At 40.3% G+C, this 121896-nt stretch overlaps 9 protein-coding genes across 12 annotated transcripts; 5 read left to right on the plus strand and 4 right to left on the minus strand.

Annotated features, from left to right (window-relative positions):
• Positions 1 to 7156: 7156 nt before the first annotated feature.
• dusp10 (dual specificity phosphatase 10) lies at positions 7157 to 17956 on the minus strand. Its single transcript, XM_083898976.1, has 4 exons — positions 17790 to 17956; positions 15915 to 16780; positions 9627 to 9995; positions 7157 to 8712 (listed from the first exon to the last, which is right to left on the minus strand). Exons 2-4 carry the CDS (start codon positions 16732 to 16734, stop codon positions 8447 to 8449), a joined length of 1455 nt encoding a protein of 484 aa, XP_083755102.1. The 5' UTR covers positions 16735 to 16780; positions 17790 to 17956; the 3' UTR covers positions 7157 to 8446.
• A 22512-nt stretch (positions 17957 to 40468) lies between these two features.
• taf1a (TATA box binding protein (TBP)-associated factor, RNA polymerase I, A) lies at positions 40469 to 44808 on the minus strand. Its single transcript, XM_083898596.1, has 11 exons — positions 44678 to 44808; positions 43861 to 44021; positions 43511 to 43674; positions 43323 to 43436; positions 43045 to 43243; positions 42659 to 42780; positions 41797 to 41955; positions 41617 to 41683; positions 41381 to 41507; positions 41133 to 41287; positions 40469 to 40590 (listed from the first exon to the last, which is right to left on the minus strand). The coding sequence occupies exons 2-11, from the start codon at positions 43982 to 43984 to the stop codon at positions 40538 to 40540; spliced, it is 1284 nt and encodes a 427-aa protein (XP_083754722.1). The 5' UTR covers positions 43985 to 44021; positions 44678 to 44808; the 3' UTR covers positions 40469 to 40537.
• Positions 44809 to 45714: 906 nt separating this feature from the next.
• Positions 45715 to 62136, plus strand: mia3 (MIA SH3 domain ER export factor 3). Of its 3 annotated transcripts, XM_083898416.1 has the most exons (28): positions 45715 to 45843; positions 47060 to 47193; positions 47300 to 47386; positions 47481 to 50259; positions 51149 to 51484; positions 51572 to 51702; positions 54242 to 54373; positions 54606 to 54627; positions 54724 to 54812; positions 54905 to 54982; positions 55080 to 55190; positions 55269 to 55340; positions 55442 to 55546; positions 55683 to 55805; positions 55897 to 55978; positions 56060 to 56112; positions 56217 to 56307; positions 56401 to 56539; positions 56652 to 56814; positions 56913 to 56948; positions 57062 to 57129; positions 57231 to 57316; positions 57501 to 57614; positions 58207 to 58269; positions 58361 to 58407; positions 58522 to 58590; positions 59381 to 59753; positions 60845 to 62136. In XM_083898416.1, exons 1-28 carry the CDS (start codon positions 45723 to 45725, stop codon positions 61102 to 61104), a joined length of 5964 nt encoding a protein of 1987 aa, XP_083754542.1. In that variant the 5' UTR covers positions 45715 to 45722; the 3' UTR covers positions 61105 to 62136. The 3 variants fall into 3 exon arrangements, with proteins under 3 accessions (XP_083754542.1, XP_083754543.1, XP_083754544.1); XM_083898417.1 differs by lacking the exon at positions 58522 to 58590; XM_083898418.1 differs by lacking the exon at positions 57501 to 57614.
• A 1380-nt stretch (positions 62137 to 63516) lies between these two features.
• On the minus strand, positions 63517 to 70941 carry aida (axin interactor, dorsalization associated). Its single transcript, XM_083898902.1, has 10 exons — positions 70642 to 70941; positions 69773 to 69839; positions 69619 to 69672; positions 68607 to 68661; positions 68456 to 68519; positions 67473 to 67576; positions 66619 to 66741; positions 66009 to 66131; positions 64633 to 64750; positions 63517 to 64539 (listed from the first exon to the last, which is right to left on the minus strand). The coding sequence occupies exons 1-10, from the start codon at positions 70746 to 70748 to the stop codon at positions 64440 to 64442; spliced, it is 915 nt and encodes a 304-aa protein (XP_083755028.1). The 5' UTR covers positions 70749 to 70941; the 3' UTR covers positions 63517 to 64439.
• Positions 70942 to 71499: 558 nt separating this feature from the next.
• rnf8 (ring finger protein 8, E3 ubiquitin protein ligase) lies at positions 71500 to 78032 on the plus strand. 2 transcript variants are annotated; one of them, XM_083898259.1, is made up of 9 exons: positions 71500 to 71709; positions 71960 to 72088; positions 72811 to 73247; positions 73349 to 73556; positions 73879 to 73941; positions 74069 to 74158; positions 74253 to 74360; positions 74450 to 74654; positions 77550 to 78032. In XM_083898259.1, the coding sequence occupies exons 1-9, from the start codon at positions 71584 to 71586 to the stop codon at positions 77780 to 77782; spliced, it is 1599 nt and encodes a 532-aa protein (XP_083754385.1). In that variant the 5' UTR covers positions 71500 to 71583; the 3' UTR covers positions 77783 to 78032. The 2 variants fall into 2 exon arrangements, with proteins under 2 accessions (XP_083754385.1, XP_083754386.1); XM_083898260.1 differs by having other exon boundaries at positions 74450 to 74661; positions 77550 to 77688.
• A 3734-nt stretch (positions 78033 to 81766) lies between these two features.
• Positions 81767 to 85565, plus strand: drc5 (dynein regulatory complex subunit 5; the record flags this gene model as incomplete). Its single annotated transcript, XM_083898597.1, has 4 exons — positions 81767 to 81923; positions 82018 to 82583; positions 83102 to 83551; positions 85395 to 85565. The coding sequence occupies 4 exons, from the start codon at positions 81767 to 81769 to the stop codon at positions 85563 to 85565; spliced, it is 1344 nt and encodes a 447-aa protein (XP_083754723.1).
• Positions 85566 to 90909: 5344 nt separating this feature from the next.
• Positions 90910 to 97033, minus strand: tmem151ba (transmembrane protein 151Ba; the record flags this gene model as incomplete). Its single annotated transcript, XM_083898600.1, has 2 exons — positions 90910 to 92343; positions 96860 to 97033. The coding sequence occupies 2 exons, from the start codon at positions 97031 to 97033 to the stop codon at positions 90910 to 90912; spliced, it is 1608 nt and encodes a 535-aa protein (XP_083754726.1).
• A 3670-nt stretch (positions 97034 to 100703) lies between these two features.
• Positions 100704 to 112380, plus strand: nfkbie (nuclear factor of kappa light polypeptide gene enhancer in B-cells inhibitor, epsilon). Its single transcript, XM_083898900.1, has 6 exons — positions 100704 to 101448; positions 107136 to 107238; positions 108645 to 108855; positions 109051 to 109139; positions 110300 to 110548; positions 111541 to 112380. Exons 1-6 carry the CDS (start codon positions 101144 to 101146, stop codon positions 111607 to 111609), a joined length of 1026 nt encoding a protein of 341 aa, XP_083755026.1. The 5' UTR covers positions 100704 to 101143; the 3' UTR covers positions 111610 to 112380.
• Positions 112381 to 114518: 2138 nt separating this feature from the next.
• On the plus strand, positions 114519 to 121322 carry slc35b2 (solute carrier family 35 member B2). The gene is made up of 4 exons (XM_083898812.1): positions 114519 to 114730; positions 117802 to 117995; positions 118099 to 118259; positions 120033 to 121322. Exons 1-4 carry the CDS (start codon positions 114711 to 114713, stop codon positions 120960 to 120962), a joined length of 1305 nt encoding a protein of 434 aa, XP_083754938.1. The 5' UTR covers positions 114519 to 114710; the 3' UTR covers positions 120963 to 121322.
• Positions 121323 to 121896: the final 574 nt, after the last annotated feature.

A 121896-nucleotide genomic window follows, 5' to 3' on the forward strand; every position in this document is an offset into this window, starting at 1 on the left:
TATCCCTTTAGGTCCACCTTAAAGGTCCACCTTAAAAAAAAAAAAGTTAAACGAAACTTAAGGTACAGGAAATTACATCAGCCACAGAGGCTACTGGGAGCTAACAGCAGTTAGCATTTGGAAAAGTGATCATTTGCTGATCATTGCCGTCATGTATAACATGTATCCACTGGACAGATAAATCCTCTGAGGCTTGGAGTTTGTGTAGAACTCTGTGCTGCACTGTGGAGCCAAGAATAGAACTTTTAGCGGACTTCCAGTTTTCGGATACCGTTGCCCTCACCAGCACTCTCACATGTTTTTAACAAAATATTTGTACTCCTTTACCTCACAACACTGCATTTAACTGAGAGAAAAAGCTGTAAACATGTTCTAAAAATGAGCAGATCTATATTTGCACGGTCAGTATCAGTAGCATGTCAATACCGCATCCACCCCCACTTCGCAAGAACTTGAACTGTCCCTTTAAAACATCACAACACGTGGTGTAATTGAAACTAACTTCGGCTGAAAAACGTCACACAGGCCGTTATTCACAAACACATGGTGAGATACACTGACCTCTGACGCATTCATCATCCAAAAGAGATTCTACATTCTGACGTTCTAAAGTTCTGGAACTCTCCAAACCTCAGTATATCACAACTTCTACTGGCCAAATGTGAAGATACGAGGCTGGACATCTAATATATTGTGACCCCTCATCCATCACAGTCAGGATTATGTGATGTACGCTGTGAACAAAATATGTCCCGATAAGAAAGTAGTGCAACTCACCCCCCTGACCTATTTTACATCACATTTATTTATGTAAAAATATCATGCGTTTCATTCCATTAAATCATTTTCCTCCGGACAGATTTATTGACCCTAAACCCCAAGGGCTTTGAGCGGTGTCACGTCATGAAAAGCTCGGGCCTACACGAAGAAACTCAAAGACCCCGAAATAGCGATGAAATTCCCCATCACACGAGTGGCATAATCAGCTTAGCTCGTCCGTACTCGTGCTTGTCTAATTTTCCCTCCCATTAACCTACATCCTTTTTGCATTGTCTGTGCTAACGTTGTGTTATTTCATCCACGAGTTGGAAGAAGAAGAAGTGTTGCTATAGAAGGTATAGGCTGTCGTGCGATGTTGATGTTATCCAGTGCAGCAGTTCTGCAAACTCACAGATCCTCTGCTTTCTTTCACCGCCTCCTCGTCACAGTGTGCGTGTACCTGTTTGTGCATATGTGTGTGTGTGTGTTGAAAAGGTAGTTCCCCCCCCACCACCTCCTCTATCAGTGCTGCTTTGCCTATTACGTCCATGCAAGGTTTGCCGGCGTGCGGCAGGCACAAAGATCACGGCTATTCTGGTGCTCCCCGCCTGCTCCGGTGCTGATAGGAAGGGATTAATGAGGCAGGGCACTCATCACTCGTAATTAGAAACAACGCTAAAAGACTATTTCTGGGCCTTGTTCCTATGGAGAGATCTTGACCCCCGGGCCAACACACACACACATCTCCTCCCTCCTCCTACCGCCTCCCTGCTTTGCCGTGAGGAGGTAGACGTCTGCAAAGTTGGAGTAAATATAAACCCATAACTCCTGCAGCTATGTGACACATGGTTCAATGGAGGGGAGCAAAGATAATTCACAACTCTGGCCGTGTACGCCGCTGCATTCTCAAATGTCAAGCGTCTTGTCTCTTAAAATACACGTCGCAGAGGCTTGTTTTTGTTGTTATTGATCCCGATAATCAGGCGCTGGAGTTTCCCTGAGCCCTTGGTCACGAGGGAAGTTTCCTTTTCCTGTTTATCCCTCAGGTTTAACACATATTGTCCTACCTCCTTTATAGCTGAAGCAGGGATACTAACCAAATGACATGACTGGTGTTATTTTGCTGTCAAACTAGTGCCTCATTTGGCTTTTCTCCAGCTGCTCTCTCCCGTTTTATGTCATTAACAGTTGAGTATTTTCATCAGACAAAACAAACAATTTGTAACGATGACCTTTGAGGAATTGTGCAAAGCCTTTCTTAGTAATTATTTTCTTTACAGACTAAACAATCACTGGGAAGTCCAGCATTATCACCATGTTTACTCTTGTTTTTTGTATTTAGCGGTTTCTGCTAAATTCACCAGTCTGATATGTGTGAAAGTTCTCTGCAAGAGTGTTGATTGTGGACCAGTTTACTATGAAATAAGTCCTTTTTTGTCCCCTCTTTACTCAAATAAATGTAATCTGGAGCCGCAAAACCTATTTGACCCATAAAATTAAGATAATATACTGTATACTGTATGTTGTTGCATTTATGACATTTAAGGATCACAAAAAGAAAACGGTTGACATTTCATTGCTTTTTATACCCAAACTTTTATAAACTGGAGAAAAAAACGACTTTGAAATACAAGATAGGATTATGTAGACCTCGTCTTTCCATTGTTTGTGGAAAATTAATAAAAGTTAAAGTTAAATTTGTATTGTATACTGTTCATGCTTGAGAAAACCTGCTTGGCATAAGTTTGTGGATCCAAAGATGGGACAGGACTCCAAATGAGTTCTCCTTATACTACAAATACTTAATTTAAGTGTCAGGATTGACTTTTAATGGTCTTTTAATCTCGCCTTTGACGTAGACGTTGGACGCGACACACAAAATCTACAAGAGCGACAACTGCCCATCACCCTATACCTGCCGAACACAGAATACCAGGTCCTTTGTGCATAGTGTATTGAACTGACACCTTCCTGCAGCATCCGCAGGGAGTCGGCTCCCCGATACCTACTGTAGACAAAGAGATGTGAAAACACAGCCTGGAAAGGCAGACTCTTTGTCTTTTGGAGGAATGCAAAAGGGGAGTTGCTCAGGTATAAATGTGGAGGGCTCACTTTGCTCTGGGTCTTTCTCCAGCTGGGATCACTCCTATGAAGATTGACCTTTTTCTTTGCAACGAAAATAAAAACTTGTCGGCCGGCAGAATTTCTCTATTTCATTCTTCACCAGCAGCAGAGAATTTCCACAACAGAGCCACTGCAGAGGGGGCTCCAGAGCCACATGTGGCCCCCTGTTGTAGACCAGTATCACCTCTGAAATGTCATCAGATTTGATAATGTGAATTGGCACTGGAGTGGAAAAAAATAAAGAAATCAGCCTTTCTTTCACATCTGGAGTCAAATAGTAGAACATAACAGGAGGAGAATGCTTGTATCTGTCTGTTACGGACTGGTTTCAAAGCGCAATACCATCCAAATACTGTCCAAACCGAAGCTGTGGGCCGTACAAAATCTGACCTAGGGCCGTGATTAGCTCGCGTGCCAGACTTTGGACAACCCAGAGTTACCAAATAGTCGCTTACTTTTTAATTTTTTACCGTTTTGATGCTGCGCTGGAACCTTTGTCTTTATTGAAAACAGCCGCTAGAAACGACCTCAGTGAAAGAAGTGAGTGAAGTTTTAAGCTAGGGGTGAAAAACACCAAACAACAATTAGCCTGAAAGACGATTAAAGGTCCCGCAGAGCTGAGGGCAACTTTATAGTTGAGTGATAATCGTTTTTCAGCTTTAAACACTTACTTACAACATAAAAAAAAAAAACATCTGGGCCATTTTTTTTTGTACATCTAAATATTTTTCACCGAATGTCAGAACACTGAAACAAACGAGAAACACATTTCCCTTTTATTCTTTAAGTGGCTAAAAAAGCAAAAAAAAAAGGAGCAGGACGCCAGGACAAACTTGAAGCCTCCCCTGTTTATTTCAAAGCTCACAAGTTAGGGATTACAAAATTACAGTGCTTCAATTTGCAATAGTTTGTAAGGAGTAGTAGGAGAAGAAGAGTAGGAGAGAGATGACAGACCAGTCGAGGACTTCTGAGCAAAGTCATGCAAAAAAAAAAAAAGGTGTGTGTGGGAGAAGGCCTCCGTTATAATAGCACCCTTTTTGTGGAAAAAATAAATCCATCTGTCCGTAGGTCAGTGCAAAAATAGTAATGAATATATGTATACAAAGAAAATAGATATATATTTATATACTGTATATACTTGACTGTTGAAGAGAGAGATTTGTAGAGCGAAAAAAAGCCTCCGAGGAAGAGAGAGACTCTGAAACAAGTCTTGCTCGTGAAAGAGTGCACGTCAAACGTCCTAATACAGGACCGCGTGTGTGTGTGTGTTGTTTTATTTTTCTAAATAAAAGGGTGGGTGGTGGGGGGGGGGGGGAACGTCGACGGAAAAGGGATGGACAGCACCGTTGTGACTCTGCGAGAGTGTGTTTTTCCCCACACACACACACACACACACACAGCATGCTTCTTCTTTTTATCCGACGTACGGCACGACGACACGTTACATTGTTCAGTCAAACAGGTTATTGTTACGTAGAAAAAGCCATCGTGTGCCGCTGCGGACGATAAAGATACGTCTGTTTTTTTATATATATATTTGTCTGTATATATAACACTGGCTCAGATGAAAAGCACTCTTTCTTTTCTAAAACGGTCACTGAAAACAAAAGCACAAGCTACAAAGGTAAATGATTACAGTATATACCCTTTACTTTTTCTGTTGTTTCATATATATTGTGGAGCACCAGTCGACGCCAATGACAGCCGCAACAGAAATAACAAGTGAGGGCACGTCACCGCGATGAAGTCATCGACTTGTGATTTAATGACCGTCCGGTTAAAAATAACAACCTGTTCAGTTTTGTTCTTTGCATAGCTGATGGTTTCTTTTCACATTGTTTTTTTTTGAAGCTTATTGTTTGAATGTCTGTGTTGTGAGTGTAACCGTGTGTCACTTTGGGTTCAGCGCTGAAATTAGGAAAGAAACTGATGGATTTTTTAAATATGTATATACCTGTGCTTGGTTTTTACGCCTTTTATTCTAATGCAAACAGACGACGAGAGCCCAACAGAAACAAAGAGAACAGGAACTGTCGTTTGTGAGGAAGCTGCTAAATGTCATCTTTTGAAACTGTCACGTTTAAAAACTTGAATCAAAGGACCACTCGCATCTTTTACATCTCCGGAAAATCTTAATCAGCCCCTCTGGGGTGAATCCAGTCAAAGTGAATTTTGGGCACAACGACAAACTATTCTTAGTTCAAAGAGAAAGATTTGGGGGACGCTTGAGGCTCTCAGACAACACGAGGCTAAAGCGTGGCCGAGGTGTTCCTGTGTGCTCCGCTGTATTCAGGTAGTTGAAAAGACGAGTAAACTACGCTTTAAAACACATGCATCCCACCTGGGTACTTAAAAATGTCCCCCCCCCCCTTTTTTTTATAAATAAGTATAAAGTTTGATTCTTTTCACGAGTAATTCAAAAATCAATGATTGAATGTGTGAAAATGTGTGTAATCCAATGCTACAGGATGAACTTTTTATGTGTGCATATACTTTTTCTTTGCTTACGCTGATTTACAATTCACGTAAGGATTTTTCAGCGACCAACAAAAATGCACGTACAATTATATCAGGATATGGTGAAAATCATGGTTTATGTTACACACAGCTTTTGTCTTTCGACCTCGGCGTGATCGGCGGTTCCTCCTCACAGGCTCAGGCCCGCACTGGTGTCACATGAATTAAGGCATTGATAGAGGCACTGGAACTGCACGTGACCACGGCTCTTATAGAGAAGAGCTCGCATTACTGTAGCTCAGTGTCAGTGACGGGCGTGACGGAGAAAACAAAGGGCCGTGTCGCTCAAACTAAACTGTGACCCACGCGAGGAGGAGGTGTGTGTTTTGTTATTTTGATGTGTGTTTGTGTGTTCCTTACGACGGAGTGATAGGGCCAAACTGATGAGGGAAAAACAGATTGAATCTTTCGAGAATAAAAAAAAAGTCATAATATATTGAGAATAAAGTTGTAATTTCACGTGAATAAAGTTGTAATTTTGCAAGATTAAAGTTGGAATATTACAAAAATAAAGTCATAATATTATGGGGATAAAGTCGTAATATTATGACAAAGTTCTAATTTTTACTACAATAAAGTCATAACTTTACAGGAATACTCATCATTTTACAAGAATAAAGTCCTAATTTTACGAGAATAGTCAAAATTTTACAAGAATAAAGTCGTAATTTTTCGAGAATAGTCATAATTTTACGAGAATAAAGTTGTAATTTTTACAAGAATAAAGTCATAACTTTACAAGAATACTCATAATTTTACAAGAATAAAGTTGTAATATTATGAGCATAAAGTTGTAATTTACCGAGAATAAAGTTGCAATTTTACAAGAATATTTTTTAATTCATTTTAATTTTTACGAGAATATTCATAATTTTACATGAATAAAGTCGGAATTGTACGAGAATAAAGTCAGAATTTTACGAGAATGAAGTCGGAATTTTACGAGAATAAAGTCGAAATTTTACGAGAATAAAGTCGGAATTTTACGAGGATAAAGTCTTAATTTTCAAGGATAAAGTTGTAATAGAATAAACTCGTCATTCTTTTTTTTATCATTATCTAATGTATTATTATTATTAAATCAATAGAAGGCAGATGTGACCAAATAAATTCTTCAGTTTGGCTCTAATACTCCGTCGTAGTACGTCTACTCTGCTACGTGAGAATGAACTAAATCATAGTTGAAAATGCAGCATAATGGCAACAACAAAAAAGAGCATGCAGCTACAATAGACGGGAATGGTTGGGGTCAGAGTTTGCACGTTGTGCATCTGCGTAGACACTTCATATTCTCTCCTTTCATATTCAAACTCAGCCTAGCCTTCCACGCGTGCGTAAATCTTATTCTTAATACCGTCATATTTTGTTGTCTCTCTTTTGACCACCAATTCGAGCAGAAAGTTCGCGTAAACTATGCGCGGAATCAAGGCCCTGGTATACTGTACTTCCCGCTATACTTTTGCTGTAGCATCGTTCTCTTCTTCTTTGGTAGGAATGCGCCCTATTCCCTTGCGTACAGACTTGCACCGCCACCCGATGGTGAAGCAGGGCTACTACGGGACCCTGACGCGCGAGTATAGCGGGGTCCACGATATGTGACACGTGCGCGGTAGTATATTAGAGCCTTCAAACTTAAGATGTCGTGTGTATTCAACATCAGAAAAATGTACACTCCCGTTCAAAAGTTTGGGGTCACTTAGAAATTTCCTTATTTTTTAAGGAAAAACACTTTTTTTTCAATCAATATAACATTAAATGAATCAGAAATCCAAATGCATTTTTAATGGAATATGTACATAGGTGTATAGAGGCCCATTTCCTAATGTTCTGTTCTAATGGCACATTGTGTTTGCTAATCGCGTTAGAAGGCTATTGGATGATTAGAAAACCCTTGAAAACCTACATTTTTATTCATTTTGCATGAATAAAAGTGTGACTTTTAATGGAAAAATTGTATAGGTGACCCCAAACTTTTGAACAGTAGTGTACAAGCTTGCACAGAAAGAGAAACTTTGACCCCCGACCCCCCCGCCCTAAAACATTACATGACAACAAAGGTGGCTTTAGTATGAAGTGGAGCAAAAAAACAAACAATAAGAATAGAACACAGGAGGCAGAAGCAGGCAGTGAAATTCGTGCCCCTGTTCCATCAAACATCACCAGTAGCCCTGTTTTATAATATTCACTGTATAAAGTCTTTTTTGTTTTTTTTTCCCAGCCATGCATAAAAAACACACATGGCTACATGGCTCTGCAGACACTTATAACAAATGCTTCTGTGGGGAATGGGCAAAAAAAAAAAAAAAGAAAACACATGAACATGAAATTGTGGTTGGACTGACAAAAGTAATTACAAACAAAACACATCGAGAATGACGTTTCAGCAAAGCGCTGGAAACGTTTTTTTGTAATCATTACCCATATATACACATAAGATCAAGGTCTCGGTTGCATTCCGTTCTGAAATTATTGCACAGTGAGCCGCCAACGGGCTCGTCATGGTCACCCCCATAAACCCCTGTATAAAAATAGAACAACAACATTAACACACCAAACATGTCTTCTTCTTTTTTTTCTTCTCAGGCACTGCTGTGGCCAACCCTGCCTGAGTCGCCAAACAAAAACTGTGCCACAGTGTGAGCTTTAGTCGGAGTTTCTTTTCTTCAGTAATGACCCTTAAGCACAGAGTATATGTTTCCCAAACTGATTTTCTTCTCCCTAAGTATTCGCTCCGCCTCTGCGATCACAAATGGAAATCTATCCCACTGACCGCTTCCTCCCCTTCCTCTCTCTCTCTCCGCCTCTCTAACTCGTCTTCTCTTCCCCGGAACGTCGGCCAGGTCCAAACAGCAGGGATTTTTGGCATTTTTCATCACCACTGACCCACAGCTTTGGCAAACTCCAGAGAGTCCAAGATGAGCATGAGGAGATTTTTCGAGAAGAACACGGCGTCTTTCTCTCTCTCTCTCATGCTGCAAAAAAAACCAAGCTGGTCTCTCTTGGAAAAACAACAGTACAATTCAGAAGAGAGGGGCGGGGCTTAGTTTTACACAACAGTCTCCACACCGATTAACTTTGGCGTGAGGATTCGCGGTGTTATTCCGTTGTTCAGGTCCTCCTCGAACTCCAACAGCTGTCCCATGAAGTTGAGGTTGGGGGAGATGATGGGCCTCCTGGTTTTGACAAACTTGTAGGCGTCCGTCATTGTCATCCAGGTGTGCTTCATCAGGTAGGCGATGACGATGGTGGCGGAACGGGACACGCCGGCCTGGCAGTGGATCAGGAGGCCCATACCTGCTTGATGTGCTTCCTCTGCAAAGAGGAACCAAAGACAAATCATTAAAGGCAAATGTCATCGACAGGGAAGTTCAAGTTCCTACATAAACAAAGAAAAATGAAGATTGATTGTTTGATAAAAGCACTGCAGTTCAACTTCTTTTTTTTATATCAATAATACTCAAGAACCATCACTGCACTACAGTAAATACTGCTTGTTTTAAAGGGACGATGTGTGTATGAACAGATCATGTCCATTAGATCATTATATGCTTCCATACTAACCCTATTTATTAGTTATCAAACATACACTTAGCCTCATATGACTTTAAATGTCAACAATTGACAAAATTTCCTTTTTATACTCTACAGTCAGGGTGGAAGTTACAGTTACAAAGCAGGCGACATGCTAAAACTACACTATGACACACTGGAACTACATGCTAAAACTACACTAGAACTACATGCTAAAACTACACTATGACACACTGGAACTACATGCTAAAACTACATGCTAAAACTACACTAGAACTGCATGCTAAAAGTATACTATAACACACTGGAACTACATGCTAAAACTACACTGTAACACACTAGAACTATACAGTTGCTATAGCACTAAAAAAGGACAGAACTATGTACAAGAGTTGTTCTTTTTACAGAACACTGTCTTTGTCTCAAAAACTTCAGTCTCCACAGATTCAGTGTTTGTTCAAAAGATAACTCAGGGTGGATTCAGGGGATGTAAAAGAGTAAAGACTGACACAGTTCCTTTTTAAAATGATGATGAAGTGTCACAATATGATAATTCTTCTTCAGTGGTTCCCGAACAAAAATGTATAAAACATAACGCTGTAGTGCAAACAATTATTTCTATTTTTCTCTCATTATCTTTCCTCAGAAACAATAAATGTTGGACATCACAGGTTTAACGTCACAGGTTTCCATACCGATGAATTCAAACGCCTCCTCGAAGTACTGTCGCAGGTTCTGCTTGTTGCTGTCGGTGGCAGGGAGGCGCTTGTAGATGAAGAGGCCCGTGTCATAGTGGTAGAGCGGCAGGTGCGTGGTCACGTTGAGGACGTAGCCGATGCTCAGGCGCTGCAGCAGGTTGGCGTCCTGAGCGTCGTGCTCGTTCCCCAGGTAGAGGAAGGGCAGGATCGGCGTCAGCTCCGCGTTCTCGATGTCCGGGGTGGAGGGCAGCGAGTGAGGTAGCGCCCCCGTCAGGCCGGAGGCCGCGCCCATGTCCAGGCCCTCGTGGAGGTGCAGCGAGTGCTCGCACAGGTTCTCGTGGCTCTGCCTGAAGCTGCCTAGGCCTCCTGTGAACACAACGCAAGAGCGTGTAAGGTCATCATGTCATCGCAATTGTACGTATGTTACATATAACCCCTTCAAATTTAAACAATTAACCTGTAGAACATTGTTTAATGTTTCCTTTCTAAACCATGACCTTGCTATAAAATGCAAATTGGCCTCCTGAAGCGTGAAACTAGTAATGTCAGGGGTTTAGAGTTCAATTCCCAACGGCGGCTTAGAATACACTCACTTGAGCTTGTGTCTACAACACGACACGCATTACGGCTAAGTCGAGCTAAATGTTGCATACACATCTTATCCAGGTCAACTGTAAGGACACTTTCCACCCGTGAAATAACATGAGAGAAATATCCCCCCTTGTTACGCTGCAGGTAAATGGATGTAATAAATGTTTAATCTCTCCTCACTGGACTTCTGCACTTCCCCAAATAACTGCTTTGCACCTGTTGCCAGTGATGCCATCAGCCAAAGTTTCCCTTCAGTTGTGTGTGTGGGGGGGGTGGAAAGTGTTACACCATCTCTCTCACACACACACACACACAAACACACGTTTGTGAATATATTCTTCTTAACACATTTCGGTGATTTCTATTCATTTAGGCAGCCTAAACAAACCCTTATTTTTATCCTTCACCATAACCAGGTAGTGACTAACAGTGTTGTGATATAACAAAGTACAAATACTTTTACTCCATTAAATTTCCTTAAGAACTACCTGCTTAAACTACACTATAACACACTGAAACCTCATGCTAAAGCTACACTATATCACACTGGAACTACATGCTAAAACTACTCTAGAACACACTAGAACTACATGCTTAAACTACTCTAGAACACACTGGAACTACATGCTAAAACTACTCTAGAACACACTAGAACTACATGCTTAAACTACTCTAGAACACACTGGAACTACATGCTAAAACTACTCTAGAACACACTAGAACTACATGCTTAAACTACTCTAGAACACACTGGAACTACATGCTTAAACTACTCTAGAACACACAATAACTACATGCTCAAACTACAATATAACGCAATGGAACTACATGCTAAAACTACTCTAGAACTCACAAGAACTACATGCTAAAACTACACTAGCACTACATGCTACTACATTATAACACACTGGAACTACATGCTAATACTACAGTAGAACCACATGCTAAAACTACACTGTAACACACTACAACTACACACTGGAACTACATGCTAAAACTACACTATAACACACTACAACTCCATGCTAAAACTACACTATAACACACTACTACTACATGCTAAAACTACACTAGAACCACATGCTAAAACTACACTATAACACACTACAACTCCATGCTAAAACTACACTATAACACACTACTTCTACATGCTAAAACTACACAAGAACCACATCCTAAAACTACACTATAACACACAACTACATGCTAAAACTACACTATAACACACTACGACTACATGCTAAAACTATACTAGAACCACATGCTAAAACTACACTATAACAAACTACTACTACATGCTAAAACTACACTAGAACTACATGCTAAAAAATACACTATATCACACTAGCTTTCCTAGTCATTAGGACCAGGTTTTAGTGGACTGGTCCTGACCATGTCAGTGTTTATGCCAAAAAAGGTCCTAAAGAGGTAACAACACACACACTTTCTCTTTCATGGTAAAAGTTGACATCACAGAACGTGAGGTCATCACACAAATTCCCCCACAGTGACCAGACACATGGAGATCACCTAACTGTTCATCTATGACCACAGACCATAAACTGGTGTGATACTGGCTCAGCCTGCAGGGGCTTGTAGTAATAATTATACTCCAAAGGGAAGTACTAAACATGGAGGGACATTCCAGTGATGATGATATTTCTCTTTTATTTTTAGTTTCCATTACAGTCTTAAGTGTGGATGATGCGCCACATTTAACTGAAGCCAAACCAGGAAATGGGTAACCACATATTCACTGCATGTACAATAATATATATTTAGCGACGTAATATTATTATTTTTGGTGAGCAGAACATCTAAAAAGAAACGGTACCATTTTGGTTGTGACATGTACATGAACTCAGATTGAGGAACAACTGTTCATTTTGTGAAATAAGGAACTTTTTGACATTTAATAACCATGCAACTAGTCATTTTTTGATTCCATAGTGTCACATTGTGCATGTTTTGTTGAAAGTGTGAAGTGCAGGCAGGTCTTTGCCACAAAAACGAACAACAAACAACTCTCTGCCGGTTATCTGTGTCATATAACATTTGTTTTTAGCCACATCCACTTCATATTATGTCAATATGTCAAAGCTTATGATTCGTGGTTCCAGAAATACCGAAAGCTGCTCTCTGTTGTACAAATAAACACATGATGTAATGGAATGGAGACGGTGACTGTTGCACGCTGCACCAGCAATCCGACTGTTGACCTTATTGTGATAATAAAGCTAATTTGACCACGATGTTTACGTGAGTTGCTATGAGACTCTTGCATCGACGTCTTCCTGTTTACGCATTTCTGAGCAAAGTCCGACGATGACTCATGATGACTTTATGTATACACCTCTGAAAAATGCAAATAGGACATTATTATTTGATTCAAAACACCTCTCAAACACTGACTGGCTATTATTATATTTTTATTTATTTATGGGGGCTTTTTTTTGCCTTTAATGGATGAAAAGAGGGTGGAAGCAAATTCGAGTGACTGCAATGGAAACTTTGTTGTGATATCTATTTTGTGGTTTTGCTGCGTGTATATCACCTTTGAATAGAGATGAAACAATTAATCATCAACTATCGTCAACTAAAAACGAGATTTCTGAGTGTTTCAGCTTCTTAAATGTGAATATTTTCTTCGTTTCTTTGCTCCACATAACAAAGAAATCATAAAAACTGAATCATTTTGGTTTGTGGACAAAAACAAGACATTTAATGTAGTTCTAGTGTAGTTTTAGCATGATGTTCGAGTGTAATTTTAGCATGTAGTTGTAGTGTATTATAGTGTAGTTTTAGCATGTAGTTCCAGTGTGTTATAGTGTAGTTTTAGCATGTAGTGCTAGTGTAATTTTAGCATGTAGTTGTAGTGTATTATAGTGTAGTTTTAGCATGTAGTTCTAGTGTAGTTTTAGCATGTAGTTGTAGTGTATTATAGTGTAGTTCTAGCATGTCGTTGTAGTTTTAGTGTGTAGTTGTAGTGTGTTATAGTGTAGTTTTAGCATGTATTGTAGTATGTTATAGTGTAGTTTTAGCATGTAGTTGTAGTGTATTATAGTGTAGTTTTAGCAGGTAGTGACTTTTGTACCGTATGTTGATAGATATTGACAAACTGACAGTTGATTCATCTCGGTTTATTGTTGTTAAACATTTATCAAGAACTAACTGTTTAAAAACCACTTCCTGTTTTGGCTCATCTTTGTTTTCAAGTCAGAAAAAAAAAAACACCATCTTTTCACAGTTAACTGGGAATAACAGAAGCTCCAGAAGCAGCATGTCGCTGTCAGACAGAATCTGTCGAGTGTGACCGTCTGTCATTATTTTCGACTAAAGAAGAAAAAAGAAAAAAAACATGAATCGCGTGTGTCTCTATCACTTTCACAAAGCCCGCGGCTCAGTTCCTGCTTCTGAAATGACTGCTTCTGCCTAGCTGGGCCCCCTCTCTCTCTCTCTCTCTCTCTCTCTCTCTCACGCCACAGAAACCCGCCGTTTTCCCCGACTCTTACCCCTAAACCCGGCTGCGACACAGCTGACACGTTGTTTATGGCAGTTCTGACAGGTTACATACATAACGTATCGCCGCTCCGTGCTGCTGCTGCTGCTGCTGCTGCAGATCCTGAACGGAAACTCGCGTGTTTCCACTCCAACATATTTACAATAAATCATGACCTGCTGGTAACGGCAAATAATGGAGTCAATTATTCAGCGTCATTCATGTCAACATGTTTGAGATATTATCACTATCGCTGTGCTTACTCGTGATAATAACAATCTCTGCCAACTTCCCCCCTTGTTAAAACACCCTAAGTTATTATAAGGAAGTGAATATTTAACCACCATTACATTATAGAGAGACATAAAGGTTTAGTAGCAAAAAAATCATTATGATTCAAGTGAGGCTCAAATGTTGTGCTTAGGGCTGTGGTTTTTTTACGAACTATACCATAGCACATGCAGTCAAATGAAAATTAAAAGTCATTTGATGTTTTATTAACAGAGATGGGGCGGACGTCTGGTTCCTCCCACTGACGCGAGCTTCAGACGGACCTCGCCTCGTCCATCAAAGCGACGAGATCAAGGTGCTGTGATCTCACGGTGAGACGGTGACTGGGAGTCCAGCCTCCTACGCTCGCTCCTCCAGCTCCTTATACTCGCTGCCAAATGTGTCAAAACAAAGACACCTGGTCGTTAAACAGCCACTTTATTAGGTACGCTATTGAACGCAAAGATCTAATCGGCCGATCGCACGGGCACTGCTTCACGTGGTCAAAATGACCCGTACGAGTTCAAACTGACCAAATGGTGATTTAAATGAATTTAAATGTGGGGCATAATTGGTGCCAGATGGGCTGTTGTCAGTGTGTCAGAAGATGCTGGTCAACTGGGATGTTTCACAAACACACACAAACATTACCAGGGTTTACAGATAGGGCTCCAAAAACAAAGAGAGAGAGATGATTGGTGGTTGGAGGCAGAGGCGATTCTAGAGTCTGTAGGGGCCCTAAGCAAAAATTCCCAGGGGGCCCTTCCTTCCAACCAGTGCTCATCACCATTATGTTATAAATAATCTGACACCAATGAAAAATGTATGAGTTAAAAAAATATATATATTTTTTTCAAAATGAATGAAATAACATGGAAAAACCATATATATATATATATATAAACCATATATAAACAGTAAAAAACAGAAACGATAACTTCACACACAGGTTAACATGAGGTGGGGCCCCCCAAATCGCCCATTGTTGTTTAAGGGGGACGGGGAGGCGGCTGGTCATTGCACATTTCAGTAAAAACTTCCCTCGGGCTCCGAGTGTCGGGGGCCCCTTATCAGCTCGGGGGCCCCAAGCAGTTGCCTGCCTTGCCTGTTCACAAGCTGCGCCTCTGGTTGGAGGCAACAGTAGCTCAAACAACTACAACCAGGGTGTGAAGATCTCTGAACTGAAGCAGCAGAAGATCACAAAGGACACCATTGTGTGTCATGTGTGCCTAACAAAGTGGTCAGTGTGTGTGTGTTTATGCACGAGTGTTGATGTAGACGCAGTGTAACCAGTGTCAAAGGTTTGTTGAAGCAAAGTAAAGGTCAAAGTTTAGAAACTTTAGAAGCTTTTACTCGCACCACTGCTCTCGCTTCCACACTGTTTTACATACAGTATCAGTTTGTTTTCCACTTCAACCTCTGCAACGGCTCAATCACGCGATTGTTTTCACGTTTCTTACACTGAAGTCACTCCTGCCAGAGTCAACAAAGGCCTGTGAAAATGTCGCTTCAGAACTTTTTTCAATATCAACAGAAGCGCGTTACATTTGAACCTTTGTTAAATGAGTTCTTTTTTGGCGCCACATGTCTCTCTCTCTGTGTTTAGATCTGGTGTCGCCCCGCCACATTCCTGCACTGCACACAGGAAGTGATTTGTTTTATGTCAAAGACGGAAGGAGCCAACAGCAACACTGCATTAGTAAAGCGAGACGGCGGCAAACGGGTTGGAGTACGACTGAAAACACAAAGAGAGGTGAATTCTACTGCTCGGAAAACCTTGATCACTCAGCTCTTTTTCTCTGCTGCTGCTGCTGCTGTATACACACAAAAGCTCCCTCGGTCAGGTCTGATAGTAGTGCTTGGCGGAGCCTGTTTTCAGATGATAAAACAAATGTTCCTCAACAAAACTCGTCATCAACCCTTACCTTTGAGGATGATGGGGTCCTTGCCCTCCCTCCTCAGCGACTCCAGGACCACGTGCAGCGGCTGGGACGAGGTGAGCCGGTTGGGGTCGGCCGTGTTCTCGTCGTAAACCACTATCTCTTTGGAGAAGATGCCCCTGTAGGAGTCCTTGCCCTCGCGGCACGAGATGAGGTCCAGCACGGTGATCTTGCCCTGCTGCAGCCGCCGCCGGCTGATCTTGTCGGAGCAGTTGATGTGCACGGCGCCGCGGATGTGCCTCTTGTTGTACTCCATGAAGGGCCGACAGTCGATGATGACCGGCACCGGCCCTATGGGGTGCCCCATGGGGCAGCAGGTCATGCGCTTGGCCAGCTCGTTGGCGTGGATGACCCTCACGGCGGACATGGCCTTCGGGGTCGCCGAGGTGAGGCTGGGGGTGCTTCGCGCCTCGTGGTTGCCGACCATCGGCGTGGGTGGCGCGGCATAGCTGAGGTTGGGGCTGCTGGCGCTCACCGGGCTGTGGCTGAGGCTCTGGCTGTCCTTCTCATAGGTAGTCACAGAGCAGCAGCTGGCACTGCTGCATCCACACGACAATGAGCGCGTGGAGCCCTTGGATGAGGGCATATACGTCACAAGATTGGCCGTCGCTCGGATCGTCACCACGGTGGTGCTGATGACCGTCTCGCCGCACTCGCTGCTGCTGCTGCACTCGCTGCTGCTGCACTCGCTGCTGCTGGCGATGGAGTCCAGGTAGCCGGTGTCCAGGCGCAGTTGGAGTTCCTGAGGTCGGATCGGCCTTGGCAGCGCCACCACAATTCTGTCGTCGAGAGGAGATGGAGGCATGGGGAGGCCGAGGGCTGGACGACTATGGAGAACTCGACAAGCCGCTCTGGAAAAAGGCGGGGACGACAAGAAAGACGAGTGAACACGGCGTTGATCTACTGTGTGTTTGATCAACGTGCAGATAAGAAAACGGCTGCTGGAGCTGGATGTTAGCAGTGTCAACACCTGCAGGGCAACACCCAAGTTATGAGAGGACTTGTGACAAACTGGTCACTGATGATAATAATAATAATAATAATAATCCACAGTCTAATCTGTGTTGCTGTGTTTGATGTGAACAAGCCTCCAGCTCTGTGCTGTACATGTGTGTGTGTGTGTGATGTGTGATGTTAGGTTTTATTCACTCCAAACCCTGGACTCTGTGATCCAAAGCTTTGCAGAGAGAAAGAGAGAGAGAGTGAGGAAATAAAATACTGCATCAGCCACGCCGCAGTTTGGTCTCTCTCTCTCTCTCTCCTCTGATGGAAAAGTCTGAGTACATGAAAAAAAAAGAAAGAAGAAGAAGAAGAAATAAATGGGGTGGCATTTTGCTTTTGATCTGCAGCCTGAGCGTTTGTTTAATAAGAAAAAAAAGCATGTCATCGTACATTACGTAAAAAAAGACACCCGCCGAGCTTCTCTTCTCTTTTATTTATATATATATATTTATTTATTATTTTTTTGCCTGTCCCGGCCATAGCTGCAGGTTCAGCCTCAGCACAAATCATTCATGGCCAAAAAATTCATTGAAGAAACCGGCATGAGAACGTGCCGAGAATGTGTGATCTGGCTTCTGAGGACGAGCTGAGCTGGAGCACTGGAGGAAATCCAGCAAAAACATTCACCACAACCAGCATATATAATAATAAAAAAAAATATATAGAGAGAAATAATTTTTAAAATAAATAAATAAAACGAGCGGTTTAACTTTTATCCTAATATTGGGCTACAGTTAAGAATAAGAGCGGTTGCAGCACTGTTTAAAATTCCTCTTCATTAATAATAGAAATGTCTATGACTGTGCATTTCAACACCAACTTGTGCCTCGGATTATATTTAATCTCTCAAACTCTTACCGGAGAGTCTCGCGCTGCGCCGCTGTGGATGGATGAACGACTGTTGATGCTCGCGCTCTTCTCGCTCGCGGACAACGCTGCCTCCATTCAGTCCATCCCCGTGTTGTGGATCGGCAGCATTTTCTCTTTTCTTTTTTTTTTTTTTAGTACTTTAACCCCGCTGCTCCCCCCGCAGAAATAACGTCTGCCACAGCCTCCACGCGCGGATTGACGCCGCTCTGAGCCAATGCGAGACTTCATTAATATTACATCTGCGCCGTTTACGGTACAGTAAAGGTCTGGCCACGCCCCCGCGGTGGGCGTGGCCTCACCGAGCCGCCTTGCCCTCCGCTCTGTGGATGGAAGGGGGAGGAGAAAGGGGGAGGGGCCTAAGCCGCCGTCAGTCCCACATACAGGGAGGAGGATGATGTCACTGTCAGCCAATCACGAGTGTCCCCGGGAGGCTCGAGGAAGAAGCCACGGTGCCTTCACGTGCTGCTCGTAAAAAGAACACAACAGAGCTGCCCTGTGTTGTAGTAGATGACGAGTTAAACACCATTGATGTATTTAGATAATTTTATATATATATATGTACACACAAATGTATATGTGCGTATATATATATGTACATGTATATATGTGTGTGTATATATATGTGTATATACATGTATGTACATGTATATATATGTACATGTATATATATATGTGTGTATATATATGTACATGTATATATATATATATATGTGTATATACATGTATGTACATGTATATATATGTACATGTATATATATATGTGTGTATATATATGTACATGTATATATATATGTGTATATATGCATATGTGTGTATATATGTGTATATGAATATATGTGTGTATATGTATATGTGTGTATAAATATATGTACACGTATATATGTGTGTATATATATGTACACGTATACATGTGTATGTGTATATATGTGTGTGTACATATACACGTAATGTATATGTACATGTGTATATATATGCTTAAATAAATTAATATTATTAATTTTTTGGGGGAAACAATTTTTTTTCAGCCAGAAGTCTGAGGAAAACGGCAGAATTTTGAGGATTTGTCGCTGATCCTCTTCCGTAGTTTTGTTGTTGTTAAATGTTTATATTTCACCTGTTATAAGAGAAGCGGTTAGCCAGCAGGGGGCGACTCCTCTGGTTGCTAAGTCTGTGGGATAACGAGGCGACTTCTCACTTGATTTATAACATTATTAATTAACATTTTCCCGTGGAGTTAATGTCCCTGTTACTAGTTTTAGGCCTTTTTCACTGGAACGTCATGTTTATTGTGTAAATGACGCTCCCATTGCGAGGCAAATAGATGACAAAAGCACGGCACAGTGGACACCACTGTGATTGACAGCTGGTGGAATCCAACAGACGCTCGGTTGCAGGCAACATCTGTGAATGTGTGGTTGTACAAACTGCTGTGGTGCTGTCAAATGAAATGTGAGTTTTGTTGTGTTTTTTTACAACCAGAAAAAATGCGTACATTTTCATATAATAAAATGTACACCTGCCTACAAGTCCACTGTGTAAGAAATAGTGACATCTAATGGTGAGATTGCGGATTGCAACAAATGGAGGACTTCCCCACTCACACTTCCCTTTGCAAAAGCATGTGATGGAAATGTTGTATTTATGTTTGACATCATGGCACACAGGAATCCACTTCTGCCTCCATCATAAATTCAAATATGTGATCTTTCTGTGTGTGTCTGAAAGCTTTGGGCATTCAGGAACGAGCGATTAAAAACACACCACCAGGGATAGTCTTAACTGCAAGTGCAATAAATAAATGAATAAAGTAAAATAAGTCCAAATGAGGTTGATATTGTGATAACCCAGTGTCTGTAAAACTGCATAATTTGCTCCTCGCATACATCTTTTTTTTCCAGGTACTTGGCAGGAAGGCCAAGTACCTGGATCTTCCAACATCTTGAGATTCTGCCTCAGTGTCTTCGTCTTCCTCGTCTAATCCTAGATTGACTCCGCGTTGCTGACTTCATGGATCCGTGGGGGCCACACCATCTGCTGCAGGACCCCTCGTCTCGTCTCTGAAGGTAGGTTTTTATGATACTGGCTGTATGTGCTGATTGTGGTTGTTGTCGGGTGTTGCAGAATGATTTTGGGGGACGGATCAGACGCCTCACTGATGCATCTGAGCCTATAGATCTAATGTATAGTTTTCTGCATGAGAGTTTTTAACGGAATAGATTAGATAAACAGCTTAACTTCATTTCATAGCCCTGTCACAGATGAAAATGAATATTATGACACAAAAAACTAAGCCCTATAACAGATATTAATAGCGTAATAAGTGCCGGAGCCAAACTCCCCCTCATTGTCTAAAAACTACCATGTGCACGTGAACACACAAAAAATATCAGAAATACAAATTAAACTAAAGGTTTTTTAGCTCCTACGACTATAACAATTTAAAATAAAACGTACATTATAGATAGTCATATTTACAGTAAATGTACACACTGAGTTACATATTGTTGCCAAAAATACACTGTATATGCATGTTCAAAACAAACTTCTTAATATATGTAAACTATTCCATTGTCCATTCATTCAGTATTTATCACAGCACCCTTTGAACTCTGCTCTCTCTCAAACTGTACTGTTTACTATTCACACACACACACACACACACACATGGTCTGACCTGTGTGTAAACCTTAAATAATGTCTCTCTCTGCTGTTTAGATGCAAATCTATTTGTAGAATTTTAAATGTTTTGAGGGAAAACACAAAGCAGCAGCCTCACCTGCACGGCACGCGTCATCAATTTTGCATTTCCTCGTATGAAAGCACCTACGTTTCTTATCAATTCACTGTTTTCTTTTTCTCTCCAGATGACTCACTTTAGAGCCGTTTCTCAGGGTCACACTCACCGCTTCAGTCGCTTGGTGAAACAATCCGGACCCGCAGCAAAACGTTGATAGTGCGTCAGGACGCCGTCCGGATTATAATAGCAGGGACATTAATACATCGCACCTCTCTTAAAGGCAATGTGAGCGCAGTTTACCCTAATTATGACTCACACTAACTTAAATATTAACCAGTGCTGTGTGACACAGCTGTTAAACTCACCTGACAGCACACACACACACACACACACACACTTTGTGTTATTGTTACTGTTAAAACCAAGCTGAGGTCATTCCCAGTTAATGTTAAATGACATTTGCTTTGACTCACACACACATTGAAGACAGACACTTCATTTCCTGCGTTACTCATCTTATACACTACTGTTCAAAAGTTTGTGTGTATATATGTTTGTCTATGTATGTGTATATATGTATATGTGTGTGTATATGTATATATATATATATACACACACATATATATGTATATGTGTGTGTATGTTTGTATATATTTATGTGTGTATAAGTGTATTTATGTATATGTGAGTATATATGTGTATATGTATATGTGTGTATATATATATACACATATATATGTATATGTGTGTATATGTTTTTATATATGTATATGTGTATTTATGTATATGTGTATATGTATGTGTATATATACATATATGTATATGTATGTATATATGTGTGTGTATATATATATATATATATATACACATATATATGTATATGTATGTATACATGTGTGTGTATATATACACATATATGTATGTATGTGTGTATAGATATATACAGACATATATATGTATATGTATGTATATATATGTGTGTATATATTTATACACACATATGTATATGTATCTATATATGTGTGTATATCTATACACACATATGTATATGTGTGTGTATATGTATATATATATATGTATATGTATGTATATATGTGTGTATATAATATATACACACATATATACACATATATATGTGTGTATACACTGTGTTTACTAATGGCGTTAGAATGTTATTGGATGATTAGAAAACCCTTGAAATCCCTTGTGCAAGGATTGTAAAATGGTATAAATGACCCCAAACTTTTGAACGGTAGTGTATACCGAACACTATTTAAGGCGAGTTTCTTGCTTGTGTGACACAACACAAGTTGTCCTGTATGTTTTGGAGGAGGTGACACATTATTTGGGGGGGTAATAAGTATGTGTCTTTGGCAGGAGCTGCTGTTATTAACCAAGTGCCCAGTTGGCTGACTGTAAACACTCTCTTATGACAGGACCCATGCTGCGGTGGACGGGTCTCTCGCTCTGGCTTCCGACCACAATCGCAGCTTTATTTATCCTCCACTGAAACAAACCTGAAACAATGCGGGGCATGTATTATTGCTCCTATTATTAGGCCCCGGTACAGTTATTTATACACGGACACAGCTGATCAAAGCCTGCTCAGATTGGATTCCCAGTGCCTCTGGTTTCACTCTGTGATAAAGGCTACGAGTGAACTCACTGTCTGTGGTGTGTCCTGTCCTGTACACGACCACAAAAGGAATATTTCTCACTTTACTGCTCAGTGTCAGCATTTATTCCTGTAAAATAATTAATATAGAATAGGATTTTTTTTTTTTGGGAGTTTATATTATGGGTTGTAAAAGTTGGAAAAAAAGTAAAAATTAAAAATGTTCTGGCTGGGCTAAAGGAAAACTTTATTTAAACCTTTATGCTACGCACCAAGAAAAAAATTATTTCTTTGCATTTTTTATTATTTTATTATTTTATTTTATTTTATCTTATTTACTTATGATAACAATAACGACAATCCTTTTTTTTTTTTTTTTTTTTTTTTTTAAATTAGACCCTACAGTATTTCAGATACATGCCTCTACCAAACGGTTTGCATCTTTCATAAAGTACAACATTCAGAACAAGTCACATTAAGTGTTAGTGAGTTCAGCTTGATGCATTTTTCAATGACATATAGTGACTTAAAATGTGGTCGACCAAACGGTTGAGTCGTACCTTAAAGGGTTAAAGATGAAAAGTTAAAATATTTGTATATTGTATAATATTTGTTCGCAGACAAATCAAATATACAGATATACAAATATTTAGAGGAAACCTGTTGCTTCGCTTCATTTACGGAGTCTTTTCAGCGGAATTATAATTAGTGTTAAACGTGGGAGCTTTTATTAACGTTCTTTATTACCAGTGTCAGCACTTATTCCTGTAAAAGACAAGAAGAGAGAGAAACTTTAAAAACTTCCTTTAGAGATGAAAAGTGACTCACCCACATATTCTCAGACATTTCAAATTCACAGATATACAAATATTCAGAGGAAACTTGTTGCTCCGCTTCATTTTCGGAGTAGTTGTTGCAACACGGGGGAACTTTATTCGTGTTTAACGTTCTATTTTAAGTTGCCGTAATCGCGGGTTTCACTCGAGAAACGGTGTTCATCGGACCGTTGACCACGGATTGAAAAATGTACATTTAATTTAGTTAGTTGGTTTATTTTAGACCTTTAAAGTGAAGAAATTAGTTCCAATTGTCCATCCAATGTATTCATAAAATAGTGTCCATTTAAAACACAAAAATAACACCAACATTTACATCAAAATTTCTGTCTACTTATTCTTAATTTTAATGCCGTGTGAATCATTTCCCCGCCCACTTTAAAAGAAGCCTGACCTCAAACCACAAACGACCTTCACACTAACTCCACCGTCAAATGTCAAGCGCAGCACAATTTACACATTGTTGCATCAATATTAACACTTTGATAGTATAAAAGAGTTATTTTTATAAGGTAAACAACAAATATATTCATCGGGGTTATACATTTTAATCAAGACTGGGGCTATCTGGAATGATGTAACAATATAAATACTGTATAGATGTTATGATGGAGTATATCAAGGATGTAAATATGAAGAACTCAGACGTAGCAGAAACATTTAAAGGATCCGTTGAGGATTCAAACAGCGGATGTGAGCGTGACCTGAGCACTTATGTAAATTCAAACCGGTCGTGCCTGTGCGGCAGGTTTTCATCCGTCCAAACGTTCTGTGTTTGTCAAACAGACACCGCAGTGTTTTCTTTTCTCACTGACGGTTTCCGGATCTGCTGTAATAATAAGCTGCTTTTTTTTTTTTTTTAAAGATTACCCAAGAACACTGTGAGAATGATGATGTGACTGATGATGATGATGATGATCAGGAGCAATGAAGCAGAATTACCTTGAAATGCAGCTCGGTTCCCAGAAGTCACTCGACACTTGTTACTGTAGCCTCTGAGAGAGAGAGAGAGTGTGTTCATACGCCGTGTGACCACGTCACTTTATAAATATGTCATCAAGAAAACACATTACAGCGTCACTGATGTCGCTCATATCTGGACTTCAGTGTGGTTTTGGTGTTATTGGTAACACAGCTGGGCGGATTTCTCCAAATTTCAACCATAACTGTGTGATTTTTACAGGAATTCTGTTTCCATGAAGAACCTCAGAGTAGAAAAGTCATATTTCCACTGCTACAAGTGGTCAGTTAGCATGAGAATGTCATAAATCTTATCAATATTTGGCCACGGATGGAAAAAAAACAAAATGAATACATTCAATTATTGATGTAATAGTGGAGGCTAAAAAGTCATAATACTTTTGTCTCTTTTACACCCACCTGCTGCTTACCATATATATTATATTATTATTCTGCTACACGATGAAGTACGTCTATTCTATCTATTCTGTTTTATTCTTGTGTTTTTCCTCAGTGGTAGAGCGAGTTGGCCTTCAACACGAAAGGTTGTGGGTTCGATTCCCGGCTCTGCTAGTCTACAACATGCCCTTGGGCAAGACTCTTAATGGGTATGAAAGACATGTGATAGAAAATGTGGTCATAAAAACTCGAAAAGTGCTTCATAAATAGACAAATAATAGACAATAAAGTCATGAACAAGCTTTATAACATCACTTTAGCTTAATAAAAACACATTATTTCACTGTTGTCGTGCAAATATTGTCTTAATTACCCGCAATATCTATCTAATATTCCAATATGCCTTATGTCCACATATAACTGTGTAATTTATCTAACAATAAAACTCACATAATTCCATCAGTACCAGTCATCTGTGAGCAGGTAAATGTCAAAATGATTAAATGTTTGCAGACGTTTTTTTTTTTTGGTGGGTTTATTATTATTCATCTTGATCCATAATACAACAAAAGAAAGAAAGAAAGAAACTGAAGTCAAGCGTCTGCCTTTTATAAATGTCAGCGCGTGGAAAAGATGACGAGTTGTGGCGTCGGGTATCTGTGCAGAGATCATTAACATGTAAGTGAGATTGTCACGGCATGTAAAACACAGCCAGAGCGGTTAACCCCCTTCTTTCTTATTTTTTTTCTTTTTTTTTTTCTGCTCAGAATGGAAAATGTGAGCGATGGTGTCGCGATATTCGCTGCCTCAGAGCGAACATCCGAACCACTTCCTGTCTCGAGCAAGGTGCAGCGCAGACTCAGGCGCACAGGAAGAGCCTTAACCTTGTGTAACCATAGAAACTCACTGTCATACATACACACACTCAGGGGGACTGGGTTTGAATTACAGATTAGATTAACTAATTGTTTTTTTTTTAAAGTCTTAAATATGCACTTCATCCCATCTGGCCTTTAACTTCACCTTTTTCCTGGTTCTATCGGTGCCGAGTATTAAAAGAGGCGATGCTGCTGAGGGTTTTCTGAGCGAGAACGGCACAGATGGGCTCGCTGCAGACTGAACAGCTTGAGAAGCAACATGTCCAGCATGTCCAACTGACAAAAGACTCCACAGCCTGTCAACCTATGGCGGCTTTACTTTCTGCATGTTTTCTCCATTATTCTGCACAGCGCAGACCAAACGCGCGGCGTCGAAGAAGCCTCTCGCTGTAATCTGCAGCAGTTTAATCACGGGTTTCCTCGACTAACGCACACGCATCGTTAAAGTTTGTGACTGTCACTGTACAAAAAAAAAACACAACACAAGAAGGAAGAAACTGTCAGTCCAGTCAGACGATGCGTTATTATGGTTCCTCCCTCAGAAACACTGTCACACCATGACTGCCTTTGTTTACTTTTTGATTTACCGAGTGGAAAAAAAAAAGATGATTTCTCGTCTCTGTGCAAACTGTCAGAAGAAAACAAACTTTGAGTTTGATAGTTTGATAGTAGAGAGAGAGAGAAAAACAAACATGTAGTCAATATCTGAAGATCTGAGGAGTGTCCCCATGTGTGGTTAACACTTTTCTCACAGGAGAAGTTATTGGTTATTTTTAGAAGTATAATAGCGTGTGAAATTATCGGAAATCTGATATAGAATCAAGGTTTTTTTTTTTTTTTTATCAGATTTCTGTAACAAAATGTGTCGTAAAAGGAAACCAGGAATTGAACCAATGAACCCATGTGTTAAGGCCACATTAGGCATATGATTTATAACATGGTATGTCCATTTTAGCAGTTTTAACACAGGTGACACTTAAAGGCGCCATATGTAAGAATGTGGCCAAAAACAGTTACTACACTCCAATTCAAAATTCCGAGGTCTTTTAGGTTTCGTTTTTTGACGTAACTGGCAACCCGTGGTTGCTTGGCAGCTGAGACTCTACTGACTGCAATGACTGGTAGACGGCGGTAGGTGGCGCCACATGCCAAAACATGATTTCAAAACATAAACATGATTTGCAGTCTGCAAAATGTTTTTTTTAATGCAAATATTTTGTCTGTACTGTTGTTGTTGGTGAGTTCAGTTTGTTATATGAACATTATTCCTGAGTCTCTGTGACATATTAGGAGGATTTGATTTATTACACGATGCACCTTTAATGGTTGTACCAAAATGGACAACTCACTTTCGCAAATGCATCAGGGAACTATGAAAGGTTGTCATGCACTCTATATGTTTTAAACACGTCAAACGCAGCAGTCATTTTAACGAACAAAGAAATACGAGCACGCTTGGCGAGGATGCTTTCCGTGATGCAGTTAAGTGAAATATGATGTGGTGTCAACACGGGATGTTTTATTGTGAAAAGTAAACCGGATGTTTTATTTTCCTACTTCCTAGAAAGGATGCGTGTCTACCGTTCCACAACAAGTGCATTTTAGCAGTTATACAAACATACTGCACTCTGAGAAATAAGGGTTCCAAAAGGGTTCTTCTACAAGGGCTGAGGTTCTACCTGGAACCATTTGCTTCTGAAAAACCCTTTCCAGAAGAAAGGGTTTTTCAAGGGTTCTTGGTAACACTAATGGTTCCAGTAAGAACCATTCTGATCCGGAGAACCCTTTAAAAGCCCTTTCCTGAATAAAGGGTTTTAAAAGGGTTCTTTTCTAAAGGTGGAACCTTTAGAAAAAGTTTCTACCTGGAGCCAAAAAGGGTTCTCCTATGAGGACAAGCTGAAGAACCTTATATGGTTCTGCTTAGCACTTTTATTTCGAAGAGTGTAAAGGGTTGTAAATCCATTTATTTGCTGCCAGATCCTTCTAAATGTTACACACTGGACCTTGAAAACTACTGACTTTAGCTTGTGCTAGGTTTAAAAAAAAAAAGGGAAAAGCTGGTCTCTTTAAAGTGTGGCCTGTGAGCAGTCGGTCGGTCACTGTGACAGATTAGCGAGCGCGGTATGGTTTACACCTAACAATAACAGCTCCATCACTGAACTCATAACAACCCTATTTTCTCTGAGTTGGGTTCGTCTGGCCAGTATTATTCATTCGAGCTGGCATGTCCCTTTTGTGGGGAGGGGTGACTCATCCTCACGGTCACTTAGCAACAACCAAATATTGTCTAGTTAATGACGAAAAAGTCCAAACATTCGCTCACACTCGCTCCCGTATGCACATCGCTGAGAGGATCCTGTGGTCTCGCTTTAATGAAATCTAAGGTTATTATCAATCAACGACGGCAAATTCTGCCCCGTGGCGTCGGCCCCAAATAAATGATGACCCTCTTCTAGAATGGAAGCGTATCACACACGCGGATGGTTTTACATGATGAAGTCCACTAATATTTACACCCATCGCCCACGGAGAGTGTCTGTTTATTAAACGTTATTGCGGGGGGGTTATAAACCAAACCTCTTCAGACGTGACCCTGCGGCGCGGCAACTCAACAAAAGCACTTGCTGCCCTCGACCTCTGAAACAAACACAGGGATAACACAATATAAATAACGGTGACTCTTTCTTTGCACCCGTCGCTAATCACGTTCTAAATAGCAACGGTTTCTAGGACAGAGGGGTCACCTGCTGCACGGAGCTCAGGGGCCTTTCAGCCCCGTGTGGCTGATCCAGAGGCTGAGGTTTACCCTCCGCTGGCAGCCGTCTCCAAATATGGGAATCAACTGCTCGTCACTTTATCCGCGGTAACGATAATACTGTAAATTAACAAGAGAGACGTACATATTTATGGTCACTTTATTAGGTACACGGGACACCTTATATAGTGTCAGGAGTGGCAACCGGTGTGGTCTCTTACTGCTGTAGCTCACTTACTTTGAGATGGTGTTATTGATATTCAAAATCACTTAGATCACCTTCCTGATGCTCAGTCTTCACCTTGTCTATGTGACTAAATGCACTGAAATGATGGAATGTGACTGGCTGGTTAAAGGTGCATTATGTAATAAATCTAAAGCAACTGGCCATAAAATCCTCCTAATATGTCACAGAGACTCAGGAATAATGTTCATATAACAAACTGAACTCACCAACAACAACAGTACAGACAAAATATTTTCATTTAAAAAAAAAAAAAAACATTTTGCAGACTGCAAATCATGTTTATGTTTTGAAATCATGTTTTTGGCATGTGGCGCCACCTACCGCCGTCTACCAATCATTGCAGGCAGTAGAGTCTCAGCTGCCGAGCAACCACGGGTTGCCAGTTACGTCAGAAAACGAAACCTCAAAGACCTCAGTATTTTGAATTTGAATGTAGTAACTGATTTTGGCCACATTCTTACATATGGCACCTGTGGCTGTGTAGTGTTTGCAACACTAGTGTCATATTACAGCACTTCTCGTTGCACCAGCATTAAAACATTATTCAACACAGTGGGGTTTTTTGTCTTCAGGGCCACAGACACAGTCACTACTAGGGCTCAGTATCAACTCCTTCTTTTATTATTCTCCACAAGCTGCCGGGGTTGTCACAAAAAGTGTCACCGCACACTGCGAGTGCTCAGAATAGCAAATGTAAAAATGTACCTCGGGCTGGCTGCTTAATAACAGATCTGCCTTCTTGAACAGTGAACAGACATTTAGCTTAAACAATGAACAGCAGAACGTATACGGTCTGACCTTTTGCCTCAGCTACAGTTCATGTGGGTCACGTTAGTATTATGACAGTACAGTACAGTATGTGGCTGTTAAATTATACACTTTATAGACTTGAACATACCCGCACATCTTTGAAGTTATTATGACCTGTAGTATGCAGTTCGTTGTATGTAGTATGTAGTCAGTTGTACGTAGTATGCAGTCCGTTGTACGTAGCATGTAGTCGGTTGTACATCCTATAAAGTCTGTTGTATTTAGTATGTACTCTTTTGTACGTAGTATGTAGTCCGTTGTACGTAACATGTAGTCTGTTGTGCGTAGTATGTAGTCAGTTGTACGTAGTATGCAGTCTGTTGTACGTAGTATGCAGTCCGTTGTACATAGCATGTAGTCAGTTGTATGTTGTCAGTTGTACATAGCATGTAGTCAGTTGTATGTATTATGTAGTTAGTTGTACGTAGTATGTACATAGTATATAAACAGTTATATGTAGTATGTAGCCAGTTGTATGTAGTGTAGTCAGTTATATGAAGTATTGTAGTCAATTCTAGTACGTAGTTGTACGTAGTATGTAGCCTTCATCACAACTACTGCAGATTATATATAATACTCTACTGCTCTGTTGAACATAATAAAAATCACCTTAGTAAAGATTAAGTACAAATAAAAACCACTATGTCAACGTCCATGACCTTCACAGAGCAGACAAACAGCCAGAATTATAAATAAAGTTTGTCACAAATTATGCTAACCGCTTATGCTAACCACTAATGCTATTTTTGTTCCAGTGATATTTTGAGGTCAGTTCTCACTCATTTCTGTAAAATGAGCCCATAACTCTCAGGACATAGTGTTTTTCCCTCGACTGAAGCAACTTTTAAATACTGTTCTCAGGTTATTTTTAGCTTTTGGACAAAATTCGGGCAGTTAATCCAGATCTTAAAAACTTGAGTGCTTTCAGTTTGATGAAGAGTGAGTTTGCTGCTTCTTTATGATTGGTTTTATGTCCAATTCTCATGGTTCTTTTGTAATGGAGCAAGATAAAATCATTTTTAATATTAAAATATTGCAACTGAGCTAGTTTAATGTAAGGAGCACCTAAAGTTAGTTGATGATAAATGTATAACTACACATAAATCTGCCTATAAATGATGTGTGGTGTGATCTCGCTTGTCATTTTGCAATAAGGGGAACCGTTTTGTCCCTTAATTTGAAGAAGGAAAATGTCTCCTCATATTTATTGTTCACGGATTAGGCCTTCAACACAGGAAGGTTGATGAGTATGCAAATGACTGCAGACAAAGAGGAGTTCAATGAAAGAGAGCGAGGCGGTTTTCAAGAGTGATATGTGTCATTTGGTGATGTCATGCATCCCAGTGTCCAGGGTGACGGCGGCGGTGGTAACGGCCTGAGTCAGAGGGTGACATCAACGCTTACAAGCTGTCAGACAGGTTGCGAAAGGGCTTAGTCCCACGCTCCCATTGTCCTCTGGTTAATGCTGTTATTCAGACCACCACCGGCCTTACTATTTGTTAATCTGATCTAACACACACAGTTTTAGACACAGCACAAAGACACACACAAAAAACCCGCACATTTAAAGGCCAGTGCTGAAATGTCGGCTTTTATTACACCATCACAGCTTCTTTTTTTTGGACACAAAGGGAAAAGCACACAGTTTAAGTGAGGTCAAGCGATGACAATTTACGAGCAGACAAATTGATTGAATTCTTCATCTGTTTTTGTCTTCAGCTGTTTTGTTGTCCATATACTGTATTTTTCACAAACTAATATACACTTTTAAAGCCTATATCATTCATGTGGTTCCAGGAACAACCTGGCAACAATCAGGAAGTATTCACAATTTTTTTTTGTACATCAATAACTAAACCACAAGTGATTTTATCCAAAACCTTCCAATAGATCAGTTACAGTGAGATCATTTGGAGAAAAAAAAAGGTTGCTGGTTCCTGGAATTTTCCACCGCATTTATGATTATTTCAACAATTTTTTTCAGTCACAGGTTTGTTTGCCTATACGTCATCATATTAGTTTTGCATAATATGCAAACAGTTGCTAATTAGCACTAGACAAACAGCACATCTGAGGCTGACAGATACGGCGGCCTTGAAACACTGAAACACTGAAACACGACGTCAACTGAAACACGTCAACTGAAACACAACGTCATCTGAAACACGACATCAACTGAAACACAACGACGTCAACTGAAACACAACGTCATCTGAAACACAACGTCATCTGAAACACGACGTCAACTGGAACACAACAACGTCAACTGAAACACTACGTTTACTGAAACACAACGACGTCAACGGCATCTGAAACACGTCAACTGAAACACGACGTTTATTGAAACACAACAACGTCAACTGAAGTACGACGTTTACTGAAACACGACATCAACTGAAACAACAACGTCAAGTGAAACACGACGTCAACGTCATCTGAAACACGACGTCAACTAAAATATGACGACGTCAACTAAAACACAACATAGTCAATTGAAACACAGTGTCAACTGAAACACAACAACATCAAGTGAAACACGACGTCAACTGAAACAACATCAACGAAACACATCGACTGAAGCACAACGACGTCAACTGAAACACAACGTCAACTGAAACACGACGTCAACTGAAACACAACGTCAACTGAAACACGACGTCAACTGAAACAACAATGTCATCTGAAACACGACGTTTACTGAAACACGACGTCAACTGAAACGTCAACATTACTAGGATTCATTCATGATGAATAAAGGGTTAACATATTTTACACCTTCCGAAGCCTTCAGGCAGCACACGTCCTTTTGACAGATAACATGTAAAAAGTTCAACTCAATTATTATTTCCACTCACAACCATCCAGATAAACAGGGGGTGAAAGGAAGTGCAGATTGAGAGAGAGAGAGGGATGAGTAAAGGTGGAAACACAGAGACAGACAGACAGACAGACAGACAGACAGACAGACAGACAGACAGACAGACAGATAGGTCACCACACTCAACAGCTCCCACATTCATTTGCTTTTGTTGCATTTTTTCCCGACCACACAATCACCCACTGTGAAACCTCGCTCTGTCGACCAAACTGGGCTTCTTCTTCTTTGGGGTCAGGTCAAACTCGATGTTTATTCGTTGGCTGTTACAGAATTACAGATTAGCGAGGACAGCTTGAGTCAGTAGGCGCACACACACACACACACACACACACACTCACACACACACACGCCGGCATGAGTCAGTGGTGCACTTAGTTACCAGGGTGGTTTGGGGAAAACCACCCTGGTAATCTACCTGTAGACTTTCAGAGGATTTCAACAAGTACACCTCATTTGTGAATTACAGATTTGGTGAAGTGTGTGTGGGTGCATGTGGGTGGTGGATGATATCACCTTGATGACATCACCTCTTAAGTAGTATAAATATCCATTAAGCTTTCATCACTTTTTCTTTTTTTTTAAAGAAAATGGGACTATAATGTGAAGTGAGAACCTCAGATTACATGTTTACTGAATGGGCATCATTATCCTGCTCTCTACAGCCATAACACAGCCCGAGAAGAGAGAAAAAAAAGGGCATGAATTAAAAGGTGACGTCATGTGACTCCACGACAAAAGATGCCCACATGTTCCACAACCTTCCACACACGCAGACTCTTCATCGTCCTTCTTTTCAAAAGAAATACCTTTACGTAAGAGCTGGGATACTTCAAAACAATGAGGGAAAAGACAAAATATCACTTGGAGGTAGCTGCAGCGCCCCCCACAGGAGAGGACTGTCATGCATCTTCTTATTGAGTCAAGACAAGAAAGCCTTGATAAAAAACTAAGTTTAATTTAAAGTGCACAGAGTTTCTGACTTTATGTGTGTGTGTATATATATATATATATATATATATGTGTGTGTGTGTGTGTGTATATAGTTACACATATGTGTGTGTATATATATACGTATATATGTGTGTGTTTGTATATGTATACACGTATATATATGTGTATGTGTGTATGTATACACGTATATACGTGTATGTGTGTATATACACGTATATACGTGTATGTATGTATATATACACGTATATACGTGTATGTGTGTATATATACACACGTATATACGTGTATGTGTGTATATATACACACGTATATGTATATAGGTTGTGCTGAAAAAAAGGATATAAGACACATTTGAATATTGCACATTCTTGTAGCCTCTGTGTATGTGTATATATAATATATATATATATATATAAATGTGTGTATATATGTTTATAATAATGATAATAATAATGTATTTGGAGGCGCCTTTCATGGCACTCAAGGTCACATTACAAAAACAACAAAATAATTATAACAACAGCAGGTAGAGAGTATATATATTTTTATATATATATATATATATATATATATATGATAGTGATGGATGTTTCCTTTTGTCTTCTTCGCCTTGACTTTACAGAGACACAAACGCTCTGATGACTCGCTGGGATTTGGGAAAACGACCTCCACACATTTTGCAGGAAAGCTGTAAGGCAGAGGCAGCAGAGGCTCTGTCACCATGAAACTGGAGAGCATTTGTCACCTGGCCTTTTATTTATAGATGCAAACTTTTTTTTTTTTAATTCTGATTCAAGATGCTGTCAGGCGAGCGAACAAAAGCCCGAGCAAAAAGGTATCATTTGTCGACTGTCGCGTCTTAATAATTGATGGAATTCTCTCTTCTTTTTTTTTTTTCCTCCCAAACTTTCACACGTGTTTGTTTTCCTCTTTCACTCGTGCTCCAGTTGGCCGGCGTCCACGCAGCTTGAAGGAAAGTCGCGGCGTTTTGGACTCGCACTTATCACACTCAGGCACGCAAGAAATTAAACCTCCATAGCCTCAGGTGAATGCTCTGTTGGTCAAGGTGCTTTGCATTTCAGAGTCATTACATTGCTGTTCTGCACTGATTGTCCTCCGCTCAGAGGAGGAGGAGGAGGAGGTGGAGGAGAAAACTTAGTCCTGCATAATTATCCCAGTGCAGTAATTGTCCTGCCTCTTTATGGAAGATAAGAGATCTGACGTAAATACAGAGGAATAAGCGTTTTTTTTTAATTATTATTCCAAGGCAAATATTTTATTCCGCCCTGGATAAGTAGAGCAATCTTAGAAGTCTGGAGGATCAGATGTTTTTTTGCACAGTTAGAGAAAACCCCTGGTCTTGGCTCGTACACAGAGCCGAGCTTCCCCACCCCAAAGAAATCAGCTCACATTCTTTCTTCTCCTAATACATTATTGAAAGCTATTTTTGCAGCTGCACACACCGAGAACAAAGGTTTTGCAGTTGTCACTTTCAACTTCACAGGGAGAATTGGGGGGATATTTTGGGAAACCTTTGTGTGTGTGTGTGTGTGTGTGTGTGCTTCGTTGCTCCCCCCCCCTCTCTCTCTCCCTGAAGTTCCACACGACTCGTCTCCCCCGAAGCAAAATTTTTGTCTTAGCATCTGCCGTTGTATTAAGTGTGTCGAAAGCCTTTCTGTTATCACGCTGTTCAAAAGAGTCGTCATCGGTTTGGAACACACCCCGCTACACTATGTGCTGGTCATTCTGCGACACGACAAATGGAATTAGGATAAGACTTTAAAGCTTCAGTGTGTAACTTTTTTTTTTAAATTTTTGAACAGAATTGATGCAGCGTTATTTGTATGTTGTATATTTATCTGAAAACAGGCTTCGTCTACTAATATTATGAATATAATCACCTGACTAAGGGAGCGTTTGTGTGTAGCGTCAGCGCCAGGTGTGGCAAGAAGCGTTGATCCAGTCAAACAGCTGAACAAACGGGTTTATAAGCAATTGCATTCACTTCTGAAAGTTTTTAGTTAATAACAGTTTATGTGTTCATATTTAATAGTGCTGGGCATGTTAGCGCTAACGGCGATTAATGGAATTAACATTAACGCGTTTCTATGACCACTGACCGGAAAAAGACACGTGTGTGACGTCTTGTTTACGTGCCGCGACATCGCGGAGTCCGGGCACTATTAATTACCAGTTAGCTATGTTAGCTGCTTTAGCTCCATTAGCGGAGTTAGCGCGCCTACATTTGAACTGTTTATACGTAATAATGCTGGGCACATTTAAAGGTACAATGTGTAGTATTTATGGGTTTATATAACCCAAAATCCACTTTTTTATACATTATGTGCTCCTGCATTGTCTAGTCGCTGTATAATAGTTTTTGTTTCATTTTCGTAGTGTTTCAAAAACTCATGTAAAATAACATGACCGCGGACCGCGGTTGCATAGCCACTGTTCGCAACGAGACGCCATGTTTCTACCGGAGCCTGTAAGGACAAACGCGAGAGAACAAATCAAGCGTCTCTTTACTTGTAGCGGAAGTCCCGCCTCCTCTCTCTCCGCTTCGTCTTCTGCGGCCGCGATAGCTCGCCCTCTCCCTCACCTCATGAACCTCATCTGCTGACACGGAGAAAGACAACGAGGACGACATTTGACCAGCTGCGGATACCGTAGCGCTCAGGGAAGGGAGGGGGTGAGCAGAGGAGCAGTTCTTTGTTGTAAATTTCAGCCTCTCCTCTAGATGGCACTATAAACTACTTATTTCCCCTTTAAAGCGTTAACACACGCTATGTGCACGTAATGTTCAATTCCTTGGAAAAAAAAGGTGCTTTCCTTCAAAAATAAGGACATTTCTAAGTGACCCCAAACTTTTGAACGGTAGTGTAAGTAGAAGCAAAATATCTGATTATATGAAACACCATCATAACCAAACTACACATGGACCTTTAACGTGTTCACCTATCTCGCATTAAAATAAATCTACGTGACGTTTCGCTCCTTCGTTTCAAAGTGACGACCGGTCGACGATTATTCATTTAACGCGCGCCTTAATTCACTCGGCGTGTTGACTGAAAACACACAGCGCTCGTGTTTTTTTGCTGCTACACTGTGGGAGAATTATGGCCCGTGGCGGAGAGAGAGCGTGACACATTTAAGCAGCTGCTGAGTTCATCCACTGTTAGCGCCGGTCACCGCCGAGACGCCCCGCTGCCTCCGAGCAGCTCGTTGGAGTGGATGAAAAAGCAGTGATGTATGTTCATGTGGGAGCACAACCGAGCCCAAGGTTGTGGGGACATGGTGAACTGTAAAATCTATCAGGTAGAAGAAGAAGAAGCAGAAGAAGAAGTCTCTGTAGGCTCCTCTGACGACTCTAACAGGCCCTTTTAAAACCCTCCTCCAGCCCAGGGAGAAGTTCACTGACGTCTTTGGCCCGAAACCCCACAGTGAAACTGACAGGCAGAATAATTGTTTGCGTAATTAATCATCATCGGAGCACGTCTCAGACTGAATCTGTTTGCTTACAGGAGGAAAATAAAACACACAAATGTGTGTAGCTGGAGAGATGTTTTAATTTTGTGCCGTGGCGTACAGAGGAGTTGACATTAATTGAGTTTTTCCCCCCGTTCTCTCGCAGTGTCACTACTTCTTCTTCCGGACACACACACGGACACACACACACTGCAGTTGGTGACTCAGGGTCTCGCTTGGTTGGTCTGCAGGGCCTCGGAGGATTTGTAACCGAAAATCCAGACTTTGTGCAGTGACGGTGCAACATCTCAGTAACTCTGCAAGACATTTGAAGTCTGGTATAGTTTAAAAAAGAAAAAAAAAAAAAGTGGGGTGGTTGTGGAGGGAGAGAGGAAGAAGACGGAGGGGGGGGGGGGGGGAGAGCATGATAATTCAACCAGGCAATTTGGACTTAACATACTGATGTGTTTGCCAGCACTGCATTCTACAAGCCAGGACAGAGAGATAGAGTAAAAACAGAAAAAAAACACCAGGCTGACGTAAATACGACCAAAGTAGATCAAAGTGACGAAATGAAAAGGGGAAATTATAATCTCACTAACTCATGAATGTCAATCCTGCAGAGGTCACCTTAAAGCTGTAGGGTGCAACTTTTTAAGTATTAGTGTTGGTCAGGCACGTTAACGCGATAGCGGCGGTTGACGGCGTCAACGTTAACGCATGACGCGTTTCCATGACGACTGACCGGAAAAAGACGCTCGTGACATGCTAACGTGACTCAGGATTGTTAAAATGAGTCTCTAAAGTGACGCTAAACTGTAAAAACAGAGGCACACATACGCAGTACACATGTTAGGACAGCTGAAAACGTTTGATATTTGAATAAGAATCATTATTTCGAATCTTGTCAATGTCTTGACTATGTTTTCTATTCATTTTGCAACTCTTTTGATGAATAAAAGTGTGACTTTTAATGGAAAACACCGAAAAAAATTGTCTTGTATGAGTGACCCCAAACTTTTGAACGCTATGGATCATTCTTGTCATAATTGAATGAATTGCTTGGATGAGGTTTTGGTGTGTTACGTTGATGAGGAGGAGGTCAGTGGCAGAAATTAAAAGTTTTAGTACGTATAATGGTTTGGTTCTTTTTCCTAACATTGCTCAGTGTTACACTGTGGGATATTGTAGCCTTAGAATAAACCTTTTATATGTACTTTTAGATAAGGGACTTTAATGAGGTACCCAAATATTACATATCATACATTTTTTGGTTCTAAGAAAGTTGTTAAAAAGCTGCTAAGTCACTACAACCTTTGTTTTCATTCGTTATCCCAGACACGAGGGCCGCAGGGACTAAAACTTTTGTATTTCATGTATTTATTGACATTATTTATTAATATTTACTATTTTTTTCTTCCTTCTATGGCTCATTTTGTTTAGATTCATGTTAATCGCCTCTTTTATTTCTTTTCGCAGGTTCACCCGGTGTTGAAAATCACTGGAAAAACCAAAGGTGAAAGACTTTTATACTTTTTACTTTTATATAAAAATCACACACACACACACACACACAGTGTCCCTGACACCTGCTGCTGCTTCAGGACACAACAATGGCAAAGATGGCTGTTACGTGGTCGTTTTCTGTTGTGTGTGTGTGTGTTGACTGTAACGATCCCTAATGGGTTAATGCATTGTCTTCTTAGGTCAGACTGTTCTCTCCACTTTGTGACCTAGAAGTCATTGTTTGTTTTTATTTATTATTATAATACAGAAATGAATACAAGGCAAAATAACATGAATATTCAATCTAAAGTGAAGCTGCAGAAGAAATATTTTGCACTCGGGTCATGATATGAAATAATCTATTTAATGCATGTTTTAATTCCACAGTATTCACCTGAATACTGACTTTGTGACATAAAGGAGGATTGAGATTAAAGGGCAGTCTGGATTAGTGCTAAAATAATGTTAAAAACCATATCTTACTCAACTGTTGGATGAATCAATATAACTAAAATCATTTACAGAGAGTGGGTTAGATTGAACCCCTAGACAAAAATCTAGGCCCTGAATATTCAAGGTGGCTTTGAGGGTGGAGGACGGTGAAATAACAACTGTGAACACGCAAGTGATTTTAAAAATTCAAAAGCACTAAAAAAGAAAAAGATAGGTCACAACCAGGACACAATCCAAAGCAGTGACCCAGTCCTGACTCTGCTGCCTCTGCTCCATGGCTTTTTAATCCTCATGTTAGTTATTCTCAGATCCCGTTTTTGCAGCTGTGGTCAGGCAAGTGCTTTAGGCTTTGGTTTATGTAATGACTGCAAAGCAACACACACACATACACACAGAGCTACACGTGAGGCCTGACTGCGTAGCTGCATGGCTGAAACAGAATCATTTCATCACTTTTTTTTTCTTTTTTTTTTACTTATAAACTGCTGGATTCAAGGTTTATTTCATGGTGCAGTACAAAAGCCACCAGTGTTTGAAGGCCAAGTGTACTGTGGAGCCATTAGAAGCATTCTTCGTACAAAAATGTCTCTTTATTTGAATAGATGGCATCAAACACACGAGCCTGTTTCATACAAAAGACGCTGCATCGCATTGTTTGAAATAAAAATAAGATAAATAAAGGCCTGAGAGGGATGGAAACAGTGTTTCTGTGCAATATGGCTGCACATAATCAGGCAATGATGGTCTGTTATAAAAAAAAAAGGACAGAAAAATATTGCCACATTTTAATAATACTGTATAAATTCTTTGAAGCTCTTCATTGATGTGGAAATATTCTTGACACTTATTATTTTCTATTGCAGTGTCGCCTCCAAAAAATTGAAATTTGGTGCAAGTTAATTTCCGCGTTGTCCTACCGGGTTTCACCTTTGGGGGCACTACTACTACTACTAGCGATTTTTGCACCACTTTTACGCATTTCAATTTTTTTTGTCGCCACTTCTGATTTGCGTGTGAAATTTTGTCCGTTTTCACCATCGTTTAGTACGTTAAAAATGCTATTTCTAGGCGTTCTGATAAGTCCTCGGGACATAATGATATCAAAAATTGTGGTTTTGCACAATGCATTAACGTGATATCAATATAGATATTGTGAAAATTGATATTGAAGAAAATTATATCACAATATACGATGTATTGTTATTGCAGCCACATAATGTATTGTCATGTTTGTATCAGGATATCTATTGACATTACACAGCCGTACTATTAGCAGCACTGACTTAAACTAATGTAAGTTATGTTGTTGAAGGATCTGCGTTGACTCTTCTGACCTGGCACAGAGGAAAAACTCCTCAGGCTGTGTGTGTGTGTGTGTGGCGCTCACTCACGAATGACCTTAACACCTCTGCATTCTGCAGGTCAGAGGTCAGCTGAGGTCAGAGCGAGAAAAATGTTTACAGAAGAAGAAGAAACCACAGGAGTAAAATGTGAATGCAGATTCAGAGCTCTTTAATTTGCAGTTTGTGTCCAGCAGCTGCTCACTGAGGACGCGCAGATCAACAGCTCCACACAGTGGACGACGCAGCGCGTGCGTTCATGATAAAACTCATGGTTCACGTTGTTTCAGCAACGTTTTAATCTCTTCGTTAAGATACAACCAGAAAAATCAGGATAAAGTCTTTTTGATAGACTTTATTTAAGGTTTCTATTATATTCTGATAAATTATACTATGCTTTTTCCAGCACTGCAGAGTTCTTCTTTAGAATTAGCCTGTAGTATTCCGGAAGAATCTGTTTACTGATTTCTCTTTGAACGAGGCCTCATTGATGGAAAACTTTGATTTTGCGTTTATCAAATTCTGTAATCTTTGACATAATTGAATACAGTAATCTGGAATTATAGACCTTTTTTGACATAAATCAACACAGGTGTTCCACTCCATTAAAGGGTTAAAAAGAGCCACTTCTACTATTCAAGTGGAAGATGGAGGCCACACTTTTTTAATACTGCACATATTTCCTGTATTCTCTGGTTGTATTCTAGTAAAGAGATTGTGAAATAAATATGTAAATGTCATTATAGCATTGCTAAAAAATATATAAATATATATATATAATCCCTTTGGAAACACACACACAAAAAGAAAGAAATCCCCTTCATGTGAAGAACAGATATTTGAAGGTTCTCGATCATCGTTTTGAGTTTGTCGTCGTGTCTTTGTCGTTTTCCCGCCATTATTTCAGTGCTTCCCTCTTAATGTTCCTACTTCAGCAGCGTACTTCAGAGGTGTATCTTTAAAGAAGAAAGAAATCGATGAAATGACAGTATCTCAGTGTCTTATGTACAGAGGAGAGAATGCTGTGGATCTCAAAATATCTCACAAACCAACAATGATAACTCTAATTATAATTAACCACAGTTCCAGAATTTCTTCTGTCACACACCTCAAATAAATTAAAAGTAAACAGATTGGAACACAACAACAGCGGAGTGGAGGCAGTGGAGACGATCACTCTCATATCTTAGGGTCATGTGTCAAACTACAACCTTATTAGACTTTTGGAGAGCATCTTAAATTATAAGGTTCCCACAATGGAGAAAATTAATAATAACTTTTCACCAGGAAATGGACATTATTTTTTCAACAAACAAAACTAAATAAAGAGTTTTAAAAAAGCCTTATGAACCACAGAAGATATTAAAATACCTGCCAATATTTTGTGGCTATTTAACAAATAGGATTTTAATTTTTTTTTAAAAAGCTGATCTTTCAAAATCATATTTAATGCACATTAAACATCCTACTTTTGTCTCACAATGTAAGGTCAGGTTACCTGGACAGAGGACTTCCTTCAGCGATGCTTTCACCTCCATCAGCTCTGGGTTTTCCTCAGAGTCTTTGCTGGCGTGGAAGCTGGTGAAATGCAGCCCTGGCCACCAGTCTTTCCTTCCAGACATCTTGTCGAGGACGACCGTTTTCCAGTTCTCTCTGTGTGTATTAATACACAAATAACAGGCTTGAACAAAACCAGTTAAATATTGAAAATCACAACTTCCAGTTACACAAACGTCGTTAACGTACTCTGTAGACTGTAGTTCCTGTACGACGGCCTTTAAACGCTTCCACGCATCCAGGTTGTTTCTCCAACAGGCAAAGTCCAACATGTCCAAAACGATTCCTAAAGCTTTATGGACGTCAGTTTTTTTCTCTGAAAGAGGAAATCAGACAAATTCAAACTCACCACATGTTCAGTAAAATGAATTAACTAGTTTGATAGGATTGTGAGCAATACGTTTTGAATTTAAATCTGCTTTTACCAGACTGAAGCAGGAGAGAGCTGTACTCCAACATCAACTCGTGGCTTGGAACCAACGTATGGAGGATCTGAAGTGCAAGTAAGTACAGTTTACATGCAGTTTATTTAAATAAATATATTGATATGAACTTTTAGACAAAAGGCAATAACATACAATGAATTAATATTGAATAATTTGCACCTTCAACACTTTGGCCTGTCTCTTTTTTGCAGCGTCGCACCGCTTTAAGTACTGGTACAGATAGACGTGAGCGTTGGGATTGGGTGGAAAACTGTCGTCATAGGCGTAGTCGCTCAGGACGTCCAGAGCCGTGTCGTAATCCTCGTAGAACTCCAGCATCTGTGAGGGGGAAAAAATAAGCAAAAAATGCACATTATAACAACAGAATTACTACACATTTTCCAGACTCAAATTTCCAGACTTCAATATTAAACATTTCAATACCAACTGTTAGATGCTTATTATGCAATTAAATGGTTTTAAAATCTTTCGCTCATTTTTCATGAAGCCAGCCCTCGAAAAACTTGTCATGACACTGTCGCAGCAAAAATAATAAAAAAATGAGAATCGCAGCCCGTAACAGTAACCATGGTAACTCGACACCATTCTACAGCCAGCTCGATTAGTTTCATATCATCTACAGGTAGGCTACATTGCGTTAGTAACTTGTTTTGATTTGTAAATATGAATATATTTAATTTTTAGAAAGTGAGATAATAGTCTGGAAACAACACAAACATTTTTCCATACTTTTTTTCCCCTTTTCCATACTGTTCCAGACCTTGAAATTACTCAAATTAAATTCCATACTTTTCTAAGCTGCGTAGGAACTCTGTAACAAGATGATTTGGCAAAAGGATAATATCTTGATGCGTTAATTCAAAGGAAAGTGACACTGTTGACATCACAACATGTAGTAGAATTGTTTTTGGGCTAAAACCCTGCTATTGTTCACTCCACTCCAGTATGTGTACTCAAAACAAATAGAGCGAGAGCACAAAAACCATTACTTCATCAGACAGTGTTTTGGAAAAGTGTTTACCTCAACGTAACTCAGTATGAAGGGATCCCAGATGCCCGGGTTTTTCACAATCTCTTTAAGATTCACAGACGCCTGCCTGAAGAAGTTACCCATCTCTCGGCTGACAATGTCGTCTTGATCGTCTGAAAATAAATCAGCCAAACATCACATAAAAAAACAACATCAACAGGAAGACTAGCCGTGCTTTAGCGCATACTTAATGAAGATACAAATAAGTAAACATATAAACAGAAAGGAGTTGACTTGTTCAATTACTACAAACATAGTATTCCTGGGTCTGCCCTGTAGGTGGCAGTATAACATCACATGAAACACTGAGTGCAACTGATACAAATGAATAAAAGATGCTAAGATGTGCGAGGGTGTTGAGTTGTGTATTGCCTTACCGGTGTCGGTGTGTGTATTCTTTTTGTCGCACCAGGCGATATAATCCAGCAAACTCCTGTAAGCATGTAGCAGTTTAGACGTCCGAGAATCACCCGGCGACTGATTCCCATGCCTCCAGCTCCCGCAGGCGGAAAACTGACGCTTAGCGTCCTCGATGCGGCCGTGGAGCAGCAGGTGGAAGCAATGCTCCAGACTGATCTGACAGTGCAGAGAGATGGGTGTCAAAGACGATCAAAGAAACGTGTGTTATGAGCAGAATGTACTGTAAATAACGTACCATCAGGTAGTGCTTATATCCCGAGTGTTTCATTCGTTCATAGATGTTGTTGTAGTCTTCCAGGCTGGAGTCGGGGTGATGGTGAAGGATCTCGGTGCTGAGTCTCCACATAATCTACATAGACGGCGCTAATGTCATGTCATGTGAAAAGCAAACCAGTACCTCCTTGAACTAAATTACACACATACCTCTTTATACTTAGGTCCAGATCGGTCATCTAAGGATTCTAACACTTGGGGGTAAAATGCCATGTATTCTGCTGCCTCTTGCCATCTATGGTGCAGCATAGCTTCTCTGATGTGCTCCAGACAGATCCTAGTACTGCGATGAAACCCTATTTCCCTTGATGTTTCTGAAAGTAAAACATAGCTGATGAATGAGCAGAACATTTTGTTCCTTCTCGCATCTGATCAAAGTCAAACATATATGCACTATGTTGATAGATGATTAATCCTCTGCGACATTTAACCGGTCTATTCCTAATCGGATCAATGTTGTGCACAGAACACTGTATGTACACGAGAGCAGTACAACTCACTTCGAGGCATGGCATTTGACAGAGGAAGCTTGGGTTTTTTCCCTCCTTTAGCAGAGATGTCTGAACGGTCATCGTCATCGTTCGAGCCTTGAAGACTCGGCAGTTCACTATCAATGTCATCCATGCTCCGTACAGCAATCAGTGGGATGTATGACTTTCACCTACAGCAACAACAACAAAAAATACTTTTTCTTACAAAAACTTTGAAGGTAGCTTACATCTAGTTTACATCTCACTCTGACAACAAACATTTTTAATGGACCAGTCATTCTCAGGGACTGAAACAGAACCCACATATGGATTGTGTTATTAGATTCTATTATTATTTTTGGGCCAGCAAAATGTTTTTAAATATATTTTCCAAAACACATTCGTATAATATAAAAAAGGGTATTGTGATTAACTTAACGCAGTAGAAATAGTAAGAAGCTTTTTAGTTTGCACACAGTTGCTCTTGACATTGTTTATATTGTGAATTCCAGTCCTTGACATCAAATTCAAGGACTTTTCAAGCACCAATTCCCTCATATTCATGGATCAAATGTGCTGACACATATTAAGATGGAAGGGCATCTTGTAAGAGTCCATCTAACTGGTGTTGGTAGTTAGCAATGGCTAATTAATTACTTTTTAATAAAGCTATAGCAGGCAACATTCAGTGATATTTCAAACTCAACGCGTTGGTAGTTTAGTTTCACATAAACCTCACACGGCTGCGTACAAATACGTATCTTTAACAGATAATTACATACTGTTTACATGAGACAAGTAAGCTGCAGGCTAGGCTAATAGATGCAAGCGTTAGCTTGGGTCCTACCTGTTAAGCAGTGATGTTTTGTTAGCCGAATGTGCCAACGACAAATCGGGTAAGTGTATAAATAAAATTACACAGAGGTTGTTGCGATAATGATGACTCGAATGTTTTTAAATCATTATATCGCCTGCGTGCGGAACCTCACACATGTTGCTCCTGTAACATCCGTGTTGTGTGGTCAGTGAACAAGGAAGTGGAGGGAAAAGCTACGCGGCTATTGGTTCATTTAGTCGGAAGAGGCGGGGCCTGTGGACAAGAGCGATAAAGAACTCAGAACTGCAGGGGGCAGTATTACACCGCGCAGCGTACAGCATATCGGGAATTACCAGAAGAAGAAGTGCCACTGCCAAACGTGGCAATATTATCATTACTGTTGTTATTATCAGTATTATTACTGTTATTATGACCATTATGACATTACTATTGCTATGTAAAATTTACAAAACAATAATTATCCGAAGACAACAATCACAATATGATACAAATTTGTCATTTTTAGGCATTCAAAGTAAATAAATACTTAATGAAAGTGTATGTATGTGATGTATTTTTTTTGTATAATTGTTTATGTATTATTTATTTATTTAATTTGAATCTTGCCATGTTCTATTTTGTATATTTTCTATACACTCGTGTGTGATTTTATCTGTGAAAATGGTAATATTAAATGTACTTATTTAATACTGTCATACTTATAACTTGTGTTATGTTAATCCATACAGTGATTTATGACGTAAATCCCGTGGGATGCATGGGATCAGCTCAGCTGAGATTTAAAGCAACAACGTGGAAAAAAAAGAAGCTTCATGGTTTTCAAAGTGCACACTTTTGTGTTGCGTCGGCACCGGTTTTTACTGCACATGTCTCTCAAATAAACTGACATATCATATTCTTACTGCTATTTCCTATTTTCACCATCAGAACGTCCGTGCCTGATGAACTACACCCAGCCGGATCTCATGTGCTGACGTGTCGGCTCCTCTCTCCCACTGCTCATGCTCCGGCTCCAGCTGCTGAAACCGACACCATCAACAAAAAAATTGCCAGCATGGCAGCAAAACACTTTTACCGACAAGGCTTTTTATTACTTTTATTTAATTTTATTTCAACCGCGGCCTTGGACAAAAGGTTCTCCGACCTTAAAAGATGCGCCGATGAGGAGTGCAGCAGTAAGTTTTTCTGGCTTGTTGTTAAAAAAAAAAACGCTCACTAGGACTTCCAAGGATGCATCTTCCCCCTCATCCTGATTCAGCTAGCCATAAACTGCGCCTTATCTACTGACCTGTTGCCGGTCGATATGTGGCGACCTCGATAACATGATGCTGCTGTTGTGTCGCTGTGTACCTGTGCGCTAATCGTATTAAACAAGACAAATTGTCATTAGTCCTTGCCAGGGAAGGTTTATTATTGCTCAAACGCAGCCTATGTTGGCTGGTTGCCTGGTGGCTCGGGCCTGCCTTTGCTACATGGATAGTGGGGGCTGGTGTTAGCGGCTAATTAGCCACCGGTTTGTGTGCTAATGTAAATGTAGGAAAAACCTAGGTAACGGCGGTAGCTCGGTTGCTAGCTCCATTAGCTTTGGTTGTTACGTTTCTAATATCTCGCGTTGTTACTTGACACACAGGCTAAATTAGACTTTGCTGCTAGCTTAGCAAACTCTTACAATAAAAAAAAGTAAAAAGCTGTTCCGCTAGCTTTAACTGTGTTTACATTCCTGTTAACATTATTACCTTTTAACAACTTGGCCCGAGGGGATAGAATTCCTGAAATTCCAAAAAGTTTTGTTTTTTTTATCGTCTAAAGACAAACAGTGATATGTCATTTTGACAATGCTGATGAGGAAAGCTCTTGTTTGTCATCATTAGGGCTGCAGTTATTTTCAGTATAGTTTATTATGTCTAGTTTTTCTTGATTTTATTGTTTTATTTTTTAAAAGGTAACTGTATCAGTTTTCACAAAACATATTTTTATCTGGAAATAATAGAAAGAGTTGACTAGTTGTAGATAAACTTAGTACGTGATTAATAATCAAGTAATTATTACCTCAACTCACATGACCTTTATTGTCGTTCTGTGTACAAAAGAGCAGAATCATAGAGCTGATAACAATCCCACATTTATTTTGAAAGTGTTGGGAGGTACATTGGTTCCAGCTTTTTGAAATATGTGTTTTTTTGTTTGCGTGACAAATGGAGACATGTGGGTGTGTCTCAGCAAAATCTGGAGTCGTATTTTTCTCTGATAATACATGATCCAAATGTTCATCATAATTGTCAATGAAATAACACATTAGTAAATGCAATTAACCTGTTGCAAACCTACAATGCTATGTGTGCATCTTTCGGGATAACTTTATGTCTAATTTGTCATATTTTTCTCCCTCAGTGCTTCTGTGTCGGGGGAAAGCAGTGCAAGATTTCTCAGGACCAGATTGTCGGTTCTTGTCATTTAAGAAATCAGAAACTATCTATGTTTACTACAAACTGGCGGGTAGAAGGTCTGATATGTGGGCTGGAAGTGTAAGTGCAAGTTACAGTTTCTTATGTTAAGCAGTTCTGAATCATATCTGCATTGGCCTTTAAAATTATCATCCTTAATTTGCTCCTTTTTTGTTTGTGTTTATAGGTTGGAAGTAACTTTGGTTATTTCCCAAGTGATCTTATTGCAATTAACCACCAATATACTGACAAAGAGCTGGAAATTAAAACAGAGGTATGAAAACATATCACTGAGTAACTGAGTTCATTTGGACTGTTAAACACTAAAATGTATTCTAATGATTATATTTTCTTCTCTTTTTTTTCAGGAAACAGATTTTGTGTGTTTTGACACTGGATTTGATAAGTTTCAGAATTATGACATTGATTATCTCTTAGGCACGTCAGAAAATGAGAATGATAGTGAAAACAATGAAACCCCTGACCACATCCAAGTGGCAGAGGACAATGAGGAAGACTCAGAGGATCATGATAATATCCCAGATGATCAAAATGCCTTGGAACCTGAACTTGATGAAGAAACTGAATCACCTTCTGTAGATGTAGTACAGTCAGATTCAGCAGTTATATCTGATTTGGGGGAAAAAGAAGAGGAGTTTGCTTCAGAAAATGAAACTGTCTTAACTTCTAAAGGAAGTCCAATTCCAGAGATGGAAACAACCGTTGGAACAACTTTTGATGCAGTCATTACTGAGCAAGCTGCCACTAAGAAGGTCACACCATATGAAGATGAGGAAAGCAAAGATGTGGAAAATCACCATGAAGACGATGCTGATGTCCTAAAAGACACTCCGTTATTGTCTTTCTCTGAAGAACCCACAAACACTCCAGTTTCTGATTCCCCTACACAGCACGAGGCTCCTCCAGAAACACAGGATGATACACTACAACCAGCAGAGGAGAAGAACGTGTGGACAACGCCACAAATCACTGAGCTGAAAACTACTTTTGGAACTACTTTTGACGCAGTCATAACTAATGAAGATGTCACGAATAAAGTTACACCATATGAAGAGGAGGAAAGCAAAGATGTGGACAATCTCCCTGAGGAAAACATTGATGTCATAAAGGACACTCCATTATTGTCTTTCTCTGAAGAAGCCATAGAAACAGCATCTGATTCTCCTCCAAAAACACAGGATGATACACTACAACCAGCAGAGGAGAAGAACATGTGGACAACACCACAAATGCCTGAGTTGAAAACTACTATTGGAACTACTTTTGATGCAGTCATTACTGAGGAAGATGTCACTAAGCAGGTTACACCATATGATGAGGAGGAAGATGTGGGAAATCCCCCTGAGGAAAACATTGATGTCATAAAAGACACTCCGTTATTGTCTTTCTCTGAAGAAGCCACAAACACTCCAGCATCAGATGCACAGCATGAGGATCCTCCAAAAACACAGGATGATACACCACAAACAGCAGAGGAGAAGAACACGTGGACAACGCCACAAATGGCCGATTTGAAAACTACTTTTGGATCTACTTTTGATGCAGTCATAACTGAGGAAGTTGACACTAAGAAGGTCACACCATATGAAGAGGAGGAACGCAAAGATGTGGAAAATCTCCCTGAGGAAAACGCTGATGTCATAAAGGACACTCCGTTATTGTCTTTCTCTGAAGAAGCCACAAACACAGAAGAGGTTCCTCTCAAAACACAGGATGATACACCTGAAACAGCAGAGGAGGACGTGTGGACAACACCACAAACGCCCGAGTTGAAAACTACGTTTGGAACGACGTTTGACGCAGTCGTAACCAGTGAAGACGTCACTCGGAGGGTTACGCCATATGAAGAGGAGGAAAACAAAGATGTCGACAATCTCCCGGAAGAAAATGTTAATGCCATAAAAGACACTCCGTTATTGTCTTTCTCTGAAGAAGCCACGGACGCTCCAGCACCTGAGGAGGAGAAGAGCATGTGGACATCAATTGGAGATACAGTTTTTTCAGTCGTCACTGGGGGAGAGAGGACGTCACAGGATTTTAATTCAGAGGAAGATGATGATGATGATGATGATGAGGAAGAAAAAGAAATAGCAGTAGAAGAACCACTAACAACTGAACATGCAAAAGAGAATGTTCATCAAGATAATCTTGTAATCGCTAAACCTGTAGAGCACATAGAGGAAGAAGAAGAAGGGGAGGAGTTATCTGAAGATGCAGAAGTCGATGATGACGATGCAGATATAGAGGAGAGTAGCATTCCAATAGAGAATAGAGAGGATTTAGACATTGAATTTGAAGAAAACAAGGCGTTGACAAATTCTGTATTAGTCAGTACAGAAACTGAACCACATCCGGAAACATTTTCTAAAGAGGAGCATGGAAATGATTTAGACGTTCAAGATGACACAGAGACATTAGAAGACGACATGTCTGATCAAACAAGTGACCATTTAATGACAGATTCTGAGAAGACGAACGGTCCTACAGATTCTTCTGTTGTGGGTCCGGAGATTGATGATGAACCACACATAGAGGAGGAGGAGGAGGAGAAAGAGGCAGAGCCTGTGGGAGAAAACAATCAAAACAAAGAAGAATTACTTGAAGATGAAAACGCACTTTTGTTCTCACAATCAAATAATACAGACCCTCACATACCTGCTCTTGAAAGTGAAACCCAGCCCACTGAGTCCACTCCAGAGCCAGAATATAGCGATAGCGTGTTGAGACTTACTCTGCTGCGAGACCACTTTACAGACGAAGGCATGGACAGGATCCAAAGGCTTCTGGGTCTGAAAAATCTCTACAAATTGGAGGCCATGTTCTCCGATCTCGACGTCGAGTTGCAGTCGACCCGTCTGCTACACAGCGGCACGACGCAAGAAATTGAGTCTGCGCTCGAGGGCATCCTGGAAGCCTCGGAGAACACCATCTTAGACGAGGTCGAGAAGATGCTGGACAGCCGTAACCCGGTACGTGACTACGACCACATGGACGCAAGCAAATTGGATGAGGAGACGCAAATACTGGACGACTTCCAGGAGTGTGCGTTCAGTCTGCGCCAGAAGTATTCAACAGCCAGTGACAGCACACCTTTAACAACAGTGAATCATTCTAATATTGACCAGGGTAGGTTGGATTTTTTTATTCATTTATATCACTCTAAGTTTGGTTGCGGCATATGTTTAACAGTTAATATGGGTCAGTTTTACTATGTCGTATCAGATATGCAGTTGTGGATTGTCCTATCAGTCCCAGCATCTTGTTTCCTCATATATCCAGGTTGTGTCCTCATCCATATTGAAGTAATTGCAGTTCACACCTGGCAACCGAAACTGTCCTCAGTGACCATTTGGGATAGGATTTCACATCCCTCCCTGCCAAGAGTGAACTGCAGCCTCTGCTAGAACAACAAGATACACAAACCATATATGTCTGCTTGTGAAGTCAGTCAAGGTGATTGGACTGCTTAGTTTGACACCTGACCCTTTTGGACTACATTTTTTTGACTTGACCTATTCAAGTGCATTTAACTTACTCCAAAGTTGAACAAGCGGCCTCTCGTAGTGTGGCAGTTAATATGTAGTGTCGGCCATTTGATACAACCATATGAACAGTGTCCTGTGCCTGACATTTCACCTGCATTTGTAATTAGATAACCTTGGAGCAGACTTTAGTACAAAATGAGGTAAAGGGACCCGGGACACACACTGAAAAACAACTATCTTCATATGTAATCACGAAAAAGAACATATTCATTTGAAAAGTCCAACTCACATGGATCAGATATCGACCTACACAACATGAATTCATAGGTCAATTACAGATTCCATTTACTGGAGGTTGGCTGCAGACAGGGACTGTTCAAGATGTTGCTAAACTTAGATTTCAGTGTTCTTTTACAGGCTTCCATATTTGCACACCACACGTCATGTTCTATGTGAATTCTAAAGCAAACAAATGAATTCTGCTCAAATCAATGCATTGTCCTTATTTTTCTTCAATATTTGCTTTCTAGATAAGGATGAATTAAGTGCCAAAGAAGAAATGCCCCACTTTGTTGAAGGAGACAAAGTTGATGTCATCCCTGAGACAGAGAGTGAAGACAACGCCACAATAACAGATGAGGAGGAAAAGCCAACAGAGTCAAAAGAGGAAGTGGCAGAGGTAATTCTGGATAAAGTACACCCTGGACCAGATGTCAGCGTGGAAGAGGACAGTGGACACTTTAATAAAAACAAGGAAAATAAGCTGGGATTCAGTGAAACAGATGAGATGCAGAAGGTCCCACAAGCCACTCTGGACAAACCTTTAGATGTGGGCCTCGGTGTTGAGGTGGAGCACTCACTTTCAGGTTGGTAATATAAAGTGCATGAGACGATAAGACTGGAATTTCCCCTTTTGTCCAAAATGTACAAATAAGTCAAATGTGTTTCTTCAGGATCTTTGGACTCCATGGAAGCAGTGTCTGAAGCTCATGAAGTCGAAGTGGGGTTATTCTCAGCTGGAGTTGTTTACATGGGCTGTGTCCTTTCCATGATGAAAAGTAAAATTGCAGAGTGGACCATTGTGGTAAGTCAGAGGAATTGTATTGCAAACATTGCAATCAATCCATAGAATCAGAAATGCAGAAAAATGCTTTAGTTTCATAGAGGAGGTTACATTTTTGGCAGTGTTTGCATGTTTGTGAACAATATATATTTGGAGGCAACTGACTGGGGTTCTGACCCAAGGAAGAAATTATTAGATTATTAGATTAGGTATTTTTGTATTATTATTTTGTGCTTCTTGTGAAATATGGGAGTGCAATGACCACTGTGGGAACTTCCTCTACTTGTGTGTTCCCAGTGTAGTTCCAAGTAGCTTAAGAAGTAAATACTTTATATTCCCAGATATCATCTAGTGTTCGGTTACTACAAACTAAAAGTAGAAAGGAAGTGTAAAACCCAAGTATAATGGCCTTAGACACCTTCCTAGTCTCGTTTAAGTAAATATAAAATGTTTGTAACAACACGGTATTTCCCACGTTCCCTGAACGCCACACTCGTCTAGTTTACTTGGGGGCTGAAGTACAGTTCAATCCACCGGTTCATCACAGCTGGTTGTGAGCGGTCACTTGCGCTGCCGGTGGCCCTTCAATCGATTCGCAGTGACTTGTTCATTATGAGATGTAATCGGAACACGTACAACGAACTCTGGAATCGGAGCAGCCTTTTAATCGCTTCTCCTTCTCACGTCGTTGTTCACACTGTCTAGCCTTTAGCTAAGCTACCGTCTCCGGTTTGCTGTTGACATTCGTGAATGGGATTCGACGGCTCGTCTTAAATTTCAGTTCGCCGGCTGTTGTTGCCAAGAAGTTATATTTATCACCGGTTTCGATTACCACACGCTGTCAATGTTTTTGTTTGTATTTTACACTCAGCGTGCGGTGTTACTCGGTCGTTAGCTCAACAGTGGTTTACATTTACGGATAGCTAGCGCGCTAGCAGGCTATCAAGCTGGCTAATATCCTGTCAAACTAGCATAACGTTATTCGGGCTAGTTCCGTTTTTGTATCAAACACTTGAAGAAATGGATATTGACGCATCACCCCAAACTGTAATGGAGCTGGATTACTTTTACGTGTTTTTCATAAAGCATCTACAACATGTAAGTGAGAAACCGGAGCTAATTTAGCCCCAGAGTGTTTGTTATGCTAAAGTGGTCTGCTGACGTGTTAATCAGTTTGGCTGCATATGGTTGATACACATGGATTGGAATTGTCATTGCATCTGAATTACTGGACATTATTAACGATTTACTCAACTTTTTCTATTTCTCGTCCTTATAGCTCTCTAAAATGGCCTGTCAATAGTTATTTTTTATGTGGATTAGTTAGATTACCACCAAAAAAAAGTCAATCCAGGGTCTATGCGTTTATTTGCTATATTGTGAAGTAGACTTTGAAATAATACAATTTCTACAACTAAAAATAATAATAATACAACTTTTATAGTAGATGTAATGCTGTGGTGTATTGTAATTTATTTGTGTGTGTTTGTTGCAGTCTGCCTTGCCACATGCTCGGTTCAAAGGTTTCTTTGTGGTTGGAGCTGTGCACAGAGTTCATGACTGCACTGCAATTATATCATTCATCAGTGGCTCAGTGTTGTCATGATTTGGGTTTTCTCTTTTTTAATATTTCAGTGTTTTGACTGCAAACGCATCCATTTATCTGACAGATTAAACTGTATACACATCTGCTCTGTAGTTGTGAATCTTGGGTGTCTGATGACAAAGCAGTAGGTGAATGCATCAATTGTTTTCGTGTTGTAGCAACTCCTTAGTACTTGTTGGCTGGTGTAATGATTGTGGTAGTGCCAGAAAATATATGAAATGAGCTGGTTAGTTCAGTCTTTCTTGTTCTTTTAAAGCTGTTCCTGTGTTTCATTCTATCAATTCGATTACAGCGCTAACCTGGTTGTGGCACAAGGACATAGTTTGGTGTGTGCAGTACTGTGCAGTGTCATTGTTGTTTTATGCACTAGTATCTTGGTGAACTGTCTGATTGGTTATTTATTACACCATTGAACAGTCATCCCTTAGATGCGAGCTAATGAATACACACTGTTGCACGTCAATTTTGAAGGTCAGTCAGAGTTCTTAGTGTTTATGAAGTGTCTTATTGTTATTAGAGCTGCAACTTTTTGTTGTTTTGTCAAAAGCTCGGAATGATGATGTTCTTTTGTCCACAAGCCAAACATATTCAGTTGTACTGATTTTTTTGTTATATGGTTCAATTAAGCCAGAAAAACCTTACATTTAAGAAGCTGTGAAATACGAGAAAACACTTCAATTGATTGTCAAAATAGTTGGTGGTTGAATTGCTGCAGCTCAATTGTTATAGGGAATATAATTAAAATATAATTTTGCCTTCTGTTTCAATCTCAAACCGTATCATAATTAAATATAGTTGTAATCATGGATATACTCGCATTCACCTTTTCTTCTGTATGTTGTTTTGACCAATAAATCTGCATTTTGCATCAAACCCTTTAACCAACCTTTCATTCCTCCTGATGCTAAATTGCTTTAACATTGTGACTGTTTTTGTTTGTTTGTTTTTGTTCAGATAATTTCACTTTTGCCAGAAGAGTGGAAACCAGGGGAAACCTTGTATGGCTGTCCTTGGCAAGCAGTCGTCATCACAGCTTTAGTTGGAGTGATAACCATTGCCCTCTTCTTCTGGAGGACAGTGTTTGAGGTAAACATTGTGATATTGCTGATCTTATCTGTGCTCTAACTTTCTCAGTCAACCAAGCAAATTATTTGAAATTGCTCAGATTTAATCGTTAGTTTTTCTACCTTATCATGAAAGAAAATGTATTTATTACTGTCTAGATAACATGGAAACTACTCACTACACATAATTGATACACTGACAGTCATAAACTTTGTTTATATGGTGTACTAATTTTGTTTCAAAATCTTTTTAGGTAAAGAAGAAAGAATACCTTGGTAAGCTGTCCCTATCCCCCCAAAATACACACTTTTTTACACAATTACATTTATGTGAAACTGACTGTGCATCGTGTTAAATTTTTGTTCCAACAGTGGATGAAAAAAGGTTCACAGAGCAAATGCAGGCCCTTGTGAAAGAGAAGAACGATGCTCTCACAAAGATGTCTGAACTCCAGAAGCAGGTGAGCCACAAGTAAAAGCGATCAAACATCTTTGAGCTACTTTTGATCAAGTTATTGTCTCTTAAATTGTTGTTTTGTCTTCCTTCGCAAAGACTGAGCAACTCAAGGAAAACCAAAAGCAATCAAAGGAGACTGTTGTTAGTTCAGTGAAAAGGATGCAAGACCTGGAGGTTAGCACCAAGTCCTCAGTGTTTTTATTTAAACATGAATCAGTGAACCTGTTGAATCTGGACGTTAAGTGAAGTTTGTTTGTATTTTTCTTTGCAGAGTAATGTTTTGGAGGCACAATCACGTAATGAGCAGATCGCTCAGGAAAAGAACACGTTTGCAAAATTACTTGAAGAAGAGCGGGCGAACTCAATGCAATATGAAACCAGGGTAATTGTTGAATTAATCCCCCTCCTCTTTTTTTTTTTACCTATCATTTAATCCATCCTATACATTTTCGTGTAACAGATTGAGAAACTGGAAAAGTCGAACGAGAAGCTACAGCTCAGCAGGAAAAAGATTCAGGATGCGCTCACTAAGGTTTAACATCCTTTCACAATCTTTTGCATATTACATTTGAGGATTATTATTATAAGCTTTTAATCTCATTCAAATTTTCTGTTGTTTTTTTTTAACCACAGACTACTGCTCTCCTGGATGAGGCCAAGATTCGTGAAGACGCCCGAAATGTTCAGCGCAAATGTCTTGAAAAAGAATATTCGGCACTAAAAGACGAGAGCAAGACGGTGAGACAACCTGATATCTTTGTCACTTTATTAGACCTGTTGAAATGGTGGATTTTAAGCATGTTTTATTTCACTAAACTGTACGGAACTCTTGTACAAAGTTAAATGAAATTAAGATGTAATTTCCTTCTTGCAGCTCAAAGTCACTATTAAAGACTGGGAGGACAAACACAAGGAGCTGAGCGAGCAGATTAAAAGCTATCACAAGTCCCAGAAAGATCTGGAGGATTCTTTGGTGCTCAAAGATCACAATGTAGAGGTCAGTCTGAGTCATTATTTTACTTTACATTTCAGTGCTTTATCTTTGTCTCATTCTACACAATTCAACACAACACACATGTTTATTTCAGGTTCTGTCTGAACTTCTGGCAGACTTGGACGCTTGCGATCCACAAAAGGGTGAAAACAAACTTTTAGCCAATGGAGCAGCAGGTAAATCAAACTCATACCTTTTTCAGATATTATAAACCAAATGTTGACACAACTAAAGTTGCGTGTTTCTGTATTTTAAAGATAAGAAAACAGCCATAAAGAACAGGATTAAACAGATGATGGATGTTTCTCGGGTAAGACGTCACACAAACTGTTATAACTCACTGTAATTAACCTATATAATTCTGTTGTTCTTGTTTTATTTTTATTAATTGTCATGTTTATGTTTTATTCTCAGGTCCAGACCACTCTTGCAGTCGTTGAAGAGGAGCGCAATCGCTTCATGTCTAAGCTCCTGAATGAAGAAAAGTCTAGGAAGTCATTAGAGGGTATGTTGGGGAATATTTATTTTTATATATATAAATGTGAATACAACCATCTCCCTGTCTTTGATGAAACATGTATTTATTTATTTTTTTAAGAGCAACACCAGGAGCTGGAACACTCCATTGCAACTTTAACAAGCGAGAAGAGCCACGTGGAAAACCAGTTAAAAGTCCTGCAGCAGAAAAATGAAATCATGGTTGAAATGTACCATCAAAAGGAAAATGCTCTACAACAGTAAGTGAAGTCTGCTCCAGTAATTCATCAGTGTGAATGATGATGATGATGATGATGATGATGATGATGATGATTATTAAGCCGTGTTGGTGTTGTTTCTGTGTCTTCATAGGAGACTAACCAAGGAGGAGCTGGAGCGACGCAGCAAAGAGAACATGCTGTCTGAGGTGGGAGGGAAAGCTCTGGAAGCAGAGGGGCAGGTTAAAGTGTTAAGGCAGCGCATCGGTGAAATGGAGGAGCAGATGAAGAAGACCGAGGAGGTTTACAAAGAGCAGGTAGACTTATTGTTACCTTTTTTACAATTTAGAAATGATTCAGTCTTAGGTACACGAACACTGACTTGTTTTTTTGCCTTTCCTTTTTTTTTTTTTAGATAAAGGAGCAAGAAAACAAAACTCACTCAAACTGGGTAATTTGCACTGATGGACACAGTTTGTTCATATGCATTAAATACAACACATCCATATTGAAGGTTGGCCAAGTTACATATAATGGTTTTATAAATGTTAAAATTCTCTCCAGGTGAACGCTCGCAACGCAGAGAGAGCGCTGAATCAAGAGAAACTGGAATCGTCCAAGCTCCATGAAAAGTAAGTATCGTCAGTGTTTGAGGCTTTTGTTTGATCGTTGAGTTTAATCTGTGACCGCTGACTTTTATGTGTGATTTATTTTTTTTTTTTGTCATTCACAGGCTCACAGTGCTGTCCTCGCAGCTGAACGATCGCCGCTCTTCTCTCTTCAGACCGAACTCTGGACAACCTGCAGGTCCTCGCCAAGGTGACCACACACACATTCTGCTGCTATGTTTTTTGATAGTTCCCTTCCTGCAGAGCTTTGGGTGTCACAATGATGCAAAATAATTCTTTTGACTTGACCTCTGAGAACCTGGGACGATGACCACGTTAAGTATTTCTTGTTGGGTCTTCTCCTTTGACATAAACGGTTAGTTTGACATCAACAGGTGATTCATACGGGCCTTCACCTGTCAGTGGTGGAGCTCCTTCCCCTCCGATAATGATCGAGGGCCCTAGACGCCCTCCGTCGGCTCCTGTGGGGCGAAGAATTGACCCGTATGGTGAGTCCCCGTGGATTATATCAAGCCCTCCTTTCTCTTTTTCATTTGAACCATAGTTGGACATCACTCCTCTACTTCAACCTTTGACCTGTAATTCGTCCCCTCCTGATTCTATTTTTTTCAGCTCTTTAAACCATCACTTATTCCTTTTGTTTCTCCCCAGTGTGTTTGCCGTCCTATCATCTTCCTCTGCCACAACTCTTTTTCTTGTCCTGCTATTTCCTTCTTTTAGTTGAATATGAAGAGATTGTCCTTGTTTTGGAGATGAAATGAAGTTTTCCATGTGTTTATAAAGGCCCTGAAAACACTTTCTTTAAACTAATAATTGTGGGTTCAGCCCTATTTTTAAGCATTATAATTTTACACCTAACAGTTTTGATGAATTACAGTGTTTTGTACCATTTGTTTGCAAAGAAGTAGTTTTTATGGCCTTTGAACTCATCCACAAGTCTCTGTTCCTCCCACTGATAATCACTCTTTGCCCTCTTCATACTTTGTATTTTTCTGGATATTTCCTGGAAAGAACTCCTCACAACGCTGAGCTTTTTTATTTTTCTTGACTGCATCTTGCTTTCTTCTCCCCATCCTTCAGGCCCTCGACCACCGTCAGAGCCTCATGGTCGTTACGCTGAGAATAAACACATCCCTGGGTTGGGTAAGTCTGCTGTAATATCCGCACACCTCCAAGGCTTCACGGTTGCTTTTAATTTTAACTTTGAACCCCCGCTGCTATTTTTTTCTTTCAGACATGATGGGTCCTCGCAGCTCGTCACCCGCCAACATGGACACATCTGTAAGTCATTTTCTAAGTCACATATATGCTCACCGTACCTTCTCGTCTTCCACCTGTAGACCTAGAGTTTCTATCATCTACATGTCCGTTGTGATTGTCCTTGCTCTAAAACAGACACAAGCAGTAGATCCACAGGTTAAAGCAGAGGCTCAGGCTGAGGCCTCCACAGAGAGTCCAGAGCCAGTGAGTACTGAGGTTTTCCCAGTCCAGGTGCTCGGTGTGAAGTCTCCGCACTCCCAACATCTCTGCCCCAAAGCTGGGTCGGAGGTTTTAAGGCGTTTTTTTGCTTCACTGGGGCCGTTCCTAACTCTTTGGGCTGAGTGTGTTTCACATGTTGTCAGGGCACTGAAAGAAACAGAGGTTCTTTTCATCCAAGATTTAAAGGTCCAGTGTGTAACGAGAACTATGGTGATTTTTGCGTTTGCTTCAAAACACTAGCTGGTTTGTCTCCTCTGGCTGCTGTAGATTTGCTAGATTTAGCAAAATGGCGGCCTCTGTTTCAGGCTTTCACTGAGGCTATGAAGATGCTAACCAGTCTTAACAAAGCTGGTGTTCTTTTTGCAACCAAACAACTGAGTCACCCCCTAGTGGTTATTCAGTATATTGTTATTTCCTGGCTGGTTTCAGGAAGAAAATACTGACAAATTCTTTCCATTTTAAACCCTTCATACACTAATATAAAGATGCTTTTTTGTAGTATATTCAATTTCTACCAATAAATCCACCTAAATGTTACACACTGGACCTTTCTCAGTTGAAATGTGTTTCAAAGGTCAAATATTTGTGAAAGTGGGTACAAATCATGGTGTGTGTGTGGTTACTGGTCATGTGATCATGTCTTGGCGAAATGCACTGTTGGGACTAAACTGTGTGGTTTGTGGACCTTCTTCACAGCATGACTTGGAAATCACATGAAGCTCCAGCAAATTTCCTTTTCTGATTTATTTCGCCGCATTCATCTGTATTTCTACAGGGACCTGGATCCTTCGTCGTGTCTCCGATCCGGGACTCGCCCGGCTCCAAGCTCCCGGTACCACCACACGACCCTCTACTCCCTCCTGGGCGTCTACCACCACCGGGACCTTACAGACATCCACGGCCCGGTCCCTACCACATGCCACCTGGTCCTCCTCCCCCAAACCTACCTCCTCTTCCATTACCAGTTAACGGACACCCAGGTATGCCTCTGCCTGGACCGATGGGAGGAGACTTTGGACCTCGACCTGCAAATGGACATGCATTCCCTCCCAGACTTGGCCCTGGCCATTTTATTGATCCCCGAGGTCCACTTCCTCCAAATTTCCGTCCCCCTCCTCATCATTATAGACCGATGCCTCCACCACATGGTATGTTCAGCTTTTATCAACACTTTGCTACTCAGTCGTAGTATTGATATGTGTTTATTTGTTGCTTTATAGGTAGTTCTTCATGTTGTTCTCGATGTTTGACGTCAGTTAATGTTGCAAAACTTCTTCTCTAACTCATCGTTTCAAACACTGGCGCTTAGTCTGGTAAATTATTTAAAAAATTAAGTGGTTATTTAGTGGAAGAAGTGTGTTCTAGAGCATATTTACATATAGCATATTTAGTTTTTCATGCCATGAATTTTTTGTGCAAAGTTTACACCTGGATCCTGCGAAATTTACGCCATTCACTTTAGTAACTCCAGTTGAAATATACTGAAACAAAAACGGCGTCAATGTTAACGCGTGATGCGTTTCCACAATGACAGTACACGGGTACGCTGGTTATTTGTAGCGCTACTCTTTTCGTTTAATAAACAGACTGCTCCAGTTCAACTGTAGGCACGCTAACCGCCACTAAAAGGAGCTAATGGAGCTAACTGGTAAACGGTGCCTGGACTATGGTGTCGCAGCACGTAAACATGACGTCACACGCATTTTTTTTTAATCTAGGACTGCATTGATTTATCAATTACTAAATCTATTTTGCAACTATTTTGATAATCGGTTTGGGTGTTGTTTTTTAATACTGTTTTATTGAGGTATAAAGTCTGTTTACATGGAAACATGTATAGATTTATTTTTAGTGTACGATAACATCAAACCAAACAGCCTAGTGAGAATTAATGGCCACACACACACCCATCACAAGCTAGTCTGACAACGCAGGATTGGATTAGCTTGTTTCTTGCTCAAAATGGGGAAGTGCATGTTAGAAAACGCGGCTAGAACGTTGTGATTTTCGTGAGTTGTTGAAGCCGTTTGAAAACCACTGCAAAACAAAGCGTAAAAAGCCAACAGCAAAAGGTGACCAACATAAATTCAGGTGATTCTTTAATGCAACACCTCCCTTGTTACTCAGAGTTCTATGTAGTTATGTTAATTTTGGGAATTTTCTTAATATACTTCGTACTTTCTTGCCTCTAAGATCATGAAACATCGTCTCTTATTTCCCTCTTATTATTCCTCTTTAGGTCTCCGTGGGCCTGTTGGACCACGTCCTCCCATCCCTCCCGACATGCGCTTCCCAGGACCGCGCGACCACGGCTTCCCACCAATGGACCTGCCCCCAGGTGTCCATCCCCTTCCACCACATGCTGGTGACGCTTATGGTCAAGCCCCGCCCACTGTCCTCCAGAACTCAGCGGGCGCTCACAGCAGCTCCGGCCAGGACCTGCATGTGAAGCAGGAGGCTCCTCAGGACTCAGCAAGACAAGCCACGGTCAAGCCTTAAAAAAAAAAAGAAAGAAAAAAAGAAACACCACCAGCTCCAGCAGAGGACTCGAACATCCCATGACCCCCCTAACAAACCTGATCCAGTCCGAAACAAAGGTCATAATTATTTTCATATTTCACTTATGAAATTAAAAAAAATATATATATAAAAAAAAACAGTGTTTAATAAAAAAAAAAAAAATCCTTTAAGTAAATATGTCTAAAATCAATAAAGTTTAAAGACTTACCACTTTTGTTATTGTGCAATAACAATATATTATATTCCAGACGATTTTCATTTATCTTTTAAAGAAATATTCAGAGCAATGGTTTTTTTTTTAAGGGGCAATATTTTTTTTTTCTTTTTAAATGTCATTTCCTGTGGAAATTATTTTTTTAAAAGCGGAGAAAAGGAGAGAGTTTTAGCTTCTAGCATTTCAGGGTTGTCATAATTATTCCCAGAGCTGTTTTATTATTTAGAACAAACTGTAAAACGATGTGTAATTTGAAGGCCAGATGTATAACTTATTTTACTATTGTTGGTAGAACGCCTTAATAATAAAGAATGTTAAAGCTGGTGTTATGTTAATTAACTAATTACAGACCGTGTTTATTATGAGTTTTAAAAAATAAGGCATACATCTGTGCTGCTTTTGAAATTTTACCCAAAACTCTTGGTTTGGCCCATTTAATGATTTGTTTGTGTTGCCAGGGACACGGAGACATTTTTGCTGTTTTTCCACTACATGGTCCCGGCACGACCCGACTCGGCACGTTTTTTATTTTTTTGCTTTTCCATTAGCAATAGCCCCTGATACTTTTTTTTGTGACGACTTAAAAATCCTGAAAACTTGCATTAATCTCCAACAATAGCACGACAATGATGACTCCGCTCACATTGAGGAGGTACTATACTAATAGAGTCGAGCCTTGGCGTGGCGAGGCGGGACTATGTTGTGGAAAAGCGCCATTTGACACAATTCATGTTTGTATTTTAGCTTCTTTTTTTTTTTTTCTTGTATAATGTAAACATGCTTTAGTATTGTACAAAAAGAAAGAAAAAAAAACACAAGAAACTGAAACTCAAAATTGAGTTTTCATTGTCTGGTTCTTGCTGTGATTCTTAGAAAGCAGTTTGTTGACCCAAACATCCAAATTAAGATTAACTAAATTAATATAAGTTAATAAAAAATGTCATCATTTAAGTGACATTAGTGCTGCCTGATTATACAGTTTGGTTTTATAGTTAAGTAATTTAGTTCAATGTCAGTTATAATGGATATTTCAGGGGTTACGTAATATTAAAGGTTTAATATCGTGGTAGAAATGATGGAAGTTACAGCAACTGATACAGATGCTTTTATGAAAATCAGCTTATGGCCGATATAAGTTTATCCTCCATATGTTGATGTTTTTATTATTTTACATAAAATCTCTAAATCATAAAAACTAAAAAATGAAGTGATTTTTAACAGCACTTTTGTTTGAAACAAAATGTGTAAACTTGTATAAACGAGCAATATTTTGCCAATTATTTAATGAATTAGTCCAAAGCTCTGAATGATGAAGAATCATTCTTCTATTTTTATTTGAAGTTAAAAGCATGATGTAAATGTTTAATACGCATTAATACAATCCTCGTCCGTCCATGTGTCAACAAAACAAAAACACTCTTACCACACTTTAGCGCTTCATACATTTACGCTCCTGAATATTTAGACATTACATAATAAAAAAAAAATTTAAAATGTCAGATTTCAATGTAGATTAATTTTTTTTAGTGAAATCAGAAAAGAATCAGAAAAAAATGAAGCCCTTTATAAAAGGGTGTGATGTGACATTTCAAAATAAAAGCTCTTCTGAGTAACGGCTCTAAACAATCACATTAAAAATCTGTGAAGTAATACTAAAAAAAACACTTTGTCGGATGAAGGAAAATAAAAACTCTTTAACAGCTGATCCTGCATCCATTTTACACCTTTATGCATTTGTAAAACTTTATGGAATAAAATCATTTTAATAAACTGTGTTATGTTAGAATTACATTTGATGAGATTTCAAAAATCAAATAAAAAATCTGTTTATATGATAATACAGTACAATTACACCATCAAATACCATCTCACTAAACCATAATAGAGTCTGCGGCATGTAACAAATATATGCACTTATTGAATAAATTTATTATAAAGAAATCAAACATTTTTTAAATGTTACTATAACCTTGACGCCTCTTGATGGTAACGTTACCGTCTGATTCGGTCGTTTTCTGCGGCGTTCCCAGGTCAGCGAAAAAGACAGTCGCTCCAGGGAATCCTGGGTCTTCTTCCTCCTGGTGGAAATGTGACCAAAACACCTCACCGACTAGACTAAACTGGACAATTTAAACTTTAAACTGTCCTGGATGGTTGTTTGTCTCTATCTTTCGCCTAAGGTCAGCTGCGATTGGCGCCAGCGACCCCCTGCGTGACCCTCGTGTGGAGGATAGAACGGTAAAGGGTGAGCAGATCCAGGGAGGTGAGATCAAAACTTTGGACGTCTCTTTCTTAATAAAGCAAAATGTGTATGAAATAATGTCTCGATACTGAATCAGGACCTTCAATGAATTAACGTTATCATCCTTCTATTTTATCTCTATATCCATGTAGCTCACCGCTCGCCACTTCCTCATGTCGACATCCATCGCTGGTGAACGCCGTGGAGCGTTTCTCTGTGGAAGACTACGATATACAGCTGAGATGATGGTGGAGACCAAAGCAGAGGTACAAAATGTTAATTGAGAGGGTGAAAAAGTGTGTTGGCCAACATGTAGACGCGTTTTATTGACTTTTCTGATTGAATTATTAATAATTCCATCAAGATTTGAAATGCTAATTTGAGAAATGTATCATTCATGACGCCATGACTCAAGAACTCAAAAACGCTTGTTCTGGTGGTGGTTCGATGATGACGAGGCAAACAAACGTGTCATTTATTCAAACTCTGCATATTTTGGCAAAAAAAAAGAAGAAAATTGTTGCTTTTGGTGTTTAAGTCTCATCGTCCAAAAAGGCCTGGAATCAAATTTTAGCACCGGCAAAGATTTGTGTCCCTTATTATTACCTCAGTGAAAGAGCGAAGGAAGACTCGAGGTGACGTTAAACATGAACGCCAGTTTCCTGCCACAGATGTTCACGTGCATTTAAGAACAAAATCGTATATAAAAATGGAAAATAAAAATAACCTAACATGGCAGTCTTGAGCTGACGTGGTCAATGTTTGGCTCAGCAAAGCAGCCTGGGCTCTAAAGTATTGCTGATGCAGACGATGAGGTGAACACTGTGTTTTCTCTGGAGGTGCAGACTTCAGGAGGACTTAGCCGTCCTTGTGTAACGTCTGCTGAAGATGGAGATAAAGTGGTTTCTTGGTGAGAAGCTGCAGCTTCTTCCTCTTGAAGTCCGTCGGCTTCTTGTACCTGAGGGATTTGAGAGAGGACATCGTCACGGTTTACGGTCCTCAAAAGAACTAAAGATTTGACCGAAAAAATAAAAAAATCGAGTCGACTCACAGTTCGATGACGATGGGTCCTGCCTTGATCTCGTCCAGCTCCATGAAGGCGAAACACTTTGTGCTGGTAAATCTCTTCTTGGGTTTGTAGTGCTTGAATTCAAAGAAGATGGCTGCTCCTGGAGAAGGTTAAAGGTCATTCAAGGTCAAACATTTACCCTTAACCCTTGGAACACTTATTTAGATAGATAGATAGATAGATAGATAGATAGATAGATAGATAGATAGATAGATAGATAGATAGATAGATAGATAGATAGATAGATGCTAGTTAGCATAGATAGATAGATAGATGCTAGTTAGCATAGATAGATAGATAGATGCTCGTTAGCAGATAGATCGATGTGAGTTAGCATAGATAGATGCTAGTTAGCATAGCTAGACACAAAGATAGATAGATGGATGCTAGTTACCATAGACAGACAGATAGATAGATGCTAGTTAGCATAGACAGATAGATAAATGCTAGTTAGCATAGATAGATAGATAGATAGATAGATAGATAGATAGATAGATAGATAGATAGATAGATAGACGCTAGTTAGCATAGATAGATAGATAGATAGATAGATAGATAGATAGATAGATAGATAGACGCTAGTTAGCATAGATAGATAGATAGATAGATAGATAGATAGATAGATAGATAGATAGATAGATGCTAGTTAGCATAGATAGATAGATAGATGCTAGTTAGCATAGATAGATAGATAGATGCTCGTTAGCAGATAGATCGATGTGAGTTAGCATAGATAGATGCTAGTTAGCATAGCTAGACACAAAGATAGATAGATGGATGCTAGTTACCATAGACAGACAGATAGATAGATGCTAGTTAGCATAGACAGATAGATAAATGCTAGTTAGCATAGATAGATAGATAGATAGATAGATAGATAGATAGATAGATAGATAGATAGATAGATAGACGCTAGTTAGCATAGATAGATAGATAGATAGATAGATAGATAGATAGATAGATAGATAGATAGATAGATAGATAGACGCTAGTTAGCATAGATAGATAGATAGATAGATAGATAGATAGATAGATAGATAGATAGATAGATAGATAGATAGATAGATGCTAGTTAGCATAGATGGATAGATAGACGCTAGTTAGCATAGATAGATAGATGCTAGTAAGCATAGACAGGCGGCTAGATATATGCTAGTTAGCATAGACAGATAGATAGATAAATGCTAGTTAGCATAGATAGATAGATAGATACTTCAGTTTATAGTTGTTAATCTGTATTAAGTATAAACACAGCAAACCACTACATAGTGAGCTGTTTTTCTATATTATTTGGCCCCTTTTTAAGGGTTACTTTAGAACAACAGGAATCGTGCATGACCTGTTTAAGACTACTTTACCTTTGGGTAATTTCTCCACGTGTCTCTGGATCTCTATGTCCACACTGAAATGGATATAGGTGTCCTCCTTCCTGGTGGCCACAGGTGTGTCCTGCACCGGGTTCACGTCTATACCATTTACATCTGTACAGACAGGGGGAAAACAAAGGAAACTCTATTGTTGTTTTTCACACAATTTGAAGATGTCAAGGATGCACAATGTTTGAAGTATCTTTTAGAAAAGATGGTGAAAGTGTGATTTGCATTCTTATAAATTAAAGAGCAGCATTCTGCACATATATAGTATTTTCATGGGATTTATTAAACCCTTAGTCAAAGTTTTGAATTGGTTTTAAGTAGAAAAGTGCATTTATATGGGCAGAAGGTCTTTTTTTTAAACATAAATTTCCAAGTCCACCAAGTTGTAAAATGTTAATGTGTGTAGGTTCATGAATAATAATAATAATAATAATGCTTTACTTGGTTCATAAAAAGTAGAACAGGTGATCATTCTTACAGCCCTTTTTTTTGCTAAACAAAATTGGGTTTGTGTTAGTTTTATAGCTTTTTAGATGAAATAATGTATTAAGAGAGAAGAATATATTATAATAATAATTACACTCATTTCTACCTTTCACACTGATGGTCATGTAAGGATCGATGCACTGCCCGGCGTCCTTCAGCCCGATCTTCTCGATCTTTAGTGTGAGTAACGTCATCCCTGGTTCAGAGGGTAACCGTGGCAACAGGGTACCTGGAAGGAAGAAGAAAAGGGTGTTAAGGTAACAACAGATGATGGTGATGAACCTTGAGACCTGAACAGAAACAATTATTAAGAGATTAAACTCTACGACTTCACCTCTTTACTTATTTCTCGTAAATCGTTTAATGCTCAATATGGATTTATGTTGGCATTAAGTTATAAATCACAACATTTGTCATTATTGCAGACTCCTTTTTATACTTTATCATTTGTTTTTTTTTTGCTATAATTGTATTAGTGCAGTAACTATGGCGACCACGGCGCTTTGATGCAGCATCAAAACCCCCTTTTGAACACGTGGAGGTCGAGGGTCAATGGAATAAATTATAAGAATGAGCTTTTCATGAAGATTCACATCATAAATTGTGCATAAATAATGCCGCTGCTGCTGCTGCTGTATTTTTCTTTCTTTTTGTTTTATTGTAAAGGACTTTTTAATGCCTGTGCAATATAAATGTATTTTTCACATCTGTAATGAAAGAAAAACACATGCTTCATGCAGCAGAGAACACACTCAGAGTGCTGTGGGTCGGTAAAGCCGTACCTTTGGAAGCTGCAAATGAAGCGGGGAGATGAGGGAATGAAGCCATGAAGCCATGAAGTCATGCACAGCACCGACAGAGAGAAACACAGAGAGACACACAGTCAAACTGTCCTCACACAAAATGACACAAGCAGGCAAAACATCACAAACTGGAGAGCTTTGTTTTTTATTTCGTTACCAGGAGCTCTCGGGGGAAACGCCTCTGTGGACCCTGCTCCTGCTGCTGCATCCTCCTCCTCCTCCAGCTCCAGGTTTTCCTCCTCACCTGGAGCCAGGATTTTCCTGACAAAAGCACGGAAATCCAAACACTTCGTTGGTAGGAAGTGGAAATACTACTCATACATGTGTTTTTAAAATCGTGCTGGCATCTCACGTTAACGCATTAATGCATGATGCGTAACCATGACGACTGACCAGTAAAAGACGCGCGTGACATCATGTTTACGTGACTCCGGATTGTTAAAATGAGTCTGTAAAGTAACGCTAAACTTTAAAAACAGAGGTACACATACACAGTACACAGGTTATTTGTAGCGTTGCTCTTTTCGTTTAATAAACAGACCGCTCCAGTTCGTCTGTAGGTGCGCTAACCGGCGCTAAAAGAGCTAACGCAGCTAACGGAGCTAACGGAGCTAACTGGTGAACGGCGCCTGGACTCCGGTGTCGCGGCACTTAAACAAGACGTCACGCGTGTCTTTTTCCCGGTCAGTCGTCATGGAAACGCATCATGCCCATCGCTATTTTAAAATAATACTTTTTGAATATTGTTCTTTAGGCGAGGGCCCTGATGTATGGAGGCCACCATCATGTTTCTACGGGAGCCCGAATGGACAAACAAGCGAGAATTTCGTACATCCTTTCTGACCGATCTGTGGCCGCCAGTCTGACGTCATCACTTTTTAGTATCGGCAAGTACTAAAAAAAAAAAAATACCAGGTACTATCACTAATGGAAAAGCAAGCCGAGCTAGGTCGTGTTAGAACTGTATAATTCTTACATACTGGACCTTTAAATATCAGTGTCAGGACATGATAGCAGCAAATAGAGGGATGTGGATTACTTACTATTTAGCTTATGAGCTTTAAAAACTAAAAACTGTCTATTTACACTATTTTCACAAAAACAAGTGGTAAGATCAGACCTAAAGTGAAGGATATTTACCTTAATGGCACCGGCTGGACATCAAAAGGAAACTCTTTGTTGTACGTCAGGATGTTTTTGATTACTGTTGAAAATTAAGGAGAAATAGTCCGAGAAATTCAAGTTAAAGTATTTAAAGTATCACACAGTGATGACGTCACTCTTCACTTACTGTTTTCCAGTTTCTTCAGTTCTTCTAACTTGAACTCTTCCTTGGACTGTGTGCACTGCAGAGCACAAGACAACCTCAGTTTAATCTTATTTAAACGTCCACACTCTAATAATAATAATGATAATTAATACCAGTACATAAAAGAAAATGTGTATTTTCTCATGTGTGTATTATATTAAAGGTGCATTATGTAATAAATCTAAAGCAACTGGCCATAAAATCCTCCTAATATGTCACAGAGACTCAGAAATAATGTTCATATAACAAACTGAACTCACCAACAACAACAGTACAGACAAAATATTTGCATTAAAAAATGTTTTTGCAGACTGCAAATCATGTTTATGTTTTGAAATCATGTTTTTGCATGTGGCGCCACCTACCGCCGTCCATTGAATGTAGTAACCGTTTTTGGCCACATTCTTACATATGACGCCTTTAATTTTAAAGGCCCAAGCCCAAATTAAAGTAAAGTAAAATGCAACAATTGTTTAATTAATCAGTTAAATCAATTTCCCAATAATTAAAACAAGTTTTCTGATCATTTTTTTGCTCCAGAATCAGTAAAACTGTAGAGTTTTGGTCTGTTTCTCAATTATTTGAGGAAAATAATCATTAGTTGCAGCTCTAAATTATAGTAAATGTATGATGTATTACATGTATATATCATATAAGTTATTAAATGTATAATACATGATAATTGCAGGTCATCCCAGGGCAACTTTACATGTCATTTGAAACGTTAAAATGTGGAAATATTCTTATTATTTCTTTTACACAGAGAGACGTGCAGTTGTACTTGGTTTTTTATTATTATTATTATTATTATTATTATTATTAATTATTAAAAATGACACAGACTTTGATTTTTTTTAGGCAACTCGTCAAACATTTCTTATCCTTGTTGTTTAACAAGAGTTTGGACTCTTGACCTTTTAAAGTGTTTCTAAAATTTGGTGACATGGCACTGATCTGTGTGTGTGTGTGTGTGTGTGTGTGTGTTTATACAAACCTGCAGACTTGTACTTCTCATTTCCAAGCATGTTGCAATCTTTCCTAACGTTTTCTGCAGGGGGCAAATAAGGAAGAAAAAATAAATAAATAAGGAAGTTGAGTTGAGTTGAGTTGATGTAAAATCCCAGCGTTAATGCGATGCAATGATTTACCTTCTGCTCCTCTGTGAAGTCTGGTGAGTTTGTGGACTGGACTTCCTTCTGCAGTTGTCTCGCTAAACTGAAATCACAGGTTAAGAACACAGTTAGATGTCTATGTATACTGTATAATTTTAAAAAAATACAATATTCTCTCATGTTGGATGAAGAATGCCTTTAATGCAACAAGGACTGAGTGCACAATACTGCATGTGTGCATCTCTGTGCCCTCTAGTGGTCAAAGAGGTGTAGGTGTTGTGTTTGGTGCACATTAATTAGTTCCACAGATGATGACACAAACAAAGACATGCTATTTTTGTTGGGGAAGATGATGGGGGGAAAAAATATGATTTTTATGTGTGAGAGAGACATAGAAGGAGAACATGCCTCACTATAATGTGATGAAAACCCAAACATAACAATGAGAGGGTGTGGCTGACTTACAGTGTTTCTCAATACTCTGAGGGGGGAAAACTGGCCCAATTTACTGCACTGCATGACACATCATGAAAAGCCCAGTGCACTGAGCATGTGATGTGTCCTTTTTCCATCATGTCAGGATCATGGAGAGGAGAGAAGAGGAGCTGCAGGAGCAACAGACTGTTCTCCTCTGCAAACCAAACCACTGCCACATCACGTCATGGTCACGGGTGGGTTAGGGTTTATTTACTGCTGCAGGAGCAGGCTGACACCTCAGTGTGAGGAGGACAACTTAAGTTGAGAAGCTCCATGTCACACACACACACACACACACACACACACACAGTGTCCTCTGCTTCATCACCACCTCCCTCCACACTCACATTCATGTAAAATGGATGGATGAATTTGAGAAACATGCATGAAGAAGAAGAAGAAAAACACACATGTTGAATGCAACTCACATGTGGTACTCATCTATAGCCTCCACTAATTGTCCCCACGAGTCAAAGTCTGTTGCTTTCTTAAAGCTGGCGTGCCACTTCTGGACAGTCTTGTGGACATCGGACATGGTGGTGGTGGTGGGGCGGGAACACGCGGCGCTCTCAAGACAACATAGCCGAGGAGGAGACTCATCTACGGGAGCTTCAGCAGCAGCAGTAGCTACGGAGGCGGCGGCGGCGTCCGGGTTCTCCGCTGTCCAGAGGCGCACACGCAGACCGGTGACAGCACCACCGACCAAGCCCTTTCTCTCCGCTCCTCATCCCTCGAACGCATCCGCAGGAGAAAGGAAGTCCCGCCTGGAGCAGCAGACAGGGAAGGGTGCGCGCGTTTCGGGACGCGGGGTCGCCCTGCTGAGCGGCAGCGGCAGGATGTGTGGGAAAAGCAGGGGCGTATCAGTGAATTTTGGAGGTCTGTGCCAGTTATTTATACAGACATTCTGCAACCAAACAACTAGAAAAGAAAATGTGATTATTATTATTATTATTTTATTTATATACTCTTTTTGTAGGTTATTGCGCTGCTGGTCTGGCAACCCATGCTGCTTTGAATGTGTTTTTTTTATTGTCTGAAAGATTTAATTTTTTTATTATTATTATTTATTTACTTATAAAAAAGTGGATTTTATACACATTGTATTTTTATTTCATGAAGAGTACCTGCTTCTGTAGTGGCAGCCAATGGGGACCCAAATAAATGAATAAATAAATCAGTATAATCGAATAGAATAGGTTGCAGTGCAAAGTACTTTCATGCTTTTATTTTTTAAAGGGAAACGAAACGTCTTCCGGTTCTTCCGGGCTCGTCGCGTCTAGCTTGTAATGTTAGCAATGGCTCCGAATGCTAAAACAACAGAGCCGGAGGTGCGTTTGAGGACTTGTTAGCCGCTGACAGCATGAGATAAGATGGATGGTGCGGTGGTGGGCTCTTCTGTGGCCGAAGAGGACGATTGTTCAGACGGCTCAGAGGCTTTATGTTTGATGAGAGTCGGAAGAAATGCGGACTGGCTTCGGCTGTTCGAAAACACTGAGGTGGAGCTTGCTAATGCTAGCCGAATAGCTAAACTCACACACACACACATACACACACACGCCCCTAAACTGTGCTCAAAGTCCATGCCACATGTACACATAGACACATAAAATATGTTCAGTTTTTACGCCAAATATGTAAAGTTTATCTTTCCATTATTATTTTAATGAGCGGAAGTTGAAGGACTAAGAGAAGTACGCAGCAGGAAGCTAACTGTCTATGTGTCATGTTTGTTTTTGACTGTTGCAGATCACTATTGGACGTGGCGTGGATGTCACCTACCAGCTGCTGTCTCCAAGTTGTCCTCTCATGATCTCCAGGCTGCACTGCACTATCAAGCAGAATGAAGACGGACAGTGGACCGTAACAGACAAGAATGTCAGTTCAATTTATCAGGAATGTGATTACAAATGCTTGAGGGAAAAAAAAACACAAAACATTGTCCCTTTAAACCTTCCTCATTCATTCTTCTACCGCTTTATCCTCCACATGAGGGTTGCAGCGGGTTGCTGGTGCCAATCCCAGCTGGCATAGGGTGAAAGGTGCCCATCACAGGGCCATATAGAGACATTCACACCTTTGGTCATTAGGTTTACTAAGGTGAATGACACTGTAAAGTGTTTTGTTTGACTAGTACTTATTTTATAGTATTTACTACAGCAGCTATGTTGACGCTGAACGAATGATGACTGAATTCCATTTAGCTTCCTCACTTTGCTGGCTCACACTCACATTTGTCCTTGAACTGAATACACACTATCTTAATGTTATTAAAAACACCTGTGGTTTTCCACTGGTGTCAAAATGGATGCTACTGATAAATATGCAGTTTAAAGCACCAAGATGGCCGCTTTATTGTCATAGAAAAAAAGCTCATATAGGTCGACTTATTTTGTCTTAAATCTGTGTAGGTCTACTCTGGATTGGTGTTTCGGTGTCAGATATATATATATGGTTTAAAAACAAAAAAGTGTGACAGTCACTTATGCATATATGGATGTTGCTTAGGCAAATGTTAATGCAAATTTAATGAATTTTAAACAAATTTATCCTTTTTATTTTCTTACAGCTGTTAAGTTCATTTCTGTTTTCTTTACCAGAGCCTCAATGGCGTGTGGGTGAACGGAAACCGCATTCCCGCTGAGAGAGTCCATCACCTCCGGCTCGGAGACTCCATCCAACTCGGGGTTCCGTTCAGTGGAAGCAAAGTGGAATTTGACTACATCCTCGCCCAGCGTCCCCTCAAAGACATTAAACTCTGCCTCGCACAGGCGCACAAAGATGGCGCCAGGTCAGCCCCGGTTTCTAAGAAATCCAAGAGGAAGTTGTCCATGGAAGAAGTGGAGCCGTCCACTTCGAAGCCCAAGCTGTACCGCCACTCCACCGCTGACAAGTCCTTTGCCAAACCCTGTCCTCTGCCTCAAGTGAAACGTCAACAGAGGCTCAGTCACTCGGAACCAGAGAGAACTGGGTCCAGCAAACAAGTCCAGGATGTAGGGCACTCCAGTGATCCCTGTGACCTGGACAACCTGCAGATGTAAGTCCCACTTTCTGCAAAAAAAAAGTATAATAAGCTATTCAGAAATGATTTAATACTATAAAACAACCTGCTGTTTCCATATGTATTGATTCCTGCAGGTACAGCCAGAACATCCTGCTGCTGAGGGAGCAGGTGGACGACACGCAGAGGCAGGTTGCGTCTCTGGAGGGCCAGCCCCGACAGGCTGACCCTCTCAAAGAAGAACAGGTGAAGGAGCTGCAGGGTCAGCTGGAGACGCTCCGAGCCAAAATGCACCGGATGGAAACGTTGGAGAAGTCCTTCAGTGAAACCAAGAAGCAACTGGAGGTCAGTGGATCCTGTCCATGTGTGTGTGTTTGTGTGTGACATCATTTTCCAATGTGCAAAACTGGGAGAATAAAAAACAACATATTTCTTCTGCTGAATCAGTAATAACAGTGGGTTTGTTTCACATCAAGTTTTTTTATTAATGATCAATTGAATCATCGTGGATCATTTACAGAAACTGGCCTTGGATTTGCAGATGATTGTGAAAGTGAAACTTTCTTCATAGACCTGTTATGTAACATTTATGAATAATTCTTTGTCAATGAAGAGGTTTTTTTATTTTTTATATCTTTAAATGACAGTGTAACCTTTTTGTGTTTAGGCCGAGAAAACGCAGCAAAAGGAGGAGGTTTTGACCAAACAGCTGGAAGATGCCTTGCAAGAGGTTTGTCGCTTAGAAGTGGAGCTTAAATAGAAGCATAAATACAAGCAAACACATACAGCATTTACAGGAAATGATATATGTTGGTGTTTCAGACTGCTTTTGTTATTTCTTTTTACTTTATCATCAGCAAAAGAAAGTCATAGACGAACTCGCCCTGTCTCGGCAAGACTTTGAGGAGATCCTTTTAGCCAAAAACAAAGAACTGGAAGTTACAAAGGTATCATTATAACCATTAAAGATCATCTTTTTACATGGTTTGTCACTGCGTCATTTATTCATTTATTTGTTATTTTGTTGTTGTTTTCTGGCAGGAGGAGAAAGAAAAAGCGAGAGCCCAAAAAGAAGAAGTGGTCACACAAGTGACTGAAGTTCTGGAGAACGAGCTTCAGTGCATCATCTGCTCCGAGCTCTTCATCGAGGTAGAGTTGAGACGCTGAATTTGTGTTTTTGGTTTTCCAATACGTGCTTTTTTTATTAATAATAATAAAACGTTTTATTGCTCCCGCAGGCCGTGATCCTGAGCTGTGCTCACAGCTTCTGTTCTCACTGCATCCAGCTGTGGCGCAAAAAGAAGGACGAGTGTCCCATCTGCCGACGGGCCATCCAGTCCCAGACCCGCTGTCTGGCGCTGGACAACTGCATCGACAGCATGGTGGAAAACCTGAGCCTGGACATGAAGGCGAGACGGCAAACCCTGATCACACAGAGGAAAGGTGAGAGGTGCGTCACTTACGCTGTCGCCGGAAATATCAAATCATAGTACTTAGTGTGTTAATTTACCACTTTTTAAAGTTTAAAGAGAAAAGGTTTCAGAATGAGACCATTCAGCTGAATATATATGCACTACCGTTCAGAAGTTTGGGGTTACCTATACAATTTTGTTGTGTTTTCAATTAAAAGCCACACTTTTATTCATCAAAAGAGTTGCAAAATGAATAGAAAATATAGTCAAGACATTGACAAGATTAGAAATAATGATTTTTATTCAAAATAATTATTTTGCCTCTTCGTCAAATAACCAGCAAAACTGTTTCCAACTATGAAAACCAGACATTTGCAGCTAGAATAGTCGTTTACCACATTAACAATGTATAGAGTGTATTTCTGATTAATTTAATGTTACATTCATTGAAAAAAACAGTGCTTTTCCTTAAAAAATAAGGACATTTCTAAGTGAGCCCAAACTTTTGAACGGTAGTGTAGGTGATTAGAACTAAATAAAAAAAAAAAAGGGAAGATAATGGTACAATAATATACATGTAGTCTCATTCTGAAGAGAGAGACCTGTTTCAGACAAATGTACAATATAAGAAACAACAATTAGCTGCAGACAGACAGAAATACAATACAAGCAATACAGTAAAATCAATGTGCCAAGCCAAGAAGCGAGTTCAGAGATGATGCACTTCAATATCATTTAAAGTCCCCCCAATTGAACCTGGACAACTGGACAACTTCAGATCCAGTTGTAAAGTGTTTTTGAGGTGAACATGTCTTTTTGTTTTAGCTCTGTACATAAATGAAGGAACGCTGAGGGTAGTAAAGGTGTGGGAGCACAGGCTGTAACTGTATGAAGAGATAAAAGTCTACATGTAGATAATGTGTTTACAATAGAGGGGAATCACTGACCTCGGCATTCCTGACTAACAAAGTAGCCTCACGCAAAAACGTTAAATATTTTACCATCTGCGCGTGAACGTTTAATCAGATGCGATCATGTCAAAGTCATCCTGATACTTTGCTAGTTATTCTAAATGTATTCTCAGAATATAATCTCCCACAAACTGCATCTCCTCTTGCTCAGCAGCCGTGGCATTAATCACGTCTGTGCGAGAGCTCAGTGACTCACGGCAAAAGTGCTCGAGCCCTCTGCTCGTGTGGTGAAGCTGCTCAGCAGCCGTGAAGCCATAAAAGAAATGTGGTTTCTCAAGGTGTTAAAAGAGCAGCGACGTCGGCCTCGGTGGAGGTTTCAGAGCAGTGAGCGGTTTACAACACTAGGTGGCAGCACAGTGTGGCAGATTTATGGCCTCCATTTTCTTTCCCCATTGATAGATGTGTAGAGTGAGGTAGACTGTTGTTCCTCAAATAAGCTCGTATAGAAAAAGGTAAAAACCTTAAAAAATGCTTCAAATTGACCAAAATAACATGAGGAAACACTCAACCAAAGAGAATTACATCAGAAAACACGTGTCAGTCGCTACACAGAGTTTGTAAAAATCCCCTTTTAATGTCATGTGACACATTTACAAATCGTGTTTTTTAATCATTACTATAAATGGCAGCCAAGGCGGAGTGATTTATCTCGGTGAGGGTGTGTACGTGTATCATTTGTGCGGTTTGATTATAAAAATCATAGGAAATGTTGATTTTAAGTTATGTCTGTCTATGATGTGACGAGTATTATCCACAATATCAAAGATAGGAAACAGTTAATGACTGTTTTGATGGTTCACTCTGTTGACATGGTGAGGTTTTTCCTGTTGCCGTCTGTGTCCAGTCTGGCCGTTCGTCAATGTTGTTGTGGAGGAGGAAAGAGACAAGACAGTGGGACAAAGAGTCAATCACAAGGCGCTCTGTTACAGGACACCAAATATACGACACAGACCGCAGACATAATCCATCAGACAACATAAGGTTCTTCCTAACCCACACTGCAGCACCATGGGTGTGACCAGGCCAGCTGGATGACCGGCTTGCTACGAGCCGAGCGTGGGATTAATCACATCCGCACAGACGACGATAACGAAAACTCACAAATAAACAAACAAACAAGCCCAGAAGTCACACAGCTATGCAATGAAGCAACAGTGGGAAAAGACAACGTTGAATATAGAGCTGCAACTAATGATGATTTTCATCATCGATTAATCTGTCCATTATTTTCTCGGTTAATCGATGAATGGTTTGGTCCAGAAAATGTTAAAAAACGTCGATCAGTGTTTGTCAAACCTGGAAATGACGATGTTCTCGAACGTCTTGTTTTGTCCGGAAACCAAAATGATTCAGTTTTAATGATTTCTTTGTTACGTGGAGCAAAGAAACACAGAAAATATTCACATTTAAAGGCGCCATATGTAAGATTGTGGCCAGAAACAGTTACTACACTCAAATTCAAGGAGGATTTTTGCTTTAGATTTATTACATAATGCACCTTCAAGAAGCTGAAACGTTCAGAAATGTTCGTTTTAATCATGAAAAAAACGTCAAACTGATTAATCGATTATCAAAATAGTTGACGATCAATTAAGTAGTCGATTAATAATCGATTATAGCTGCTTTCAGACCTGCACTGAAGTCTGGACATTCTTTGGTGATTGTCCTGAAGTGTGAACACAAATGTCCACAGAAGTTGCTCCAAGCAATGTCTGGAGATTCTCCTTCCATTTTGAGTATAATCTCTAAAGTTAGATTCTAGGATCCTGCACCACTTGCTTAATTCATCACCAAGGCGAGACAATATAGAATAATAGTTGGCTGCCATAATCCAGACTAAAACAGACACACTGTTGGAAATGCATGAAAAAGCTTTGCTCTCTTGTCTCTGCTTTTCCTAATATTTACACATAGAAACGTACAGTATATTTTATATTTATTTCGCTGTTTTCCAGAAGCTAAATCGGCGGCGGTGATGGTGATCGACGACGAAGAGGACGAGGACGACGAGGACAACAGCAACAGCAACAGCACGTGGAGCAGCGACAGCGACGGCAGCATGGTGTCCATCGACAGCAGCCTGAGCTCTGTGGTCTCTGTGGACACGGACGGCAGCATCCATTTGGACTCCAGCCCTTCGTTCCTCGCGTTCTCTGACGAGAGCATCGACGATGACTTTGAGACTTAATCCCGTTTCCCCCTCCGTGTGTGTGTGTGTGTGTGAGAGCTGAAAATGTGAAGTGGACTTTTTGATGTCGGGATTTACCTTTGAAGGACATTTGAAATGGTACACGATATTTGGTCTCGTCATGAGACGGCAGCCAGAGTTAGACAAAGTTTCTTTTGTTTTTGTTTTTGTTTTTTTGTAACATCATTTAGTGGTTTTATTGTCTTTATTTTCAACAAAAGGAATAAAGTTTCTGCCAGAATGCATGTCATGGTAATTCCCTGACACGTTTCTTGTAGTTTTTGAGGGCGAAGGGCAGGAAACAGACGGACGTCATGAAAGAAAAGGTGTCGTGCGACGGTAGCGGTTCGATTCCCGGCTCTGCTCATCTACATACCGATGTGTCCTTGGGTAAGCTTTGATTGGTCATCAAGACTTAAAAAAAGCGCTATATAAACACACTATTTATCATCTATTGTGGGCTACTGTAAAAATATGGTGATCTAAAAATGGCAGCTGACCTGATTTAAATATAAATGGCTCATTCCAAGTAATTATAAACACTTCATGTAATCAGGTCACCTGAAAAAATTATGTTAGCTTCACTTTCTTTTTTTAATTTAAATTGTACACACTGGACTTTATAAAGTACCTTTTAAGCATCATGATTTCTGTGTGATTTTAAAAGACAGCACCGTTGAACTATTCTAATCCAGGTCAAACCTGCCCCAAAATACCTGTTTAACTTGTTTTTTTGTTCTATTTTATCATCTCTATAGTGATGCCCTGCTTTCCGCTCATCGTCGTGGCCTCCTGGGAGTTTCCTGCCTGGCACACACGCTGAAAGCTTCCAAGGCTACGGAGAAGGAAGCGTGTTAGTCGCCTCCCACTGGTGCTGATTTACATATTTAAAAAAACAAAAACAAAGGAAATACGTCATCATAAGGTAGTGTTAGAACACACATGAAGTCCCTCAGTAACCTAAAGTCTAAGCATGTACTTTTATTTATTTTATTTATTTTATTGTGGGGCTACATTAGAAGTGTAATAATGATAATATAGATAAACCCAGAGATCTTTAGTTACTTTAATTAACGTTACACAATTGTAACATTCAAAACAGGATTTTCATTTAGCTAATTCCTTATATTTTTTGGTACAAGCTGCGTTGCATAGCAACCATTTCAAACAATTCCTTTGGGTTTTTAATAAGAACTAGATCTAGTGACAACAGCACTATTGGTGCTTCAGCTGGGCTTAAAGTCACTGTCATAAATATTCACAGTGTGTGTTTTCAATATTTCCAATCTATAGTAACTGACGTGTGCCCAGAAAACTCACATATTGACGTGTTTTTAAGGCGTCAATTAGCTTTTGAACTATCTCGGGCTGCAAATAACCATTATTTTCATAACCGATTAATCTATTGATTGTTTTCCCGATTCATCAACTTGTCGTTTGGTCCATAAAATATTGAAATATATTGAAATATATTGATGGGTGTCTCCTAACCCTGGAAATAATGATGTTTTCAAATATTGTGTTTTGTGTCCACAAACCAGAATTATTCAGGTTTAATGGTTTCTTTGTTATTTGGAGCAAAGAAACCAGACGATATTCACATATAAGTAGCTGGAAAAGCAGAAAGCCTGTTTTAATTACTAAACAATTTGAACTAATTATTCAAATTATTAGTTTTCCTATTGAGGCCAATGGCTGATTGGATAATGGAATAATTCCAGCATGAACTAATGATGTAGATTTCACTGTGTGGACAAAGATACATGGAATTATGTTTACACGCAGTTTTTTTTTACAGCTAATTTCTTAATGCAGTAGAGAATAAGTTATAAAATTTACTTTATTTAACAAGTGTTATTTACTAAATTCTCTCCTCCTCCCACACTGCAGCTTCACACCTGTTTGTTGTGCTGCTTTGACAGAGTCTCCACCATCACGCTCTCTCATACCAGAGGATCACGGTCTGTATCCGTGGACCATCTGCCAGCTTTGCTGAATCCAAATGTTCTTCGCAGCGTGAACACTGAACAGTCTCCTGCACACACACACACGCCCCAAAATAACACACTAGATCATCATTTTGTGGTTTATTCCTGCAGTAAGTTGGTTTAATTTAGTCTACAATGAATACAATGTATAATTGCATGATAAATATTAAGATACATATCTGTGAAGTCTTTGTTTACATGGACAATAATATTATAATCCTAACCAGAATAAGGTCTGACTAGGACACTGCCATGTAAGCGGGCATTTTCTGAAGACCTTAACCCAATTGAAACCATACTTGGAACAGGCAATAATCGGATTAAGATACGTGCGTTGTTGGGTTTTTTCTAATCTTATCCATGTAACGTAGACAGATTATGACATCCCCACTGTTTTTTTTTTACTGCAGTCGTCACGGAGAAGATGATTGTCATACACGGACTGTTCTCTGTAACAGGAAATGCCAGGAATAACTCCAACATGAATGGAATATTCTATGAGCAAGCGCACGTAAACATCCTGAAGGGAACAATATCCCATTCAGGATAAGGTCAATATTCACAATATCGGTGTGGGAACCCACTGAATACATGTTGCACATTTCCAAGATGCTTAGTAAGCAGTATTTTTTTTATTGCACTATGAATTGAATTGTGCATCAGTGATTCCCACAGACTGGGCCAGAAGCCATTCACAAATATGTTCTTTATAAATTTTTAGCATTAAGATTATAGTAATTATTATTACTATAACTATATTATTATAGTAAGATTGGGTGGTGACTAGTTTACCTATTCAAAACCGTTTTTTTCTACAGAAAAGGCTATAAAATTGGTCAGCAACATTTTATTAATGCACAAATGTGCCTTTTTTTGCAATGTATATTGTGTATAATTTGGTCATGTTCATAAAAAAGGGTCCACATATCAACATTTGGAGGAAAAAACAGCTTTAAATACTAATCTAGTGCCTGTTTAATCATTTTTAAAGAGGAAAAAAAGCCAGACAGACAATGGGGGCGTGTCTTTCCCCGAGAGGGGGCGTGTCGTCTTGAGCCCAAACGCAGAGCGTTGTGTCACCATGGAAACCGATGCAGTAGAGGGCAGCGCACCACAGGTAGCCTCAATGCTAACATTTGACCAGCAAACATGAAGCTATGTCTATGTAATGTTAGATACTTTGTTGTACAGCTACAGCTTTAGCTTTGTTTGCTATGAGTTTTGTAGTCTCAGGTTAGCTAGCATTAGCATTTAGGGTCTCCTGGATGAACTAAAAACTGTGTTTATTTACTTAGAAAATGTTTCGTTTATCTTGTTACCAGTAGAAAAAACTGTGATATAAGGTCGTTATGTTAACTGGATTTAGGATGGTAGTACCTTATAATGTCATTTATAGTATTATTTATGTTTTTTGTTGTACTGTTTGTTAGTTTTTAATGTATTTATTCATACAGTGTGTTTTACTGGAAAAACAAATTGCTTTTGTGAAACCTGGGTTCCCACACGGGTCCTATTGCCTATGCAGAACGGCCGTGGGATCGTAATTACTAGCGCTGTTGTTGACACGAGATTCCGTGCAGAAGATTGAGTGAGTAGCGTTAAGCAAGACGGAGCAAGTGACGTGATGCCTGGGAAATACAAATTCCAAGATCTCTGGCTCACCCGAGAAAATCACAAAGACCGGTTTGTCCGAGATCCCAAAGGACAATCGCTTGTCCAGATGCAGAGCGTGCTGCAAATCAATAAAAGTGGACACCATGGACAAAGCGGCCTGTACAAGTGTCGGCACATCCAGTGTTGGAATTGGTCCTGGAAAGTCCTTGAATTTGAAGTCAACAAATGTGTGGGAACCCTGTGAAACACATGTTTTAGAATTTTAAGTGGAATGGGCCAAAGCTTACTAATTGTTTATTTAACCAAGGTTAGTTTCTCTAAGTTTTAATGTGTTTTTTTTAACAGGGGGACTGTCAACGTAATCTGTCCAACCACTGCAACAATGCCCAAGTCCTACTATCCTCCAGGATCCAACCTCAAGGCCCCAGAAAGGCCGAGGAAGACGAGGACCATCATTGCTGAAGATCCTCACTGGACTCTGGCTCTGGTTCCTCGTCTGTCAAACCTGTGCCTGCAAAGTATCGCGAGCAACTTCGAGGGTAAGCTTTTGTTTTTAGGTGCGTTTTTGTCTACGCAGTTGTTTCTTATGTAGCTGCAAAAAAAAAACGATTGCAAATCTTCCACCTGTTCCAGAAAACCCCATATTTGAACAACTCACGCCCAGTCAGAGACATTTCATCCAGGAGAGGCTCTCTCCCTCGCTGCCTCTGCACGTCTCGGCCAACACCGTCGACGACGGCGTTTACTGGAAGCGGTGCTGTGAGCAGCGGTGGGACCTCTGTGACGTGTCACTCTACGGCCACAGCTGGAAGCGAATGTTCTTCGAGAGACGCCTGGAGAACGTGATCGAGCTTTTCATTCCGGATGTAACGGAGCCCGAGGCGGTTCTGGACATGGTCCCACACTGCAGGAACTATGTCAAGAGGCTGGACATCGGCCAGCTGCTGACGCCCATCAAGGAGCCACAGAGGCAGATGGAGGAAGAGGAAGAGTTGGCGAGTGAACATGAGTATGAAGGACCTTCTATGGACCACTTTGACTTTGGCATCCTGCTGGACAAGCTGAGCAACCTGGAAGAGCTGCATTTAGTGTACAGGGTCAAACAGTGTGGGATGAACTTTGAGTGGAAGATGTTTGAGATGACTGACAGAGACTGTGAGTCCCTCGCCAAGGCCCTGATGTCCTGTAAGACCTTGAAGGTGAATATCGTATGTAGATTGTATGGAGTTTGTTTATTTTTGTTGCAATTCCAGCAATTCTGGCTTTGTTTTCTGAAATAATATAATTTCAGAAATGTCCCCAAACTGGAAAACTGCTCTTGGTACAACCCTAAACCCTAAAGTTCTGTTCACGTTAAAGCACAGACAGCAGAGCATCTGCCTGCAACTTCGATTTATTACAGCATGAAAACATGGCCTTTATGTAATACTGGTTTGTGCGCATGATAAGGAAGCTACACAACATTTTTGGTGTTGATATTAAGGCTGAAAAGTACCACTATTTTCATTAGAAAATGCACCAAAACCCAAATATATTTCATTTAAACTGGTGTAACACACTATTTCATTATAGAGGTTAGAAATAGATGAATGGAATATACGCATATGGCAAATTCATAGAATAAAAACACCATTTATAGTCTGTGACCACTTTATTAGGTACACAAACAAAGTCTGACTGGTGCTTCTCAACACACAAACTCTTCTGTACACCACAGCTTCTGAGGCTCCACCAAAGCCACATCGAGGACAACAAGTGTCGCCTTCTGGTGAAACATCTCCTGGACCATCCGTCCCTGAGGGAGCTGGACTTTTCTCACAACCTGATTGGGGACAGAGGAGCCAGAGGTATCGGCAAACTGCTCAGCAGAGGTCATCTGGAGGTCCTGAACTTGTGCGACAACGTGATCCGGGACCACGGTGCCAAAGCCATAGCTCACGCTCTGTCCAAGAACTCCACCCTGTTGTCCCTCAACCTGCGTCTCAACCGCGTGAGAGATGAGGGAGGTCAGGCCATAGGTGAGGCCCTGCTGAAAAACAACACCCTCCGTCACCTGCACCTCGGAGGAAATGAGGTGACTGCGCCCACAGCCGTCGCTCTGGCTGAAGCTCTGTCACAGAAGAACATCCTGAAGAGCATCAATCTGTCCTGCAACAACCTGGGTGAGGTAAGTGAGACTGTAAATAACGTGGTTGCACTGTAATGTGACTTTTTTTTTGTCATTTCCTGTTAAACCGGAAGTTTATTTTGAAAGAATAGTATGCGCATGTAACTAACTTCCGCCGAAAAAAAGAAACGGTAAAACGGTAAAGAACAAGGAGATAAACAAAGGTTTACGAAGAAAAACAAACGTTCAACGGAAGTTTTTCTCGAGTTAAAAGCGGCAACAAGGTATAATGAGGAATTATGTTGTTTTCAAATGTAAAACTAAGTGATGTAAACTGTTAATTTTACCTGCTAGCTTATGTAGCTGTTAAGTTTCGCCGGCTATCCGTTGCTACATGTTTTTAAATAGTCTAATGTATTATTTTGTGTAGTTTTATTGGTCTGTGAACTCTGGAAAAGCCTTTTATTATCTTTTATTTAATCACCAAGTTTGACTCTCTTTGACGGTATCCGTGACGTCATTTTGACTGGTCGTAATTCCATTGTAGTTGTAGATATGTGTGACGTCATTCGCACTAGTCACAACTGCAGTTTCAGATAAGCTGCAATTCAGTTTTCTACTCGTCATAATGACGTCACGTTTGCCATCCCATGTGTATGGGGTTTGTCATTCTGTAGATATATCTCATTTCAGTTTCAGATAATCTGCAAATCAGTTTTTTGTAGATATATCTAATTTCAGTTTCAGATATCCACAACGTCATTCTCACTGTCTGAAACTAAAGATATCTTAAACTTGAAATATGACTCGTCTTGACGGCATTGTAGAGATCTGAAACTGGAATTAAAGAGATCTAAAAATTCAAGTGTACCCCATACACATGAATGGCAAAAGTGACATCATTTCTGACGATTATAAACTGAACTGCAGTTATCTGTAACTGTAGTTTTGACGAGTAAGAATGACGTTGCATATATCACTAGTGATGATCACATCTACAGATTAAATGTTAAAATCTCTTGCCATAAATAATAATATGATTAGACATAAGAAAATAAGATTGCTATCCTATTGCTATCTTTCCATCATTGCTACCATTTCAAGCAAGAAATTTCAAGCCAGAAAAAAATAATTTTGTTATATCTCCTTTTAAGAGTCTTGACCTGAATAGTTTGGTAAGTTGGATGTAAAACCGATTCAATTCTATTTAAAAAAAAACAAAAAAAAAAACACCATATGTGACTGAACAGAAAATGAATCTGTAATTTAAATAATGAAATGCTAAGACACTTTAAACTTGCTGGGTTTGCTGATTTTTAATATGTGAACTGTGACAGAGAATAACAAATTCACACCCACTGCATTCAAATCATCTTTTTAACATTTTTGTTAAATATTTAGCAAACCCAGCACTTTGAAACACTTGTTTATCTGCACTTTTTCCTGAAATATGGTACTGGTACAGTGAAGTAAACAGAAGGAAAAAGGCTTTAAAGTACAACGATTGTTAAATTATTCATGTGTGGAAAACATGGAATAATGGAAATCTGAGCAAGCGTTCGTTTCCCCTGTGAATTTTCCTCATCTCACACTCTCTCTCTCTCTCTTTCGCTCTCTCCTTTTCGAGATCCCACAGTATATTGTGTCTTTGACGGGAAAACTCAGTGGAGGATCAAAAATCACCTGCAGAGCAGAAATGCACTGTGCAGAATCATCAATATCTTTGACCTTGGTCTCCTCCTCACAGAAACGACTGTTTCAGACACTGAAAACACTGTTGACCAGAGACAGCAATAATCAGAACCTTTCAAGATTGTTATGGTTGTTTCCGATACGTTGAAATGCATACGTGACAGAATGTGAGTGATTGTTTTTTTCTTTGTGTGTGTGTGTGTGTGTGCAGGATGGAGGTAAAGCTCTGCAGGGGGCCATGTCTCGCAACACCAGTGTGACAGAGTGCGATCTCCGCCTGACGGAAGTCGACGAGCGGATCGTTGCGTTCATCAACCAGGTGGTTTGGACCAACGAGAGTTTAGAAAACGAGAGACGAGCTCGGGAAAAGACAGACAAGTAGACATCAACACGTCCTCTTTGCGACAAATATCACTCTTTAGTGGTCCTTGATTCCTGACCGGTGTATTCATTTAAAATCTAATTTCTGTCTTTGTGCTTATTAGTTTCAATTAACAAGTTTATTTTGGTGATTTTCTGAACATTTTTTAATGCTCTAAGGCACATGTGTCAAACTCAAGGCCCCCATGGTCTTAAAAATCTGTGTAAAAATAGGTCTATGCTGCTTTAAGGCATGAGTTGACCATAAACTACATTTCCCACAATGCATGGCGATTGCGTTACCCGCAAAGTGACGGGACCGTCACTAGATCACAGTGTATCATTGTATATGCATCAAGTAATAAATACAGAAAGTTATTTAGCAATATGTTACGCAGTAGTTACCTTTATTTTACATTATATTTGGTTACATTTATTCTGTAGGACAGTTACATCTGACCCTTTGAGGTGAGTAACAATTATGCTGATGTGGCCCTCAGTGAAAATGAGTTTGACACCCCTGCTCTAAAGAGACAAACAAAAAATTAATCTCAACAGGTCATGGCATATATCATCATGTGCAGAGACAACTTATAGCTATATAGACGTCTATTTTTGTCTTAACTCTATGAACGTGGGCTCTGCAGAGATCCCGGGAAGACACATGCAAACTCCACACACAGACACATGTTTTAGTAAGCGTTTGAGTTTATTGAGGAGTTTTGTTTCCATGTACACAGATTTGGTATTCAGTCCATATGTAACATCAAGGCAACATTGTGGTGTTGGAACACGTATAGACTTGCTTTTGCAGTATTTTTAGCTGTAGGCTACTGGACTTGCTTGAGTTGAGGTGAAGACTAACTCCAGTAACTGAAGGTGAAACGTCTTTATAAGCTCGTCCAGTAACCACGGCTAATTACTGAAGATGACCGAGAATCTTCACAGACGTTGACTTGCATTGTTTTATTTCACCCACAGTATTCTACTGGTTATTAATCGTGTAGTTTTCCCAGTTATTTCTGTAACTCACAAATTCAGTTGAGTTATAAGACAAGACTAAGCTTTTCATGATCAAACTGTTACTGTCTGTTACCGTGTACAATCATTATTATTATTATCAACAGATATGGGTGTCAACCACGTTTTAAATCAGTCAAATCATTCATTTATTAAATATGTAAAATGCATTGAAAAGATAAATGCCTACACTGTGCTGTCAGTGGCATTTTTTAAAAGGGATCGCGTTGCCGTTTTTCTGACGTTCGTCTAAAATCCAACACCGACAGTCATCGTCATCTATCATTTTATTTACAGTAAAGAGCCGTTCTGCCCTACAGTGTTTTTTTTTTAAAAACAACAACAATAACAACAACATTTAATTATAAAAGGACAAAGCCCTACAGCGTCGTTGAGTGAAGGGACACATGGACACGATAAAGGGTTTAAGTGCTTTGCTCGACAAAAGTCTTGACGCTAACAGTCGCCTATGGAGAAAATGTGGTTTTTTTTTGAAGATATTTTGTCAGTATTGTTGCGTAAACATTGCACCGGTAAACATATTTTATTTCTAATATTGATGAAGATCACAGTGAAGCCATCAGAGAGGCTCGTTGGCTTATTGTGAATGAGAATAATGTGATGTGTTTGTTTGTAGATTTTCCTACTAGTTATTATTACCTAATAGTAAAAATAATATTAATTCTTTATTTGCTTTAACCGACTACTTTAAATTGCCTTTAACTTTTTTAGCTTGTTATTGAATTTCACTTGTGCATACAAGTGTATTTACTTTACCTAATATGTAATTGGTTTAAGTGCTCTTATGGAGTATGGTCAAGATGAAATTAAAACTTTATCTTCCATAAATAAAACCCTATTTTTTATAAAATATAAAAATGGCAATAGTCATTAATAATTAAATGGTTAAAAAAAGGCCCCTAAAACTGGGTTTGTACATTATTTTACAGCTCATGACTCATGTTTACCAGTGTCTATAATAACTACATCCAAGATATTCTTCGTGTTTATTGGTGCGAACAGAATCGATACTTAACATGTTATATCTACTATATAATAAGAACATTAGTTGAGTTATCACATCCTGTGTTTGCTGTTATTGAGACTTTCAGCAAAATGAAGCATCTGCATAACTGAGAAAATGAAAGCGATATGACCACGTTTTGGGGGGTATTTGTTACAAGCCGAGTCCTTGTCCTGAATATGATCCTGAGTGGTACAGTAAGAGCGTGCATAGATGAAAACAGGTTCAAACAGCTGACCGACTGTTTTCAATCATAATTGTCACTGCTTGAATGAAAATGGCAGCTTTTCGTAGAATCCTTTTCGTTGTTAAACCATCTCATTGTTTTTGACTGTTTCCAGTGAGTTCTGTCGTATTGCTATAGAGATAGATCGTCCCCCGAAAACCTAACACCACACGTGGAATGTAATGAATATGGCTAAATGGCCACAATGTACAGTACAAGCCTGGTATCATGGAGAGGTTGAAACGGGGAAGTAAAACAAAATGTCCGCTCGCAGTCCACATCCTCACTGTTCAATCTTTTTTTTTTGTTTAACCGTCTCTCCACAGTCATAGCATGCTAGGTTTATTATTTTATTGTTGTATTATTATTACTATTTGATGATTTGCGTTGTTGATGTTATTATTCTGCTTCTATTTGGTTGTTGTGAACAGAAACAATAAGCTTAGTTTGCTGCGTATTTAATCAGAAAACAGCCTCTGTGAAGCAATACTATCAGACCTGACTGAGGGAGCATTTGTGTGTATACAGAGGCAGCACAGGGGCAAGAAAAATCTGTTTTTTTGAGCAGTAGAATTCACCTCTGATATCTTTCGTGGGTGTTTCTCATGGTGCTTTTCCATTGTACAGTTCTAGCATGGCTTGGCTCAAATCTACCCAGTTTTTTTTGGCTTTTCTGTAAAGCCCGCATATCTCAGACCCTGGTATACTCACACGTCAGGGTCCTCTAGTATCCCACTTTACCATTAGGTGGCGGTACAAGTCTTTTAGTCTGGTGTATTTAGTGACAGCACTGCCAAAAGCCGGCGATCGCGAGCCGAATCACATCCTGCTCAACCGTATTCTTTTGTGTCATGCAGGAAGTACTGGACTTATCTTTTTAATTAACAGATTCTAATGATTCAGTACAATGAACACAACTGCTAAGCAACGGAAAACGATGCCTGATACCGATCCGAGTAGTGCTAGAACTGTGTTAGTGTTTTCAGTATACGCCATCAACTTTTCGACCGTTGCGCTTTACTTGCTCAATGTCGCTGTTGCTTCCTCAGTGCAGCGCAGGAACATCGTCGGGTGACATGAGGTCTTAACACTGCTACTGTTCTGAGGAACACAAAGAGAGTCGCGTGGAGCTGACGGTGCGTTTAGCCGATGTTTCAAACTAAATTCACCAGGACTGAGACAGTGCATGCACTCAGTTCAGTTTTTTATTAGTAAGTAATCCTGTCATATTAAATGTGACACTATCAGTAGTGAATCCAGGCCTCTGCCTATTTGTAGCATCTTTGATGGCCAGCTCTCTGGTTGCCTCACTGATATGCATCATCATCATCGGCAGCAGCAGCAGCAGCACAGAGCTCCCTGTATAAAACCTGTTTTACATTATGAAGTAATTCATCTGCAAAACAGGACGCACTGACCTTTTATATCTAAAACAAGAAGTAAAACCATGTGATACTCTTTAAAGGGACACATGTTGAGATGACATTACTAGGTTATGGTAGCAAATGCTTGTCGGTTAACAGTTCCTCGCTAGGCACTTAAATAAAGAGGTAGGCTGAATAAAAATTATTGCCAAATATGAAATTAAAATGGAGGTTTGAGAGTGAAAAAATAGCTGAGGTGACACCGACGCATCAGTATCGTGTGGTAAGATACAGTTGGCCGTTTTACAAAACGTACACTTTTAAAGTTGTAGAGTTGTCGTGTCCTTTAGCTTTCCTGTGCTAAATTATTCATCGACCGTGTTTCTATATTTAGCAAGCCGGAGAAGTATAATGTCATCGCCACCAAGCTGATTTCAGCTATCGGGATATTTCAGCATCTGTACCAGACGTTTATTTTTGTACTGTGGAAACGTTAACCCCTTTGTTTCCTCCTCCCCAGTGAGTTTCCATGAGCGCTGACGTTGGATTAGGAAATTGCAGATGTTTGTATTTTATACTCGGGCACAATTTCAGTTCATTTTTATAAAGTCTTATTTTCGCAAAACTACGACACCTTTTTGATGAATCTTTGAGCGAGGTGCGACGGTGATATGTTTCCCCCCTTCATGTTTCACCCCATTCACACATTACGTGTCAATCCGTTTATCAATAATTCATCACTCGCACGCCGAGTTTCATATCCCCAGTCACGTCTTGCCAATTGAGTCAAAATCTATTTTAGGCTCCAAATGCGAGAAACTGTTACTCATGTCCTCTGCACACCGTCTGTGACTAAGATCTACAAGTGTGGCATTTACAGTAGGATGTGACTCGGCCGCGTCCTCGCTGGTTACGGACGCCGTAGGGTTAATCGAGGTCGCGACGCTTCGGCATCGGGGTGTTTTTTTAAAGCCACGTTTTATTTTTGGACAAAGGTCTCATCGTCAAGGCCACCCAGGAACCAAATCCTTTTTTTGCGTAGCTTGTAGATGACAACTTGATGTAGAAGTTAGAAGCAGAAGTCTTTATTGTCTGTTAACGTCACTGCTCAGTGGTTTGACTGCATGCAAATAGTCTTACGTAGAACTGTTCACACCTGGCATTAAAATGCGTCCTGGAAGTGTATAATCAGATCTGGTGGCCCCAGCCCTTTATTCAAATTAACCGTATGAATAAAGTATGACTTTCATGAGTCTGATGTGTGTTAGTGTTTCCTTGTGACATAGAAAAGAGACTAGGGAAGCTCCAGTAAATCAAAGTTCAACTGTGTGGCCAGTAGGGATGGGTATTAGCTTATCGTTCACAATATATCAAGGTAAAAATAATTGCGATAAATGCCTGGTGTTGAGGACGTATTTACGTGTTTGTGGCGCTCTCGAGATGCAGTGATAGATTTAGGGTCAATAATATGAAGTATTCTGGTTGAACTTTAGCCCATATCGCCCATCCCTAGTGGCCATATGAATCCTCAAACCTCCTCCGACTGCTGTTTCTGGGATCTGATCTGAGGACACATTCAGGACAGATTGGGAAGATTTAGAACTGTACCTAGCGCAGTCTGCACTCAGTGATCGGATGACTCAGGACAAATGTTAATACCAGCACTGAATGGCGTCTTTCTCTGTGCCTGAGTCATTGTATTGGTTGCTCAGTCAAGTGTGGCACACGTGGGTCATAGTGAAGTCTCTACACAGGAGCCGTTTCTGTGCAGGGAGTGGTGGTCGTGGTTGAGGCAGCCCTCGTTGCGATGCACAATGAGCACAGGGAAGTACCCAGCCTCCTGATAGTTTGGAGGGTTCTCCTCGGTGGTCTGTTGATCTGACAGACAGTGAGTGCTCTCCGTGGGGCAGGACCGCTCATTCAGACTGCCGCTGCTCCTCCACGGGAAGCTGCGCCTGGAGCCGTACAAGCGGCCCAGCGAGAAGCGGCTGGCGCTGAAGGGGATGCGCGGGCTCGCGGTGTTGCAGATGCTCAGGGCGCTGCGAGAGAAGATGGACGAGCTGCTGATGGCGCGGTGACAGCGTTCGCAGTTCTGCCTGTAGCCGCCACCTACGGGGTAGCTGTTGCTGCTCCCAGAGAGCTGAGCCAGGTCCATGAGAACCGCCTCCGAGTAGCTGGGCACCAGCTGCTGATTGGAGCGGATGTGCCACTCGAGTTCTGTGCTGTCGATTGTGTTGACTCTTGGGATGTGGCGGCAATACGGCCGCTCCTCAGATGGTGTGACTGGCACAAAGTCAAAGCCAAACAGCTTCTCGACATGGTAGTGAGCACAGGCGGTACGATACTCCATCAGCACCCGCAGAGGCCAAGAGAGGGTGAAAGCAGCTGCCACCCAAAAAGTGGAGTTAGATGTGTACCAGGGAAGCTGATTGGGATCAGAAAAGGCAACCATGTACTCTTTAAAGTCTACATTCTTCAGATGCATACCCTCACGGGCCTCCATGTAGTCATCCAGACCCTCGTTCTCTGTGAAGAATCTGGCCCGCTGGGTCAAATATGTATTCTCTGACTCAACACTGGCAAAGCTAAAGCACTTTGTGAACCTCAGCCTGGTGATCGGGAAGCTCTCCAGACCCAGCAGTTGCTTTGAGATGTCCTTAACTCCGCAGTTCCCATAATCAAACTCCGCCTCTGCCACGTGAGTGTTGACTCGCTCGTGGTACACCTGCGTGGTGGTGTAGGCGTCTCCGTTGCGGTACCGCGTCACTTGCCGCGTTCTCCTGACATAGTGATAGCTGATGGCCTTCCACCAGATGCAAGGCGTGGCCTGCTGCATGCGTTGGACGCGCTCCACCACGGTCTCCACGTCCACCTTGTACTGCAGTACGTTCTTGGTGTAGCAGTGCCAGCACTCCACCAGGTGGACCACGTAGAGCATGGCCAGGAAGGCCAGAGGGATGTAGATGTAGCCGTTGGAGCAGGGACTGTCGTGGTACATCATGGACTTTCCCTTGTAAGCGCTGTCGAAGGAGAGGCGCGTGACTTTGGTCACCTGGCACCAGGCCATCACCGCGATGCAGCCGTACATCAGGAGGGAGAGAACCAGGCATTTCCAGTGGCTTTCCTGGCACAAGGACTTAGACAGGGACTGTTTCTGTGGTCGCTGCTACAAGACGAGCAGAAGAAATAAGCAGTGAGTCACAAAAACAATACTGTGATAGTAAATAATAACAAAATACATGGTCACATCAAAGCATTGAGGAAACTACACTCTAAGAAATAAATGTGCTAAGTAGAACCATATAAGGTTCTTCGACTTGTCCTCATTGAAGAACCATTTTTGGCTCCAGGTAGAAACTTTTTATAAAGGTTTCACCTGGAACCCTTTTGGAAGGTTCCACCAAGAACCCCTTCAAACCCCTTTATTCAGGAAAGGGGTTTTAAAGGATTTTCAAAACGGTTCTTACTGGAACCATTAGTGTTAACTAAGAAGCTAAGCTAAGAACCCTTGAAAGGCCCTTTCTTTCATGAAAGGGTTTTTCAGAAGCTTGTAGAAGGACCCTTTTGGAACCCTTATTTCTAAGAGTGTAGTGGGTCAGATTGAAACTTAATTGTGTAAGTATTCGTGATATCTATCAATTAGGGATGTTTCCAAAGTGCATCAGAGAACTATGGTGGCCCTTGCATGCCAGAAAGGATGTCATTCTTCTTTGTTCTCCATTTTCAAACATGCTATGACTGCTGCTGTAGAGACAGGGCAGAGCTTTTTCTAGAGCTATGAAAACCAAACAATGTATTATTTTAATGCAAATATACACTTAAACAAACATACTTATGGGTCGTATATTCAATTTATAAGGATAAACCCTTTCAAATGTTACATACTAACCCTAAAATTACTATTTCTTTTTTGGTGAACCTGAGGTTGACCTTAGAAATTTTGTATAAACTTAAAAAAAAATTAAAGGAGTTGCTCCCGCATATAAAATATTTAAGGGTATTTCTCTGTGTTGTAAGTGCTTTTACATTGTTTATGTATGAGCTGTGAACCGGCGGCTCATGTCATGGTCTGACATGGCCTGTAATAATTGAAAGAATCGCCCACTCATAAAAGCAGATTCAGGAAAAAAATATTAAGTACACCTTATGTGTGTGTGTGGGTGTGTGAGTGGCTTTGGCAGATGCCTTTATATAAATGTGATGTCTGGGAACAGGAAAGGAGCGAGAGATTGGGCACAGCCTGAATAAAAGGTTTTAATCCCTGACCTTTATCCATAACCAGTTAGTGTCTAACTATATGTAATCATGTAAAATGTTATTCAAATGAAAATGAGAATAATTAAGGAACCATTTCCTCTCATATTCTGAGTCAAAATAATCGCAATTAGATATTTATAGATATATCAAATCCTAACCCTAAACTTAACTATTTCCCATTTCTTCCAAGATTAGGTTGTGGCTCATTAGGACTAGGTTTGGGTCTCCATGATCAAGAAAATGGTCCTAAAAAGGTAACACGCGCATGCACACACACACATATTCTGTCAAGCCAGCTGGAAAACAGCAGCGGGATCACTCTGGCAGCATAAATAAAGCCAGTGCCATCTTAATCACCTCGGGGCACAGCAAGCCCCAGTGCATACATCAAGAGCCAGTCACACCTTTTGGGAAAACTGCAACTCGAAACCGGGCACAAATTCAAACGCCCCGAGAAAAGATGGAAGTGTAACGAAATCCATTCCAAACCTCTGCATCACAGACATCGCGCTAAAGCAGAGTCTGTCGCTGCGTCGGCTTTAAACACTCAGTGTTGTGCCGTAGCAGCAATGATTCAATTTAAAAACAACAACAACAACATCTAATAATCACAACAGTCAAATAAACCAGCATCAGTGTATCGACTGAATCGGCCCGGTGCTCTTACAGTGACAGACGGGCATAAATAATGGATGCTATTTCACCATAATTATCTTCACCACCTTGGTCACGTGGTCCCCGGCTCCCCTGCCAACCTAAGGCTACACCCCACAGAGCAGCAGGGATTAACACTTTAATTCCCAGCTGAAATGAACCCTTTGCTGCAAGCGAGAGGCGTTTATTCATGAGCTTTTTGATTCTTTTTAGTTAACTGATTCTAATGATTCAGTTCATCAAAACAACTGCTTTACAAGTCACTAGTAACTAATTTGTTTGTGTTGCATATAAAACAAAGTCACGGCACTCTCATGCAGCCGGGCACTGAACTGATGACCCCGCCTACTTTGAGGAGATACTATAGTGATGGAAAACAAACCATGTAGAGACGAGGCATTAGATGTCACTAATTCCAGTGGGCCATGAAGAGAGCAAATCCAACTTTGTATCCTTGTTATTGTTTGTATTATTATTATTATGACAAAATGTGACATTTAAAGGTGCCATATGTGAGAATGTGGCCAAAAACAGTTACTACATTCAAATTCAAAATAACGAGTTCTTTTAGGTTTCGTTTTTTCTGACGTCACTGGCAACCCGTGGTTGCTCGGCAGCTGAGACTCTACTGACTGCAATGACTGGTAGACGGCGGTAGGTGGCGCCGCATGCCAAAACATGATTTCAAAACATAAACATGATTTGCAGTCTGCAAAAGACTTTTTTTAATGCAAATATTTTGGCTGTACTGTTGTTGTTGGTGAGTTGTTATATGAACATTATTCCTGAGTCTCAGTGACATATTAGGAGGATTTTATGGTCAGCTGCTTTAGATTTATTACATAATGCACCTTTAAATTAAAAAGGAACTGGTTGAATTCAGATGCTCCTCGGGCCTGTGGACAGCACGAAGGTGACTCACCACATGAAACCAGTGTCGTTGACACGTCTGATAAACATTAACATTAGACAGAAAATCCCCTGCCGTGGCTGCATATAAATAGGAACAGTGACCTCTTTTTACACCTAATATGTCACATAAGGTCACGGAGAGAGACTGAACGCCAGGAATATGGCAAAAAAAATGTCAATATGTTCAGCTAAAATCTGTGTACACAGTGTAGTTTTGTATTTTAAACAAATAAAAATTCAACACACATGGTAACTGGGCACTTGAGCATGAAAACACCAGTGAGAAGTCATTAGGAATAAGTCAAAGGTGTTCTTTCAGGGGGAAATAAAATGAAATATAACACTCCAGTAAGAATCTGTGAGAGCCAATGAGAGTCACAATTCTCAACACCACTGTGGTGCTTTTAACTGAGTTTCTCTTCACTTTATTAGACTGTCTGTGTTGCGTATAAAAACTCCCTCGTGTCATGGATATGTAACATGTGACATACATGTTTTATGGTAAGTCTAAACAAAGGGAAGTAAAAAAAACAAGAATGAAATCAGTATTTGCCTGTTTGTCTTTAAAAGAAACAGATAATGGTCCAGTAATATGATATTTTACTTCACGCATCTGCTCTCACTCAGTGTAAAAAAGCTCTTTCTGTAACAAACCCTCATTAATTTTAGTTTTGTCATACGGAAATTTAAAAAAAAAAGCTTTTATTCTGTCGCCGTCTCGGTGGCAGTTTTAGGACAGAGCAATATACGACATTACGGCAATAAAAAGCACTCGCATTAAGTTGATTGTGGTGCATTTCCATTATCGAGATGGTCGTAAATGGGGGAAGTCATTAATATTAATATAGCATGTGAGTGGCATGAAATACAATGTACAGTCCTAGTGAATTATTTTGTTGTTTATCGTTTTTGCTAATGCAAGGTATTTGTTCATACAACAAATTTGTATATAATTTTATGACATTTTTTGTGACATACCGTTTTGGTCAGTACCGTAACCCACATACAGATCAGAGGATGTTGACGTTGGTGTCTGTCTGGGCAGAAGAAGCCCTGCTGCGTGGCTAGCGGGAACGCAAAATGTGAATATGTGTTTTTTCCCTATATTTCCTGCAAAATTCACCGGATTGCCATAAATCTCGGTCGCATCGCAATTTGCACACGTCCTGACGTGCACACCAAGTCTGGTGAGTTTCCGTGCATCATATAGTCATGTACCTTAACGGGATACTTGAATAAAAGTACAAGTATCTACAAGAAAATGACTTTGGTAGATGTTGGTCACTTTTTTATAATATTACTGAAGTAAAAGTCTTATTTACTATATCAAAAGTAATTACAGGAAGTAGGTCGTACAATAATCTCAATTAAATTGTGAATCACGGTTATTTTTGCTCATGATGATCTTGACAGACATGTTTTCCTATAATTCCATATTTCCTGATGGTGTTTTTTTTGTTTTTGTTTTTTTAACTTAAATCCTTTCCCAGATCCCATAAAAGTCCCTTAATCCCATTTTGGAAACATTTAAATATGTGTGTGTGTGGAGTTGGAAAACTGAGGAGCATGCAGGAGGAGGATGACATCCGTGCACGTGCACACTCTCGGGTGCGCGCTTGGACTGATTCAGGTTCATGTGTTAGTTCTGCATATTATTAGCCCACTGATACAATTACGTTGTGATTCCCCGCTGGTGCGTTTTTACGCTGACGCTTTAATTAAAGCCCCTAATAATCTCATTATCATTGTGAGTTTGTTGTTGTGATCCCAGTGATATTTTGTCACAGCAATCACAGGATTAATTTACACGACATTAGGTGAGAAAACTGGCCTATATTCTGCAAACAGTGTGTCCTCACCTCCTCCCGGGGACTGTCCGGCTGCTCTTCGGGGACGGTGGTGGTGGTGGTCTCGGTGGTGGTCTCGGTGGTGGTCTCGGTGGTCTCTGTGGTGGTGGTCTCTGTGGTGGTGGTCTCGGTGGCGGCGGCGGCGGTGGTGCTTTCACTGGCCGCTGCAGCCGATGCTGGGGACATGGTGATGAAGACGCAAACACCCGGGCATGGACCTCCTGCTGGGATGGGGTTCGTCTAAATCAGGCTGCAACATAACCGAGATCCGCTCTGCGCATCATCCAAAGGAAACCAGTTCAGGGACGCAAACGGTGAAAAGACGCACCATGATCCCATCCTCATCATCATCATCGGCAGCATCAGCATCAGCATCAACAGCAACAACATCCTCCTCCAGGTGGGAAGACGGGAATCCCGTCATTGTTCCTCGCAGAAAAACGCCGAGACTCCTCCCGCGAGGAAAAGCAGAAGCGAGCGAGATGATGATGGTGGTGATGATGAGGAAGAGCAGACAGACTGTGGAGCGGGACAAAGGCGACAGGAAGCGGCACGTGCGAGCAACCACCCCAATACTACAGTAAAAATCACACACACACACACACAAACAGGCGGTGCTCCACAGAGGAATCCACCCACTATGCATCCCATCAACTGCACATGACTTTGTCTCTGTGCACACATCAACAATATTATATCCATTTAATGGGATTGTGATGATGGGAGTAACAGGGGGAACTGTAAAATAACATTAAAGGGCCAGTGTGTAACAGTGAGTTGGGTTTTAATTATTTAACTAACCAGGAAAATCCCATTGAGATTCTTTTTAAAGGGAGTCCTGACCATGCAATTAAGAAAAACACTCAACAGTTACACATTTACACAAGCAGAAAACAAAAAAGCATCCAAATTAAACATACATTTTTTGTATGTATTTGCACATGATCACTCAAAGGCTAGGGAGGAAATTCCAGTGCATGCACAGAATGCCAAGTTCGACTCCAGTCTGACTTAGCATTTACATGTAGGAATAATTGGACTATTAATTGAATTATCCAGGTATATGTTAGTCTGACTAAGCTATAGTCCACATCAAAGTCCATAGAGTAAATCAGCAATTTTGCATCACAACATGTGGGAGATTTTAATCCACTGTTGCCTCCATCATTAAGTACAAATATGTTTTCTTATAGTTTGAAATGTTTTGTTAAAATGTACATATATTAATAAAACGTACCAAACAAGACAGCAGAAGACCAGTAGTGCACTGTTTTCATGGGAGCTAAAAAACACTGATTTTCTCTTAAGACTTAGGTACAGGGAACACATTTTATATTTCCAGCCAAAAATTGCTGTTTAATAGTGAGATAAAGCAGAAAACATATTTTTAAGGTACTGTAGACTTTGGTAGGCATGAGCATTATGAAGTGAACTTTATTTAAGTGTTTTAATCTTCAACCTTTGAGGTTATTTGGATTTGACATTCATGAAAGCATCAGTCGATCCAGAAGGCTGAAAATGTGGTGCTGTTTGGTAGACTGACTGCAAGTGGAACAAAACTGTTTTATATGAAAGAAATAACAAGATTGAGTCATATACAGTGGATGATTTTGCATTCTTTCCATTCCTTTCTTTGCACACGTCACTGTTTACAAAAGAACAATTTATTGTACACTCCGGGCACACACTCAAACCCACAGTACGGACATTGGACTGGACCGCTGGCACAAGCAAACATAACGGGAGACGACATGAAAACAGATGGCAGCTCTTGGCAGCAGTAAAGCTGTCTTCTCTGTCTGACAGTCACTATTGTTTTATAGGCTGTATTTATGATGGATCTCTAAAAGCCCAGAGCGGTAGCTGTAGTGTAAGTGAGCCCCCTAAAGGCCAAACCACAACAAGCAGCTCCCAAAATAGAAGAAGAATCAAGAGTTTATCGCTGTCTTTTGTCCCTGTTTCTTATGTTAAACCTACTCTCATGCATGATTTTTTTTGAGTACAATATGTAAAATACTGACTGAAATCAACCGAGTTATTGTTTCAATCTACCAATGCTTAGATACTGGAGTTGTTTATTTATAGTGGGTTATGCAATCGTGCAGATTGACACTGTAGTATGATATGAGAGCATAAAACCCACAGCAGCACTGGTGATAATAAGTTGTCCCTTTGAAATAAACCTTTTCATGATACATTGCGTGTGAGTTAAGTTTAGGGTTTTTGTAGATTCTCTCACACAAAAGCCAAGAAAAAAACCCACATGAATCATTGTTTGCAGCTTGTTGTTGCTTCAAGTGAAAGATCTGGTGCAGGTTTACACTGTAACCCACTACAAAAGGACCAGGAGTCCCTTAATAACTACTTAAAAGTGTGCAAGGACACAGTGTTATCATGTAACAAAGTACAAATACTTTGTTGCTGTACATAAGTACAAAGTCCACGCATCTGTACTTTACTTTGTTATTTATTTTTCAAGCAACTTTTACTCTACGTGCTACATTTCCTCTAACTATCTTTGTTACTTGTTACTACCAAATAAAAGAGGAAGAAGAAGAGTTGGTTATTTAAGACTTTTACTTACTTAATTTAAGACTTACTACTTGACTTCAGCTTCTACCAAAGTCATTTTCTGGTGAGATACTTGTACTTTTACTCAAGTATCCCTTTAAGGTACTTTATACAAGACTGAGGATACACAGCAACACTTTTTTTTGACAGAACTTGCACTCAATTGATTAGTTTTAGCAAATAAAAGGTGGTCTTTTTCATCAGAAAACTAGTTAAATTGAATATAATTCATTATGTGAGCTCTGTTTTTGTTGGTAATTGCTGTGGGGGTCTGGCAACCCATGCTACGTGGCACTGCTAACCTAATTTCTGAGGCCCAGTTTGTACAAATGTGGTATTTAAGGTCCAGTGGAATGAATGGAAGGCTCCTTCACTCACTCCCCCCCTTTCAGAAAAGTGTCAAGGAACTTTTGTGGCCTTTACATACCAGAAAAGATAACATCTATTGCTGCGTTCCAGAGCCAATTCAAACAAATAGGATGTGGAACATATCCTACCTGAATTTTACTAGCTCCTACTTCAAAGCGTTCCAGGCAATTGAAGTCAAATGTTAGAAAACATGGACGATCGCGGCGCTTTAGATTTATGTTTGAAGAGGCATTTTGACTGTCAGCGATTCAGTCTACTTACATACACAAGCGAGCCATATATATAAAAGCCATACATATCGACATGTAACGTCATGAGTGTACTTTTACCGTAGCCTTACATATCTTCATGCTAACAGATAACGACGACGACATAATTTCACGCCATAACATGAAAAACAAGTTGTAAAACAACTCTACACACTTAAAAGTAAAGTTTATAGCCATTCATGTGATGTCATGGATGGGCTCTGGAACGCAGCATAAGTTTGGAAAAATTAGCTTCCACTCAAAAAACACTTGCTAGCTTGGGCTGTAGAAACAGGGCGGCACAAGATGGCCACATCTGTGAAGCAAGACCCTTACCTAAATTATTACAAAAAATACTTATTTTAAGGCATTTTTTTAAACACTTCTACAAACATACTTTATTCAATCTGATAATAAACCCTCCTAAATGTTTCACACTGGGTGTTTTGAGCCGGTTAGGGGTAAACAAACTGTCCAAATGAATAGAAGTCAACGTAGAGTCCTGACAAGAATAGCTGTACAAACGCGTCTGTGTGTGTGTGTGTGTTCTGTGAGTATACGTGCTTGCGCGCGCTCGTTCACGCGCACTGGGGATTCCCCCGCGTGACAAAAACAGCTTCGCCTTTCACATGTCAGCTCTTCCCCTTCTTATCGCCTTTCATTGCTCATATGCTCTTCTTCTCCTCCTCTTCTCCTCCTCTGCTCCTCCGCTCTCCTCCGCCTGGAGCTCACGCTGTTACCGGATATCTGCCGTTTCTCCTTTCTTCTACGCCTGTTTTTTTTTCCTCTCTCTCCAAACAACTCCGGGATGACCGTTGTTGTACAACTTTTTTTTTTCTAAAAAAAGAGTGTGTAATTTAAACAGGGGGGGGGGAAATGGAGGTCTGTTTTTGAGTGTATTATCGGTGAGTGGAATGAAACGCAGCGGCTCTTCGCTCTGGTCTCACAAAGGAGCGGTGGTTTCCTCGGGTGTCTGTCAGCGGGCTAACCCCGGAGTCCGGTCACATCGCCGGGCACCGAGCGGCGACAACAACCGCCTGTAGCCGTTCCAAGTGCTCTGTGAAGGAGGGGGTGGGGGGAACCCAGCGAGGCCACCACCGATACCACCATGGCGGGCCACGGCTGTAGCAAAGATGACTTGTATGCGGGAGACAACCGCATAGACTCGGGCATTGACTCGTACCGCTCCATGAAGTCGGAGGAGCCCCGGGAGAGTGGCGACATCGGCGGGCCCAGGGACAAGTTCTCCACCGTGGAGGAGCGGCTGGACTCAGCCTACGGCTCCTCGTCCATCACCGAGCTGGTGGACAGCTGCACCATCTCCAGCGGTCAGGAGGAGCAGGAGACACCGAGCTGTGAACTGTCCGAGCAGGAGGAGAACCTGCTCACCACTATCACTGAGGAGGGAGACACGTACGTTTATGTTTGGTTACTGCATAGACATGACATGAAAGCTGAAAACGAGCTAAAATAGTTCTGAATTGTCGCGATTTTATCGCAATAACTGTAGAGGTGGGAATCGCCCGAGACACCAAGACATGGTATTACGACGATATTTAAGTCACGATGCGATATTATCACAGTATTGCAAAATCTAATGACTATTTACGAAATCATACCAGTGAGCACTTGGCACCACCTAGTGGACTAAAACGTAAATTAATGTTTTTATGCTAATGTCGTGTTTAAAAAAAATGTGATATCGCTACTCAAAATATTGCGATAATGTTCTGTATCGATTTTGCCTCCCACCCCGAAATAACTAAACTCTGCGTGAAATTTACTACGCTTTTAAAATACAAGTTGTATTTAACGCAAGGGTCTTGTTTTTCCGGAGGCAGCCATCTTGTGTCGTAATGTGTTTACAGTAGCCTCATTGGACAAACTTATTTGAGCGTAAACTTACTACGCAAACGGGAAGTGGAGGCTAGCATAATTCCTTGAAGGAGTCCTCTGTTGGCTGCAACCTGCAGTCTTACCATTAGATGTCACTATTGCTTAAACACTGGACCTTTAGTGTATATATATATATATATTAGATTTTCAAGTATAATTACTCGTTTGTCTGTATTCTACCTTTCGTATTTGTTTGTATTGTCTGATGCTGTCTCTTCGTACAGGATCACATCAACTTAACAAGATTCTCTTTTCCGCAATTATCGCAATAATGGAAATTCGCTTGCCAGACCCTTTTTATATTGCGATGCACAATAACATGCACGTGTTCGTCAAGTTTGCAGGGTCTTATCTGCAAAGCACAGTGGTGGGTGTAACCTCAAAACGTGGTGCCTTGCATTTCAACAGTGACTATGTTAATATGGACACCAATACACCACCTAATCTAAATGAGACATTCAGATTATGATGGTGTGCACAAATTGCTAGCAAACTGTTCACGTCCATAGTCCTATTTACATGTTGCAGAGCATAGTCTGATTATGATTCACGTCTGCACTGCTGTACGTCTGAGAATCCTCTAACCTGAACATTGCGGTCTTATTAAGATGCACAGGCATATGTGTGACTAAAATCATAATACTCCACGTTTTAATCCAACTGATTTACGAGCTAATAGATATTCAGAATCTCTGCACCCTTCCTTGTGAGCATAACAGCAAGTGATGTTTACTTTAACACCAGCAGCTCTGATAATAGGTAGTCACTGTAATGCACCGTTTGGTTGGACACTCAAAAACCATTTGCAGTCAGTTAAAAGTGGCTTATTTCTTTATTTCAGAAACTAGAACCAGGTAATATTTGACATTTCAGTTTTGCTTTGCTTGTCAAATTAGTTGTAGGTTACTTTTCTGTTTCGTTTGTGCATAGACACAAACATTTTTTTGCACGACACTGCCCTTTCAAGCAGCCCGTGTGAACATAAAACCAGCCTTTATTAACAGCCGCTACTGTAACAGAGTCGGTCAAAGCCGCTTAATTGGGGCCACAGAATTTTCCCATGATTCTGGTTTTGAAGGGGATTTTTTCTAAGCGAATGATACTGCAGCTAACTTTTCTTTTTGCTAATGAACTTTGTCCTTGTCGTGAATGCGGATCGACTCCTGTGAGGCGTCTCTCAGCCAGAAAACAGAAGTGAAACAGAGAGGCCTGGACTTCCCCATGCAGCACAGACAAAGCACATGCTGTGAGACAGCAGTGTGTGGCGTGCTTTTGATCCAAGAAACTTGTTGATCAGGATCGCATGGCCCTGGCTCCTCTTGTGTTTTTATTGTTGGATCCCACAGTTCATTAGCTGCTGTCTTTTCTCTTTACTAAACCAGACGATCAGATAATGTCACCAGCCAGATGGCGTTTTCTTTTTCTTTTCTTTTTTTCAATTTCTCACTTTGAGTCAAGGAAACTGCAGCTTTCTGCACACAGTTCACACACGTCAACCTACACACACACACACACACACACACAGTGCGTTGTCAGTAGAACTTTCTTGTGTGACACAGTCATCTGCAGCGTTGCCGTGTCATCACTTTGCGCTAACGTCGAAAGCGAGCTTGTTTCGTGACTCCCGCAGACACCTGTGTGTGTGTGTGTGTGTGTGTGTGTGTGTGTGTAATCCGCTCCGCACCAATATGAAGTGTTGTTTTTGCGCCTGACCTCTTTTCGCTTCCTGCTCGCCGATTGTTGGAGACGCACGGCTTCATTCTCACACCCTAACTATAGACGCCCGAGAGGAATCAAAACACCTGAAACACACACCACACACACACACACACACACACACACACACACACTGAGAGATTCATGCAAACATGTATTTTTCCCCTATGGGATTTTTTTTTCTCTCTCTCTCTCTTATTCATTCAAGTCTTACTCAAACCAGGAAGTCCCTTTTACAATGAGGCGTTTGCTCATCGTTGACGACTCAATAATCCACGCTTTTAAATCAGAAAACCAGACATTAGGCAATGTATCACGCTCACTCGGCGATCGGTGCGTCATGTGATGCTTTTTCCATACATTTATAGCTAATATTACCATAATTCTTGGATGGACGGATATGTAAATGCGTGGTACGCACCAAGAAAAAAGCAAAGGAAAAATTATTTATTTGCATTTTTTATTATTTTGTTTTATTTACTTATGATAACAATAACAATCAATACACTACTCAAAAAAAGCTAGGGATACTCGACAAGAACATCCGCATGAAAAGTTCATGCTACAGTGATATTCTACCACTGAACAATTGGACGAGTGCATTCAAAAGTTTAGAGAAGGTTAACTTAAATTTACCTGTAAATAGTTAGCATTGCATACTGAAATTGAATCCAAAAGCCAAACATTCCTAACTTTTTGTGAGTAGTATATGTATATATATATATATATATATATATTTAATTAAACCCTATAGTATTTTAGATACAGGCCTCTACCAAACGGTTGAGACGTCTGTTCATAATAAACCTGGTTTGCATAATTCATAAAGTACAACATTCAGAACAAGTCCCATTAATTTAGTGTTGGTGAGTTTAGCTTGATGCATTTAGTGAGATATAGTGACTTAAAGTGTGGTCGACCAAATGGTTGAGAAGTACCTTAAAGGGTTAAAGACCGATTGTGTTTCCATTAGATACTCATTATCTTTGTCCTCAATTCATCTGCTCGTGCAATTGTATGATACGTTTTTAGAACATCGGGCTCAGAACTCGGTTAGAACCAGCTGCTATTAAGCAAAGTAAATGATTAATCAGTGGTTTCAAATCCAGCTATATTTAGTGGCACACAAAACACACGGGCATTATATGAACAGTTCCTCCTTTTTTAGCACATACTTTGTCAGACAGTTTCCATCGCAGGTCAAACAAGGATATAGTTTTTTTTTTTTATGATTCTCACTGCAAAAATTCTGTGTGTGTGTTATATCCACACTCGCAAAATGATTGCATTAATCAGTCGAGACAGTTTTTTGGCTATGATGAATCGCTTTGTAGAATGGATTTCCTCCTAAATAAGATAATCATATTTAATACCTAACCTCTGAGATGACTCGATTAAATCAAATCTCATTTTTGCGAGGCTATGTTTGGCCCAACGAGAAAGAAGAGGTTTTCTCGTGTGACGCTGAACAGGAAATCAGACAATTGTACGCGTCTTGTTTTAAAGCTGTACTGAAATGACACGATATTCTCAAGGAAGAGATCACACCTGGATTTTTATTGTTCTAAACGTGTAAACTACGCTTTGATGTAAACCAGAAGTACCTTTTTAAGTCTATACAGAGCTCCACCGCACTATTCCATTTCCTACTTTTGGGCACAACTTCAACTTCCCACTCAGGTTTTGAGATTCGTGTGTTGTTTTATTTCGTCATTTGCTGCAAGTGTTTACAAAGTTGTGCCCACTGATGTGTGTGTTGTGTGTCGAAACACGCACACCTACTTTAACCTCTTACTCTCCTACTCGTTCTATAGTGCGTTTGCGCTGATCAATATCCCGACTGTTGAATCTTGCCGTTCCAGCCCACTGACTGATACGTCATGTTTCAGTCTCTTGAGATGAATACTGAGGAAAATTGTGATGCAATGTTTTCTCTTAGGTTGTTTTTTTCGTCTCCACTATTCAGTTCCACTTGTTTTTTTAAGTTGAAGCAACATTATGACTCCATTCAGATCAGCCACGTTCAAATGGCACGTTTCCATCGTACAGTTCTAGCACTACTCGGCTCTAATGGACTCTAGTTGGTTTGGTATCAGTGGAGTTGTTTTCCGTCACTATAGTGAAAACGTTTTGTACGAGACAAACGCGCAAACTAGTGACTAGTTGTTTTCAGCGTACTGAATCATTAGAATCAGTTAATAAATAAGATTTTTTCACTACTAACTGAATGACCGGAACTAAAATGCCACGGAACGGGCTGTGATTCGGCTCACGATTGCCGGCTGTCAGCAGTGCTGACACTAAATACTAGGGATGTGAATCTTTGGGTGGCTCACGATTCGATTCTCAAAATCGATTCTCGATTCGATTCATACGATTCTCGATTTAAAAATGTATACAATGCATAGTGTGTTAAGGCAAATTATGGCATCAAAACAATACAGTTTGTATAAGATAATGTGATAATGTGATCACACAAAGACAAAAGCTAACATTTATTCATTCAAAACAAATAAAAACTTGTACTGTACACAAATAACACAAACTGGTGTTTTGTGTGGTTTTTCAAAATAGAAACTGTAAAAAATATATATATATATATATTTTTTCAGTTTTACAGTATAGATTTTTGAAGTTTATGCATCGATTCAGAATCGTGGATGATTAGAATCGCGATTCCTATGTGAATCGATTCCCCCCCCACCCCTACTAAATACACCAGACTACTCAGTTAAATATTGAGATTTTAGACATTTCCTTTGCTTAATCTTGTAGATTATTAATTATTTTTTTCTTTTTTAATTGGGCATTGTTCGGTTTGATTCTTGTGTCATACGTCGCACTCATGACCACTCTTCCAGTGGTCGACACTCTCTGACCAATCGTTGGCCGGCAGTCTGTCAACATCACATTTTAGTATCGCCTCTAAAAAAAGCACCAGGTACTATCACTAATGGAAAAGCAAAAAAAAAAAACGAGTCGAGCCAAGTAATGCAAGAATTGTATAGTGGAAAACTAACACACGTCAAAGACTGGCCCAAACCAAGCCTTTATTTATGGTCAAGGCAAACAACCTAAAAGAGTAGTCGTTACATCTTGAAAAATCAGGCCTGGGTTGGGTATCCGTCATCAACCACAACAGAAACTGTCATATTTAGACCACTTGGTGTTTGAAAGTGAAAGATAAAGTAAGATGTACCTTTTAGTATTGATCGGAAACTCTGGCTTTTACAGTAAATTAGTGTCAGAGATGTAGCTGTAGGTGACGACCCTCTCCTTCCATTGTTGTATGAGTTTGCTGCGGTTACAGGTTTGACAACGTTCAAGATCATTTCTTGTCATTTCACATGGTGTTCATGAAAATACACACTCGCCAGCTTCTGACAGTGCAAAATACACAATGTGTTAAATAGAAGAAAACCTGCATGTTTTTACAAGCATATTGATTGATTTCATTTCATTGACTTGTGTATTTGCCACTCCTGCAGATTCCTGCACTTAGCAATCATCCATGAAGACGACTTCATCACTCAGCACTTGATAGACCTTTTCCCGAAAGAAGTCTTGGACATCCAGAACAACTTGTACCAGGTAAACTTGCACCGCACAAAGCACGTCTTGCGACACAGGCGCGCTACTGCATCTGTTGGAATTTTGGCGTACAAAATGACTTCCTCATTATCGGCACCTTGATCGTGGAAACGGGGTTTTTTATTTATATCGCCTGTGCTTCTAGAGAAGTGTTGTTCCTCTTTTCTTTCTCTGTGAGGGACGTCACTATGGGTGGTTCCAGTGTTCAGCTCATGAGGGACACAGAATGGAAACTCCCGTCCTCTACCTCCTGTACACACACACACAGCAGCACCACGGGGAGCTGCAGAGTGTGGCCCTGTGTGGATGTGGGTGGAGGACTTATTTGACATGTCAGAGCTCGAATCCCGCTCATGTAGAAACCATCTGTGACAGAAACTCATCATAAAGAGACGTCCGATTACTCAGCGCTTCTGCAGCGAGCGGCGTCAAGACGAGAAATCATCTCCTGGTTCCTTTTTAAGCTTTTAAGAGAAGTTGCCCTCAGACCACTGATGATGCTCCTCTGCAGTTTTGTTGTGTCTCGCACCAGCGCACGGTGCAACCACAAGACGTCTTTGTCTTAGACAGAAGGTGGTTACCAGCCAGTGAAAGGTCACGCTCTCAGCTGTTTAATGTTGTCCTCTGCCTTGGATTTGTTTGGGATTTAGCTAAAAGAACACCATGTTGTCAGCCCTGTGAATTGTGGCTAAGATAAGGCATTTAGAAAAATTCCCCTGAACATAATTTATGGATTTGAATGTAAAAATCAAATATAGCTATGGATTTCCATTGAATTGTTTCTTTAGAATGTTCAAGGCTTTCTTTTTCCCCATCATTATAAGTATATATATATATATAAGTATAATATAATCACTATTTTAATTGTAGGAATTCTTATTATTTTTCACGCAAATCAGAACTATCAAAAGATTTGATGAAATAATGGAATTAGGAAAAACCAATGCAAAATGGCTCAGTAGCACGCCTTCAGGTCAAAGCCTTTGGAGCGGCTGAAATTTAGTTGCAGGAACATTGTTTGGCCCAAACGAACAAAAAATCCTCTTGGGACCATGACCTCGACTCAACAGGAAGTCAGCCATCTTGGATTTGGCGTCCATATTGGCCTTTTTTGCATTTTAAGATAAACAAAGAAGAAGGAAACAATGTCATGATTAAATTTGAATGACAAAGACGTATGTTAAATAGCTCAAGCATTGGTTGATTACAATGTGACATTTATAGGACTTTTTTTAAACTGCTGTAATGGTAAAGATCCATGGTATCCTATGCTATACCGGTATTGCGAAATATAAGAACCATTGAAAGTGGGAAAGGTTGAATCAAATTCACAAGATTTAGAGGCCCAAACTCGCAGCGCTGCATTGACATTTCTATTTCCTCTGTTTTCTTCCCTGAATCCTCAGAGTCCTTTGCACCTGGCCACCTACCTGAACCTGATCCATGTGGTGAAGAGTCTGGTTGAGAAGGGAGCCAGTCTGGAGCTGCAGGACCGCGACGGGAACACGGCGCTCCATGTGGCCTGTCAGCATGGACAGACGGACTGTGCCAACGAGATGACACGGAATGTTTCCCCCAGCAAACTGGCACCGGTCCTGGAAACCCAGAACTGGAGAGGTGACGAAATAAGACTTAACTTCTCACACCAAGCATTCATGTGTTATTGTTATTTTTTCTCAGTTTTTGTCAGTGGATTCTGTTGAACTTGATTTTTTTTCATTTTAAGGTGAATAATTAACCAGGTTGTTATCGCTCAAACTGTTAAAGGCAACATAATCTGAAAGGTGTTTCCTTTTGAATGTTTACTCACAGGTCTTGCCTGTCTTCACTTGGCTGCTCTGAACAGACAACATCAGATTATGACGCTCCTGATGAAAAAGGGAGCTGACCTGAATATCCAGGTTAGTGTGTCAAAGGACTCCTCGTTATTATTTTAATGACTTGGCTCTGCGTCAGCGGGAGAATTAAAAACTGAAACTCACAGATGAGAGCGTTCCTGGCCTTTGTAATGTCACTTAAATCAAAGACTGCATGTCTATGTTTGAAATGATCCTTGATTTCAGACGGTGAACCTCTTCTCTTTATCCAGCTGGGTTGGGCACCTTTTAAAGTGCTTTATAATCTGCTGCTTCTAGCACTAAGAAGGCATTTTTTTCTCCCAGAAAACTGCTGCTCACTGGATATTTTCTCTTTCCCACGCCATTCTGTTAAAGACCAAGAGTGTTGTGTGTGAAAATCCTAATAGATCAGCCTTTTCTGGCATCAGCTCATCTGTCACCAACAGATTAAATCCCCTTTCTTCTTCATTCTGATGCTACGATTGACCTTCATCAGGTCGTCTGGACAGGTCTACTTAATAAAGTGGCTAGTGGACGTGCACAATCTTCATTTGTAAGACTATAAATAAGCGTTTTTAAACATTAACTGTGAGTTTTTGTCAACTTTTTCATTGTTAACACAAAATTGAAAGCACAAACAACTTTCGAACAAGGCCGTAGGACGCCCACACTGCATGTTTTTAAATGATTAAACCTGCGTTTCATTCAAAATTGCACAATAAATTGGCGTGTGAGCGTAATCAAGTGTGATTAGTCTCCGTACTGTAGGCTCACGCTGCAGTATACTGCATCACCTCCAGGAATCCAGCGTCTGTATTTATAATCACATCCCTTATCCCTTTCAAACTGTGTTTACTGCGCTGCGTACACGTCCATAAATCTGCTGCACCTGTGCAGCGCTGATGGTGATAGAAGCTGAGCTCAGGGCTTTTTGCAGGATTCATGGTGACATAATTAGATTTGAGATATGATTAGGCTGAGCTCTTGACTTTCTATTGAAGGCGGTGGGGGGGGGCGGCATGTCAGTCGGCTCCAAAACTGCCCCAGACATTCCTGTCACTTTACCTCACCAGCCTCACTTTACCACTCTGCCTCACATCCGTCACTCCGGACAATTATTATTCATTATAATAATAAATACCACATATTTTAAGCTCTGACACAGTGAATATAAACTCTTATACTGCAAATCAAATCCCTACTTTATACTCTTCTGCTCGCAGGAAGGAACCAGCGGGAAAACGGCTCTCCACCTCGCCGTCGAGCTGCACGACATTGCGTCGGTGAAGCTGCTGCTCAGCAGGGGGGCCAACGTGGACGCGGCCATGTTCAACGGCTGCACCCCCCTGCATCTGGCCGTGGGGAGACAGGACGCCGCCATCGCTAACCTCCTGTGCCAAGCAGGCGCCGACACGATGCTGCGAAACATGGAGGACGAGACGGCGCTGGATCTGGCTGACGGCAATGATGACGTTAGTTATTGTTAATGTTACTATTTCTGTCAGTTAGATACTTAGTACTTTTTTCACCATCAGTGCGTTGACGTGCTTGTTAAAGTCTGATTTTAGTCATGAGGTTTTCTTAATGTCCTGTAAACAAGTTTGTCAGACTAAGATTGGGCCAGTCTTAGTCGGAATAACATACCAGGATGATGTCTGCTCCTTCATAGTCAGATTACTCCTGCATGTATTCGCTTAGTCGGACTAACATACAAGGATAATGTCCGATCGTTCATAGTCCAATTACTCCTGTATGTATACGCTTAGTCGGACTAACATTCCAGGATAATGTCCGATTACTCCTGCGTGTATAAGCTTAGTCGGACTAACATACCAGGATAATATCCGATCCTTCATAGTCCGATTACTCCTGTATCTATACGCTTAATCGGACTAACATACCAGGATAATATCCGATCCTTCATCGTCCGATTACTCCTGCGTGTATAGGCTTAGTTGGACTAACACACCAGGATAATATCCGATCCTTCATAGTTGATTACTCCTGTATGTATACGCTATGTTAGTTGGACTAACATACCAGTATAATGCCCGATCCTTCATAGTCTGATTACTCCTGTATGTGTACGCTATGTTAGTTGGACTAACATACCAGTATAATGCCCGATCCTTCATAGTCTGATTACTCCTGTATGTGTACGCTATGTTAGTTGGACTAACATACCAGGATAATGTCCGATCCTTCATAGTCTGATTACTCCTGTATGAATATGCTTAGTCGGACTAACATACCAGGATAATGTCCGATCCTTCATAGTCCGATTACTCCTGCATGTATACGCTTAGTCGGACTAACATACCAGGATAATGTGATTCATAGTCCGATTACGCCTCGGACTGGAGAATACGCACACTACTTCTTTTTTTGTGTTTTTTGAAAAAGCTTTGATGTATTTTTAGTTCCATTTTAAAAAGTTAAGACCTGTTGTGTCTTTGTCTTTCAGATTCTGGCTCTGTTTCCTTTCGATGACATCCAGATCTCTGGGAGGTCAGTGGTTGGTGTGAAGTTCTGAGCTGAGCAACAATCTTTGAAATGATCTAGAGCTTTACTGTGGCTGTGTTTGATTTTTTGTTATTATTTTATTTTTCCCGCTGAGGTTGTTATTAAATAGTGGCTCTATTGCTAGTACCCTTTGATTTGATCCTTATTTATCTATTGTGTAGACAAATTCGCACATCATTTAAATCTCCCGTTCCCTCTGGCAAAGCGTGATTCTGCTTAATTGATCACTGATTTTTAAATCAGTCACTGGCTCGATTGTTTTGCTTTTTTTTTTGCACACGCCTCAGCAACACAAGCCACCTGACTGTGAGTGCCAAACTTTCTATCGTTCAGCATCAATAAAACAAAAAAAATTCTACCTCTTTGTTATAAGAAACTAGCTTAATTGCTAGAAAAGGAACATGCAAATCACTTTGTTTTAAAGTTTCTAAAACTTAATCTCTGCTATAACTTCCTTTTTGTATTTCAGCGGAAGTGTGTTTTTCCTGTTTTTAAGTTCTAAAAAAATAATAAAATGCAGTCGGAGGCCTGTAATCCCAAAGAAGACTAACTAATAACAACCCTGCTTTTTGATAGGAAGCTGATAACCTATATAGAAATGTAATATAATACACAAAATGCAGCTTCATCTTTTTTTTGATTTTTTTGATTATTATTATATGTTTTGTTAGGTTTGCTGCTGCTTGTTGTGAAACAGGTTTGATCTATTTATCTCACTGTAGCCTTTACCTGCAAAACTCTGTTCTTTGGTGTATAATTACATTGGCCTGTCTAGTTAACATAAGCAGTTCCTTTATTTTTTAATAAAATGGAAAAAAAACTCAACTGCGTATTGTGATATTGTGGGATATTGTGTTTTTCTTGGTAAAAAGATACTGACCTGATAAAAACTATACATATAAGATATATTGGATAAATCTGGAGGGAAATTAACAGTTTGTAGCTTCGTTTTTGTACTTTTTATTAGCTTTTTCCATCGTAGATATGCAAATTATCATTATTTATGCAGTAGACGAGCTCTTCCATGAAAACGGCACACTTCTTTGTTTCCTGTCATCTCTGTGTGTGTGTGTGTGTGTGTGTGTGTGTGTGTGTGTGTTCTTTCAAAGGTACATATTTTGTTTTCCTGTAATTGGCTTCCTCCTTGTGGCCGCTGCCAAGTCTGTCTGGAAATACCGATCAGCTGCAAGAAAAGCACATACAGGGGAAAAAAAACACACACCGTCAAAACAATCGACATGTGGTTGTTAAGCTGACTTTTTCCCACTGGTGATCACACGTGAGTGCTTATCTCTGGTCAGCAGAGCAATAACTTAACAAGGGCACTTTCCTTTATTATGGTGACAGTCCATAAACAGGCGGAGGCCTGTGGTCACTGGTAAGTACAGAGAGTTGTGAAACTACATCTACTTCCTCATTGAGCAAAATGGTCTGGGAAACATATCTTTTTTTTTTTTTTAATCTTATGTACATTATAGACCGTATACATTTTTTTATACGCAAAATAAATTGAGAAGTGATGTGTGTGTGTGTGTGTGTGTGTGTGTAAATGTCAAGCAAACCTATCTTTGTAAGGACCTTTTGGCTTTTTTAAATGTTTAAGACTGGGTTTTACGGTTAGAATTAGGTTTGGGTTAGGTTAAGGGTTAGGAACTTAGATGTGATAGTTAAGATTAGGGTCAGGTGCTTGGGAATGCATTATGTCTACGAGTGTCCTTGTGACAGATACCTTTTCGAGGATTCAAGGTTTTTTATTTGTCACATGTTGACGGTTACATGGTAACACACGGTGAAATGTTCATTTAGAGTCTCTCTGATGTTGAACATTTACTTCAATTTAACTTAAATATATGGTAACAATATAAAATACCTTTTATCAAATAGAAAATATAATATAAAAAACCTTTTATACATTTTGGCTGGTCCTCACATTCTGACACCCCTTAAAATGGCTTTTTTCCCAGGGTTAAAGCATCTTGAGAATGTATTATGTCAACGTGTCAACTATGCGTGTGTGTGTGTGTGTGTGTGGGGGGGGGGGGGGGGGGGGGGGGGGGGGGGGGGGGTGTGTGTGGGGGTGTGTGTGTGTGTGTGTGTGTGTGTGTTATTTTCTGACTTAAGTTGTCATCACCTAGACCAAATACTTGAAAAACCTGACCTGACTGATGAAGCAGAACCTAATTTCTGAAGAACTGGTTTAAGGCTAAGATTTGAATTTTGGTTCTAGGTTAAGGTAAGGGTGAACCATGACGTGTTTATTATTAAGGTTTAAATCTAAGTCTCGTCCTCTTTATCTGTTTCATTGATCCACACAGAAAACCTCAAGAAAATCTCATAACTATGTTATATCTTTCACATTTAGAACTGTTGTTTTTTTCTTTTGACTCGTAAAATGATTTTTTATTTTTACAATGCCCTATAGTCACAATTGAGTTTTAATACATATATATATATAATATTTTTATTTATTTATTATTTACCTCTTAATGTTGCCTTAACGGGAAAAATGTAAAAGAAAAAGGTGTAATGTGAGAGGAAAAAAATCCTAGAATGTTACAACACTGAACACATCAGGTATGGAGGACTAGACCTGACATATCAATAAATAAATAAATACAGGAATAAATAAATACAGAAATAAATAAATGCATAAATACAGAAATAAATACATGTAAAGCATTTATTTTTGTATTTATTTATTTATTCCTGTATTTATTTATTGATATGTCAGGCCTCCATAATTAGAGGGAGTAAAACCAGTTTTTGTGAACATTGTAGTTACTCCTCCGCGCCGACAGGGGTCGCTACCCCCGGCTGGAGCGGCGTTTTTGTCCGCCATCCTTCGGTGTCTATGTATGTGTGTGTAGAAGGAGGAGGAGGAGGCGGCCTCGCCTGCTCCAGTGACCACATCGGAGGATAAGTTGATGACAGCGGAGTCGAAGGCGGTGGTTTATCAGGAAGAAGACGAGCCCGAATTGTTTAGAAGACAAACCGTCGCTGACCTGCGGAGCCTGTGCGGCTTCATGCTCTGTTACAGCGGAGACGCTTGAGTGTGTGTCGGCGTGTTCCCTGCGCCAGAAGCCGGGGGAGCCGGAGTGAACGGGGGAGAAAATGACATCTTTTTCATGGAGGTAACGTTTTCAGCGAGCTAACTGGACGTCATACCATGCTAATAATGATGACTTTTTAGTCGTAGAGACGAACTAGTGAGTCACGAAAGCTGCTCGTTCACCGTTATTAGCTTAAATCGTAGTTAAAGTGACTGTCAGTGGGGGGTTTGAGTCAAAAAAAGGGTTCGGTTCGTGTTCAGAAACAGCCAACCCGGAGCTATTATTGTTAGTATTGTTATTATTGTTATTATTGTTGTTATTACCACCCTATTTTCCATGTTGTTACCCATACTTTCCTTGGTCAGTTCGTGCAAAGGCTGTTAGCTAATGTGTCTGGCTGTTAGCACAGCAAACGGTTACTAACTGTAATGGTGAGCTGCTAATTAATGAATTTAAAACGACACGTTTTTATTATGTTATTAACAAGTTCTCACATTGTTTTCTAAAACTTCCTGAATGTGAATAATGCGTGATTTCTTCTATCTTGTTTACCACAAACTAACTGAATCACTTAGTTTGTGAATAACTGGGGGTTTGTGTACAAAACAAGACATGTTTAAGGATGTTGTCACTTTGAGGTTCATTTTACACAAAGTGTTTGGACTGAACACAGTTTATCATTAATCCAAAAAACAAAGGGCAGATTATTGTTAGTTGCAGCCCTTTGTTAATATATTAACTCTGGTCATAAAGTTTAATAGCACATGTATAAAGCTGAGGTAATAGCTTGTCCATAGTTAAGGAAAACAAAAGCAAAATGTTTCTCTAACACCATTTTTAATCAGGCATGGCTCAATATTACCATTTTTCAGTATATATCAGTATATTTATACAACTTAAGTGTCTATAACAAAGTTGAAATATTTCACAATGCAATACTCCAACTGTGTACCAAACATTCTGCTCGCTTAAAAGAAGAAATACTCTGCATTTCTTCTTAAAGAAGAAGAATAGGTTTATAATACTAATACTTTGTTTCATCCTTTATCCAAACAAATAGCTGCCATGATTAATGCTTTGTGGCTCACGTGAAGGCGGCGGCACAGGAAGGATGAACGGATCATGTATAATTATATTTGTTAGACTGATCATAATCAGTATCATATTAATCACAATCCATATTTAAAAGGATTCTGATGAGGCCTGAGCCGTGGGATCTGGTCCACATTTGCATTTAGTGTCCGAATCGCTCCCTCCAACAGTCTTAGAAGAGTTAACTAAACAACTCTTTGTTGTTTATATTCACTCTCGATGATGTTGCAGTACATTCACACACTGGGTGAATACATTCACTCTGTCACTCGGGTACATTTTGGCACCCTCTCGTCTTTGGGCCCGTGGTGCAGCAGCAGCAGCCTGTGAGTCGGCTGCCCAGATAGAGCAGTGCATTCCTCCATGTAATGAGCTGCTTGTTTCGTAGCCCAGGTCTCGCTGCAGTGGCCCACTGGCTGCCCAGGCCACGGCACGGTCCCACACAAAGACACTCTGTCTGTGTAATGCAGCCCCCCCTCCCCTCAACTTCAGGAGGAGGTGGAGGAGATGGAAGCCCAGCCTCGATTTACACTCAGTGCCACGACAGCAGCATGGAGCGTACCTTAGCAGCTAGTCTTTCAGGTTACAGGTGCGCAATTGTCACATAAGCTGTTTCAAAGGGTGGATAAGATCATCCCATTCCCCTCTGGTCAGGTTTAACAGGTTGTGGGTGTTTTACCAGATTCCGTTAAGAGACCATTATCGGAATGAAGTTGTCTGCTGGCTGTTTTTTTTTTGGTCCCATTTTTTTGGTCCCATTCTAAATAATCACTACCTCAAAGTGCCAACATGTATAAATACGGTGATTGTGCACAATACGGCTTGAGTGTGACTGTGTCATCCACACTCTTAGAAATAAAAGTGCTAAGTAGAACCATATGAGGTTCTTCGGCTTATAGGAGATATAAAGGTACTACCTGGAACCCTTTTTTGAGGGTTCCTCCAAGAACTCTTTTATTCAGGAAAAGGGTTTTAAAGGGTTCTCTGGATCAAAATGGTTCTTACTGGAACCATTAGTGTTACCAAGAACCCTTGAAAAATCCTTTCCCGGGTTTTTCAGAAGCAAATGGTTCCAGGTAGAACCTCAGCCCTTGTAGAAGGACCCTTTTGGAAACCCTTATTTCTAAGAGTGTAGTATGATTAAGAAGCTCGGTTTGATTTAGTTTAAATGATTAATGCAGGATTACTTGTTGTAATGAATTTTGTGAACTGTTGACGTTAGCCTTCTGCCTTTGAGTAAATATTCTTACAAGGAAAGGAACGTGGCTTTGTGGACTTTTCATGTTTTTAAAATGTATTAGATAAAGGGTACAGTGGGCCGTTAATACCTTTGGCAGCGTTGATGATAGAAGGTTGATTGTGTACTGGAAAATATGGCGGATTCCGTTAGTAGCTGTGTTACATTTGGCTTTTTGAACGTTATTTCACTGTTAAATCAACCGATCGTCGTTTACACCCTGGAACGTCAAGGGAATATTTCTATGATCCGAGAGAGGCTTGGATATACTGTACGTGGATGGAAATGTAACCTGTGAACTGTGAATGCTTATTGTCACTCAATTAAAGACAAGATGAGCCTGCTCTAATTTGATTAATAATAATACAAGAAGTATAGTCTTTACCCCATGACAGCATATAACAAACACTGAGGGGGACATTCCTCCACGTGTCGATCATCCGCCTCCACAATACCTACCTTACAAGAGCGTTAAAGAGATGCAGACTGTTAACTGGCCTTTTTTCAGTTCAAATTCTTCAGTTGGAATGATTCCTTTGTTGTTTGGAGCAAAGAATGCAGAAACATGTTGAAAAACTGCCTCCTTAACAAGTGAATACCTTAGTTTTATTCAACAAATGCACTGCAGTTTAAACACAAACTTACAAATTGGAGAGGCAGACCAGTACATATTTATTTAAATGAAGCAATTTTGTTTATCATTTGTATTTAATAAACTATATTGTATCTGATTGAGAGAAACTCCTGAACTTTGAATAGTTATGAAGACTAGAAATGTAGTAAGTCAGTGCTCTGCTATATTGATGTTTTTGGTGTTCCTCAGGGTTTCGCCTGCACTTGTGTTGCTTCTCTTCCCGTCCACGGTGGCTGCAGACGAGACATTGCTACAGCCGGGCTGGCACGACGTCTGGTTCTTCCGCTTCTTCATCAACGTGCTGGGATACTCCACCATCATCATCCCGGGCTACCTCCTCATCAGCTACTTCAAACGCACCAGTTACCTGGAAAAAGGTTCAGGTTGATCTAACCACACATCCAATATTGACACAAATTAGAGTTAATAACCGGTAAATATTTGTCTGCGCTAACCTCCCAATCTCATTGTGTTCTACCCTTCCAGGTGCTGGGTTTTGTTACCCTGTGATAAGAGCCTGCGTGTTTGGCAGCGATGTCAAAACCGGTCTGCTGGACGACGTGTCGGTTGCCTCCAGGAATGACGCCGATTCGGGCTCGACGCTCAAACAGACGGTCAAATTAATCTTCTGTGCTGCTGGACTTCAGGTGAGCATCACACCAACACACACCAATAAGACCATACAATAGTATGTTTGTTCCACTGATCCACCGTCTGGTCCTCTCTCAGCTCAGTTTGTTTTAAAGAAAGACAACTTAATCCTCTTAAGACTGCGCTAATATGTGACATACGTCACATATGGTAACTTCCCTATGTAGTTTGGCAGGTGGCCATGAACTTTCTCCAATTAAAAAGAAATGACTATCTTTGTTCTGTGGATGTGTAAACAGGTGCATATTGGTTCAAAGGACAGGGTAAAGCTGCTTTAATGTACTTTTATTTACTTTATGTAGCAGCTCTCAGAGTAGGAAAATCTTAAAGCGGACCTAGCCCGGAAGTTCCAATTAACGCAGTTTATTTGTGTTTATCTGTGTAATTACCTTGTTTAAGAAGCCTCGAAGGTTCAAAACAAACAGTTCAGCCACTGCTGAACGGTTCTCCGGAACAGCAGAACGTCCTGCTCCGGGCACTAGTCCAGGCACATCAGGTTGCGTACATTGAACCGCAGAAGAAGAATAACGTTCGTTGTGGAGGTGTTTCACGAGCGACAGTGTCTTCTGACTCTGGGTCTGACTCCGGGTCAAAGTCATAAAAGGGACTGCGGCGGGGAGTCGTGAAGAAGCTATTTTTAAACATTGTTAAAACAATGTTTTGATAATGAGTAGCAGTGCATCCACCGTTCCAGAGAGGGGAGCTGCGCTTCTGAGAGCGGGTGTGCTGAATATGTCACTTCCGGGTACTGGCCAATCACAAGACAGTTAGGAAGGCTCTACGCTGGCTGGACAATCACCACACACTCTGTCTTATGGGTGTGAGTCTGAAATATCGCGGCTGGGGCACAGCGTAAGAAAAGACAGATTTCTATCGGCTCGTTTACAGCAACTAGGAGGTTTTTGACCATAAAAACAAGTTAATGTATGTAAGTAGACCTCCATAACTAACATATATGTGCAACAGGACCACTCTATGAGAGTTAGAAAAATTATTTGGCAGTGTTATCAACTACTGGGTTAGGGTTGAAAAGAAGCCAGATATCACTGGAACTCGTCCAGTCATAAGTGTTGAAGATTAACAGTGACACTGAATCGTGGAATAAAGGCGGAGACAAGGAAACGTATTTTTAATTACAGATTAGTGATTGTCTCTCAGGAAATACAGGTAGCTGAAACTCACTCGTGCGGCAGAACTGGCTTTTTCCTTTTCTGGAATGTTAATAGTTAGGGGTTATTATGACAGGAAGTCGCTAGATTTGTTGCTTTTTTGAAAGTAAAATAAAAGATCGCTGGGGGGGGGGGTCTGAGAAGTCGCTAAAGTCACCAAGTTGTCAATAGAGCTGCAACTAGCAATTATTTTCATAATCGATTAATCTGTCGATTATTTTCTCGATTAATCGTTTGGTCCATAAAATGTCAGGAAATGCAAAAAAAATGTCGATCAGTGTTTGTCAAACCTGGAAATGATGATGTTTTCTAATCATCCAATAGCCTTTTAACGCGATTAGCAAACACAATGTACCATTAGAACACTGGAAATGGGCCTCTATACACCTATGTACATATTCCATTAAAAACCAGACGTTTGCAGCTAGAATAGTCGTTTACCACATTAACAATGTAGAGTGTATTTATGATTCATTTAATGTTCATTGAAATAAAAGTGCTTTTCCTTAAAAAAATAAGGACATTTCTAAGTGACCCCAAACTTTTGAACGGTAGTGTAACTCCATGAACTTCCCCCTCTGAAAACTCTGTTATTCCTAGGTGTCATACCTGACATGGGGGGTCCTGCAGGAGAGGGTGATGACTCGATCTTACGGCGCGACCGCAGAGGAGCCGGGCGAGAGATTCAAGGACTCCCAGTTCTTGGTCTTCATGAACCGCATCCTGGCCCTGACCGTGTCGGGACTCTGGTGCCTCATGTTCAAGCAGCCTCGCCACGGCTCGCCCATGTACAAGTATTCTTTCGCCTCGCTGTCAAACATCTTGAGCAGCTGGTGCCAGTACGAGGCCCTCAAGTTCATCAGCTTTCCCACCCAAGTCCTGGCCAAGGCCTCCAAAGTCATTCCCGTCATGCTCATGGGTAAGATCGTGTCCCGCAGGAGCTACGAATACTGGGAGTACTTGACTGCCATGCTGATTTCAGCGGGCGTCAGCATGTTCCTGCTGTCCAGCACGGCCAGCAAACACCCGTCCACCGTCACCACCTTCAGCGGCTTCATCATCCTTGCGGGCTACATCGTCTTTGACAGCTTCACCTCCAACTGGCAGGACAACCTGTTCAAGGCCAAGATGTCGTCGGTGCAGATGATGTTCGGGGTCAACCTGTTCTCCTGCCTCTTCACCATCGGCTCGCTGCTGGAGCAGGGCGCCTTGTTCGAGTCGGTGTCCTTCATGACGCGCCACTCCGAGTTCGCGCTACACGCCGTCTTGCTGTCCGTGTGCTCGGCGTGCGGCCAGCTCTTCATCTTCTTCACCATTAACCAGTTTGGCGCCGCCGTCTTCACCATCATCATGACCCTGAGGCAGGCCATCGCCATTCTCCTCTCGTGTTTCCTGTACGGTCACGCCGTCACCATGGTCGGCGGATTTGGCGTCGGCATAGTTTTCCTGGCACTTTTCCTACGCGTGTACGCGCGCAGCCGCATGAAATCCGGCCAACGCTCCACGCTGCCGCTTCCACAGAAGGTGTAACAATCCAAACTGGGAACTGAGACCACGTTTTCTGTGGTGCTTTTTGTCTATTTTTGTGTATCTCTTTGGTCTGGGAATTTTTCTTTTATTTGTTTCTCTCATCTTCTTTTTACTTTGTGTTAGCAATGAATGGTACAGAAAGGGATTCTCTACACTTTTGACTCTTACACCAAGATGCCCCCTCCCCCCACTCCCCACGGAGTCCATGTGAGTCGAGTGCCTGTAAGATTGTTGAATACACGAGTTCCTTTACTACTCATGTCACAGATTAATTGTTGAACCACAGAATGTTGCTCATGCAGCCAATTTAATTTTACTGCTATCCTGAAAAATTGGAAAAGGTCTTTGAGCTGTAAAGCTCAGGATTCACCTTTTAATTTACCACAAAGTTTTAACACAACACTCCGTGCGTTTACATGCATGTTATAAGTCCGATTTTAGTCAGACTAAGACAGTAATGCGTAATGTAAACACATTAGTCGGACTAAAATTCAGCTAGTCTTAGTCGGACTAACATACTTGGATAATGTGATTCATAGTCCGATTACTCTCGCAAATGATACAACTAGTTGGACTGGGCGTTGTTCTCTATTTGTTTTTATGTGGCGTAAAGGTCAACAGTAAACTGATTCAATACACACTAGCTTGGTGAGAGGTACAGCGCCACCTACGGAGGTGGGGGTCACATGTCAAAAGTCCGATTTTAGTCAGACTAAGACAATAATGCGTAATGTAAACATGTTATTCTGACTAAAATCCAGCTATTCTTAGTCAGATATACCTAGATAATGTGATTCATCCGATTACTCTTGCACTTATACGCTTCGTCGGACTGGGCGTCGTTCTCGGTTTGTTTTTCTAAAGGTAAAGGTCAACAGCAAACTGATTCAATACACACTAGCTTAGTGAGAGATACAGCGCCACCTATGGAGGT

The sequence above is a fragment of the Microchirus variegatus genome (genome assembly GCF_963457635.1).
Source record: "Microchirus variegatus genome assembly, chromosome: 12".
Lineage (NCBI taxonomy): Eukaryota > Metazoa > Chordata > Actinopteri > Pleuronectiformes > Soleidae > Microchirus > Microchirus variegatus.

Coding starts and splice junctions, on each gene's coding strand:
- mia3 (XM_083898416.1), top strand. CDS start 45,723: ATGGCAGCAAAACACTTTTACCGACAAGGCTTTTTATTACTTTTATTT. Junction 56,949..57,061: donor ACAAAACTCACTCAAACTGG/GTAATTTGCACT, acceptor AATTCTCTCCAG/GTGAACGCTCGCAACGCAGA. Junction 58,270..58,360: donor TAAACACATCCCTGGGTTGG/GTAAGTCTGCTG, acceptor TTTTTCTTTCAG/ACATGATGGGTCCTCGCAGC.
- nfkbie (XM_083898900.1), top strand. CDS start 101,144: ATGGCGGGCCACGGCTGTAGCAAAGATGACTTGTATGCGGGAGACAAC. Junction 101,449..107,135: donor ATCACTGAGGAGGGAGACAC/GTACGTTTATGT, acceptor CCACTCCTGCAG/ATTCCTGCACTTAGCAATCA. Junction 109,140..110,299: donor GAGCTGACCTGAATATCCAG/GTTAGTGTGTCA, acceptor TTCTGCTCGCAG/GAAGGAACCAGCGGGAAAAC.
- dusp10 (XM_083898976.1), bottom strand. CDS start 16,734: ATGCCTCCATCTCCTCTCGACGACAGAATTGTGGTGGCGCTGCCAAGG. Junction 9,996..15,914: donor GGACCCCATCATCCTCAAAG/GTAAGGGTTGAT, acceptor TTGTGTTCACAG/GAGGCCTAGGCAGCTTCAGG. Junction 8,713..9,626: donor GGAGGCGTTTGAATTCATCG/GTATGGAAACCT, acceptor TCCTCTTTGCAG/AGGAAGCACATCAAGCAGGT.
- aida (XM_083898902.1), bottom strand. CDS start 70,748: ATGTCCGATGTCCACAAGACTGTCCAGAAGTGGCACGCCAGCTTTAAG. Junction 69,673..69,772: donor ACTTCACAGAGGAGCAGAAG/GTAAATCATTGC, acceptor TGCCCCCTGCAG/AAAACGTTAGGAAAGATTGC. Junction 64,751..66,008: donor CGTGGAGAAATTACCCAAAG/GTAAAGTAGTCT, acceptor AACCTTCTCCAG/GAGCAGCCATCTTCTTTGAA.
- slc35b2 (XM_083898812.1), top strand. CDS start 114,711: ATGACATCTTTTTCATGGAG. Junction 114,731..117,801: donor ATGACATCTTTTTCATGGAG/GTAACGTTTTCA, acceptor GGTGTTCCTCAG/GGTTTCGCCTGCACTTGTGT. Junction 117,996..118,098: donor TTACCTGGAAAAAGGTTCAG/GTTGATCTAACC, acceptor CTACCCTTCCAG/GTGCTGGGTTTTGTTACCCT.
- taf1a (XM_083898596.1), bottom strand. CDS start 43,984: ATGGATGACATTGATAGTGAACTGCCGAGTCTTCAAGGCTCGAACGAT. Junction 42,781..43,044: donor GAATACACACACCGACACCG/GTAAGGCAATAC, acceptor ATTTATTTTCAG/ACGATCAAGACGACATTGTC. Junction 41,288..41,380: donor CAGGAACTACAGTCTACAGA/GTACGTTAACGA, acceptor TAATACACACAG/AGAGAACTGGAAAACGGTCG.
- rnf8 (XM_083898259.1), top strand. CDS start 71,584: ATGGATGGTGCGGTGGTGGGCTCTTCTGTGGCCGAAGAGGACGATTGT. Junction 71,710..71,959: donor GGCTGTTCGAAAACACTGAG/GTGGAGCTTGCT, acceptor TGACTGTTGCAG/ATCACTATTGGACGTGGCGT. Junction 74,655..77,549: donor CCTGATCACACAGAGGAAAG/GTGAGAGGTGCG, acceptor GCTGTTTTCCAG/AAGCTAAATCGGCGGCGGTG.